The sequence below is a fragment of the Tauraco erythrolophus genome, chromosome 22 (genome assembly GCF_009769465.1).
Source record: "Tauraco erythrolophus isolate bTauEry1 chromosome 22, bTauEry1.pri, whole genome shotgun sequence".
NCBI lineage: Eukaryota > Metazoa > Chordata > Aves > Musophagiformes > Musophagidae > Tauraco > Tauraco erythrolophus.
Window position 1 is genome coordinate 7123801 of NC_141486.1, and position 138613 is coordinate 7262413.

General features: G+C 50.8%; 5 protein-coding genes across 6 annotated transcripts; 4 read left to right on the plus strand and 1 right to left on the minus strand.

The window, feature by feature from the left end:
- Nucleotides 1–3503: 3503 nt before the first annotated feature.
- Nucleotides 3504–21597, plus strand: LAMC3 (laminin subunit gamma 3). The gene is made up of 28 exons (XM_086625124.1): nucleotides 3504–3921; nucleotides 7775–8079; nucleotides 8272–8402; nucleotides 8844–9010; nucleotides 9394–9582; nucleotides 9754–9871; nucleotides 9952–10050; nucleotides 10403–10539; nucleotides 12015–12131; nucleotides 12440–12638; nucleotides 12868–12980; nucleotides 13239–13457; nucleotides 15364–15552; nucleotides 15635–15880; nucleotides 16210–16363; nucleotides 16480–16622; nucleotides 16704–16882; nucleotides 16960–17098; nucleotides 17522–17727; nucleotides 18005–18081; nucleotides 18350–18484; nucleotides 18810–18954; nucleotides 19064–19225; nucleotides 19558–19660; nucleotides 19767–19966; nucleotides 20232–20378; nucleotides 20582–20681; nucleotides 21350–21597. The coding sequence occupies exons 1-28, from the start codon at nucleotides 3504–3506 to the stop codon at nucleotides 21595–21597; spliced, it is 4785 nt and encodes a 1594-aa protein (XP_086481250.1).
- A 2615-nt stretch (nucleotides 21598–24212) lies between these two features.
- On the plus strand, nucleotides 24213–36749 carry AIF1L (allograft inflammatory factor 1 like). Its single transcript, XM_086625207.1, has 5 exons — nucleotides 24213–24290; nucleotides 29200–29266; nucleotides 32239–32280; nucleotides 33467–33629; nucleotides 35312–36749. Exons 1-5 carry the CDS (start codon nucleotides 24213–24215, stop codon nucleotides 35397–35399), a joined length of 438 nt encoding a protein of 145 aa, XP_086481333.1. The 3' UTR covers nucleotides 35400–36749.
- Nucleotides 36750–38617: 1868 nt separating this feature from the next.
- NUP214 (nucleoporin 214) lies at nucleotides 38618–83075 on the plus strand. 2 transcript variants are annotated; one of them, XM_086625057.1, is made up of 36 exons: nucleotides 38618–38698; nucleotides 40241–40436; nucleotides 41208–41359; nucleotides 41607–41811; nucleotides 42286–42356; nucleotides 42692–42755; nucleotides 43446–43549; nucleotides 44135–44241; nucleotides 44860–44926; nucleotides 45512–45635; nucleotides 47524–47685; nucleotides 48719–49175; nucleotides 50556–50731; nucleotides 51418–51506; nucleotides 52115–52204; nucleotides 52583–52732; nucleotides 52976–53134; nucleotides 55149–55252; nucleotides 55762–55944; nucleotides 56436–56521; nucleotides 56612–56695; nucleotides 57025–57270; nucleotides 57987–58148; nucleotides 59128–59236; nucleotides 62514–62589; nucleotides 63276–63384; nucleotides 64614–64719; nucleotides 66800–66873; nucleotides 68684–70447; nucleotides 71920–71990; nucleotides 72530–72686; nucleotides 74548–74697; nucleotides 77474–77645; nucleotides 81198–81340; nucleotides 82173–82197; nucleotides 82877–83075. In XM_086625057.1, exons 1-36 carry the CDS (start codon nucleotides 38657–38659, stop codon nucleotides 82908–82910), a joined length of 6270 nt encoding a protein of 2089 aa, XP_086481183.1. In that variant the 5' UTR covers nucleotides 38618–38656; the 3' UTR covers nucleotides 82911–83075. The 2 variants fall into 2 exon arrangements, with proteins under 2 accessions (XP_086481183.1, XP_086481184.1); XM_086625058.1 differs by having other exon boundaries at nucleotides 57025–57261.
- A 7421-nt stretch (nucleotides 83076–90496) lies between these two features.
- Nucleotides 90497–103068, minus strand: FAM78A (family with sequence similarity 78 member A). The gene is made up of 2 exons (XM_009978832.2): nucleotides 102128–103068; nucleotides 90497–94227 (listed from the first exon to the last, which is right to left on the minus strand). Exons 1-2 carry the CDS (start codon nucleotides 102388–102390, stop codon nucleotides 93699–93701), a joined length of 792 nt encoding a protein of 263 aa, XP_009977134.2. The 5' UTR covers nucleotides 102391–103068; the 3' UTR covers nucleotides 90497–93698.
- Nucleotides 103069–109104: 6036 nt separating this feature from the next.
- On the plus strand, nucleotides 109105–122423 carry PLPP7 (phospholipid phosphatase 7 (inactive)). The gene is made up of 2 exons (XM_086625083.1): nucleotides 109105–109555; nucleotides 121582–122423. The coding sequence occupies exons 1-2, from the start codon at nucleotides 109105–109107 to the stop codon at nucleotides 121944–121946; spliced, it is 816 nt and encodes a 271-aa protein (XP_086481209.1). The 3' UTR covers nucleotides 121947–122423.
- The last annotated feature ends 16190 nt before the right edge of the window (nucleotides 122424–138613 follow it).

The following is a 138613-nucleotide window of genomic DNA, read 5'->3' on the forward strand; positions in this document are numbered from 1 at the left end:
GTGCGGAGGCAGCAGGCTGCTGGCAGAATCCCGTTAGTGTGCGACAGCCTCCTGGGGTCCCGGCTCCGGGCAGAAAAGACCCTTTCAGCAAATTGCCAGTGGCAGGAGCTGCCCACTGCGGGATGGCGATGTTGCAGCCAGCCCTGGCCCCAGAGACTTGCCCTCCTGGCACCGAGATGCACCGGCACAAAGTGGCACCTGGTGCCTTTCTGACCCCCTCCCGTTTAACCCCTGCCTGCCTCCTGCAGCTTTTGGCGATGGGACCCAGGGCAAACCACTGAGCTGGGTGACTAGCTTCTCCTAGAAGAAGGAGGAAGCCTTCTCCTCCTCTTCCTCAGGATGGAGCTGGCCAAGGGAGACCTCATCTTACCCTGTGCTACAGCAAGGGCTTCTCATCCCTTCTGGGGAAGGTTCTGCTGGAAACCAAGCTTGTGCCCATCTCATGGTACCGGCCCAGGGTGCAGCCGGAGTCAGGGGTACCGACCCAGCTCCCACCCCAGCCCCATGGGATGGGTCTATTCTCAGCCTTACGGGTGGAGGAGGCAGGTAAGAGGGTGGTGGCACCCAGTCCCACACCCACGCATCCTGCCGAAACCCGGTTGTACTGCCGGTGTTGAGCTGGGTTGCGGGAGATGGGGCTGCGGGCTCTGGCACACCTCGCTCCCGCCCCGTGTGCCTTGTCAGGTCTGATCAGGAGGAGGATCAGTCGGCCCTTCCTTCTCTCTCTAGATTTAATTAACGGGCCTTTCATCTCTACCCTGAAGGAATCTGCTATCTTCTGTCTTCTTAATTAACGTTCATTAAGCAAATCAGAAGAACATTTTCTCCTCACCGCCTCCACGGTTCTTAACCCTTGCGGGGTGCCAGGTCCGGGATGGGGCAGGAGAAGGCTCCTGGGCTGTGACAGCAGGTTGGAGTGTCATCACAGCCTTGGTCACCACATCTCCATTATGCTTGGACCAGTCCTGGGGCAGTGGGTGAAGTCTCTCCAGGTACAGAGGACTTCAGCTGAGGTTGGGTTCCACTACACCAGTGGGACTGGGAGCAAATCCCAGCTCTGATCGCACTCATGGACACCCTTGTTCAAGCTCGTCTGTGTCTCTGGAAGACAAGGAATTTCCCGTAACCAGCTTTAGCTCTTCATCCTGTCCAGGGGTGAAGTTCGACCATGTCAAGGTGATGCATCTGCTTCACTGTGAGAAGCCACCGTCCAAACCTGGTAGGCATCACAGCAAAGGAAAGATGTGTCCAGCATCTTGTTCTCAGACAAAAGGAGATTATTTGGGGCTACTTCTGCCCCTTCCCTTGTGGACTGAAGTTAGATGTGATGGTTTCTTTTCCTCGCCCTTGGTGGACACTCATGGCGGACGCAGTTGGACCAAGACCCTTGGCTGACCTTCCTCCTCCTGTGAGCCACAGCAGGGTGGTTGCCAGTCCTCAGAACTCAGACAGGTATGTGCAGAGATGGGGTCTCCCACATCTCCAGTTTGCTCTCAGAGATGACCCAAGGGATCCTGATCAGAGGGGAGAGCTGTTCTCTGCCTACGCATGGGAGAGGAGCTGAGCTTTTCCAGTCATCCCTCAGTCCGAGTCACCAGCAGCAGACAACCCCAAAGCAGTGCCAGACCATGAGCCAAGGCAGGACTGTGCCTGGAGCGCCCATCCCACACACAGTGAGTATAGAGCATCTCCTTGGACAGGCTCATGCCCAGCACACAGCAGGAGGCTGGTGAGGGGCTTGGCTGGCCCAGGGTGCCCCACCGGGCACCCTCAGAAGTAGCAGCTGTATCAGTCTGGGGACATGCAGCTCCCACACCCGCTGCAGCATCCTCACTGCTGGGCACAGCAGTGTCACCACTGATTCCCATCAAGCTCTGGGCCCATGGGCCATCCCCCCCAGGCTGGGTGGGCTGTGCTGGAGGAAGAGGTGGGGTTGGGACACTCATCAGCTTTGCTCAAATCCACTGTGCATCCCCCGAGCAGCCACCAAGCCCCGGTTGCGTGGTCTCACCACTCTCTAACGCGGACTTCTCTGCAAGAGGAAATGGGCAGGGCAGGGAAATCATCTCCTGGGTGTCTGTAACATCCCGAGGAGGAGGTGGCAAACCCATGACATGAGAGACCCTCTTCTGCCCAGAGCTTGCAGCCTCAGAGCAAGGCGAAAGCAAAACACCTGGAAAACCTCATCCCTGCAGGATGCAAATCCCCTTAAAACCAGTGGTGGAGACACGCAAGGCAATTATTGAGCTGAAAACCCTTCTCTTTCTCCCCAGAGGTTGACAGTGGGTTTGCCACCGGCTGCTTGCTCCCAGGCAGCTGATGCACATCTCCTCGGTGCTGGGAAATTCGCCCTTCCCAGTGGAGCTGGCTCTGGCTGTCAGAGCCCGGGTCAATATATGGTAATGGGGCTTTGAAACGGTGCTGCTGCGGGAGCTGCTGCCCAAGACTCTGATTCACAGCTTCCCTCCGGTGCTTTCTCCCCGCAGTGTGCACAGAGAAGGAGAATAAAATAAATAAGAGTAGAAGGGAAGGGGAGGAAGGGAGCTTAAATTATAAATGAGGGCTAAGTTGCCAGGGCTCCTGCGGGCAGCTCAGCTGAGCAGTGGGGGGGCAGAGGCCATGGTCCCCCGTGCACCCTATTTTTGTAAACATGCCCCTGCAGAGCCAGGGTCGGGGTCTGCCCTGGAGCATTGCACTGTGCTGCCCTGCCAGTCTCCATGCTTGCTGTCACCCTCCTGTCCCCATAGCTCAAATCTCTCGGGACTGTGGCACCCTCCAGGATCCCTTCTGGCAGAGACTGTAATTAGCATTACCTGAGAAGCTGCTAATGAGATCTGGTGAACGTCTGGTTCTGATGCCCCATGGAGATGCCTCCACAGGGATGTGCCCTTGCCCTGGTCCAGGGGACTAGGCTGCCCCATGGCAGCAGACAGAGACAGGACCCCTGCCCATGGGTGCTGGTGTGGAGGCACTGGGAGGTGTCACAGACCCGTGACCCAGCCAGGCTGGCATGAGTGGGGGAGCAGTGGGGTCCCCACAAACCAGGGCAGAGGGAGAAGAGGGTGCTGGGGTGGTGCTGGGTCTCCCTTTCCTCCACCCCTTCTTGATTTTGGGGCTGTGAGAAAATCGGTGACCCTCACCAATTTAAGGAAAAACTCACACGTTGGGCATGAATCACCACGAGCTCAGTCCTGGGGCTGAGAAAGAGGAGCTCAGCTCCATCCGTGCAGCCGAAGGTGCAGACCCCCCTCCCCGTTCCTGAACCAACAAGACTGGGGTGCACCGTGCCTGGGGGGTCCTGTCGTGCCCGGCCCCACAGCCTGGGGACCAGGGTGGCCTGGGGGAAGCCCATGCCCGGCAGCCTGGACTCACACACGAAGCTTTCGACATTCCCAGCAGCTTCCACCAGATGGACCTCGGAGCGAGAGGAGGTGCCGGGCAGGGGGACTCATCCCATCCTATCCCATCCCATCCCAACCCGTTCCGTCCCGCCTGCTCCCGCCATGCCATCCGGAGGAGGCTCAGAGTCCGGCCAGGCGAGTCCCAGCATGGCACGGCCTCCCGGGCTCTGCCTGCTGGTGCTGCTGGGACTGGGGCTAGGGGTGAGGGGCTCGTCTGCCTGCTGGGACCCCCGAGGTCAGCCCCGCCGCTGCATGCCCATCTTCGAGAACGCCGCCTTCGGCCGGGCTGCCCAAGCCACCAACACGTGTGGTTCACCCCCTGAGGAATACTGCCTGCAGATGGGTGCCCGCCACGCCAGCGCCCTGTGCCACCGCTGTGATGCCACCGACCCCCAGCACCACCACAACGCGTCCTTCCTCACTGACTTCCACAGCCAGGAGGAGAGCACTTGGTGGCAGAGCCAGTCCATGGCCTTCGGCATCCAGCACCCCAACTCTGTCAACATCACCCTCCACCTGGGTAAGTGCCAGCGGGGGCCCCCACGGGAATCCAGCAATGGTGAGACCCGGGTGCGTGGCTGGAGGCGTGGATGCTCCTGCACCCTGCAGCTCTTGGTGCCAGTTTTGGGTTAAAGACAGGATCCTCCTCAGGACTTTTAGGGGATGCAAGGAGGGGGCTACCCTCTGGAAGCGCTGTGGGTCTGTGGGTTGATCACTGGAAGGACCTGGGGAGGGTCTGCCCCCTCCATCAGCCAAGCCCTGGTGCCTTGCAAGGTGAGGATGCCAGTGGCCATGCCTGCCTGTGCTGCTTCCCAGCCAGCTGTGCCCGGGGTGCCGGCTCTCCCACTCCCCCGAAGCTGCTTTTTACAGATTATGCAAGTTTGCGGAGCAGGAGGCAGGAGGGGGGAGGCACAGAGTCCCCCTCCCGAGCCTTGCCACTGGCACCACGGGTGCCAAGCCCACACCATTTCGCCCCCGTGCATTGCTGAGGGTGCCCGGTACGTCCTGGGGTGGGGGGGATCAGAGCTCTGCGCACACCGGGCAGCCCCCGCAGGTTTCCCCAGCTGGGATCCGACCCTCTACGTTTTGAATATTGTGCAAGCTGCCTGCTTGGAGGGTACTTAAACCCATGGGGCATGCCTGGCGTTTTGAAAAGGATTTTTAATATTTTCCTCCCAACTAAACTCTCCTGGCTATTGGCCAGTGCTGTAAAATCCTCATGCTCTGCCGTCTCCTGCCATCTGTGTGCAGCCGGGGGTAGCGGAGGGGCTGCGGCCGGAGCCGGGCTGGAGGGGCCCAGCGGTGGGGGTCAGGGTGACGGTGGAGGGTCTGTGCCCATCCCGGTGGGGCCGTGGGAGCTGCCCGGCCGGGCGGAGGTCGCCACTTTCCCAGCCCCCCGCGAGCGGGCGGACATCTGGCCCTGGTCCCCGGGCAGGGCTGGGCTCCCTGCCGGGAGTGAGGAGCGATGCCGGAGGAGCCTGCCAGCCCTGTGGGAGGGGATCTGATCCCCCCAAATTCCTTTGTGTTTGCCCTGGAGCGTAGACAACCCAAATGCCACCTACACCACCACTGATTCCTCTGGTGGCCGGTGTCCATTCCCCTACTGCAGGTGACTTCCAACCTGGATTTTCTTCCTTTCAGCCTCTGGCACAGAATGCTGGTGACCATCTCCGGGATGGCCAGGAGAGTTTGTGGCCACCAGTCCCAATTTGGCACATAGATACGTGGGCTCCCAGCACACTGATGTGTGCAGCAGCCCCTTGCCCCAGCCCGAGCTCCCCGAGCCTCAGGGATAGCTTCCCAGTCTCTGCCTTTCTCCTGGCTCTTCCACAGCTCCTCTGCAGACCCTGCTGGACCCTGCACTCGGGTTTCCAGAGGGGTCTTGTCCAGTCCCTGTGACTGCCCTGCTGTGTCTGTCTACACATCCAAGGGTATAATGTTACACCGAGCTCATCTTCAGCCCCAGTCCCTGCATCTCCTCTGAGCGTGGAGCATCCTGCTGTAAATGTACCCTTGTTCCTACGTGGCTTGTACATCTTGCCATGCTAAAAAGTGCCATTTTGGTGCCCGGCGCGTTGCTGTCTGACCTTTCCCATAGCCGCTGGGCCCCGTTCTTGTCCCAGCTGCAAACCTTTTTATTGCTGCCTTAATGCAATTGCTCCACTTGGGTTATGGAGGAAAAGTCCAACTGACCCCTGCAGCCCCCCAGGATGTGGCCCAGGACGAGTCCTTGCTCGTGAGCTCCACCGAGTAATTGGGGTTTTTAGCCCACGTAGCACGTCTCTGCCAGCCTGCTCGTCTTGCTCAGTCCCGAGTCAGGTGTCTTGTGTGTTCTTCAGCGTGGTTACCTGAGGAGCTTATTAAATAAGATATTGAATGAGTTAGACAAGATCCGTGTTTACCTGCATGCTGTTGATTGGCGTTAATTAGATTATCCTCCTTTAAATCTCTGTTCTCTGCGAGGTTTCAGCCATGCTGTTATAGTGCACCGGACTCGGAGCGGATCGATAATCCCGAGCGCCCGTGGCTGTTGCATTTACCCTGTCAGACGTCAGGGAGGAACCCAAAATATCTGCAGGCTTGCGAAGGCAACAGGCGCTGGGGCTCCTCTGGCAGCCCTCAGTGCCAGCAGCTCATTTCAGTGTCAAGATTAGGTGGTATTGGCATCCTGTGACTCTGATTTTCCTGTGGGATGTGAGCCTGTGGTGGGCTCCTCAAGCTGACGTTTGGAGGGGGGACACGTAGGTGACGTAACCATCCCGCACGCTCCTCTCTCCTCTCCAAACTGCTCTGCCTGGAGCCCTCGGCGCGGTACGAGCTGCAGTTCGGGCTCTGCGGGAGGTGGGTGAGCACTGCTCGGAGCACAGCACAGCTGGGAGAGCATCCCCGGGGGGCTGGTGCCATCACCCTCAGTCACCTGCGTCACCCTCCTGGCGTCCCCATCCTGCAGCACGCCCGGCTGTGTGACACATCACTCCTTTCCGAGCTGGAAACAGGAGACAATCAGCATGGGTTATTTTCCGGATATTTTTTTTTTCCTAAGCAGAATTTGGCTGATTAAAATGCCTGTCTGGGAAAAGCTGGGGAGTATTCCCCACAGCAGCGAGTTTCCTCCACCCCAACTGGAGGCACCACTTGGAGTCCCCCAGCCCATCCCAGCCCACCCTCCCCTCCCGCAGGGCCTGGGCTGTTTGTTGACACAGCGCTCAGTTCCCGTCCTCTCCCAGAGGAAACTGCTCCCGGAGGTGACGGCCCTGACCTCCTTGTTTTGGTAGACGTCCCCCCGGGACCACGCTGTCTGGGAACCAGCCCCCCCATGTGTTGCCTCCCACCGCAGGGTGCAGGGCAGGGCACCCTCAGTGCCACCAGCCCGGAGAGGTCCTAGAGGGAGGTGAATTTGGGGGGAGGCACAGGGGAGGGCAGCAGCAGTGGGACAGCCCAGTTGCAGCCACTTCTTGGCCCTCGTCACCTCCGGGTGGGCTGCGAGTGGGTCTGTTCGGCGCTCGGCCGGGTGCTCCCCAGTCCCTGATGGGAGACAGCTGCTTTTCCCAGTGCCGGTAGCTGGGCTGCCTCGTCTCCCCCGCAGCAAAGTCACAGCACATATGCGACAGTATTCATATGGGCCCAATTAAAGGCTTGTTTTCCTAGTCCCAGAATAACCCCTCTAACATTCCCAACTCATTATCTTTTCAAATAAAACCAAAACCTTGCAGCTAATTGTTTTGTGCTGTCAGGAGTGGTGCTGTTATGGAGCAATCCAGGCTTTGAGCTGGTCCTTCATCTCTGGCAATTAAGCGGTTCTGATGTTCACTTTGGTGTTTTCTTTCTCCCTTTTTGCTAATTCTTTCAAGCCCTTTCAGAGCTGTGCTGGCCGCCCCGGGGACCGGCAGCCTCTCTTTGTCTTCATCCCAGCAAAGACGGCAGCAATGTGGGTCCCACCATGCAGCTCCCTGGGGAGAGACCGGCCTTGACCCTTTCCACCTCCCCATCCCTGTGGCACTGCTGCCCCGGGGATGCTGCTCAGTGCCCTGGGCCTGGCTTTTCTCTCCTGGTTGCTGGTTAAAGCCTGGCTTTGCAGTGGCTCCTCACCCGTGCAACACGCCTGGTGCATCCATGCAATGGGTGGGCGGCTGTGGTGGGGCAAGAGCCAATTTGGGGCTGGATGGGGTTTGGGCTGCAGCGAGGAGGAGCTGATTAAGGGCAGCTGGATGGTGGTTTCTCCTCCTTTAGCTGTCAGGAGGAGAGGGGGACGGTGGGAGCATGGGGACACCAGCAGCCACGCAGGACAGGGCGCCGGGATTCCAGCCCTGGCGCAGGCTGCGGTGCCCGTCGGTGGCAGGGAGAGGGTGACGGCGCAGTGGGTCTGTCCCCAGGCAAATCCTACGAGATCACCTACGTGCGGCTGAAGTTTCACACCAGTCGCCCCGAGAGTTTCGCCATCTACAAGCGGAGCCGCGCCGAGGGGCCCTGGGTGCCCTTCCAGTACTACAGCGCGTCCTGCGAAAAGACCTACGGGAAGCGGCAGCGGCACTACCTGCGGCCGGGGGAGGACGAGCAAGTGGCCTTTTGCACCGACGAATTCAGCGACATCTCCCCGCTCAGCGGGGGCAACGTGGCTTTCTCCACCCTCGAGGGACGGCCCAGTGCCTACAATTTTGACGGGAGCCCCGCGCTGCAGGTGCCGTCAGGGTGGGATGGGGGGTGGGTGCATGGTCACCCAGGACTGGGTACACTAATGCAGCCACCTGAGGTAAAAGCACCTGTGATGCCCTGCACTCCCATAAAAAAAGGTGCAGGATGCATCCCAGTTGGGGTGGAGAGCTGGTGGCCCAAACCCCTGGCCAAGGCACCTTCCCCGTGTCCCTTGCAGGAGTGGGTGACCGTCACCGACCTGCTCATCTCCTTGAACCGGCTCAACACGTTCGGGGATGACATCTTCAAGGACCCCAAGGTGCTGCAGTCGTACTACTATGCCATCTCTGACTTCTCCGTCGGCGGCAGGTGAGGGCAGGAGCGGGGAGACCTTCCCGGGGCTCGGACTGGGATCTGCTCCACACCTCGGTCTTGTTTGAACTGCGTTTTTGAGGCAAACTACTCAGATGTGGCTTCCTCCATCTGTTCCCATGGATGAGATGTTCTTCCCATCCATTCTTCCCTGGCTGGGGAGGTGGGTGATCTCTCCATCCCAGGGAGAGCTGCCTCCCTCCGGCAGCGGGACTGGGGCTGCTCCCAGCTGGCCACAGCCCCTGTTGCTGTCATCTCACCCCCCCCAGACCCCAGCAGCTGGAGCTGGTTAGCATCTCTCACAGGCCACCCTCAGTGTGTGACCTCCCAGCTGGACGGGCCAGGAGCCCCTCGGGGACATGGCTGGTGGCCTTGACACCAGCACAGCCCGAGCTGCCTTCTGCCCCACTCCTCGCTCCAGCCGCGGTCTCGCCACAGGTGCAAATGCAATGGCCACGCCAGCGAGTGCGCGCCAGACGAGGCCGGGCAGCTGGTCTGTGTGTGCCAGCACAACACGGCTGGCACCGACTGCGAGCGCTGCCAGCCATTCTACCAGGACCGGCCCTGGGCTCGCGGCACCGCCGAGGCCGCCAACGAGTGTCTCCGTGAGTATGGCCCGGGCTGGCTCCGTGGTCACGGTGTGCAGCCAGCCCCGATGGGCTGCACTGCTGCTGCATTGGCTCGTCCAGCAGCTCCTGCCCAGGTAGAAAGTGCTTGCTCCGTTTTGCAAGGTTGCTCCAGGCAGGGAGGGAGGATTTACACCACAGGGTCCCCTTTCACAGCATCACCCCGAGTTTCCCCTGACATTTCCTTACCCCATGAGCGCAGCTGCTGCTCTATGCGCCCACCTCCACTCCCAATGGCAGAGGCATTGCCAAAAGCTCACGCCGTTGAGCTCCCCAGGAGGTTGTTTTAACCCCTGGGTGAGCCCTGTGCCCCCCAGGTGTCACTGAGCAGCAGCTGACCACCCTTCCTGCCACCCCCCCAGCTTGCAACTGCAGCGGCCGCTCAGACGAGTGCTTCTACGACCGGGAGCTGTACCGCCGCAGCGGGCACGGGGGCCACTGCCGTAACTGCCGCGACAACACGGCCGGGCCCCACTGCGAGCGCTGCCGGCAGAACCACTACCGCTGGGAGGAGCGGGCAGCCTGCCAGCCCTGCCACTGCCACCCTGCAGGTGCGTGGGGCTGCACCGAGACAGGCTCCGAGGCAAAACCCCTGCCCTGGCCAGGGCTCAGCTGGGAGGGATGGTTTTGGTCAGTTGTCCCTTGCCCGGGGTCTCCCCATCTCCCCCTCATGTCTCTCCCTGGCTGGGGTTGAGCCTCAGGGCTGGCTGGGGTCTCCGCAGGCTCCCTGCAGCCCCAGTGCGACAGCTCAGGGACCTGCCTCTGCAAAGCCAACGTGACGGGCTGGAAGTGTGAGCGCTGCAAGGACGGCTATCACAGCCTCAGCGAAGGCGGCTGCAGGTGAGGAGGAGCCCAGCCCTGGGCAGGAGCAGTGGGACAGGACTGGGGCTCATCCTGCGCCTTTGTCTCACCCCATCCAGACCCTGCGCCTGTGACCCTGCGGGCAGCGTGGGCACCTGTGACCCCAACACGGGGCATTGCACCTGCAAGGAGAGGGTGGAGGGGCATTTGTGCAACAGGTAAGCACCACGGCCCTGGCATGGGAACAGGACCACAGTCTCTTTCCAGGCTGGGATCAGTGCCAGGGCTTGGTGGTCAGTACAGGGCAGGCGTCTTCACTCCCGCGGGGCATTGCTGCTTCCCCAGCTCCTACGTGCGACACCTCACAGGGACTTTGCGATGGTAATCCAGCGGGGTCACTCCCTGTGGAGCCCCTGACTGGCTGGCAAGGCCATGGGGCTCCATCCCTCTGGAGCACTGGGACTGGGATCACACGGAGCTGCCACCAGTGTCCCCCCTGGGATGCTGCTATGGTCCTCTGCAGCTCTGCCTGCCTTGTGCCACCTGCTCCTGTTTCCTCCCCGTGACCAGGTGCCAGCCGGGATGGTTTAACCTGCAGCCCCACAACCCTGCTGGCTGCACCAGCTGTTTCTGCTACGGCCATTCCACTGCTTGCACGGCGGCAGATGGCTACGAGGTGACCCACATCCGCTCCGACTTCAGCCAAGGTACCAACTCCCTGGCACCAGTTAGAACAGACAGCACAATTGCACCAACTCCAGCCAAAAAACTCTCATCAGTTTGGATAGGCTGGGGCTAAGCATCCCCTTTTGGGGCTAAGCCAACCCATTTTGGGGCTGACCGGTGGTGGTGGAGGGTGATTTCTCTGACTTGCCTCTATTTTTGCTGTTAAACCTCCGCTTTTGTCCCCTGCTCCATGGGGACGCGCTCGCCGTGGCTCCCCGTGGCATCCTTCCATGCCAACCTGCTCCTGGGGCTGTGCATGGCTCGGGGAGGGCTGTGCACACTGTCCCACTGCACCAGGGACTGTGTGGGAGCACTAAAAATCATCTCACAAAGATAAAAACTAAAGGGACGGAGCCTGGTGGCAACTTTCCCCCTTATTCCCTCCTCTCCTTATCCTCGGCTGGGCTGGGGGAGGGCAGACAGAGGCTGGGGAAGCGGGATGGGGTGCTCTTGCCCAGCTGCAGCCAGGGCTGTGCGCGGCAGGGCTGGATGCATGCGGGATGCTCGGGGAAGCCCTGCCACCTGCCGCACAGCCCGACGTGCGCAGCCCTGGCTGCAGGCACCTCGCGGACCCGCTTGCAGGGACCCCCACCTGCCCCCCAATACCTGCCTGTACCCCGGCGGGGTGCACCCACCAGCGAGTAGATGGAGGCGAAGGTGCCAGGCACGAGTTTCCCCTGGTTGCAGTTATACCCTGCTGCCGAGCGCCGTGCTGCTGTAATGTCTTCCCTGGCCTTGAAACGGAGCCAGGCTTCAAACCGAGTCTTTTTTCCATGCGGCCAATTTGGGGCTGCTCCTTTCGGGACAGGTCTGGCAGAGCCCTGGGCCAGGTTGCGAGGGGCTTGGAGCAGGGCAGGGCACAGCCATCCACCCTCCGACAGCCCCCTCCCCAAATCACCCCCAAATCTGCAGCTGAGCTGGATCAGCTGAAATTTTTCTGCGCTGGGTGAAAGGGTCCAAATTTGGGATGATTTGATAATCGAGTGCAGCCCACTCGAGAGCTGGGGAAGGATTTCCAAGTGCTTGTCCTGCCGGCATCCAGGGCTGGAAAAAACAACTAACCCTGGGGAGTGTGGGGGGGTGGAATTTAACTGATTTCCGAAGGAAACCAACTTAATGCAATTACGCCCCGTCTCTCCCTGGCCTTCCTGCCCCTCCAGCCCACAGTAATGTTGGAACCGCAGCACAGGCAAGGGGGCAAAAGTTTAAAGATAATAATTTCCTCCAAATCTAAGAAAATAAATGGATGGGGGGGACAGCTAGGGCCATTCTCCAGTACATGAGAGCGCAGAGCCTGAGCAGAGTGGGGTGTGACGAAGCACTGGCCCCTAAAAAGACCCTGGAGAGTCTCGGGAGGAGGGACAGAGCCCCCAAAAGTGGCACCCCGCTGGTGCAGGGCTGGCGGGGACTCGCCGCTCCCTTTGCCCGTGCACTGCCGCTGTGTGCCGTCGTGCAGGGCTGGAGGGCTGGGCTGCCACGGCTCTGGGCACCGGGGACCTGCCTCTGCGTTGGGCTGACGGGGAGATCGTCACCGAGTGGGATGGAGAGGAGCCGGTGGATATTCTTGCACCAGGTATGGCGTGTGCAGGGTCCCTGGGGTCCTGCTCTGCCGTGGGGACCTCCTGGTGCTCCCGTGGGACATCCCACTGCTACGGCGGTGCGTGAGGTGCTGGCTCCATCCCAGAGCAGAGCATGTTTCAAGGCAGTGGGGGGGACTGGAGCAGTGGACCGGGACCCTGGGAAGGCAGGTCGGAGCTGGCCCTGCCCTAGCAGGGTGACCGTGGCTCCTGGTGATGCTGGTGGGCACAGGACTGCACTGGCAGCCCTGGCAGAGTTGATACCTCCATGACCTACAGACTTTGCTCCTCTCTTCGCTCACAGAGAAGTTTCTGCAGAACCAGCGTCTCAGTTATGGACAGCTCCTCTCCCTGCTGCTGGGAGTGGAGGGGAACGGGACAGGGATGGAGACTGGGGTGCCCCTGCTTCAGGTCCAGCTGGTGCTGGAGGGAGAGGACATGAAGATCACCATGTCCAGCAGCAAGAGCCAGCCCCAGCACGGAAAGCAGGCTGTCACCTTCAGGTACCTCTCATGGCACTCTGGAGAGCCTCAGCTGGGATTGGGACCCAGCATGTTTGTTCTTGCCTGGGCTGCCCAGTGCTGTGGGGTTCAGCCCCACTCCCTGACCCCCTCAGGGATATAACTGTGCCCCCAGCACTGTGCTCAGGTCCTGGTCGGGGAGCTGAGCTGTCCTGCGGCGAGTGGCTGTCAGGCTGGCCCTGTCCTTCCTCCCACGCTCCTTCTCCAACAGGCTGCACGAGGTAGAGGAGGGTGTGAAGCCTTCACTGTCAACCTTCAGCTTCCAGCGCCTCCTCTCCAACCTGACCGCCCTCCGCCTCCGCGTGAGCCGTGGCCCCGTGCAAGGTGGGTGGCTCCATGCAGTGTCCTTATGGGGACCAGGCTGGGATGGGGACATCAGAGCAGCATCAGGCTCTCAGGGACGAAAGTCATTGCAGGGAGTGTGTTGGGGCAGGGGCTGGCTCCTCTCTGCGAACACCCCTGGGCTCTCCAGGAGATATTTTGGGGTCTCCTGTGCCTGTCTGGAGCATTTCCAGGCAGAATGGAGAGAGCAGGGCCGGGGGACGTGCCATCCCACCCTCACACCGCTCTCCCCTCTCGCAGGCAGGCTGTTCCTGAGCGAGGTCTGGCTCACGTCCGCTCGCCCCGGGCCGGGGGCACGAGCGGGCTGGGTGGAGGAGTGCACGTGTCCCCCAGGCTACGCTGGGCAGTTCTGCCAGTCCTGCGCACCCGGCTTCAAGCGGGAGATCCCCTTCGGTGACGCCTTCATCAGCTGCGTGCCCTGTGCCTGCAATCAGCATGGGGACTGTCATCCCCTCTCAGGTGAGCACCCCTGGCCCCCCGACTCGCCCTGTCACTGAGCGCACAGGTGACAAATCTGTGACTTGGCTTGTTTGTGAGGGATACTGGAAACCAGCCGTGAGGTTGCGGTACCCGAAACCCGCACGGTGAATTGCTTGGCTGGTTGTAGGGACTGGGTGCACAGCCCCAGAGACACGGCTAATTAGTGAACGGCAATAATGGTGGTAATTTATAACGAGAGGCATGTTTCATGGTACTTTCTGACCCTAAAGGAGGAGGAAGGAAGGGTGCTGATCCTCAGGGGAGCGGGGAAGCAGAGGTGAGGGCAGGAGAGAGCCAGAGGGCTTTGCCAGGATGGGTCCCGCAGGTGGCACAGCTGCCCGAAGAGCGGAGCAGGACTGGGCACAGCTCTGGCGCCTGCAAACCGGGGCTGAACCTGAGCAGAGAAATGAGTAAAAGAACAGGAAAATACAGTGGTGCCAGGTGGTGTGGAAGGCACCAGAGGAGCCAGCTCTTGTGCTGCTGGCCCAAGCCCTGCTCTGTCTCCAGATCCAACTCAGGGGTGCGTGACCGCAGCAGGGACTGGGGCTCGAAAGGAGGAAAAAGCAAAAAGCAAAGTCTTCAGGGCAGCACAGCTGTGCCTGGGGTGTTTCGCGGGGTGCTGGCTCTGCCCAGTCCTGCCAGGAAAAGTGTCTGGATGGCTTTGGCTGGGGAAGGGGGGCCGGGTTGCAAACCGCAGCCCTGGAACTTGAGGTGGCTGTGGGAATCCAGCACCAGCCTCGCTGCCATCAGTCCCAGGGAAGGGCAGCTCAGAGCTGTGGGGGGCTCTGAGGAGGTGAGATGCTGCCTCACTCCCCGTCCACCCCTGTGTAAAGCAGCGGCTCCCATCAGCGCTGGAAAGAGCGTGGCAATAAGATGGTGCATTCGGTACCTGGCCGGAGCCCCTGGGGCTCCTCACTGCCGGCTCCTCTTGGAGAAACAGCGTACGGCCAGGATGGAAAGGGCTGGAAGAGGCATCGTGCTTGGCGAATGCCCCTGCCCTGCCCGCAGAAGCGGGGCAGCAGCTCTGCAAACCCGCCCCTCGTCTGGCAGAGCTGGAGCTGGCGCCGCCGACTGCACAATCCCCAGGGCCAGGCTTTTGATGTCCCTGCCCGGGCGCTGCCAGCCCGAGCCAGCCTGCACACTTCCTTTTCTTTATTTTTCCACTCCTTCCTGCCACCCACTTTTCCTTTCTTTTCCATCATCCGGCTCCGCCTGGATGTGGGGAAAATAGAAAAAAAGCTCATTCCCTCCTGTGCAACCCACCTGGTATGACCCGATCTCACAAATCATGGGGAAAATCCTCCCCCTGGCTCCTCTCTCTCTCCAGTCAAGCAGAGCATCTGCCTGGAGATGGGGGGGTTCCTTGAGCATCCTTCCTCCTCCTCCTCCTGCTGCTCTTCCCAGCTGATTTCGGCAGGCTGTGACTCACCAGCTGGGTTCGCGAGGAGACGCTCGCTCCCCGCCGGGTGCCGGCCGGCTGCTTGTGTTTTCCATGACAGGCTGGAAACGATGCGCCTCGTCGCTGAGAAATGTGTTGTCGATTATCGCAGGCGCCAACAGACTCAGTGCGTGTTGCCGGCGCTGCCGGCGTGTGCCAGCACTGCCTTGTCCCCGCACCACGGCGGAGCACAGGGCTGGCGCTGGGGCCCCGGCATCCTCTCCAAAACCTTCTGCCTTGAGCAAGGACAGGGCAGGGAGGGAGAGTGTTATGAGTCCTGGTTGGGGATGTGCAATGCCAGCATGATCCCTTGGCTGGAGTTGTGCATCCCTTTTGGCACCTGTGGCATGTCATGCTCAGCACTTGGCCCTCCATCCCTTCCGTGGTCCCCACTGTTACTTGGGGCTGGGTTTTTGCAGACCCTCAGCTCTGTTTTCCTCCTCGCAGGGCACTGCCGGTGCTTGCACAATACAGAAGGTCCCTCCTGCGAGCGCTGCAGCCCCGGGTTTTACGGCAACCCCTTCGTAGGGCACTTCGATGACTGCAAGCCGTGCCCCTGCCCTGGCCACTCGCCCTGCACCCAGGTGCCAGGCAGCGGGGAGGTGGTCTGCACCCACTGCCCCCCAGGGCAGAGAGGTGAGGCTGGGGATGGGTGGGCGAGGGGGCCACGGGCAGTGCTGGCACAGCTGGACCCTCCTCACCTTTTCACCTTCCCCAGGAAAACGCTGTGAGCTCTGCGATGATGGGTTTTTTGGGGACCCCCTGGGGCAGAGGGGCCCTGCGCATCCCTGTGTCCCCTGCCAGTGTCACGGGAACGTGGATCTCAATGCCGTGGGCAACTGTGACCCCGTGTCCGGCCGGTGCCTGCGCTGCCTGTACAACACGACCGGCGAGCGCTGCGAGAGGTGTCAGACAGGCTTCTATGGGGATGCGCTGGCTCCCAACCCCGCTGCGAAGTGTGCACGTAAGTACAGCCCTGGGTGCTGGTCCTGCTTTTCGGGGTCCCACCACGGCCAAAATCCTCCCAGCAGTGAAGGCAGAAGGTGGAAGGGGGATGCCCAGCAGGTTTAGGGGCTAATGGATGGTCCGTGTTGGCCCCAAATGCTCAGGAATTGCCTTTGTCCCCTCCTCTACTGCTGTCCTTCCCTGGAGATACTCTGGTCTGCAAGGGCTCAGCCTCTCGGAGCCCTGTTTGATGGGGGGGACGTGCCCTCCACATCGTGGGTGCCTCATTCCCATGGTCCTGTCCGCCAGCCCCAGGCGGGGATGTAAGTGGTGTTTTGTCTCCCGTAGCTTGTGATTGCAACCCAGATGGCTCAGCCCCGGGGCTGGAGGGCTGCGATCCCAGCACGGGCCAGTGCCACTGCCTCCCGCACGTGACGGGCAGAGCCTGTGGGCTCTGCCAGCCCGGCTACTATGGCTTGCAGCCCACCGTGGGCTGCATGAGGTATGTGGGGCACGGCGTGGGGCTACCAGGGGACAGCGGTGGCTCTGCACCCCCGGCTCTGGTCTCTGCTCTTTGCATCCATTGCTCACTCATCACTCTCCACCTCTTGGTGCCAGCTGCGAGTGCCATCCGACGGGATCACGGGAGAGCGGGTGCCATGCGCTGACAGGACAGTGCTCCTGCCAGCCGGGCGTCACAGGGAAGCGATGCGACCAATGCCAGCACGGCTTCTTCGGCTTCTCTGCCAGGGGCTGCCGAGGTAACGGGGACCGGGACCGGGCTTCCATCCCTAAACCAGTGCTGGCAGCTGCGGCATGACGCCTTTCTGCCACTGTCACAGCCTGCAACTGCTCCCCGCTGGGCTCCGTCACCCCGCAGTGCCACGACAACAGCACCTGCCTCTGCCACCCCGGCTTCGTGGGCTACAAGTGCGACCGGTGCCAGGCCAACTTCTTCCCTGATCCACGGAGCTCCCGCTGCCAGCAGTGTCCTGCCTGCTACGGGCTGGTGCAGGACAAGGTACAGCCCACGTCCTGCTGAGGTGGGCACAGCACCCCGGCCCCCGCACTGCCTCACTGTCCCTTCGTGTCCCCCAGGCCGACCGGCTGAAGGCCAGGCTGCAGGAGATGGAGGAACAGCTACAAAAACCGGGCTGTGACACCCACCCGGGCCAGTCCCCCATGGTGGGAGATGCGCCCCGGGGAGATGGGCTGCCCAGCCCTCACCTCCTGCAAGGTACAGGAGACACCCTTTCCCTCCTGAGGACCCTCTGCTCCCGCAGGGTACTGAGACATGCTGGGTGGGTGCGAGGAGATCCCAGGTCAGCGCTGGGCTCAGCGTGGGCGATGGGGTGACTGAGATGGGGAGGGTAGCCAGGGGGCCACAGCTTTTTGTGTAGGACAGAGCACTGCAGGGATGCTTGCACTCAAGAGGTTTTGGAGCAGCTGGTGATGGGCATTACCAGGACTGAGCATCAGCACACAGGGTGCCCCTTGGATGCTGCATCCCTGGGTCCCCCCTGAGCACCCAGGAGGGACTGTCTTCCCTTTCATTAGCAGCAGAAGGCGGGGGGTGCTTGGGCACGGGGCAGCCCCACAGGCAAGTGGGAAGCCCCAAGCACCAACGTGGGCAACAAGCAGCTGCTTGTGCTGCCCGCAGGTGCCCGGGCCACCCTCTTGGCACAGGTGGGGCGGCTGGCAGGGGCACTAAGCACTGCGCAGGGCCATCTCAGCAATGCCAGCCAGGTCACCGGCTGCTCCGGCCACGGACCCCCGAAGACCTGCATCCTGCTGTTGGAGATCGAGGCCGTGCTGCAGTCGGCACAGCGGGAGATTCTGCACGCTGCGGACACCCTGGCTATCACGGTGTGGGCTCCCGCTGGCCCTGGGCTTCTGGGGGGCCATCCTGGGGGGCTGTGGGATGTGCAGGACTGGTGGGGTGGGATGTGACCAGCACAGCAGGTGAGTGGGAAAGTCATGCGGGTATAGCCCTCCTCGCAGCCAAGTCGAGAGGAGCTATTTCCCTCGCTCTGCCTGCAAACCTCCTCCAGCCCTTCGGGAGGTTCTCGTGGGTGCTGGGCTGGTGGGGTCTGGGGATCCCTGCGCCCTGCCGGGATTTCACTGCTGCTATTTGCATTTCAAGGAGATTCCCCAGGAAATCCCTCAGCAGCCCACAAACTGGAGCCACCAGGCGCTGGAGGCGCGGGCACTGGCCGAGGGGTACGTCCATCAGTCCTGCCCCGTGCGCTGAATCAGCTGACACAGCCACCATGTGGGACCCTCCTTCCCTTCCCTTCCCTTCCCAGCTCTCTGCTCACCGGTGGCAGCGATGAACGGGGATGTGGGAGCGCTGAGCCTGGGCTTCGAGGTCCCTAGCACAGAGGGTTCTCATGACCCTAACCATGCCTGGCTGGGGGTGCAGGATGGCTGCTCCTTTCCCGGGAGACTGATCCTAATATCATCTCTCTGTGTGCCCTTGTCCCTGCAGACACGGGAACACCGCAGCGCAGGTGGAGGCGGTGGTCGCGAGAGCGCTGCGTGCCTCCAGCACCAGCTCCGAGCTCCTGCGGAGTCTGCTGGAGGGGAATGCAACGTGGGAGGCACAGCATGAGCTGCAGGCAGGGTGAGGGGCTGGCAGCAATGAGGGGCTGGCAGCAAGGAGGGGAGCGCGAGGGAACTGCAGCCCCTCGCCTCTGGCCAGGTCCCTGTTACAGGACTTGGTCGTGGTGATTTGGCATCTGCCCAACAGGGATGTGCTGAGTCCCATCAAACTCACTGCACCAAAGTGTTGCGAAGCAGAGAGCCAGGGCGCTCCATGCTGGGGGTGTTTCAGGGAAAGCCCCCAGTGTTTCCCCCTACATCCATGTCCAGATTAAGGTCTCGAGCTGTCATCTCCATCCTTCAAGGGACCGGAGGCTGTGGGTGACAGCAGCGTCCTGTCCACGTAGGTATGAGGAAATCCAGCAGGTGCAGGAGGAGCTGGGCACTGGTGTGGCAGAGGTTGCAGCGGAGGCCAGGAGAGCTTTCACTGCTGTGCAGCAGGCAAATGCAGACATGGCCAAGAAACTTCTGCAGGTGGCTGCGCTGGGGCAGGTGAGCAGCATCCGAGCCAAGGCTCCTGCTCACATCCCTACCCTCTGCTCTACCCACTGGGGCCTCCCAGACTGGGAGATGCCCTCATGGAGCATCCCTGACCCTGCAGCAGGTGCTGCCGGCGCAGGCTGGAGCCCTGGCACAGGACCTGGCAGCACTGGAGCAGGCAGCGGAGGCGCGGGAGTTGTCAGCTCAGCAGGCCATCGAGGCGTCCCGCGCTCTGGCAGCCAGATTGCGCCAGGAGTTGCAGAGGACTCATGACTTCGAGCAGGTAATTGGTGCTCACTTGCATGGGTGTCTCTGCAAAATAAGTGATGGGGACCCCCTGTTCCAGTCGGAGCTGTGGGTGTACCAGGGGCATCCCTCTCCTGCCTCCCACCCAGGGCACAGGGGGGTGGGTGAGTTCCAGCCCCTCTGCTCCAGCAACTGGAGGGACCATGCCTGCAGCCAGGGAGCAGATGTTTTTGGAGACATCTCCCCCTGGGCTCCTGGCTCTCCCAAGGAGCTCGCACACCAATTAGGAGCAAGCTGGGATCCAGACTTCCTAGCTGGCTGCAGCTCTTCTCCCCCTCCCCAGCCTCACTCCTACTCTCCTCTCCCCAGCTGCAGGACCGGGCTGACTCTGCCCATGGCACGGCCACCTTGGCCGTCTCGCATGGAAAAGCCGTGCTCTCTGACACAGAGTCCCTCCTGGCCAGCTTGGAAGGTAAAATACATCATACATCTCTGGCCACAGCTCGGCTCTCAGCACACTGGCTCCGGGTGCCTGGAGGGAGAAAGCCAGTTTGGTGACAACTGTGTTGTCCCCACAGGCATGAAGAAGGTGCTGGGCCATCGGAAGGGCCAGGCTGCCCTGAGCAGGAGGATGGCACTTGTGCGGGACAGAGCAATGGTAGAGGCCCAGAGGAAGATTAAACAGGCAGAGAAGACACTGGGAAACTCTTTGTCCATCTCCACTGCAGCCCGGAGGACGGCCGGGGAGGCTGAGCAAGTCTCTGGGGAGAGCTCCAAGGTCTGAGGAGAGGGATGTGGGGTGCGGGGAGCCCGTGCCAGGCTGCAGGGCACAGCGGGGCTGGCAGCCATCACAGGCAGAGCCCAGCCTGCTGCAGGCAGGGCTGCAGAGCTCCCAAATACAGCTTCTGCTGCCTCCCAGCACAGCTCACCCTTGTCTGCATGCAGAGCAGGGGGATGCACCCAACCAGGGCTACAGCCTAGGAGCCAGCCGCAGCCCCCCAGCGTGTCCCCAGGTGACTGTCCCCATCTCCGTCCCTTTGCAGAGGGCACAGGCTATGCTGCAGGAGAGCAAGCAGGCCCGCAAGCACACCAGCCAGCTCGCCATGCGTGCCAACGAGACCCAGCGGGAGCTCTCCCGACAGGAGCGTGTGGCTGAGAAGCTCAGGGGGGAGCTGAAGGAAGCACACCAGGTGAGTCAGGTCCCCTCGATCAGGTTGTGTCCTCCAGAGCCTGGAAGGGGCTTTGCCCACAGACGAAAGTATTGGAAGCAACCTGGCTTTTGGGCTCCGTAGGGGGAATGCCTTGGGGATGTTCCTGGGGTCCCCTCTCCTCTTCTGTCCAGCCAAAGGTCAATCAGGTTGTCCCTGATCTGGGTGTCTGTCTGTGTTGGAAGGTGGGGACAGAGGTGAGCGAGATGGCAACAAGTCTCCAGGAAGCTCGAGGCTCCCTCATCTCGGACATCGAGACCCTGAACGACCTGCTGAGCAGCCTTGGTGAGACCTGGGCAGGAGCGGGCTGCAGGCTCCCAGGGAAGGGGCAAGCTGCTGGGGCCTGGGGCTCTCCTGCTTGCTGGTGCGGGGTCTCCTCCTTACTGGCGATCCAGGCTGGGCAGGGTGCCCTTCAGCTGAGATCGCTCAGGAGCTGAGCAAAGCTTCTTGAGGGGTCATGTCTTGAGGAAAGCCCTCATACAGAATGAATTGGGGCTTGCTGAACACGTGTGCTCATGCTGGTGGTGTGGGGACACTGATCTCCCTTGGCATCTCCAGGAGGAGCAGGGTTGGATCAAGGGTTCAGTCCCTTGGAGCCAAGCAAGGTGCTGGGCTGGGTCCACTTCTTGTTGCTGGTTGGTTTTGCTTAAGCTCCTCCAGCTTTGATCATCTGAGCACATTTCTGAGCACTCAAGGACTCCTCTGTCCAAGAATTTTTGCAAAGGGGTAGAAATCATCACCCATCTGTAAGAGAGAGACATGTCCAGGCCCTGCCTGGAGCCACAGTTCCATTTGCTTATCTGTGATCGCTGGAAAGCTGCAATGTCTCCATGCCCTGCTGCATCCACTCCCTCCAGTTTGCCTGGTGCCAAGGGTCTGAGCCCCTAGAGCATGTCCAGAGCCTCTCCTGCCCAACTTTCTGCCTCTGATCCGTGTCCTCTCCCCTTGCCCAGGCAACCTGGAGCAGTCGGCGCAGGCGGAGGCAGTGCTGAGTGCCGGGCGGCTGCAGCTGGAGCAGCTGTGGCTGCGCCTGGGTGCACCGGGCAGCCTGGCTGGGCAGCTCAGGCTGCTGCGGCAGGAGGCGACACGGCAACGGGAGAAGATCCAGGCATTTGATAGCGACTTGGCCGAGATCCGGGCCGACAAGAAGAACCTGGAAGACATTTTGCGGAGCCTTCCTGAGGGCTGCTCGAAGTGGTAGTGACGGGTCCCTGGCCACTGCCCCATCACCTCCGTGTACCACTGCACAGGGAACAGCAGAGCGAAGGTCACCCTGTGCTCACCAGCATCAATCCCTCCCACTGCTCTCCACGCTGCCTGCCGTACAGTATCACACCCCAGGTCTTTATCTGCACCAGCTCAGGCTCAGCGTCCATGACTTCAGCCACCAGCTCTGTCCTCAGGGAGGGGGGACAACCAGCTACCAGGGACCATGGACATTTCTGTGCAGGAAACGGAGCCATCACAGCGTTGGTCTCTCACCATAGAGTGAGCGAAGAACCCCCACTGCTGGGGAAGGACAGCTTAGCAAGTATGTGAAGAACCAAAGCTGTAACAGCTGGCAGTGCCTCCTGGCCCAGGAGACAAGGGAGGCTGTTGCACGCATGCTGGAAGCTGGTCCTGCTGCACAGCACCCTGCAGTGCAATGCTCATGTGCTGCGGTCACAGAGGTGCAGAGATGAATTGCGGTGAAGCCAGGCAGAGCTGCTCACCAGAGGGCACGCAGCTTGCCTGCTTCCCAGGGCAAGGGAACTTGCAGCTGGGAGGGCTAAACTGGGGCCAAGCAGAAGCAAAGCTGGACCCTTCACCAGCTCCTGGCAGGCAAGTGGGGTATCCTCTGCCTGCTGCAGAGTTAAGAGCAGCTCTGCTCTCGCTGTTCTCCTGCTCCAGGGTAGCTGCTGCTGCCCACAGCTCCGGTCTTTGTCTCCTGTCCCAGCTCCGCTTGGCTCACTGGATGTCACCAGGTCTGGCTATAAACCAGCCCAATTGCCAGTGGTCCCAGGCGCTGGGTGGAATGGCAACGCACCGGGCAGGGAGGGGGCAGAGCTGGCACTTGCAGCTGCATCACCCCACAGCCCTGCATCAGCACCCCCACACCCTCCCCACTGAAGAGACCTCGAGCTGGCTGGTGGCACCGGCGCGGGCTGGACGGGGAGCAGCTGGACACGGCCAGCTCCTGCCAGTGTCACTCCCACGGGTGGCAGAGGTCAGCGGCTGTATTGCCTTCAAAGGAAAGGCATGTGCGTTCAGCCCGTGCTCCCAGGCGGGCTGGTTTGTGGGGCCACGCAGGCAGCAGAGCCAGGTCCTCGTTCAGCCCACCCTGCGCTGGCTGCACCGCGACTCCAGGTAGCAGCTGACGTCACTCCTGTAAGACGAGAAACGAAGCCCCAGGCTGGAGCCCAGTTCACTTTTTAACCTGTTTTACCTGCATTTTTCTGCTCACAGTGCTGGAAATCAGGTTTGCTGAAGTCTTGTGCAAGGCTATCTGTAAAATTGTCACCATGCACATTGGATCCCCAGTGGGTCCAGTGGTCTGGAAGTGACACAGGATTTTCCTACCGTGAACAAGCCCATCTCCCTCCTAATTCTGCACAAAAGCTGCCCAAGGAGTGGCACGCCAGAGCTGCGGTGCTGCAGGAGTGTAAGGGCAGGGGCATCCCTCTCGCTGCCCAAGGACAGCTCTGCAAAAGCAGAACCATGTAGCAGCGAGAGCACAGTGGGATGCGGCTTGGCCGAGAGGCGGGGAGCCACAGCCACTCACTGTCTCCCTGGGAAGGCAATTATCCATCTCCAATCAACACGCAAATTTGCTGCTGTTACAGAAATGTCAAGCCTCTGACTTGTGCCTGCTGCCGAAGATGTGGTTTATTCTCCCTCCTGCACTCCCTGGAACTCTGTTTTTTTAGCTGGTGACACCTGCCTAGAGCTGTATCCATTAAAAATTCTTAATATAATACATAGCTGCCCGTCCAGCTGAGCGCATGGCAGCAGGAGGGCACATGCTGTACCTGCACTATCTGCCTTCTCAAAGAGCAGGGGTAGCTGCCCCCGGGGTTAAAATGTGGCTGCCTCTGGGGTGGTGTCTGACACTTCCTACTAAAAACCACTTTAGCACCGTTTTTTTTTTTTTTTTTAAAAAAAAAGGTGTCTAGCTGAGATCGCAGGGGGAGCGTGGGAGGAGATTGCAGCCACCCACATTAAATCCTGGCCAGGACATGTGTCACGTTGGTGGTGCCTGTCCCTGCTGTCCGTGCTCCAGGGCTTGGCCAGCACCGACGAGCAAGCGGTTGTGCCTCACCGCACCACGGAGCTGCTCCCAAACACCATCTTGCAAACCGGCCACCGGAATCAGGGCTCGGTACCCGAGCGGAGAGCTCCGAGGCGGCGATACGAGGGGGGCTGGGTGGGTGCACCTGCCCCGGGGTGGCTCCGGAGCGGATCCCAGAGGTGCCCCGGGGACCGCAGCCGCCGTGCGCGGCGGGCGGAGACTGTCTCTTCCCGTCCCGCTGCGTCCCTCCCGCCGGGGCCTCGGCTGGAAGCCGACGGGCACCGCTGCCGCTCCGTTGCTTCCCCACCTTGCTCTGGACCTTGCAGCTCTCCAGCAAGAGCCTGGCGAGCGGCTGCACCCCGCGGGCACCAGGCTGGGGCCACCCCCCAGAAAGAGCCGCCCGGAGCGGTGCGGGCGCCGGCAGCCGCCCGTTCTCGGCGGCGGGGCGGGGAAGGGGTTAACGGCGGGGGCGGAGGGCCCGGCCCGGCCCGGCCCTGCCCTGCCCGCCCCTACTTAAGGCGGCGGCGGGCGCGGGGCGGCTCTGTGAGATGGCGGCTCCGCGCCGGCCGAGCGGCGGGGGGCTGCGGCGGGCCCCGCAGGACGGGCGGCTGGAGGAGATCAACAAGGTGGGGCTGGGGCCGCCCCCCTCCCCCGACCAGACCCGGGCTTTGCGGGGGCAGCCCCGCGGCGACGGGGCGGGCGGGCTCCCAGGGGTGGCGGTGCGGGATGGGGACGGGGGCGGGGGCGGCCGCGCTGGGGCTGACCCGACGCCCGGCGGGGATGGGGGCTGCGGCGGAACCGGGCGGGGGAGAGAAGGCAGGTGCAGGTGGAGCTGTGTCCCCCTCGGAGGGAAATAATCTAGCTGGAGGAGGCAGACGGTGGTTCTGCGGGGGAAGGGGGTGATCTCCATCCCCTCTGCCCGTGGTGCTGCCCTCGGGGCGGGCCGCCGTGTGTCGGTGGATGGCCAGCTGCCGGCTGCCGTGAAAGTCCCTTTGGGAACGTGCTGCAGCGGGAGTAGGAGCTATTGTTCTCCCAAAGGGCTTCAACCTTCCCTCCGCTGTATCGAGTGCTTTCATCTCTCCTCCCAGGAGCGTGGAGTGTCTGCTGCTCAGGAGAGTTGACTCGAGCCTTTCTAGTTCTTAATTATGGTGGGTGGGTGGGGAGCCCAGGACGGTTGGACGTCCCACAAGCCTTGGGCAGGGGGAATGGCAGCTCCTGGATTAGTGCAAAGTACACTGGGCTGCGTGCCCTTTGTGCTGGGGTCAGGCAAGGTCCTCTTCCCCACAGCTCCAGGCTTGCCCCGTCTCTTGCTTGGCATGGGCTGCGGGGGCAGCTCCATTGGCATCCGTCCTGGCCAAGAGCGGTTCTGAGGGTTAAAAGAAGGTTTTAACCATGAAACAATCAACAGCAAGATTTCTAGGGTTATTTCCAGGTGGGTTTGGTGGTCACTTGCTGATATAACCGGTGGCCCCTTGGTGTTACAGGTGGAGAAGTCAAAGAGCTGTGTAAGGTGAGAGCCTGGAAGGGACAGTGGCCTTGCCTTGCCCTTGCATTGACTGGGCCCTTAAAAGTGCCACTATGTTCCCCCAGGCAGGGGTGAGACAGCGGAGGCAAAGTTTACGTAGGTCACTGGAGAAGGAATTACATGATTAGAAACCAGGAGGTTCTGCGGAGTAAGGTGTAGAATAAGAGCACTTGGCTAAAGAGGAGCCTTTGAAACCTGCTGTTGGAAGGCAGGCGTAACACACCCAGTGCCAAGGACGTGCGTGGGGGGGCCTGAAGTGTCCTGCATAGCCCAGGCAGTGTTGACCCTTGGATTGGGGAGGAAGGGAGTGTGTTGCACCAATTGCTGCAGCATCTGCTGCTGTAGAGCTGTCCTCCGGCATCCCTTGGGCACAGGATGAGTATGTGATCCTTCAACTGGTAGGAGCTGTAGGACTGAGTCTGGGAGGCCATGCTTTCCGGGACACTGCTGTGCCCCAGGGCTGGGGGCTCTTCTTCCTCCCATGCAGGGGATGGGCTCTTATCTCTCCCCCAAGTAGCCATCACTTCTGGCAGGCTTTTTCTTTGGTGAGATTTGGATAACAAAAATGAAACAAGCTACATAAATTCCCCCTGACGGAGGTGGGAGCTCCTTGTTCGTGTCCTTGTTGCCCTGTGTGTTGGCTCAGTGCTAGGAGAGAGGATGTGAGCAGCTGTAAATCAAGCTGCAGATAGCATGGGTAGTGATGAGGATGCTGAGAAGCTGTTGCACCGCAGTGGCTCTGGGCAGCAAACCCTGCGCTGCTGCGCTTTGCTCGCTGCCAGCTCTGCACGGTGGCAGTGGGGGGGTTTGTTGTGAGCAGACATGCAGCGCAGCAGCTCACACTTCCCTCTGACACAGAGCTGATACATAAACCTGGGCCAGATACTGTGGCCGCAGACAGGGAGGGGGTTTCCCAAGCCCTGTAGAGCCCTAGGGCTGCAAACCAGTAAAGTGTTCCTAATAAAACCTATCAGGACAAATTCCTATCACGCTTAATCTCATTGTCTCATCCTAACACTTAGCTCCCTCCCAGCCCTGTTTTCCTGGCTGGTTTCTACCCCAGAGCTCTCACTGGAATAAGGGTCTTTGGCAGGCAGTGTCCTGAGTGCACATGTGCTGCTGAAGGACAGCTGAGTCCCAGTATTGAATTCTCTCTTCCAGCCTGAAATGCTCCTCTGGGATCCCCTCTTGGTTGTTCCCTCTTCCTGAGGAACAGCAAATCACATTGTTCAGCCTCGTGCATCAAGGTGGCAAGTCTAATCCAGCACAGATTAGTTTCAACCTAGTTTTACCCTCTAATGCGCTGGGCTGCGGGGAAGGAATTCAGTGGGCCGGAGAGCAGGTGCCTGCTGTTCCCCCCCAGGGCAGGCAGGAGCATCCCTCAGCCCCTTCCCAGCCCCGGCATGCAGGGCGGCTGGTGTCAGGTGCTTAACCAGCCCAGGGAGAGCTTGGCCTGCTGGCTGGAGACGCCTTTTTGGGGAGCAAGGAAGGATCTGGGTTTGCTCAGGTTGTCTTGCAGGTAGCTGGGACTTGTGTGGGTGAATTTATTGGCTTAGCAAAGTCTCTGTGCCCAAGAAAGGCTGTTCAGGGGAGAGGCTGGGGCTTATTAAGCAGTTCTTATTAATAGAACATGTCCCTTAAAATGGGAGCTTTAGCAAAGGGCTCTAGGAGGAACTTCAGCCACTCGGGCTGTGTCTGAGTCACTGGCCCTGGGGACTGAATTCCTGTGTGCTATTGTGAGCATTCGCCTTATCGAAGTCACAGCCCGGCTTGCATACAATGTGGAGGGTGGAATGCCTTTGAAATATGCTCCCCTGTTGCTTCCTTTGGTCTGGAGCGGAGCTGTGGTGTTGGTGGGCTGTCCTGTCCCCCTCCAGTTGAAATGCAAGGGGCCTGGGTGCTAGGTGTGTGTCCAGCGTCACCCATCTTGCTCTCCTACCATGCTGCCAGGGGCTGTTGGTCCCCTGGGCACATGTCCCTCAGCTGTCTTGGGTGGAGGTAGCATTCCTTTAAGCCTTCACCTTTTCTGTGCTTTTTCTTGCTCCTGGAGAAATACTGCGCTCTGCTCTCACGTACCCTGTCTTGCTGGTAGGTGGGAGCTGTCTGCTGCTCTTGCAGGACAGGAAAGATGTGGTGACCTGGTGGCCAGGAGATGCTCTGGCCCTGTTTTGGTTCTCAGTGATGTTTGGTGAGTTTTTCCTGCAGAGGCTGTTTGGTGTCAATGGCAGTAGGTAACACGACTCTGCTCTCTGGTGGCTTGTGCTGCTGGCTGAGCCCAGGTCTCAAAGCTGAATTGGGCCCTTTGTGTCAGGCTGGCACATGATACCCCTGGGTAGAAATAACTGAGATAAATGAAATTGAGTTGGCAAAGGAGAGTGAAAGAAGGAACTGGGAACATTGCTTTTCACCACAGTTCTCGATTTGAGTTGGTGTCCATGGTGATTAGGGAAGTCTGTGTCACGCTGGTTTAGGGGGCATGGTCTCTGGTGTCCCATCTGGAGCGTGTGAGAAGGGAGGAGGGGGTGGCAGTCACTTCTGTCCTAGTGGGTTCCCTACAAAACCTTGGTGTAGCTGCACAGAAAGGACTTGCCAGAGCAGTGGCTAACTGGCAGTGAAGGTTTGAGGCAGCTGGACTCCCTGGGCAGATCCCGACTCTGCTGTCCCAATGAGGAAGGAGGGAGCGACTCCAGGCGTGTGGGCTGGAGGGACCTGGAGCACGTGCTGCAGGGTCAGGGTGGCAGGCAGCGGTCGAACACAGAAGGATGGGGCTGGCTCCATGCCAGCACGAGCCAGGCATCAGCTTGGGGCTGCAGTGCTGCTGGAGCTGGCCCAGCAGCTCGTCACACCTGGGGACAGCTGGGTTTAGTCTTCCTTCTGGAAGAATTAAGAATGTGCTCTGGATGCTGGAGGGTGTTTGGGTTACTGATGGCTGTTGGACCTCCCGCAGTGCTGATGCCCTAGTGTCTGCAGATGGGGCTTCTTTGGGGTGGGAGTGTCTCATAAATCACAAATGATGCTGCCCCAGTACTACCAGTGCCAGAGATCCTAGTCTCTTGGAGACCCACTCCTGACTCCCTTGTGCTCCTCACCACTTATCCATGCTCACATGCCCAGAGTAGGGAACAGCCTCAGCCCTCTGTCCACTTTAACCCCCGGAGGGGTTTTATCCTGGACAGGCCATGCGTAAGCTGTGCAGATGTTAATGATTTCTTTGCTGAAGAATGCGATGATGTTGTGGCCGAACACAGATCGAGTCACTAAGCTTGTGCTGGGCTTGCTGGAGGTGTGGGAGGGTTGAGAGAGGAGCAAGACCCTGCTGCTCGCAGCTGCAGGGGCTGTTGCTGGCAGGGCATAGTGGTAGAGCTGGCTGTGCAAGTCGTGGTCTGTTCTCTGCGGTACCCTGAAGGCTTTTGAGGTGAGGCTAGGGACAAGTGACCAGAACTGACCCAGGATTTCCTCGCCAGCCTGAGCAGGGTAGGGGGAAAAACAGATAGGCACTTTGAGAGAGTGAGAGCCTGTTCCTTCCTTCAAAATACCTGTCCTCTCTTGGTGCATGGTGTCCTGCAAACTTTGCCTATTCTATTTGCTAGCCCTCAGTTATCCAAGAGTTTGAAATCTGAGATCAGAGTGCTTTTTGTAAGGAATAGGAGCCCTTGCTGGGAATAGGTGCCTCATCCACATGCTGTGTGTGCTTAAGCAGAGATGGGGAGGAGCTGAAACCTTGGGTGAGCAAGAAGAGGGGGTTTCGTGCAGTTATTCCAAAGGCACATGGGGTCCAGTCCTCCCTCGAGCTGTTGGTGGAAAATCCAAGACACCAGAGGCATTCCCCTTGCACTGGAATGTTAATGACAAGGTGTAGAAGGATTCAAGCCTCCTGGCACTACTGCTCAGATGTGGCTCTCTGGGAATTGCGTAGGTCTTCTGAGTAACTGCATTCGCACATGCCCTCCAACATGTTTTCCTTTATATCTTTAACCTTGGGGATACTCTTTTTTTTTTTTCTGCTTTAGGAATTTCTCTGTGACCCAAAGTTCAGTGATGAAGAAGATCTGGAGGAGAAGTTGGCAGTGTTCAAAGGTGAGAACTGGAGGGTTTCGTGTCCTTTCAGCCTGACTATTTGCTCTGAACAGATTATTTTCCTCAACACTTGGATCTTACCAGCCTGAGATTCTCTGCCAAATACAAGTGACGGAGCTGGGGTGGATGCCGCCTTGCTTGTGAAACTCCCAGAGATGTGATTTTCCCATGTGAGCCTTTGTGCTTCCCCCACTTGCTCTCGCAGGGCAGGGACATGTCACCCTGCAGACATCCTCCCCGGCGGCTGCTATTACTGCGAAATCTGCTGTGTGGGCAAAACCCCGGGGAGCAGCAAAGGAGGAGGGTTTCTGTCTAGATACCTAGACAAGCTAGCTGGTATAATGGACGATGCAGTAGCTGGACTCTTTTTTTTTTTTTTTTTTCAGTGCGTAGGAGGTCTTCCTGCCCACAGAGCAGAAGTCTCAGCGGCTTCCTGAAGGAGTTGGGGACTTTGTCATTTTAAAAGTTTCTTCAGTCTGATCTGGTCCTCCTGAGCCTCTTGGTACTGGAGGCAACAGCAGTAATGTGTCCCTAGTCCTGGCCGAAGCCTGACTCCAGTGGGTCAGCAGATCTGGGGCTTAGGTTTGGGCCATTTGCTGGGATGGGGGATACAGAAACAGCTCAAAAGCCTGAGGTCCTCTGGAGCTTGTCCTCAAACCAGTTACAGGACAAGATTTGGCAGGGCTGTTCTGGGTGCATCCACCTTTTTTCCAATCAGTGGCTGAAGGCAGTTGAGAAAACATGGCTTCTGCGTCACACTGCCCTCAAGGTTTGTCCTCAGCCTGGCACTAACCAAATAAAACCTGACCTTGCTTCCCTTTCAGGCATTGTCTGCAATTTCCCTTTGAATTTTGGCTTTGCAACCCAGCATGGAAGAAGCTGGCTGGGGTTTTGTGATCCCTTACCCTGCTGGGGACAGAGGAGCCTCCTGTGCTCCCCGTTCTTTTTCTGTTGCCTTTTGTATGGCTTTGGCTTTTGGCTGCAGCCCCGCATTATTTTTCCTATCACAATCGGGGCTCTTCAAACATGGCAATTGTAGGTCACAGGCGCAGAATTCCCTGTAACGAGAGCCCTTGGCATCTCCTCCGGCTGCCTCGTGAGTTTGCCTTCGTGGCCTGTCCTGCTCTCCAACGCCTCCCCAGCTCTTCCAACAATCGACTCATTGTGTGATGATGGGGGGAGTGTTTCTTCTCTGCCGTCCTTCCCACCACCCTTCCCCACATTTGTGTAAATGCATTTGGGAAGGGAGGGACCGCGGGCGGTTTCGCACCACCACGTCCCCGCAGCTGGGATGGGAGGGAAAGACGCATGTGCGAGCCAGGGCTCGGAGTGTGGTGCTGCAAAGCCGTCTCTGTTCTCTGTGCTTTTGGCAAGTGTCAGCTGAGGAGAAAAGAAAACATGTGCTGTGCACGGACACGGCCGAGCAGGGTTTGTGTCCCCGAGTGCGTGCTGGGGTGCCTGACCCCTGCCCAGGGAGGTGGCAGTTTGTTTGCACAAGGTCATTATGAGGAGAGCCAGTTCTGCATCAAGCATCGCTTTGGCCCCTAAGCACATGTGAACAGCCCCAATTTTGTCTGGATCGGTTGCTTGATGCCTGAAGGAAGATGTTTATTCCTGCCTGAAGCATGAAAAGCTTTGGTTTGTACATGGTGTTCCTGTGGGTCTGTCCTGCTCAGCTCACAACAGCAGTAATCCACCAGCTGAGACCCAGGTGAAGATGTGTCAAGCCATTCCTCTGCCTCCTGCCTGAAGCTGCCCATCAGCCCAGTTATCCCAGCACTTCCCTTCAGAAGCACAGGTCCTGGGAAGGCTCTGATGTGGGAAATATCCCCAGTTCTGTTTGGCTCCTTAAATTAGCCTGCTGCTTCTCTGTTCACGCTCCTCTGCTTGCTGGTGGCCCTGGAGCAGAGGCAAAAGGTCTTTTCCCTTTGGGGAAAGGAGCAGCCTGGGAGCTCTGACTTCATTTGAGTCCTCTGAGGCTGTTCTGGGGAGGGAGTGCAGGGCAAGCGGAGATTTCTCCAGCTCAGCGTGGATGGATGGTGACAGCAGGCATCTTGCTCCTCTCATTTAGCAGAACTGAGATGATGGGGGACCCCCTGCAGCGCTAGGAGCTGCATGGTCTGTAAGACAGACAAATCCTTTCCTGAAGAGCTTAAAGCCTAAATGGGGAACAGCTAGCAAGGGAGTGGGGGCTTAGGAAGCACAGGTGTGCCACTCCAAAGGTCAGAAGCAGCACAGGACTGAAATCCTGATTTTTTTTTTATTTTTTTTTTTCCTAACTCCAATTAGTGTTCAAGTGACCAGCTTTTGTCCTGCAAAGCTAACCAGACTTTGAGCAGGCTCTGCCTTTCTATGAGGATGCTGGGGTTGCCTGATCCAGAGATGTTTGACAGCAGGCTGGAAGGGCAAACAGCCTGCTCCAGTGTCACTGCTCCTAGGCATGTTCTTGTCTTTGCCCTCTTGATGTGGTCCTTGAGCATCTCTGCTGGCAGGTGCTGCTCTGGGAGTGCAGCGCAGCACTGGGAGGACTGTAGTCTGTCCCTTGCTCTTGCAGGCAACTACGTCATTTAATTCCCCTCCTAATCCGATCAAGCTTCATCTTGGGAGTGCTCGGGGTTTTGTTTTCCTTGCTACTCCTTCTGGGAGGTTGTTCCAGAGCTTTGTTTTTCTGGCTGGAAACTTTTTAATGCTATTCATGGCTAGCTGATACCTTGTTCTCGTGCCAGTGTTTTCCTTCAGCTTAAATGAAAAGCAGCCACAATTAAAGAGCACTTAACGCTACAGTCCTGGAATTGAGATAAGGGTGCTGAAACCAGGTTTGAGATGGTCTCCCTCTCAGAACTGTTTGCATTCGGCAGTATATCAATTTCATCCCCAGATTTTATATTTCATTGCCCTAAGCAGACAGTGCTCCGAAGCCCTGCATACCACCTGCTCTGGTGTCTGCTAACTTGCTTCTGTGTCTTTTCCAGAGAAGTACATGGAGTTTGACCTGAACAACCAAGGCGAGATCGGTGAGTGACTCGGGGATGCTGGTGCTGGGCTGGAAAAGCAAGAGCCTGCTGAGGCGGTGTCTGCTGCTGTATCTGCTGCTTCCTTCTGCACCCGTGTTGCTGAAGAGGAAAACCTGCGGACTTTTCCCATGTCCAGCCTTGCGTGGATCTTGATTGCCAGCCAGAGCCTTCCTTGGCTCTCCAGTCCCCACCTCTCAGCTTTTTCAGTCTCTCCTCACTGGCTTCAAGATCTAAACTCTTCTCAGTCCTATTCTTCTCCTGCTTAGCCACTTCTTTCTGCTCTAAATGCTTTTTTTTTCTTCTCCCTTTTTCTCCACTGCGGCCACCTTTTCAATTCCCCCAGCGTTTCCAGAGCTGGGAAGCTGCAGGGCTTTGGATGATCCTGGGTTTTGCCTGACTTGGGGCAGAAGCTGTGTAACACCATGAGCACTTCTAGTGCAGAGCAGCTCTTTGCTTTGCTGGGAGGGGAGCAGAGTGGAGGGAAGCAGAGACTTGGATGTGAGTCTGGCTCAGCTGAGCCGCCCTGGTTTGGGCCCAGAAAGCACCAGTTTCGTAAAGATCCAACCTTCTGCAGGCCTGGAGCTGACATTAAAGCGTAATCGTTCGAATGCTGTGCCCTTCCAGGAGGCTGTTGCCTCGTTCCCCTCCTCCACCGTTCCTGGAGCTGAAGTGAAGCCTGTGGGGAGCTGGAGCCTGACGCAGGGCTGTGCTGCGCTGCTGTTTCCGGGAGGGAAGAGGCTGCAGGTCTCAGCGGGCAGCAGAGCAATGGAAGGAAGTGGCCTGTGGCGATGGGCAGGGGCACCCGCTCCCCACCGCCTGTTCGTCTCCAGCTTTAACCCTAGCGTTGCTTCCCTCCTTCCCATCCTTGTGACTCTTGGCACCACACTCTGAGCTAGAGAGCAATGTCCCCATGTGTCTCTGGAGCACTTGGAGGGTCGTCGCTCTTCTGCGTGTGCGGTGCTTTTATCCTGAGCTGCACAAATGGGAAGCAATGCTCTGTACCGGGCAGTTCAGCAGCGGACTGTGCTGGAAGGCTTCTCTTGGCTTTCAGCAACAGCTTAACGCTGTCAGCTCTGGAGTCTGCCACTGAGGTGTTGTGAGGTGGGAACTCATACCTGTGTCCCTAGGGTTGGTCTGTGCTCAGTGTGGTCACCTCTTGACAGCACCGATTGCCTTGCTCTTGCAGATTTGATGTCTGTCAAAAGGATGATGGAGAAGTTGGGGGCTCCCAAGACCCACCTAGAACTGAAGAAGATGATCTCTGAGGTGACTGGAGGGGTCAGCGAGACCATCTCGTACCAGGACTTTGTCAACGTGATGCTCGGGAAACGCTCTGCTGTGCTTAAACTGTGAGTGTCCCTGGGAGGGAGTGGGGGAGACACAGGACCTGAGCTGGTGGGGGGCAGCTGGGAAGCAGAAACTGTTCTGCCTGGCGGAGATGGAGCTGTGCATGTTTGGTGCCTGTGGAGGGGAGACGAGTGAAGGGGGGTTGCAGAGGGACATGAGAGGGTGGAAAAATCCATGTCTGGGCTGAGCAGTGGTGAGCACTCACAGCAGAGCCGCCCGCTGTGCATTAGCACAGGCTTCCTCCTACGTGCTTCGTCCAGAGTGATCCTCCTTTCCCGAGGGTGTGCCGGCACTCAGCACTGTGGGACTTCTTCCCGTCTCTTCCCTGTGGCTCCTGCTGGCTTTGGAGACTCGGGCTTCTCCTGTGAACGGTGGCAGGACTTCCGCAGTGAATGAGGGTCCTGCCCGCACCAGCAGCCAGCAGTGCTGGCTCCTATTTCCCGCAGGATGTGGAGATTGTGGAGAGGTTGGGCAGTAGATGGAGGTGGGACACATGCTTGAAACAGCTGGCTTGTACTGGGAGAGGTTTTCTGTGGTACAGGCTGCCAACACTAGCCTCCCACGGCCCCCTCTGCCCTCTTGACAGGGCTCTGAAAGTCCTGCTGTAACAAATGGCTTCTGAACACTTGCTTGGCTCCATCTCCCCCCTCTTTGAAGCCTGGCTTTTCCTTTCACCGCCACAGAGGCTGGCCCTGCTTTTGTGTCTGTAACCACCCTGAATAGGAGCTGCTCCTCTCCATCCCCCTTGCCCCTTTCTAGAGGCAGCTTTAGAAACACAGCCAGCTTTCATGGCAGGTTTGGGAGGAAGGATCTTGCTCCCATCTCTCACGTGGTCCCTCAGCCCGTATGTGCTTGCTGGTGACAAGTCTCTTCTCTCCCTACTGAGTGCCCTGCATCTGGATGTTGGGATGCTTCTCTTCCAAGCACGCACAGACTTCTGACACCCCTGCTTCTCCTTTCTTTCTCCATGGAAGTGGGCTGAGCCTGCAGCCTGTCCTGTATCTTCCATCCTTCCTTCCTTCCAACTGTAGCAGCTTGCACAGATGGGTCCCTTCTTTTGCTAACAGACGCCCCATTGTCTGTTGGACTCTGTTTAGAGCAGGAGCAGAAATGTAAAACTTGTCCCAAGAGCAGTGCAGTCCTTTGATCCAGCGTGGCAGCTGGCATTCCCAGCGTAGCTGCAGTCCTCAGGGAGAAAGACAGTGCTGGTGGTTGCAAAATGCTTGAGATTCTTCTAGCCAGTGCCTTGCTCCTTGTCTGCCCTCTTCCCTGGCTGTAATTGCTGTTGCTTGCTCGTTGGCTTTTGAATGTTCTGCTGCGTGGCTATGTACAAGGTGGGCCAGGGACGGTGTTTGCTTTTATGCAGCAGCAGAACTTGGCGTGCAGTGTGTGCCCAGGGGATTTCGGAAGTGGCTGTCTAAATAAAACGTGCTAATCCTCTGGGCTCTGAAAGGAAAACCAGCAGAGGCTTTGGGAACCCACTCCTGGCAGCTGCTGGAAAAGCAAAGCTGCCTGCCAGGCTGGCAGCACTGTCCTCTGTCGGCTTTCTTCCCTCTGCTAATTATTGGATGCCCTTTGTGTAGGAGGCAGATGCTATTTTTCAGCAGGGAAGATAATCCCACCCCCAATGATGGGTAAAGATGCACCTGCTTCTTTCATTGGTATTTTCTGTTGTGTTTTGCAGGGTCATGATGTTTGAAGGAAAAGCCAATGAAAGCAACCCAAAACCTTCTGGTCCACCTCCAGAGAGAGACATAGCCAGCCTCCCTTGAAGAGGCCAGGCTGAAAAACTGGCACTGTTTGCTTTGCTGGTCTGTAACAGGTTACCTGTGCTTTGTTACTCTTTACTGTGGACAGTCCTAGTTTTCAACTAACCTGCCTTAGAGGAACAGCAAGGGAAGCTGGAGACCCCAGCTCACGTCTTTCTGCTGCATCCCTTAGCCAAGTTGATCTGTTAGACAGAAGCTGTAGCACCAAGTGTAATGTGAGACCAAAACAAAACAAAAAAATCCTGTGATCTTACTCTTTCCTCTGCCCTTCCTGCATTTCTCAAGGAGCTACTTTTCTCCCAGTGTACGGATTCAAAGTGTGCTTGTCACAACAGGTTCCTAAAGGGCCTTGCTGCCAGACGTTGAGTGCTTCTCTGACAGCAGCTTCATGGATGCAAAGAAATAAGTGCCTTCTCTGCTCCATCCTACTCTTCCTGGCTTCGGACTCATTCTTCCCCCTCTGACCTCACCAAGCACAAGTCAGGTCCCACCTCTCTGTGGCCTAGTCGCATGGTAGGTGAGCGTGGGAAGGTCCATGGGCACTGGAGGTGAGTGTGGCTGACTGCAGGGACAGCAGCTCTCCGTGAGGTGGGTTCAACACCAGCCACTGCAAGTGAGGATGATTAAAGCTACCTTAGAGGCCTCCTTCCTGGTAAATCTTTACTTGGATCTGATCAGGAGCATAACTTCTGAACAGGTGGTGGTTCATCCTGTCCACTGAGTGTAGAAACTAGCCTGCTGTTACGCCTTCGTAGCCCCTCAGGAAGGCTTGGGGGAATTAAACCTTCAGGTGAAAGGAAGCTAAACTGTGAGCCCTGCCAGAGCAATTGCTGATGAGGATCTGTCCTTGTGCAGCTGCTCTGTCCCTCTGATTTTGCAGCCCTCCCTGTATGTGTCAGCCTGGTCCCCTGGGGCTATCCCCGTACGTTTCCCTGATGGATAAACCCTCAAGTCTGCAAAATGAGAACGGCTGTAAGTGTGGAGTATGAGCTGGGATCCAGATGTAGCTGGGACTGTGCTATCCACGCTCTGGTTACTGCAGTGATTCTTGCTCTAGACACAATTTCTGGAGCCAGATGTTTGCTCTTTGCCCTTTTCCTACTCTTTTCTTAAATGTTCTTGGCAGCTTTTAACTTTTTTTTTTTAAAAATCATGGTTTAATAAATACATTTTTAAAAGGAAATACAGATGATTAACTCCACTAGGCTGATTGTTCCTGCCAAAGGCTGCACTTTTAAATAAAAAAAACCCCAACAACATTCTCACTACTGTTTGCATGAAAGCTGAAACTGTAATGGTGAGAAAAAATTATGAGCAGAAGCAGCACCAGTCTACTTTAAGGACTGAAAATAAATCTTCTGAAGCTACACTGTGTGTCAGTGTGTTTAGTTTAGCTCCTCTGAAGCTTGGTCCATATGATTGGTTACAGATTAAGTGAGCTTGTTTCCAAGTCTGTTAATATAAACCCTTAAATAGATCCTAGAGATAGGTTTGGACTGTCTTGATCTGACTGACTGAATGCCATGGAGTTTCTGTTATGAAATGCATTCCTGAAAACTGGTGTGGGTTTTTTTTTTTTACTTACTGAAAGCAAGCAGGTGGTGGTGCTTGTTTTAAGGAATAACTTGTTTATCAAGAGCAGACACTTGCAATGTTTCTCTTGAAAGCGTATTTCTTTTTTTTATCCTCCCTGCTCTTGAAGCAATTGCCTCAGGTTCTTGTCTGATGTGTTATCAAAATGGGGACCAGGCTTCCTGGGGGAATGTCTGGGTATACTTCTTCCATGTCTCCCTCAAAAGGACAGAACTGTCCTTAGATCACAGCCCTGTGTCTTTCTGCTGCCTGTTAGCCTCTGGGAACGCACCTGCTTTTCTGGGCTATGTGTGTTAAAAGCTGTTGTTCAGTTACAAAATAAAGGGAGTGTATTGCACAATGGAAATTTGGATGTGGTTTGCCACAGTTCAAGTCACTGCCCAAAGCCATCGCTGCTTTTGTCTCTGTGTAAATCCGTGTCCTTCTGGTCCTGGAGAAGAGCAGCACAACCTGCTGGAGCTGAGAACAGCCTTTCTCAGTGTCCTCGTCACCACAGGGCTAGTGCTGAAGCGATGCACTCTCTGTGCTGGCACTTCGACTGTGGGCTGAACCCCCCTGAACTGGAGGCAGGAGGGAGCAAGAAAAGGAACTTGAGTCCTGCTGTGACTGGAAGAACTTGTGCAGGTTTTGTGGGGCCCTGGCGCACAGCAGGGCTCTCCCCCCTCCCACAGCTCCCACCTTTCCAGCCTGGCTGCACATAACATAGGTGCACAGGGACTGACCCTGAGCGTTGGAGCGTGTGCTCCCACTGCAGTCAGAGAATCATTTGGTTGAAAGAGACCCTCAAGATCATCAAGTCCAACCGTTCACCCTGCACTGTCAGGGTCCCTAAACCATGTTCCTCAACACCAAAGCCACACGGTTTTTAAACACCTCCAGGGATGGGGACTCCACCGCCTCCCTGGGCAGCCTGTTCCAATACTTCACAACCCTCTGTAAAGAAATTTTTCCTGATATCTAACCTAAATTTCCCGTGGTGTAACTTGAGGCCATTCCCTCTCATCCTGTCATTCATAACGTGGGAGAAGAGACCGACCCCCATCTCCCTACAACTTCCCTTCAGGTAATTGTAGAGAGCGAGAAGGTCCCCCCTGAGCCTCCTCTTCTCCAGACTGACCAGTCCCAGCTCCCTCAGCCGCTCCTCATAGGACAAGTTCTCTAAACCCTTCACCAGTTTCGTTGCTCCACCAAAGGCGCGGGATTTGCTTAGAGCTGCAGCAACACTGCCCCTCTGCTGTGGGAAAAGCATGGAAAGCCCTTACCCCGGGCCGACGGACGGGGCGCAGGTGGCAGCACCGGCCCCAGCCCTCCGGCAGCCGCGGCCGCCCCAGCGGGGTCTGTCCCCCCGGGCGGCGCCATGGGCCGATCTCCTCTGGCCGCAGAAGGGCCGCACCTCCGAGCAGAAGGAAAAAAAAAGGGTTTATTAAACACAGCGCCGCCGTTCGCGCTCCCGGCCGTCAGCCCCCGGCACCCGCGGCCGCCGAGCGCCGCCGCAGCCGCGACGGAGCGAGGCCCGCTGGAGGACTCCCGTCGCTGCGGACCATCGAGAGCTGCGGCTAGAGCGGCCCCGCCGGAAGCGGAAGCGAGCGCCGTGGCGGGCGCGCCGGGGTTTAGTGGCTGCGCGCAGAGCGGTGGCGGCTGAGGGCCTGGGGGCTGCCGGCGGTGCCATGGGGGACGACATGGACGTGATCCCGGAGCGGGAGATGAAGGTGAGGGGCAGGGGAAGAGTGGGCGGGCTGTGGGGGTGTTGGCTCGGGCGGCGGGGGAGTTGGCATGCGGGTCGGCTCGGGCCGGGGGCGTTCGCACGGGCCCGGAGCGGGGGCGACAGGCCGTGGGGGGGTCGTGAGGGGAGCGGGGCCTGCGGAGGGCCCGGCCTCGGCTGAGGGGGGCGGATAGGCTGCGGGAGCCGCGTGGGTGGGCCGTGGGGCTCGTAGGCTGGCGTGGGGCGGTGGTGTTGGCTCGGGTCATCGTGTGGGCCCTTTGAGGCGTCCCGGCAGGGGTTGTGGAGCACTTGAGGGCTTGTCAGCAGCGTCTGGGGCCAGGCTGTGGAGTGGAAGAGGCAGGGGCTGGCGTGGCCGGTGGTGGCGGGGGATTCTCGGCAACACTTGGAGGAGGAGAAACAGAAAGTGAGAGTTGGAGGAACCTTGTTTTGGGAGAGGAGTGGTGTGTTTCAAAGTCCTCCTGTCAGCGTGCCCTGTGCTGGGCGTCTCCTGCTTTTAGGCGCAGCGTGTGTGGTTATGTGCAGTGTAAACGGGAGTCTTGCTGTGTGGTGCCAGCTTACCCTCTCGTTGTGTTTTCTGGAGTGTAACTGTGAGGCTGTACAAGCAGGGATGTGGCGGGACGGATTCCTGAAGCCTGTGTGGATCTTTGGGCAGCTGCTTTCTGCTCAGGCACCTTCAAAAACAAAAGAGTTAGGCTGTTTGTTTTGCAGAAGTTTCTGAGTTCCTGCAGCCTCCTCAGGTTGCAGGAATGTACTTACTCAGTGCTTTGGCAATAATTTGGAAACAAAACTCAGATGGTTGACTTGAATTACTGGCATTAGACCCAGTGCTGCATTCAAGGATTGGCACCTTGGGAAGAGAGACTCATTCCTCAGGGGAGCCTCAGGTTTTGAGTGGTAATAGTGCAACTGCTGTTTCTTAACTCAGTTTGTGTTTTTTCTGGAGTTCTTATCTCTCCCTCTGCTTTTCTCTTCCTCCTCTTACAAAAGGACAACATAAATTATGAGGGAAACGAATGGAATAAACAAGTCTAATTGTATGAAGTAATTACTAGGGGTGGGTGGAAGGTATAACTGTATCTGTTCTGTGTGTCACAAACCACAGTAGCAAACAAAGATACATCTAAGCAGATGTGTGCTTTGTAGCTTTGCAGCAACAAGTTTTGTTCAGTTGTGTTGTATCTCTGCTTTGTTTTCTTCTCTTTTTTCTTCTATATCTGTTGACTTGATATGTTTCTGAGAGGGTTAGATGTCCTGGACAGATTTAACTCCTGCGGGTTTTATGAACATAGGCACTGGGTAGAAGAGAGATTCAGTTAATGTTAAAAATGTGGTGTCATCTCAGTCTTTCTTAGATGAGACCAAAAATGTGATGGGATGTCCAGAGACGGCATGGGTGTGGGTTCTGCCTTGGCACGTGTTTTGCAGCTCTCATGGAGAGGCTCTTCGACTTACTGTCTTGGAGAAATTGAAGTAAAGTATTCCTCTTTGCCAGCATATGTACAGCTACCTCCCAACTCTCTTACGACAGGATTTTCAGTTCAGAGCACTGAAGAAGGTCCGCATCTTTGATGCTCCGGATGATCTTCCCAAAGAGCGCTCCAGTCTCCTTGCAGTGTCTAACAAATACGGACTGGTCTTTGCTGGTGGAGGAACCAGCCTGCAGATCTTTCACACTAGAAATCTTCTCATGCAAAACCAGCCGGGAGAAGACCCCAATAAGATTGGTAAGGCACATGGACATCTCATGGTCTTTGCAGAGACAGCTTTGTATGGGTTTCTGTGACACAGTCCTTGTTGTGCTCTTTTGTGCATTTGAAATTACCATGTTTTCTTGTGCGAGAAGGCAGGAATAATATTTGCTGTACCTCTAGCTGAAGTGAAGTACGGGTGTTGGGAACACATCACTGGGATGCTCTGTGCTAGCCCCTGTTCAAGGATCATTCAGGTTTGGCCACCTGAGTTCAGGGCCATATGATGTGGCTGACTTTTCCTGACTCAACAGTGTTCCCCTTTTCTTGCAGCCACTCTTTGAGCTGTGAACCTGTGCATGCAGCAGGGAGGGACAGAGCTCTCGCACCGAGTTCTCCACTCTGACTTAATGGCAGGAGGGAGAGCAATCGCTGTTCCACCACCTAAGTGCAGAACACACCTAAGTGCAGAATGGTTTTCGTGCTCTCACTGTCCTTAGTAACTGTACCACCTATTTATGTGCATGCATAAGTAAAACCAAAAATCTGCACGCTTATTTTTCCTCCAGGTTGCTGAGGAAGGAAAGAGGAATTTTCTGTTCTTAGGAATCTGGCAACTCTTGAGACTGTATTGGCGGAGATGGAGTTTGCTGTCACTCAGTTTTTCCACGTTAGCTTTGACAGCTGCTGTTAATAGGACTGGTGAATTTTGCATAAACTCGTTCTAATGGTGTTGTTTTACAAGAACAGTTCTTGCTGTTTAAATTTGTCCCCTTCATTCCATCTTCCTTTCCTTTGTATTCTCAGTGGAGAATGTTCAGAGTACTGTAGTTCCCACGAAGTTTCCTGTGCAGCACCTGGCTCTGAGCTGTGATAATCTGACACTGTCTGTCTGTATGATGTCCAGTGAGATCGGTTCCTTCATAGGATTTTTTGATGTCCGCACGTTCTTAAATCAGGTAAATCATATGCAAAGTGGGTTTTTTCTATTGTTTTTTTCAAGTTACAGCAGGAGGAGAGGTATACCTTGGGTGGGATTTTGTGTCTCTCTGCGAGAGGTGTCTTGTAAAGGATTCATTCAGTAAAATCAAAATCTGCTTCTTGTTTTTATCAGGCATTAATTTATAGGAAGGTCAAAAATGCTTTGGATTATGATTTTGGAAGAACTTGGCTTCAACTGTCTCATGTGTTTGTCTTTCCTGACAGGCAAAACAGCAGAAACGTGCATTTGCTTATCACAAACTAGCCAAGGACTCGGGAAGCACAGCAGTGGTCAGTGACCTGAAGTGGAACCCCGCTAGTCCCGCCATGGTGGCCATCTGCCTGTCCGATGGCAGCATCTCTGTCCTGCAGGTCACAGACTCCGTGAAAGTGTACGCCACGCTGCCTTCCTCCGTGGCTGTTACATCTGGTGAGTCGCGGCCTCGGGTAGCATACAGAACGTCAGACACTGAAGAACAGAAGCAGATTGATAGCTGTAAAAAGACAAGCTATTTGTCTGGGGAGAAAACTTCTTAAAAAAAAAAAAAAGTTCATCACAAAAAGGAGAGATTTAAACTCCCTAAGACTTGGAAAATGTGTTGCAATGTAACTGCTCTTTCCCAGTTGATTGGAGGAGCTGAGTCTTGTGAATTAGAGTCAAGTGTGCCCACCTGTGGTTTGTGGTGTCTCAGGCTTGACTGTCATTTCCAGGGAAGCATCTGTTGGTTTTTGATCTGTGCAGTCTTGCTTCCTCTGTGACTGGATGACTCCTAGTTTGTTTAATTCAGGTTCATGCTTTTATTCAGAGAAAAAAACCACACAGTTTTAATTTATTGGCCCTGCTTTGTGGGGCCTTGTAACTCTCCAGTTCCTTAGTGCTAATGAAATTCTCTTTTTTGCTTAGTGTGTTGGAGCCCAAAGGGAAAACAACTGGCTGTAGGGAGGCAAAATGGCACCGTGGTGCAGTATCTGCCTGTAAGTATTGTTGCTAGAAAGGTGTCTGATCACTGTTTTGCAAAGTGCTTTATTTTCTTTGCATTGCACACTATGGAATTTGGTCAGGTGGTGCATGGCATGAGCCGTGAGAAACTACCCAGCTGCTTTGGTAATATGAAAGTGTCTTACACCAGAGCTGGGTTTAGTTTAAGGTTTGCACCTGTGACTGAAAAGTCATGATTTCAGAGTGGCACTTGGTGAGTATTAAAGAGTGAGTGAATTGCTCTAAACCAGTTCTCTGGCTTTCTGCAAAACTTGCAGTTAGCTTTGTTTGTCGGCTTTTTATTTGTATTTAAAAGTAGTTTTATTTGCAGAATCTGCAGGAGAAGAAGGTAATCCCTTGTCCTCCCTTTTATGACTCGGACAATCCTGTTAAAGGTACATATTTTTATTTCTTTTTAACTTGTTTTCTCAAAATATTTCTACTCGTTCCTCCTCATGTTGTTTTTAGTTGTAGCAGCTGTATGCTGCACTGATTACGTAATTACAGTGTGATTTTTAAATATTTGGAAAAAAATAATTATATGCTTTGTCTCTGAGTTGTGTAGAAAAGTTACCAGTGGGCCAGAGTCCTTGTCTGTTTGCAGTATGCTTTAAATATGCCTTTTAAAAGCTGTTTTTTGCTCAGCGATGTGATAGACAGTACTGTCACAAGTAATCTCCCTTTAGCATGAAGATTTCTGGATATAAATCCTATTCGCATATTTTGTGTGGGTTTAATCTTGTAATTTTGACTCTTCAATAAAATGTCAAAGCAGTAAGTTTAGAAAAGCAGAAACACTTCATTTGGATGTGCCAAAACATCATCCATGTTTGGAAACACTGGCGTCGTCTTGTCTGTGATACTGTCAAGCAAATCAATATATTCTTTTGGTTTGTGCTTGAAATTGCTGGAATCAAATAGTTTGTCCCCCAGTAAGATTGATGTTCTGCAGACAGATCATTGGAATTCTTTATATAGGTAGTTTAGTGGTTCTTTCTTTCTTTCTTTGTCGTTTACTTTTGTGTGCTGTGCATAGTTAAAATCAAGATATGAGGAAGTATCGTGTTTGTTTCCTTCTCTTTCAGTTTTGGATGTACTGTGGATCGGCACGTACGTCTTTACTATTGTGTATGCAGCCGCCGATGGGACACTGGAAACACCTCCAGAAGTGGTTATAGCCATATTGCCTGTAAGTGCCAGCAAATCAAGGTGACAGAAACGTTTATTGTAATAAACAAGTCAAAAACAAGCAATAAACAAGTTGCTTTTATTATTTACATTGGCATCATGTAGACTTTGAGTTTGGTACTGCTGTAAATCATGGTGTTGGGGGGATTGAGTGGAGGAAGTAGTATCCACTTGAAAACCAGTCAGTAACCTGTTCTCTGCCAAGATCAAATTATAGCATGAAGGCTTTTAGCCTCTGAAGTAAACACTTGGGAAGAAAACCTTACGTGATACAGTCCCAATATGTTTGTTTTTTGTTTAGGTTAGGGAGTTTTTTAGGGCTGATGATGTGCTCTTATTTAGTATCAGGTTATTCGTTGCTGGAGGGGGTCATTGTGAGATCTAAACTCCCTGGTAACCTCTTTCTTGCCCCTTTATCTTCTGGAGGAGAGGTTTGGTTTGTTTTCTTTGTTTTTCAAGCAGTCTCATGATGCCTGTTCTCTCTTGAAGTGTATGACAGTTACTGCTGTACCTTGATGCAGTCGTGTTTGTGAGACATTGCTTGATTTCTGCACTGGAAGGTAAATTATCAATGTTGGCCTTACAGAAAAAGGAAGAGAAGCGACCAGAGAAGTTTGTGAATTTCATGGAGCCTTGCTATGGGAGCTGCGCAGAGAGACAGCATCATTACTTCCTCAACTATGTTGAGGAATGGTGAGTAGCAGGAATAATGGCAAAGTCTTCCCCATGTCAGGCGTGTCTGAGCGGTCAATGCTTCTCAGTTTACTGTGTTCCTCTCTTTTGTAAACTGTATTAATACCCGAATGTGAGACAAATGAAATTGTTAATTTGAAAGTGCTTTGTGTAAGTACAGCTAATTTCTCCTGCATGCTTTATCTCCATACCAACATACTCATTTGTTTGGTGAGAATACATATTATTGTTCAACCTCTCTTGTCATAGTTTCCCTTGAGACTGTAATTCATAGGTTGGGTAAAGCGTGACCTTTTGTCTCACTTAATTGTGTATCTGTGTGAAGCTGCTCCTAACTTTTCAACCTGACTTGGACCATCACTATTTATGATGATATAGTTGTTGTCAAATCATTGATTTGCAAAGGATTTCAGCCCCTGGAGGCTTTAAAGGAAAAAAAATGTTGTACAGTGATGTAGCAAATCAGATTTCCTTCATCGTGGGAGGAAAAGTCATTTTCATATTGATAGAGCTGTGTTCCTAGTTATGAATTTATGTATAGAGTAACAAATTGTGGAGCTGGGAACCTTGCTGTCGATTGTTGTGTTGGTTTTAACCCATTTGTGTCCATGCTTACAGGGATCTAGTTCTGGCAGCTTCGGCAGCTTCCACAGAAGTCAGCATCCTTGCCAGGCAAGGAGATCAGGTGATATTTTTGTTCCTGTTGCATTTGCACATATGTACTTCCTCTTTCTCGAAAATTTAAGTGTAACCTGTGTAAGACCTGGAATACAATGAGATGGTATATTTTTAAAAAACAACCAAAAAATACCAACCAAAAAAACACTTTCATTTTACATCTTAGTTGTTCATCTAAGAATTAATGTTTATCTTAAGATTCTGTACAAGAGATTCGAGTGACACAAAAGAGAAAGGATAAACAAACACAATATGTTGTGAACCAAGTACTAGAAGTCTGTTTTTCATTATTCACTTGGCAGTCACAGAAATTGATCAAGCTCACTAAAATAAAGTGATTTGTGTGACGTCATCAGCTGAGGTTAAACATTAAAACTGTCTGACCTTAATTCTGACGTGCAGTGATGTGTGAGAAGTCACACGCAAATCTGTGAAGAGCCCTAATACTTCTGGCATTGGTTCATCTGACAAATTTAAGTAGATGCTCTCTAGCTTTTTTGCAGTCTTATCTTTCAACTGTAGTGGGCTGGAGTTCAGAAGAAGGCTGATCACAGGGAAGCAGTAGTCAAAATAATAATCTTACTTTTTGCAGAACTGGGAATCATGGGTTTTGGAGGACTCCAGCAGAGCAGAACTTCCTGTGACAGACAAGAGCGATGACACTCTGCCTGTTGGCGTTGCTGTAGACTACACCAGTAACATGCCTATCCCAATCAGTAAGTCTTGTTAGTCTTTCTTGTGGAGTAGTCCAATAATAGCAATGTATGAGGTATTTTTGAGAGGCAACCTGATTCTCAGGGTTCTAGAATATTGTTCTGAAAGGGAGACCAACACAGAGAATCCATTCTGCCTTTTTATACCAAGCCCACAGCAGATGTGGGCTTACTTTTGTGTAAGGATTCCAATCCTTAAATACAGTTAAATACAGTTCTTCCTCAAAGCTTTCAGCAGCCTGAGGTACTACACTAGCAGACATGGCAAACAAAGCACCTGAGTTATGTCTAGGCTTCACAGAGCTGGGACGATAGTGAGTTTAAAGGGGTCATATTCCAACACCAGGGATTTCAGACTGCCTGTGAGGTTTTCTTTGTTCTTGTAGCTTATGTCATCTTGCAGAACTGTTTTGTATGAAGTACATGTGCGCTGATCTAAAGGAAAAGTGGGTTAGTTTCAAAGCCAGGAAAAGCAAAGATCGTTGAGGTGAACGTGTAGGTTTTAATTCTACATTAAAGCACAGGGCCTGTGCTGACTGAACCCTGCTGTGCTCTACATCTAGCCAGTTGCATTATTGCTGTACCTTCTGTGCTGCCTGGAGGCCCTTCAAGGCACCTTGTCAGAGGCTGACGCTGAAGATACGTCTGAGCTATTGTGTTGTACCTTGGTGAATTCTGAAAACTCTCCCTTGAAACCCAGAGACAGATTGAAATAGAGATGCCTTCAGGCAGAGTGGAAGGAACTGCAGTCAAGAGTTCCTGAAGAGCACAGGAGGGTGCCGATTAACTGAGAACTTTACCTGGATGAAAACCTACAGTAGGGAATTGAGGTCAAACTTTGTACTTGAGTGCAAAATTGAATTCGAAGCGTTTTCTCTGTTAATATATACAGTTACTGGATTAAGGAGTCTGTCAGGACAGCTTTTTTAAGCACAAGTTGTGCTGCTTTAGAGTTTTTGGAGAAGCTTACATTCTCTGTGTTCTCAGAGAGTGCAATCAGCCTGGTTTCTGCTGCGCTTTAGTTGGCTTTGCAGATCACAGGGAGTTTGTGTTGCGAAGAAACCTCATTTTGTCCTGGAGCTTGTTCCCATGTGGAAACTGCCCTTCCCTAGCATGCTTTTCCTGAAGAACCAATAAGTAGAGAAACATGGCCATCCACTGTGCTGCCCAACAAACAAAGCACCGTGATTGTAGCAGATTTTTCATGCATCCTACGTTTGTTGGGGCTTTTTGTTTAATTAAGCACAGTTAAACCATTATAGAGATTTTTTTTAGAAATACAGGGATTGGCTTGGGGCCTTTAGCTGTGCTGACAGTACTTGAACTGAAGCAGACTCGACTCAAAACTGAAGCTGCGCAAAACAAATGTTTTATGTCAGAGGTTCAGATCATCGGGATGTTTGTTTGATGTTGGCTTTCTTTAAAGTTAAAAAGCTTCCTATCTAGCCATTCTCTTTTGTACTTTATGTATATGAATGTTAATGATGTGACAGGACCCAGTGGAATGTGGGGTTTGCTGAAAGGCGTAGAGGATTGAAGGAGGGAGCAACATGTAGGTGAAGAAAAAGGACTACTTCAAAATATGAAAAAGCTTGGCACAGGAATTCATGGTTGAAAGTTGGGCTTTGTCATTCAGGAGATGATATTTGATTGTCAGAATAACCCTTCATCTATGCAGTTATGAAACAAAGTCAGAAATAGGAAGGAATAAAGAAGGAAAAAAAGAGCATTGGGAATTCATGGAGAAGCAAGGGAACAAAGATGCAAGTGAAAGCCAGAAGGGAGAAACATAAGAAATATTGTACTAAGCGAGTTGCATGAAGATGCCAATGCCAGTAGGAACAGAACAGGAAACTTTGGCTGCAGGACTTACGTATGTGGTCTCTGGCAGGTGATGAGAAGACCCTTGGCCCGGCTCCAGTTCTGATTTTGCTCTCTACGGATGGTGTGCTCTGCCCGTTTTACATGATCAATCAAAACCCAGGGGTCAGGTCACTTATTGTGACCCCAGAGCCGTTGCCGTTAGTAGGGGAGAGAGTTCCAAAAGCAGCAGGTAAGTGCTCAGGTGGGCTATGGAAACACTTGCATTTGTGGGTCTTTGTCGTCTTCATCTGTAAGTTTGATATTCAGACGTGCACATGGTCACAGAAAATATTTTCTTTCTTTATAGTGATAATGAGCAGTTCTTCAGTGTTTTGTGCTCCCAGAACTGTTCTGTTTTGCACATTAGTTTGAAACTAACTAGTCCTATTTGTTATGTGGGATCTCAAGCACTTTGCAGGATGTGCACTTAGACTCTGCTATGCAATCAACCTTTGGGGAACAGGGCCAAAGGAATTCTAGGAGGCCCTTTGCCTGGGTTTGGGATATGTGACTGGAACTGCAGCAGTGACTGCAGGCACTCACTGGGGACAAGGATCAAGCATTGTGCAGACTCAGAACATGGTCTGTGTGCTTCAGAGAGGTGATAGTTTTCTTTCAGATGTTTTGCCACAGGAGGCCATGATGTGAACTAAGGTGTTTGGCTGCAGCCAAAGCTTATTTAAACAATAGTACTTTTATCTGAGGTATATATGTGTTGCCGCAGTTTCGTATGCTGGGGTAGGCAGGTAAGCTGATGGTTTTGCTTGTCTGCATGCATGCAGTAATAATTGCAAACCCATTAATTTTTTCCCTAAGCCCAAATTTGCTTCTCCTTCCCCAAACAAAACCCTTTTGTTTGGCAGCCTGCCTCTCTGCAGCACTGGCTGACTTGTGTGCTGACAGCCTGTTTTATTTGAGATGGCAGGAGCCTCATTGAAATCAATGGAGAAAGGTGAAGCCTTTTCATGGGAAGTTCCAGAAAACATTAATCTAGTCAGACCTTAGTAGTGATCGTGGCTTGGACTTCGTACAGTTTCTGTATCGCTTACTGGGTTTGAGGACTGGAAGCCCAACTGTCATCTCTCTTCCTCACTGTACCACTGTCCAGTGAGCGAGATAGTGCTGAACTGTCCCCATCAAATAGCGTTTGGCCTTGCAATACCTTCTGCCATTAGTCAATGCAGCCAAATGAGTCTCTCCCTTCCCCATTTGTCTTTCTGCAGGAAGTACTGCCACAACTCCAACTACTCCTCCAACTTCTTTAAAGCCTGACACAGTACCAAGTGTTGCTCCCACTGCCCCTGCCTCAAGTCAGCCTCCTGCAGCAAGTGGAGCAGCTGCTTTTTCCTTTATGCCTTCAACTGTGAAGATGCCTGGCACTACGAGCAGTGATCCTCCGCCTTACCCCTTTGCTGCTGATGCCTCCAAGCAAGCCCCAGCTCCCAGTCTGACCGGAGCAGCAACGTTCTCTTTCTCCTCTGCTTCTCCTAAGGCATCTGTGACTCCTGCTCATTCTGTAGGCACCACTACAGCTACTGCCACCTCCTTCTCGTTTGGATCCATGAACTTTAAACCAGCTGCAGACAGCTCACCTGGGCCACCACTCGCCACAACACCTGTTGCACAGAAGTCATCTTTAGCCCCTTCAGCTTCTTCAGTCAAAGTGAACCTCAATGAGAAGTAAATACAGTAGTTAGTGCAATGGCTGGATATTTAAGTTGCTCCAGGCATGGACAATGTATGGTAGTTCTGAAGATGGTTTCTGGCTTTTTGCCCTGACAGCTCTTCCTGATGCTCCCAAGGAAGCACCGAGGAAGGCTTTCTTTATCCAGGACACAGCCATCTTGGCTGTGAAAACCCTCAGTGCTTCCCATGCTAGAGGCTATGATCGTGGACAAAATATTAGTCAAGGGCTTATGCCAAAAATTAGGCTGATAATTTGCCAAATTGCCAGAGACGTAGTTTTTTTGTGTCTTTGCTTCACAGGCATCAAACAGTAATTCCATGCCTTGCTTTGGTGCAAATCATGGTTAGAGACTCTTGGGGAATGCTGGGATTTTAAATCCTTTATGTCTGGGGCTGGTTTAGTGTGTTGGTGATAGCATAAGTTTCTTTGACTGTTGAAAGTTGTTACTCCTAACTTAAAGAGTAACTTGCACGGCTGAGGAAGCTGTATCTATAGCTGATGGATTTCTTTCCACTCCCATGTTCAGTGGAGACGGTGCCAGACCTTTTGGTTTTGTTCTTAGATGCTTGGTCACTGAACACAGGATCAGAAATCTTCAAATCTTGTTCATGCCAACTGAAAGAAAACTAATATTGAATAGAAACTCTGCAAAACGGATTTGAGTGAATGTTCTCAGATTTCGTGTACCTACTCTTCCCTCCAACTCCTGAGGCTTGCTTGCTTTTTTAGAAAGAAAGGTTTAAAACACAGAGTGATGTTAATTGGAGCTGCCTTCTGTAGAGAGCTATTTGCATGTAAATGCATCACAAGAAATTTCTGATGGTTCAAATGATTCATTTTTAATTAGAAAAATCTTTACTGAGATCTGATGGTAGCTCTTACGGCTTTTTAAATTTCATATATTGTGTATAAAGCAAATGATACGCTTGTGAGTTGGCTGAACATTTAAATTGGCTGCCTTCAGGAGCTGAGTTGGCAGATGAATGGAAATTCATGGTTTCTTGCAGAATTTCTCTTTCAGCCTTGCTGCAAGGATGGCACTGAAGGGCAGCACATATTTGCTATAGTTGGTGCTTTGGTGCAAAATGCTGAGATGCATTTTGGAACAGGGTATTACTTTTTGCTGGTGTTTGGCCCTTGCTGACTGGGTGGGTCTATGGTAGCAGTCTTTGTGGTTCCACATGTTCAGAAATGATCCTGAATGGCTCCTTCCCACTATCTCCTGAAGCTACACTTGTAGTTTGTATCTGGAGCTTGAGTTGTTACTGATCCCAGAGGATGCTACTTCATTAGAAGTTAGTGCTTCATTTTGGATGGAGGGGAAACAGCCAGGACCAGTTCAGAGCTGAAAGATGTTCTGCTTTCCCGTGCAGGTTCTCTGCTGTAGACGCCTCTTCTCCCACTAGCAGCAGCGGTCAGTGCACTTCCACAATGTTTTCATTCTCAACCACTTCAAAAACTGCTTCTGGAGGTCCTTTGAGCCAGTCCACGCCCCTCGCAGCCTCTCCTGCCGCACCACTGAAGGCTTCGACCCCTGTGCCTGCTGCTGGTAGGAGTCTTATACATATTGTTGGGAATAATGCGTTACAAACAATGTTCTAAAGGTTTTAGGACATAGTGAGCTTCATTTGACTTCTTCCTTCTTTTTCCTGCTGTTTTGACTGACACAGCAGACCTTCGGATTTGCAGGCAGTAATGATGTGATGGACTTAGTACTGAAGCCAAAAAGTTTTTCCACTTGTGCATTTGGTTCCCCGGAGAGCCATATGTGAAACAAATACATTTAGCTTCCTAAGTTCATCCAGAAGTTCTAACGTTTTCAGTGCTCTGTAATACAGCTCTGGTTAGGAATATTTCTGGGCAGTCACACAAACCAGTGCCCTATCTTGCATCTGAAGTGATGAGAGCTCAAAATGGTAACAAGCAAGTTTAAATTAGTTACCACTCATTTGTTAGCAGAATAACATTCCATCTCTTAAATGATTGTGTGACTGGAGATCCTGAGGTCCTTCAGGAGTGGTACAGCCATGTTTTGGAGAGTGACAGTTGTTGCCATTAGCAGTGAAATTGGGTGGGAGTGAAACAGCACCTGAGGAAGGTGTGTTTTTGCACTAGGGCCCATACCACTCTTGCTGTTGAATTTGACAGCAGTGGTTATGGTTGTGTCTGATCACAACCTGTTTTCTCAAGCTTTGTATAAATTCCTAAATTACTGTTCCTCTTTTCAAATTCCAGTGGCACGTCCTGCTCAAAATGTGCCTTCACCTTCTTTACTACAGAAGACAGCCAAAATCACCCCTTCTACAAAGCCAAGCTCTACTCAGGTAATGGGAACTTGAGTGGATTCTTTAGAGGGTGAATGTTTTACGTGACCCAGGAATTGCTTAGAGTTTATTGAACTGAATGATTGTTCTTGGGTCAAAGAATGAGCTAGCTTTTGACATGAAAACAGTAGCAAATCTGTGGGACTAAAACTGCGTTCTGTGCATGTCTAGAGAGCTGTGTTTGATGTATGCTGTCACGATCAGAAAGATCTAAGAAAGGAACTCATTCTTCCTGTTGTTATGGAAATGAAGGTTCACAGCTGTCCTAGCTAATAGGCAGCCAAGAGATGCCTCGACTGTGTATCGAGAGACACCAATTTTCTTGAATATTAAAATCAAAGCAGTAATACAGAGCAGCACACAAAGATTTCCTTTGCTTTTGTAAAGCTTTAGCCACATGTCTCCAGGTAGTCCACAGTCCTGCTTCGAACATGCACATACCAGTCTTAGTTTGCTCTGGAACTGGTATTTATGCTTATGCCAGTTGTCACCCTGGTGACTGGTGTCTGAATGGAGTTTCTAACAGCAGGCCTCTTTGATATTCTGAGACCCCTGTTGCTAAGGATATATTGCTAATACTGGTTTTGGTTTTGTTTGTTTGTTTTCAGGGCAAATCAGCACTCCCCAGCACAGCTTTAGAGAAACAAGCCCACCAGTGGAGGGATTCAGACCCTGTCATAGCAGGAATCAGAGAGGAGGTGAGATTTTTCAAGCAGTTTTCCTCATTTTAGAGACTGTAAGACCACTGTATAGGTACACAGACACTTATTTTAAGTTCACCTGTGTTCTTATGGTGTCTGTCAGTAGTTTAGGGATCAAAATGGAAGTTTTTCCCAAGATAATCAGATTGGTTTGTAATTGTTGTTTGTGCGTCCTGTTCCATCATCTTTAATTTCAGTCACTGTGCTGGAAAAAATGAGTATTCTTTCCTGCTAATGTTCAAGAAGAATTTCCTGCTTTGGCTGCAAAGTGACAGGTGTTTATGGTGTAATAGAAACATTATCCAAGAGCTGTGACATTTGTTCCAGACCCTGCTATGTTTCAGTGGCTGCAGTTTCTTCTGCTTGACTTTGTAGATTGCACATTTTCAAAAGGAGATGGAGGAGCTGAAGGCCCGGACTTCCAAAGCCTGTTTCCAAGTGGGTACTCCAGAGGAAATGAAGATGTTGCGAACTGAGTCAGATGATCTTCACACCTTCCTCTTGGAAATTAAAGAGACAACAGAGGTGAGCAGAGTATCTTCAGACTGTTTAACTCTTCAGCAATGATTCTTCCTCACTTGACGTTCCTACTTAAGCTGCTAGAGCTGAGCTGATGTAGATGGAACATCTGACTGTGCTGCTTTAATGTGGGGGTGACATTTATGTTTGTGTTTTCAGGCAGACACTTGCAAAAGCCCCTGTGCTAGAGGTGGAAATGAAAAAATGTTACTTTGAACCTCATTGCATTTGTTCTGTTTCTATTTGCAGTCACTTCACGGAGATATTAGTATTCTGAAGACAACCTTGCTGGAGGGATTCGCAGGGGTAGAAGAGGCAAGAGAACACAATGAACGGAATCACAGCTTGGGGTATTTACACCTGCTCTATAAGAAACCTTTGGATCCCAAGAGTGAAGCACAGCTTCAGGTATGAAGCATGTCAGCCAACTTCTAATTTAGAGTTTTAAATAAAATTGAGTACCCAGTGGTTTTGTTCTGCCTTAGGTATTTGCTGTTTCAACACGGCCGAGTAAACGTATGATGAATGTTGTTTTCCATGAGTTTGCAAGACATGCTGAAAATCCTCTCCTAAAACTTTCAAAACTCCTGCTGAAGGGAAGTAGTTCACCTGAGTTCCAAGTCTATTCTAAGCTTAGAATGTGACTCTTGACATCCTGTTCCTTCTCAGCCTATAGTGTTTGCTCAGGAATTTTAGTTAAAAGAATATTTTTTTTTTTCCTACACATTGTAGAAGAGTTCTTAGAATTATTTTTATCTTCAAGTGCCTTATGGAACAATTTGATGATTTATTATGACTTAGAGAGTTGGGTGGTTAATTTCATGGGCGGCGGAGCATGAAGCTAAATGATATTCTGAAAGCTAGGGCACAAAGGAAAATAACCAGCAGTACATAAAGAGGCTTTCGAAGACATGAAAGAAACTAGGAGTGAAGGATGCTTTTTGTTACAGCTCTGGTGATGAGAGGGCAGTTTAACCCTAAGCAAAATAGAGTGAATGTCTTTAATACACTGATAAGTTCCCCTCAAGAAGTTTGACAAGCAGGCTGAAGACAAAATTGAATGTCATCTTTGTTGCAGTAGGTATCAAGAGCATGCACACATAGTTACTGGAAATCAGCTGACAGGAATTAATTCCTTTTAGGTCTGATTTCTAAACTTCAGCTGTGTTCTGTAGATTGATTCACAGTCTTAATTGTATGCCTGCTCTGTCGTGTAGTATGTCTCTGTGATGTTTCGAGCTTATGCTTGTGACTTCAGAGAGATGATAATCTTGAAATGCTTGTTTCACTGATCTAGAGAAAGAATCATGAGGAAAGAATAACAGAATGGGAGAGAAGTGGGTTTGAATGTGAGGAGAGAGCTCTCAGGTCAACTTTCTGAAAGTTTATGGGAAAGCTCTAGTTGAACTCTTTTGTTCAGAATACATCATCACCATTCTCCTGGGTGAGAAAAGCTCACATAGTCAACTTTGTGTGTTAGTTTTCTATGAAGTTTTAGAGATTCTGAGGCATTTCTGATGTCCAGCCATTACCAATTTGCTGTCTGGAGAGCTGGTGCTATATAATGCTCAGTCACTGGAGAGAGGAAGCCTGTGTTTGGTAGTGTGTAACACTGAGCCCACAGTAGGACTGGATTTGGTTTCAGGTTGGATATGTCACATTAGAATTTCATGCTGTATTTTGAAAACAATTGCAGTAGAGTTTTTCCCAAGCTGTGCTACTTGGCTGCTTCATCATTGTATTTAAGTGAGCATTCTGTTGAGATGAGCTGAAACCCGCTGCAGTTTCCATTTCCGTTTTACGAGATCAGAGTTCAAGACGTGTTCGTGCCATGAGAGACTAGAGGGATGACAATAATAAGACTGAACACTGGTTTTGTTTAGGGAGCAGTACTTGTAGCCAGAGGACTCTGGCTTAGCTGTGCCAGTTGTGCAACTATGTGGTCATGGATAAGTTACTCTCTCTGTGGTTGATGTTTTTTTTTTAACCTTTCCTGCATATTAAAATCAAGTTAGTTCCTTGCCTTAATGTGGGAGGAGTTGTGAGCATTTGTGAATGCTTTCATGAATCATAGTCTGTGAATGCTGGTGTCCTAGAGCCATGTAAATAGCCTGCAAAGCTTTGATCACCTATAATTGTTAGAAGTTTCAACATTGTAAAATGGGAGCAAATGATTCATCTTCTGCAACTGGGGTGTGAAATAAGGTTTGTTTCCAATAACGCCTGATGTTTGCAAAACCCTTTCTATAAAGACCTGGCAATGTTTTGCAAACCTTATGGAAAATATTATTTCTCGTTAAGACCTGGGACAAAATGTCCAAGACGAGGCCTTTTGGTAGCCCATTGATTGATAAGTAGATTTTCACTATGTTTTCAGAAATTTTTGAAGTGAATTGAAAGCTGACTTTATTTTGCATGGTAGGAAATTCGACGCTTGCACCTGTACGTGAAGTTTGCTGTTCAGGATGTGAATGACGTTCTGGATTTGGAGTGGGATCGGCATCTGGAACAGGAGAGAAAGCAGAAGTAAGTAACTGAAATTGGAATACAGAAGAACTCTAAGGAACGTGTCAGTGAATTGGGCTTTAATCAACAGACAAAAGCCTTTTTCCGTTTAACAGTATAATCTTTTTCAAGGGGTTTAGGAAGAAAGCTTGACAAAGACACCTGATGGGAGCTGTAGGTTCAAACTGTTGGGCTTCATACAAATTACAAGCTTGCTGTGTGTCTGTGTACAGTGCAAATAGTGCTTATAGGAAAAAAAAAAGTAAAGCTTTGTAGAAACCAAATGCATCCATTGGTAGTAGCTTTATAATAAATAAAACACCTTGAAGTAGATGAGCTAAATGAATAAACTTGCAGCGGATCTGAAGGAGAAATATGCATTTGAGATAAACTGAACTGCTTTGAGGTTCAAACCAAACCATATTTGATCTCATGTAGTAGCTAGAACCACTAAACTACTTCATGTATACTTGCCTGCTTGTGGCCAGGTATGGTCCTTATGCCTGTCTCTTGATCTAATGTCTCTTAAGGCGTCTGATGGTTCCTGAGCGAGAAACTTTGTTTAACACCCTGGCTAATAACCGGGAAATAATCAGTCAGCAAAGGAAGAGACTAAATCAGCTTGTGAACAGCCTGCAGCAGCTCCGACTGTATAATCGGACATCTCCGTGGAGTGTTCCCAGTGATACATCTTCTCTTAGCAGCACTCAAAGGTATGTGAAACAGAAGGTCCTGAGTGGTGTTGATGCTCCTTCTCTTGCCCCCAGCACTGTGCAGGGGTGCATCCTCCAAAGAATGATGTTTTATGGATGTGGTATGGGAGGACAGGATGTCCTACAAATGATGCTAAACTATGCCCAGGTAATACAGAAGCTCATTGGTTTTATTCTATGACACGCTGTTCGATGCTTGTCAGAAATTTCCCCTAAAAGTTACAGATTTTTTTACTGTAAACAGGATAATAGAGCCTCTAGGCTGAGGCACTGCTGGTTTTTTGTCTGAATTCAAGGAAAGAAGTGAACGGCTCTTAGAGTTTCCAAAATTATTAAAGATGCATGTGTTTAAATAGCACAGTATCTAAAGGAGCCAGTTGTTCTTCCAGATGGGCCAATGGTTCTAGTGGCTCCCTTGGCCTCCTTTTGTTCCTGGTTTGATTGGTTTCTTTCTGCTGATCATGGTTTTTCATTGCTCTGCTTTGTCCTAGTTTTGACAGTGACCTTGAAAGCCTGCGCAATGCCCTGATGAAAACTACCTTGGAGTCACATGCCAAACCTCTGCCTAAAGTACCTGGTAATTTATTCTTTCTTTGTGACATTCAAACCATAATTGTGAGTTACTTGCAGTTTGATTATAGACTAAAAACTGTCTTTGGTTTTCCAGCTAAGTTATCCCCCGTGAAACAGGCACAGTTGAGGAATTTTCTAGCTAAGAGGAAAACTCCACCAATTAGGTCTACAGCTCCAGGTAAACCTTTAGTTACCATAAAAGTCTGAAATGCTTTCCAGGAGGGTGACTTACCTGCTGTGGGAATCAGTCCTGAAGTTAGCTTTTGGCTTCTCACTCCTCAACCCCTACTTCTTATTTCCTGTTCCCCGATCTGCTCGCAGTAAGACTTTCCTTCAGCCTTGTTGAAGGCTGCCTTTCCTGGCAGTTAAGAAGTCAGATCTTATCAATGCAGCATTAAAACAAGCCAGTAGAAGAGCGTCCTAAAATAGGGTGTCTCTGTCTTGGCTGTTAGGCTGGATGGTTCCCTCAATTTAATACACACACGTGTTTTGTTTCTGATATTGCAGCAAGTTTGTCCCGATCTGCCTTCTTGTCCACAAGATATTATGAAGATTTGGATGAAGTCAGTTCAACGTCCTCAGTTTCCCAGTCACTGGAGAATGAGGATTCACAGGCAGTGGACCAGGAAGAAGAGGCTGCTCCAGTCCAAGTGCCCCGTCATGCTCCCGTGGTCCGTACTCCCTCTATCCAGCCTGGTTTGATGGCTCAGTCTCCGCCCTTTGGGAAACAGCACCTCTCCCTGGGTACTTTGCGTGAGTTGTTTTTGGAATGTCTCTGCTATTCTGCGTGTGTTCTCATGGTATCTTTAACCACAGTATCCATTGCTAGTGCTTCAGGTCCTGGAGAAATGAGATTGCAGCATGCAAATTTACATTGCCAAGTTTCCAGAAGCAGTTAACAGAGTGGCATTGTAACCTCGTGAGTTAAAAGTGCTAAAATATCTTGACTCATTGACTGTGTTTTTCTGATAGCCTGTTTCTTTCAGGTAGTACTGACCATAGGTAGCATTGCCTGCCTTTAGTAATTTGCCTTAAGCGTATGCCATTATTTCTTAAAACAATCAGGAAACAAGTACTGCTGCGTTTGGTTGCTGTGGCCAAGGTTAGGAGTTCTGAGCCCAGTGACTCACAGTAAGAACTATATTTGCATACTTTCAGTCTTCTTTGTGCGAGAGAGGGTTTTTTTTAATCTCTGTAGCCAGAGAGAAAAATAAGGTGTCAGCAGAAATGTCTGTAACAGCAAACTGAAAGTCATCTAATGCATTGAAGTGACAGCTATTGAGACTGACTTGCTAAATTCGTTGGGTTATACAGAAACTGCCAGGGACAGATTGTGTTGATTGTTTGAGGCTTGCGCCTCAGTCTTCTCAGAAGGAAGCTGTGTACTTAGAGGGACTTTAGTTCAGCACAAGTTGCCCTGATTTGTAGAGGTGGTGAACTCTAACTTTTTCGGTTTGTTTGGTTTTTAGTGCCTACGTCTTCAAACAGAATCATACCGCAAGGGGCAGACAGTACAATGCTTGCAACAAAGACTGTGAAACACGGGGCCCCTGCTCCCACTGTCACTGTTCCAGCACCACAAGCAGCTGCTGCTGCAGCTCTGCGGAGGCAGATGGCTAACCAGTCCCCAGGTAAAAGGATGGCTAATTGCCCAAGTGACCTCTGAGTAGTTGAGCGTGGCTTTCACAGGAATTCGGTGTTCTCAAAGGAGATCATCAAACAAATTGTGACACAGATCTGTATTTGTCTGTATACATCTGAGCTCTCCAGTGTTTCTTTGTCTTCCTTCTTCCTGTAAGCTACTAGTACAAAATGCCTGAGAAACTCCTATCTCGGGTTTCTTTGTACCCCTTTTCATGTGTGCGGAGGCAGAAATGATGATGAATCTTAGGAGATCCTGACATGGCAATTGATCTATGTGCAAAACTCTGGAGAGCAGAGGAAGGATGTCACTGGCCTGTATTAATAGCTCCTTGTTATTAGCTATGCAATTAAAGATCTGAATTGTAAAACAATTCTAATACTGCAAAGTCAAAGGTGAACTGTTGAGTTAAGCCTTGGATCTGCTTGTAAGCTTTTGAGTTGACAGGAGAAAGGTTCCCCAATTTAAACTTTTCTTGTTTGGTTTTAGATTTTTCTCGGTGCTTCCCCAATAGTGCAGCGTCAGTGCAGAAAAGAAACAAAATTCAGTTACTGGTAGAGGAATTGGATTAGTTTATTTTCCTTGCCCAAGGAGATCGTAAGTGCAGAAAGTGAACTAGTGACATGAATTCCGGCAGAGGCTGGGGTGTAACTGCACAGATCATTTCTGTTAACCTAGGATGTTACAATGTAGATAAGGGAAGGTTCATAAGAATAATTATATTTGGTCAGCTAACGAGGAAAAATGTGCCAACTATATAGAAAGCTGTCCACTTCTTTGGTGTCCTTATTGAAGACTGAGATACCAGTCGTTTTGGGCCAGATACACCATATACCTTCTAGAAACTTGCATGGATTTCTTCTGGAGTTACTAACAGGCACCATATTGAATGCAGTGCTTAATATGGAGATGATCATCTTTACCTCTTTTTTTTTTTTCTTTTTTTCTTTTTTTTTTCCCCCTTAAAGCTGTAAGCACCTCCTTGACTGAATCAACTCTGAAAAACGTTCCTCAGGTGGTGAATGTGCGAGAACTCAAGACTGGTGCATTGACTCCAGCTGTCTCTGCAGTAATAGGGTGAGTGGGTGCTCTCCCCTTCTTTCTGGTAGCCTTTGGTAGCACTTGCAGTAGAGCACATCTGCCGGTGGGGAGCAGTAGTGGTATTTGACATGGTCTAACTATGTAAGACCTAAAGTGAATGCGTTTAGAGGAAGGTATTGCATTCGTGGAATGAAAAGAAAAAGATTTTCTTTCCAGGTCATTCAAGGATTTGCTAATGGCTTGTCCTGAACAAGCGATGAGACCAGTATTAACCTCCTTCTCCATTAGTCTGTGAAATGTATTTTAGTGCATCCCCTCCTTTTGAGATCCAGTGGTTTTACTGCTAATATGTACTTTGGATCTGGTATCTCTCCGGTGGCTACCTCTGTCGTGCCTCTTATGTGAGGGAAATGCACCCCTCTGTTGCTGGGTGTGGTCTATGGCCTTAAGCTGTCCAGATGTTGTTCCTTCTACTTACCCATTGCAGAGAAAACCTTCCCTGGAGTTATGCCTCTTCTGTCTGTTCCCAGGTTCATCCCCTGAGGGCAAGAAAACTCTGGCTTTTCTGGAAACTTGTCTCAGATTTTTTTGACATCAGAATTTTGACTGAAGGGTTGGGTGTCAATAGGGGCCAGTCACTTTGGAAAAATACAGAGCTGCAAGGCTCTCTTCCTCATGAGTAAATTATGAATGTTGTCTTCTGGTATCGAACTTTGAATTTGTTAATATTTCTTGTGAGTTGGCTGTAACACTTGCCTTCCCTACTTCTCTGTCTCCTACAGACAGCAGCCAGCTCTGCTCATTCCAGAGATTTATGTTTTATCACCAGGCTCTGTCACCAGCCACAGAACTAGTTCTTTTCCCTGTTGTTGCAGTGACCTTGACACTGCCTTTGCTTGAAGTTCCTACTATTGCTTAAGACCAAGATAATGCATGGCTGTTTCTGGGCTGGGGAGGCAAGGGCACTACTGAAAAGCCTGAGTAAAGTTCAGCTTACCGCATAAAGCAGGATAAACTCACCACATACATCTGATTGTAAGTCCGTGTGGAGTTGTAAATGCTTTATCCGTGTAACTGTGGGCTATACATGCAGCTCCTGGAACAGTTTCTGTTGTTGCATCACTTCTGGTGAAATTCCTTTGATGCAGCTTTTCAAAAAGTAAACAGTCTTACAGTGGTGATACTTAGCTGCTGAGCTTGGAATTTACTTCATGGTCTCTTCTGCATTTTAATTAGGAAGCAGTTTGGAAACTTTTTACTATTTTATTTTCTCCTACAAGTGATAAACTGAGAGCGGGGAAGGCAATGGTACATCTTTTGAAAGTAAAATTTGCAAACAGCTCTGCTTGGGAAATTTTGCTGAAAGCAGTGTTATGACCAGGAAGACTTCTCCACACTTTTTTCATCATAGTTTTGATGAAACAAAGAGAAGAGTACTGGCTGTATATAGGCAAGGACATGAGTGAGTGATACAGGTCTGAGATTGGTTTTCAGTTGAACCGTAGTTAAAGACATGTCTTACTTTCAAGTAGTTTTAGACTGGCACTATTGATTGATCTCTCTAATTTATAGAGCACCAGCTAGCTTGATATCTTGAAGGTTTTTTACAGTCCTATTTTATAGCTGACCTCATAAAAATGTACTCTCTAAAAATTTAACCCAAATGAACCGGTGCCTGCCAGTCAGATTCAGCACTAAAATAAAGAGCATTCACCCAGCAAAGTTAATTCATCAGTTTTTGCTACTTCAGACATCCTGGCTGTCTTTTGCTGCCGCAGCACACTCTTCGGGTTGTTAAGCAGGAATGATTTTTCAGTTGTTACCAGTTGTTCAATGGCCTGTGGTTAGGTGTGTTGGTGGTCCCAGTTCAGTTACTCTTACATAGTTTTGCAGTGCAAAAATTCCTCTCTCCACAACGGGAATCCAAACGAGCATTTTCATAGTATTGTCAGAGAAGCTGTGGGTCAAGTGATCCTGAGACTTTTCTGGGGAAAAGGTCCCACCCTATCATGAATTTCACAGACTTTCTGTTCTTTTCTTCTGTTTTCAGGGTTTGTTTGAACTTGAAATTTACAGCTGCGCCTTCCCAACATGGAGTCTTTGCAGTGCTAATCTTAAGTTTTCCTTGTTTTCTTTACTTTTGCTCTGGGCAGAGGGTGAATCCAGGCCAGGAGAGAGAGAGCACTCACTGCTGGAAGGAAGGACTTACTAGTAATGCAAAGCTGTTGAAGGCCCAAAACCCTATCCAAGACTAAATGACTATGCAAAATCACCGTTTTGTGTGTGTCCCCTTCCTTTGCAATATAGTAGGAAACTTCTTTGAGCTGGCCTGTAGCTGACCAAATAGTAAATGTGGTTTGGGAGTTCTCATGCTTAGGAAATGTACTACTTTTGACACCCAGATTCACTTCTTGTCTGGGATTTGCAGCCTCAGCCCTTCCTGTAGTATAGAGATTGTGTATTGCCTTAGGGAATGCCTGACCTGAGTCAAGATGAAAAGAGCCTGCTACGGTAAGAGAAAACTGGCCTTTGTCGCCTAGAGAACGCAGTCAGTGTTGAATTGGTTTTACTTCTGAGGGCTTCTGTTACTGGCTGTTCAAGCTGCTGAACCCGGCGAGCCGCAGACTTCAGGAGAGGCTAAAACTGGATGGCTCTTCCCAAGTTATGGTGATTTGATGTGTTCATGACTCACAGCACATAGGATGCTTCACCCTAGAAGTAGCTGCTGTTCTGCAGCAGTTGTCTCTGGACTCTGATGTACAACTTGTTTCATGGTCAAAATTCCCAAACCTCTGATGTAGAATATAAGTTAATTTTATCACAATTCTTGCCATGACTTCATTAATGTTTATACTATACTTCAAAGACATGAAATGCTTTCCCTCCACCCTTAGCTTTGTCTCCTTGCTCAGCATTTCTGAGTTGCATGTAGTTGTCTGGGCTCCACACTATAAAGGAAGCTTCTTAAATTTGTTATCCACTAGGCATAAAATTGTAATCTCCTTACCTGATGATTTGTCGTCAACTCCCTGTAGAATAGAAAGGCCTGACTCCTTTCAGAGACGAGAGTGTGTGAAGAAGACTTGATCGTTTAAGTCTGGAGCCTTAAATGCATTTGCAGATTTCCTGTGTTAAATGTGGCTGATTCATTTAAGAGATTTATTCTCTAGTCAGATTTGTTTGTTTGGAGCTGTGCATGGAATCTTTAATAACGGTGGTCGTTCAAGACTTCAGTAAGCTGTGCTTTTTGAGAGGCAAGGAAGTCCTCTTTTAGACTAGTCGTACATTTAATGTTCTGATTTTTCTTTTTAAGATCATCTGTACCTCACTCTGCAGCCCAGGCAGTCCACCAAGTTTTGGCAACTGTTGCTACAAATCAAGCTAAACAGGTATCTTGATACAGAACTATTTCCCTGTGAAATACTGTACCTGGGCATGCTCAGCACAGTTTGGGGGTTTAATTGTTGGTGATCAGGTCATCGGAAAATCTCTTTCCACAGCTTGTCCTGCATTCTTTCCCAACCATTTATTTGTGACCTCAACAGTGTAATGCCAGGCATGTCTTTGTTATGTCTTGCCTTTTCTCTGTTTTGAAGCCTTGCAGCTTTCTAGTGGCCACAGCCTTATGGCAGTAAGTGTTGCAACTAACAACAAAGGAAACTGTATTAGGTAGATATACCTAAATTTCACCAAAAAAAAGAAGTGCTAGGCAATCAAGGGAGAGAGTAGTTTTTACCTATCCTGTTATTCTACTGAAAACATGTTTTATTGGTTGACAAGCTGCTAGGTTTTATGTTCAAGCATCAAAAAAGCATTCAGCAGTGTGGAATCATTGAGCTGTCGCCCATGGAGGCTCACTGACCTCTGCAAGAGACTTGTTGAAAGAGTATTGGCTCTGTATCTAAGTGTCAAGACATAACGGGCCCAAGATTGAAGGGCACTTCTAAGTGCTTCGACCACCTTCCTCTAGTTTGTTCTTAAGTCATTGCATGACTATCGTAATACCACACCAGGGTCAGAAGGACCTTTGTTAGTGGACAGACTGCACTTACCTGAAGTTGTTTTGTGTTTTTAGACACCTCTAATAAGCTCACTTAAAGGACCTGCTCCACCTTCCTCTGTGTGTGCACCCTGTCCTATGGCATCTACGTCTGGTCCAACGTCATCTGGCAACAAAATCTCAGGTAAGTTGTCTTTGGTGGAGACGGAAATAATGCCTGGATGTCTCTTGGCACCTGTCAGGGTGTGTGATGCGGAAACTGAGGGCACTGAGGAAAAAAGATTTGCATCTACTGAGAGGCTGCTGTGCCAGTCTTGAGGGAGAGAATTTGAAAAACCAAACTGCAGAAGAGCAGGAGAGCGGTTTTGTGTACAGCCCTGTTTTCTCTCTGTGCCTGCATCTAGAATTCAATGATACAATTCCTCATTCAAAGCACATCTACCAAAGGCTACTGTGGTTTGACAACAAATCAAGAGCAGACATCTTTGCTGTTTTGTTTTTTAAACATGAAAAGTTGTTGCTTTTGTGCAGGAAAGTGATTATATCCTTAAGTAACAGAAATAGTTTTTTCCGTACATCGATATCTGAATCAAGTATTTCTGTACTATAGGCTGCAGCACTGTAGGAGTACCTGAACTCACTTGCAATGAGCTATTTCAGGTCCTGGGTCTGTTGAGCACTGGTCTGTATGACCAATTTCAAAGCCAGTTCACATACTGTGGTTTGCTGTGCACAGCTTAGAAGCTTCTGAGGAAAGGAATGCTCAGTTTGCATCATTCAGTGCAAACGGGGAAAGAGGAAACTCTTGGGGAGGGAAGAAATTGATTTTTAATGTGTATTAGATAATAATGCTTGCGTTGGGCATGGTTTTATAAGCCTCTTGCATAAATGTCTGAAATCCATCTCTCTTACTCTTCTGCCTTTAATCCGTGGATGTAGGTTGCCTCTTAGCCAGAGGTAAGAAACAGTAAAAATAGCTAGGAATCATATTTGACTTGGTAAATGCTTCTTAAATTTTGGTTTATTGAAAATGTCAGCTCCTGAATTTGATAGCACTTCCTTTTTATTTTAAATGTGGTTTGATGGATTGATGAGAGATTTTACTGAGGACTTCTTGATTATTTTTTTTATTGTTTAATTTTTATTGTCAAGATGGTGATGCCTGTCTTTGCTCTAATTAGATACATGTTATTGCCTTAAATCTTTGAAATAATTCATGTGTTCTCTGATGTTGTAACAGTAGAAGGAATGTTTCTGTGTACAAATATCACACCTGGTATAAGTGACAAAAAAGATTTGTTTCCAATTGATAAAATCGCAGGCTCTATGTGCAAACTATTCCTTTCTTTTTTGATATTTGAATGACAAGGTGCTTTTTTTCTTATTTGTAATGCTTGTTTTTGTAACTTTCAGGACAAGGGACAGTAAAAACAGTTACAGCTGTGACTTCTTCTACAGTGACATCAGTACCAGCAACAAGTGCACAGCTTAACAAAACGTTCTCTTTTTCTTCTGTGGGGTCTGTATGAACATTAACGTTTCTTTGTAGTCGACGTTAAATATGATTGTATCAGCTGTTACAGCAAGTGTTACCTACAAGCTGCGTAATATTGTAAAATGGCACCCGCAAATGGTAGATTGGGGTGACAGGGATTGCACCAGAGTTCTTGGAAGACCTTCGAGTTTGTGAAAGCCTGTCTGAATGAGGTCTGAAGGTCCGTGAGAATTTGACACAATATTGTGTTGCTTTGAGATTTTTCAGTCCGTAGCTAATCAAGAAAATCAGGAGTTAAAAAAGACTAGCTTTCTTTGAGTTTTATCTATAGTGGGCTATCGAACAAATCATACACTGTATGTACTGGTGTTTCTTATCAGGTGATGGTCTGAGATGAGAGCAATATGACTGTGTGGTTAAAGCACCCACTCATGGTCTGATGCACGGGGTTCACTGACTGTCTTTGAGCACACGTCACCACTTCTCATAGAGTCAGAGAAGAACATTTATGCTCTATCTTGTATGCTGGGGTTAAAGAAGAGGAAAAAGAGGCAGACCATAGCTAGTTTTAAAAGTTTTAAACCTTGTTCTTTATTTAGTGAGCAAAGAGCAGTAGCAGGAAAATCATCCCTAGCAAGTTGTGCAGAGGCACGTGAGAATGAACTTTGGCTTTACAGCAGCAGGAGAAGAGATTGAACACTGGATGCTTCTGCTTCCAGAGAAGAACTGCTTCTTGAACATGGTCCTGTTGACACTTGGTACCTCTGAGGATGGAATCCAAAGAGAATGATGTTTTTCTAACCTGGGCATACATATACAGGTTTCAAATGCTGGCAGAGGTTTGAGAGACAGAAGTGCTGGGATTCCCAGTTAGGACTGAGAATTTGTGCTTATGGTCAAATTTGCTGAATTACTCATTTATTTTAGGAGAACAGAACAAATTCCATGTTTTGGCTTGAAAAGTAGTCTTCATGAAGGTGACTAGAGAGTCCCCATGCCATCTGGTGATCTCTGTTACATTAACACAAGGCAAGGCACATGTTATGAACATATAGTTATTCTGAAATATCTCTTAGGAATTTTTTTTTTCAGGGATGACAAAAATATTTCCTTGATCATATCTTGTGTTTGGGGGAGACAGACAACTCCTTAGAAATGGTTGTTTGAAATTCTGCATGTTTAGCTATCTAATGCTCAAATGAATTTCTCTTTATGAAGTGGGTAACATTAAGTATTTCAGAACACACGTACTTTCAAACATCTGGTTTGTTTCAGTCCTAACCATTTCTCTGCAAGTTGGTCAAGTGGATGTTACCCAAACGCCTTGCCGTGCTCTTCAAAGGGCTAAAATAGTCCTTTTGAGAGATGGAAATTCAGATTCAAAAAGCAAACAAACCCTGCCTTTGTCCCAGGCTGCAGTGCCTCAGTCTGTAAACCATATGCTAAATACAGTGCCGTTGTCAGTGATGTCTTAGTTATACCAGCAGCTGGTCTTTGAGAATTGGAGAAAGCTTAAAAAGCCTCAGGGAATGAAGGTCTCTGGAGGACTTCGGTGCTCATTATGAAGGATCACAATATTTTTGCAAGACAGGGTATTTTTAGTGTGAAAGTCACGGAAACTTTTAATTTCTGTCATGCAGTGAGCAATCTCCTTTTTGACGGGTGGTAGTATCCAGTTACTCCCTTCTGTACAAGCACTGTCTCTTACCTTTTAGCTCTTTTAAATGAGCTCTAGTTGTTGTTGTGGCTTCGGCTTTTGCTAGTCTCCCAAAATCTATCAGGATTTGGTGCATGGTGTTCAGCTGCTGAGCTGAATGGGGAAGAAATACGCAGCAGAAAGGAAAGAATATGGGAGGATGAGGAGAGGTCAAAAGAACTTCAAACTCTGGCTCTCTTCAGCCTTCTAGAAGCCTTCTCAGAGCCTAGTCTGTGTGCACGCAGCTTCTCTCTGCCTGTCTGGTTGTTGGAAAAACTGTTCTTGTGCCTGACTTTGTGTGAGTCTCTACTGGAAATTTGAGGCTCAAATTTGTGTTAATCAAGGGTTTGGAAGTTTCAACACTTTGAGCTAAGCGTCATTCTTTCCCATTCTCCTTTTTCCTCCTAGATCTGGATTTAATTTTGGTGTTGTCACATCAGCCGCTTCATCGCCAACGCTGCCCAGCCTCGCTTCCTCTCAAGGTTAGTTTGGAAGAGTGTGCAAGCAACACCTCCTCGCTGCTAAGAGAACATTTGCTCTTCCTAATTCATGTGGCTCTTGTTTTATGTCGCAATTCTGTTATTAAAATTGCAGTAGCTGCAATAACATTATATATATATGCTGGATTATGCCCTGTAATGCACAGAAATCTAGGCCACCTGCCTTTCAATTAAGAGTAAGCAAAATATTTGCTGCCAAGAACATCTGGGAGGTACTAGTTTATGAGAAGGGTAACATCTGCAGTAATTGCTGGCTTTAATCTGTAGATTTTAAAGTTGCCAATGTGGTCTGACACAGAAAGCTGTCATTTAGTGGAATGAGCATTTAGTAATGGGAGGGAAATGCTTGGGATGACTTTGTGTTGCTTCTGAAATTGAGTTGACAATATATAGGCTACCTTTCCATTTCATAGCTAGATTGTATTTGCCTGATCTGGAAAAAGAGGACTGATATATCTGCTTTGTAATGTTCTTGAAGTTTTCTGTCTCTAATTTCAGCCTTGCAAAAAAGACTGTATGGTCAGAAACTCACTTCTGATGTTATTGGTTGCTTCAGTAAAAGATATCACCTCTTCTTACGTATCTTGGCTTGCTTATGTCCTTAGACCGTCACAGCCACAGCAATGCTACTGATACTCTGCTGAGGTTAAGCAGAGAGAACTGACTTGACTTAAAACTTGAAGATTCAGTGAGTGTAAAAGCTTAGGTAGATACCACCAATTAAAAGAGAAGTGGGAGATGCAGGAGACAGACTTGTAAACCACAGTGTTGTGTGAAAGCAACTACCTCGTGCTGCTCTGTGGAATGGTAGGAGCACCTCTGCCTCTGTTAATTGGTGATGGACGAAGAACAGAAGGAATTTCAGTATCTCAGGAGGAAATAAATGCTACGTTATTCGGTGTCAGTTACTAATATACTTAATATACTTACAAGGTAAAAAACAAGGATAATACCAGCTGTGCTGAGCAGCTTTTGCTCTTTGTTATTTGATTTCCTGTACCTTGTCCAAATCAACCCATAGTCCAAACACCAATGCAATGTCTTCCTGTCAGAATTTGTGTGTGTTTGGTGCTCAGGGATGAAATGGCAGTACACCAAAGCAAACTAGGCCAGTCTCCCCTAAAACTTCAGCAGTTCTACAGTGTGGGACAGCAGTACATCTTATAACTGGAGCTGCTTGGGCAATTACACTTGAGAGCTTTTCGCTAGTCTTTCAAAGCTGAAAACAGGCTGCATGGAAACTAATCAGTGGTCTATAGATAGCTGAATTTGTAAAGAAAGATTTGATTCTGTAGAAGACTTTTCAAGTGCCAGAAAATGTTTTTTATGACCCAAGCTCTGTTCTGAGCCATTAGTTTAAGCAGAGAGTTCTGTAGTGAATGGCAGAATTGTTTAGCTGAACCAAGTAAGAAGGGGTGAAAATGGTGTTAACAGCAAATGGTCTGTAGTAACCAGGTCCTTTATGTTTTTATCAAACTGTTGAAAAAGAGTTAGGAGCCAGAGGCTGAAATTGTCTGTACTCAAAGAGAAAGGAGAGTTAAGTGGAGTGACATGAAAGTAACAGTATTTGTCACTGCAATCCTGTCCATAAAGGTTTCAGATGTCGTTGTTGTATCCTGAATACACATGGAAGTGACAGTTACCTGATGGTCAGAGGCTTTATAGTTTTGAGGCAACAGAACTGTCTCTCTAATAATCTGTGAAGCACTAGAGCATGCTATTATTGTGAGAATGATAGGTGAGCTTTGCATACCGTAACTTAGTTTGTAACTTCTGTCTCTCTTGCTGACAGCCCCTGGTAAAGAGCCCGCCCAGCCTGATTCATTTTCGCTTGCTGGGGGTTCCAAATTTGGAGTGATCCCTGAGGGCTCCTGTGCTTTTGGGTCCCTGAAGCCAGCAAGTGCTCCAGGAGCCTTAGCAGGAAATAGCTCCTCATCAGATGGTACGCAGTCAAACAAACCTGCTGCAACGTCTTCTGCTCCCTCCACAGCCTCTGGCAAGTTGGATATACCTCCGTCTAAACCAGGAGATCACTTGTTTCAGAGCAATCTAGCTGGTGAAACTCTTGGGAGCTTCTCAGGACTACGGGTTGGTCAAGCAGATGATAATGCCAAGACCACCACTAAAGCGCCATCTACCAGTGTTGCAGGACCACAGTCAACTAAAGTATCTACAGTACCTTCTGGGTTTACTTTTGGTGCTCCCCTGTCATTAGGAAAAGCTGGTGAAGCTGCTTCAACATCAGTCATGTCAGCTGGTACGGCATCCCCGACCATCAGCACTAGTGCTACAGGCAGTATCTTTGGCAATGTCCAGATAACCAACGCGGGGTCCTCTGGGGTGTTTAATCTTGGAGGCTCTAGTGGCAACAAACACACCTTTTCATTTGGTATTCAGCAAGCAAACAGTATGAGCACATCCACCTCTACCCCTTCTACTCTCTCTGCTTCAACATCCCTCTCATTTGGAAGTTTCTTGAGTTCGTCACAAACTGCTGTCCCTGCCACAACTTCTGTTAAGGATTCAGGGGATGTCAAATTACCATCTGTGTCAGAAAAGCCGTCTGAAAATGAAGCTGTAGCAGCTGGGTCTTCACCTCCAATGACGCAGTCGCCACAGCCACAGATACAGCTTTCAGAGTCCGTTAAAGAACCTGCTTTACCCCAGGCCGCAGCCGGGGACACGGTCCCAGCGGGCTCTGGCACCACATCGGCAGCACCTCCCCCGGATGCCATTGTTACGTCTGCCTCCACGAGTGATTCGAAGGCACCGGTGCCGCCTGCCATCTCTGTGTCTGCCCCACCAGATCAGAACATCTCGGCAACAACCTCTACAACGAACATCACCTCTCCCACAGAAGCAACAAGCGCGTTGGCTGCTACCTCTGACGTTACTACATGTGTTCAGAGCCCAGCTGTTGGTGCCTCCATGTTTGCCCCCACTTCTGCAGGCTCCTCGGTGTTCTCTCAGCCTCCAAGTTCCAGCTCTTCTGGCTCAGCATTTAGCCAGCCTGCTGGTGATACAACTGCAACCCCTTCCACACCACCTGTTTTTGGACAACTGCCAGGAGGTACCACAGCATCCTCTCCATTTGGGCAACTCAGCACCAGTACCTTGTCCACTGCCACCACTACCACACAGGTTGCCAGCTCAGGTTTTGGTACCTCTGCTTTTGGCACCACCACTGCTGGGGGCTTTGGGCAACCAACCTTTGGACAAGCACCGACCTTTGGGCAACCAGCGAGCAGTTCTTCAGGTGGTTTTACTTTTAGCCAGTCTGGGTTTGGGACAATGCCAGTGTTTGGCCAGCCAGCAGCTTCCACAGCAGCCTCGAGCAGTGGCAATGTTTTTGGAGCACCGGCTAGCACCAACAGTGCCAGCTCCTTCTCCTTTGGACAGCCATCTGCCAGCACTGGGGGTGGGTTGTTTGGACAAAGCAGCCCTCCAGTGTTTGGGCAGAACACTGGCTTTGGGCAAGGGGGATCCGTCTTTGGTAGCGCTGCCACCGTTACTACTACAACGTCGTCTGCTGGGTTCAGCTTCTGCCAAGCTTCAGGTAAGAGCAAACCGCAGGGAGATGCGATATCCCAGCAGTGCTGTCTGGCTGAAGAACAGGGAGCAGTATATCACTGGGGAAAGTAGGATGCTTTTTAATGCCGTTTTTTTTCCCCCTATGATGCTTGATGGTTTTTAGTGGGTTGTTGTTTTTTCTCATCGTCAGTTGGTAAGGAGCTGCAGTGCATGTGAGGGGAAGCTAATATTTGAGACCAAAGAAGCTTTTGCTTTGCTTCTCTATTCATCAGTAGGCCTCACTGTAGCCCTTTCAGTCCAATCTTGCATTCCTTTTATGCTTCCAAGACTACCTTGACTTAATTTTGAGTTATGTATTGTCCTGCCTGTTGCACAATAAGTGGATTGTATTCAGCATAGTGTAAAAGATCTTAAACCAGCATGTTGTTGTAAATTGTTACTCTGAAGTGTCATGGTAGCTCCGAGGCCATAATCAAGGCAATGAATATAGATGTAGCACTTCCTTCTGGGAATACGTGCAGCAGTGGGTGTACAGCCAGGTATGGTACTGTATCATGATCTGGGATAGAAAAAAAATCTGTTAAACCCTCAAAGGGATGGGTTAGCAAGGAACTAATCTGTTAAATCTGCTTTTACTTTTGGAAATATCTCAAAATTAAATATAGCAGTAGCGTGACCATCAGCTACCTGTCTGCACAGTTAAATTGAGTCCTTGCACAGACCAAACCTTCCTTGTCAGTCTCCTTTGCTCTCCACATTGCTACAATATATTGTTGGGTTTTTTTCCAAAGCTTCGTCAGTACAATCTTCAGAAAGCTCCCAGGGAAAAGTACACAGTAATAATAGAGAACATGTATTTCCAAGGAAGAAAAACTAATTAGGCTCATTTAATTAAAAATGATGGCACTGTAGGCAAAATGCTTGCTCATTTTAACTACAGTAACAGAGAATAGTTAAATCGGGGGAAGTGAACTCTGCTCAAGAAAGGTGTTCTAATTATAGAAATACAAGTTTTATTACAAAATGCACATTTAAGTGAACTGGGAAATGGAATGGGGAGTTCTTTTTTTAATCGAAACATTTTGTTATCTGTAACGGGGATCTTTAGGTAACAAAGCTCAGATCCTCCCTACACAAGGGAAATCAGAATGCTACAGTTCTGGTTCATGACTTGCAGCTTTATTATAGTGCTGTTAACAGAAATCCAGTTCTCCCACAAGTGAAGAAAAAGCCTTTTATTTTCTGTTTGGTTTTAAGTTGGCCAAAAAGAAAAGGAGAATGACTTTCAGATAAACTTTCAATGGAGTTTATTATTTGTGTGTCAGCACATACTTTAAATTTGTCCAACCTAGATACATTTGGTAACATCATTTGTATCCCTGTGTTTTGGCATGGGAGACCTGTCCTGTCCCTGTTCTGGACTAGCGTCACCTCCCTGAATTGTCTTACACCCTAGTAATAGTTCTGGTGGTTTATGTTCCTTTCTTTTCTTGGCAGGTTTTGGTTCTAGTAACACAGGTTCTGTGTTTGGGCAAGCAGCAAATACTGGAGGCACTGTCTTTGGCCAGGTAAGTATTTACTGGTTTTGCAGAAATAAGGGACTGTTATGTATAGTGGACTTGTTCAGGGTTCCCTGCCTGTTTCTGATATATTAAAAAAAAAAAAAAAAAACACAACAAAAAAAAAAACACCAGAAACCCAATTTGACATGCACAATAAAAGGTGTCCCAGTCTGTACCAAAGATGTTTGCTATTGTAGTGGGCACCAAAGCAGCATCTGTGTGAATGTTTTCCAAGGGGTATGGAGAGACAAACGTTTTACCACATGCAAGATAAGATAGAGGTGCAGAGAGTCACCTGCCTTTATTCTGCGCTAAGCGGAAAGTGGTCAGTGTTGGGCAAGTTTCAGAGGTATTATTCTGTACCATAGACAGGATTTGAGAGAGACTTAAATAAGATTTCATGGCATTATGTGTTGGAAGGTAATTGCTTGCTGGTTCGTCAACCCCTTCATTCAGCGGAATAGGCCAGACAGAAGAATCAGCCTTGGGAAAATGTGGTGCTTTGACTTCTCTTAAATCTCCTTTTTATCCTTTTTGTGCTCTAGCAGCCATCTTCTTCCAGTGGAGGCCTGTTTGGAGCTGGAAATGGTGGGAGAGGTGGAGGTTTCTTCAGTGGCTTGGGAGGAAAACCAAGTCAGGATGCAGCCAATAAGAATCCTTTCAGTTCCTCCAGTGGAGGATTTGGATCTGCAGCTTCCCAGAGTAAGTGAACAAAACAATACAAAACGTGCTGTGACCTCCATCTGCTTTTGCAATCCTGTCTGCTTTTCTGCCATTAGTCATCTTTGGGTAAATTCTGTGTTACCATGAAAGGCATCTAGGGGTAACAGACAGTATGCATGATGTGTAATCTGGGATTTTTCCTTTTAGGTTTATGGAAAACAAGTAGGGAAGCCATTGAAACAAACAAGCAGATGCAAGAAGTGTGAGGAATATAGAACATTTTGAATTCTTGTCACTGAATTTCTGCTTCCAACTTGGTTGAAAGTTAGAAAGCTTTAATTATTTCTCATCTGGCCTAACACTGTAAAAGTTAAGAATCCTGTGCTTGAGTGGAACCAAGTTAACAAGTGCAAGATGGATAACAGTTTCTTCAGCTTTGTCCTAAAAATGGCTGTCTTTACATAGCATGTGCAAGATATTTTATCAAATTTTCTGTAATATATGGATAAGCTCTCATTAATTTTTCGTGTCTAGGAGGAGATGTGACTTTTTTCAGTCACATAGACGTAGTAACAAAAACTAAATAAGCCCAATGGCTGTCTATTAGCATAGAATCATGGAATCATAGAACGGTTTGGGCTGGAAGGGACCTCAAAGATGATCTAGTTCCAGCCCCCCTGCCATGGGCAGGGACACCTTCCACTACACCAGGTTGCTCAAAGCCTCATCCAACCTGGCATAATTTTTTTTTTTTTTTTTTTTTGGTAATTGCCAGAATCAAGTTAAAAACACATTAGTCTTGAGTTTTCTGGGCTAACAGGTCTTGGTAATACTCTAAGATTTGAGCCAAGATGCAGATATGCCATTGTCTGCTGTAGCAATTAGTCTGAAATGCTAGAAGGCTCTCTCGTGCCTTTCGTGTGCAGCTGTTGCAGAGCCATGCTTTTTATGTATGTTTGTATGTCACAAAAGCTATTTGTAATGATTTCTTTACTGTGACTTTTATTTAATGACTGCCCAGCTTCATTATTTCATCACTTTTGGCTTGGGTTTGGCAGAAAGGGAAAGCAAAAAGGGTGGAGTCCAGTAGGTAGAAAGCACAAAGAAGGGGAAGCAGTGGCTAAGACATAAAAGTAGGGGAACAAAGGAAAGCTGTAGAATGAGCTGCAAGTGCGTAAAAGTAGCACTTCAAGTCTTGGGAGAATAAATCTATTTCTTTTATTACATCTTTAATGATCCCTTGGGATTAATGGTTGAGGTCATTTCTCTAACCTTGCTAATTCAGTCATCCTCTATTGCAGTGCAGGATTTTGTGATGAAATCAAACAGGTGGTTCACCAGAGAAAAACTTTGGTTGTCTGTGTCTTGCCACTAGATGCTAAAAATCTTTGTAGCCTTGTGAAAGATGAAAACTTGAGACATTTCTCAGTATGACTGGAAAAGTTTAGCTCCTACTTTAAGGTCCTGTCAGGTAATCATGTTAAGAAATACTGACCACTGCTGGAATAACTCAGAATGTTTGATTTGTGGTAGACTGATATTTGTGTTGTCAAGAGAGCTGGATTCTAGCTGTTGTGATTTCTACTTGAGGGATTGTCTGTTAGTGACTGCAGCACAGGATGCAACTAAACAAATCATCCATCACTTTGATTTGCTAGATTACAGCAATAAAGGGTTGTTAGTGGTCTGTCAGATCCAGAATGGCTTGGTGGAACTGCAAAGCCCTGTAGGAATAGGGGAAAACCTGGCTTCTCTCTGCAGAGTGCTGTTTTCAATGGGTTCATTTTGTGCTTGGGCAGTTGGAGGAGTAAAAGGGATTTCCCTTTCTCCTGATCCAGTTAATGAAACGTGACATAGAATATGGTGTTATGAGCTTCATGAGTATTCTTCATCTCCCTAGATTCTTCTAGCTTATTTGGAAACAGTGGAGCAAAGACCTTTGGATTTGGCAGCTCGTCTTTCGGAGAGCAGAAGCCTACGGGCACTTTCAGCTCTGGTGGTGGAAGTGTGGCGTCTCAAGGCTTTGGGTTCTCCAGTCCAACCAAAGCAGGTACTTTGTTAACCCACCCACTATGAATGTTCATGCTTATCTGTGAGATATTTAGTAGAGTGTTCTGCCATTTAGATATCTACAGCCTGGACTCAGTACACATACAGGAATTGTCTTTGAGCAATAAATAAAAAATAACTAATGACTTAGTGAATGGGACTTCAGCTGTTGGATTCAAGGCAGAGATTTAGAATCTCTTGTACAGAAAAGCATCCAGTAAACTACATTTTTGCAATGAACACCTGAAAATTCCCATTGCAGTTTAAGAGCAGAGAGCTGCGTGAATTAGTTCTGGTCTTGTGTACCATACAATGAAGAGTACTGAATATGAATAAATCTTTTGTATTTTAGATTCTTCCTTGGAATATTATCTTCCAAACTTCACTCTGGGTTTTATAACCCTTTTTGTCCCCATTTCTTCATATGAGTGAATGCACAGGTGTCTACAATGGGAAAGCTTCCTCAGAATTTATATCAGACATGCTTCAGGTCCTTCTCTTTTGAATCAGTCTGACCTGTCATCATCACTTGCTTCTGTGGTTGAGCTGTTGTTCTCCCTGTCAATTGAGTTAATTGAATCAAATATCGGAAATTTTGCAAAACCTTTTTTCTTTTTACTGTCATCTGCCCAAAGAAGGAGCTGCAAAAGTAGTGATTACTGTATATGTTCATTAGAACTGTATGGCAAAATGTTCATTTTGTTAATTACCAGGCATAAGTGGAGGTGCAAAGGGTCAGGCAGAGCGAAACTTTTCACCTCTATCTTCAGACCGTTCTTACAGTGAGCATTGATGAAGATAGGTGTTCTGCTCCAAGAGGGTCTGATCAAGCTTCATCACTGGGGAAGTAGGGGAGGCTTGGTCGTCGTGAAGTTGTCTTGAGACAATGGTGCTCAAGACCTCCCTTTGGAGAAGCAGTGCTTTGAGAGGAAGCCCTCTCTGCTTTGCCAGGAGCTGCACTCTTGTGCTAGCGAAGTGGCTGAGAGCGTAATGATGAGGCTGTCGCATCGATTGTAAAGTATCTCAAGTATTGCATTCTGCTTGGTAGCAGACCGAGTGTCTTGTCTCAGGCATACCTCCCATCTGTTAGTTTTGCCAGAGGAGAAAGGCATTGCTGAAGGAAGTTCTTTGAGTCACCCAATGACTCTTTCATTGCTTTTGATTATTTTGGTTTCAAAAGTCTTCTTGAGAAGATTTTCAAGAGTTTTCTGCAGAAGGCACACCCACTCGCACAGAGGCCCTCAGATCCTTCCCTTCTCTGGCTATATTTGCTAAATACTGAAATGAACGGTGTGTCTTCCTCTCCCAACTGCAGTGGAAGGGTTTACTTGATTTGAATCCCCTTTTGTCCTGATTTCATTACTTACATGTTGCACTTTCCTTTCTCCTCTATTTGTTAATATACATGGCAAAAGAGAGTGTATGCCAAGCAAAGCTGCAGCCCCTGTGATAAATACTCTAACTTCCTAGAGATAGAGGTAACAAGATATCTGATCTGTGTTTAAATAATTCAGGCCTAGCATTTATTTTTTCCAGACCTTTTGTGTTTACAGCCAAACAGTATCCATTACCTTGACATGGACTGGAATTTCACCCTGGGTATTAAAATGTGTGTTGGTATCCCAGTCCTCAGCCCTAGTCAAACAAAAGAGCAGGTGTCCTTCATGTTCCACAGCGTTGACTAGAAACAGGCCAATAATATCAGCAGATGAACATAGAATAAAATAATCTGGGTAGAAGTCCATTCAAAGCTGCAGAAGGCAGCTAAATGGCCAACAGAAATTGCCAAGAGCAGAGTTCAGTTGATTCCCTCCAGGAATCATGCAGTTCCACTGACCTGGCATTTAATCATTGCATCTTAGTTTCCACCACTTTAACCAGGATTAGATAATACCCTACCTCTTGAATCTTCTTGCATCATTGGAGTGCTTAAAAACCAAGCTTGCGATCTGCTCTGTGATCTTAAGGGATGGGGGAGACTTGCCCATCGCGCTGGGGAGTTCTTCCACTTTAAGCACTCGCATGCGTGAAGTTCTGTCCGCGGGTCACTGGTATGTCCTTCCAGAGCTCTAGATGAGAAGCCAGGGCAGAACACTGCAGCCAGGTCACAGCAGCGCATGTCCACGAGGCTGGCCATGAGAGGAGGCTTCTCCTTCTGCCTTGTTACACGCAGTTCCTTTGGGTAGTAACTTGCTTAAATGCTGATGAGCAGAGCTTTGCTCTAAAACTCACTACATAAGCTGAGCTTTCTTTTTCTGTCAAGGAGTGCGAGTTTTATGATGAAGATGGCTGTGTCTTTTTTTTATAATAACAAAAGTATCAGTCTAGTACCTGTTGTATGTATTTTTACTGTAACTTGGTTATTGTGCATGCTTGCTATCTCACCATTAAGATACTGGTCTTTGTTATAGAAAGCAAATAGAGATTCCTTCATAGTGTGCAAGTACCACCTTTTAGGACAGCTCTGGGGATTGAGTTATCTTGTGCTCAGATGTTCAAGAGACCCCAAACATGGTTTTCTTCTGGATAGTCTCTTAATTCGGTTGCAGTTTTTTCCATGTGTTGAGGCACTTTTCGTATCCATGTCTATTGTAGCAAAACACCCGGCAGTTGGGAAGCTTTGTGGCAGTAGTTTTATAAATAATGCTGTGTCCATATGGTGAGATGAACAGCCCCGTTATGGAGATTGTCTACTTGGAAATCTAGGGTTTGGTTTCTCTTTCTGCATTCTTGTTTACATGATGTTCTTGTCCCTTTTTTGCCTCTGTTTTGCTCAGGTGGCTTCGGTGCTGCTCCAGTGTTTGGCAGCCCTCCCACTTTCGGGGGATCCCCTGGGTTCGGAGGGGTGCCAGCATTCGGTTCAGCCCCAACCTTTTCAAGCCCTCTGGGCTCAACGGGAGGCAAAGTGTTCGGCGAGGGTACGGCAGCAGCCAGCGCTGGAGGATTTGGGTAAGCCAACCAGGGTTTGGGAAAGCAATGTTCTTACATGACAAAAATTTTTATACTTAGTTACCTCTGCATTAACGTAAAGAATGTGTTCTGTGATTGATTGCTGAGGTCTGTCTTTGGTTTGTTGGTTTAAATTTATTTTTTTTAAGACAGACATCAAAGACTTCAACTCCAAAGGCAATAATGTCTCGTTTTACTGCTGAAACTACTATGTTGAATCCTTAGCTTTAGACATGGGGGGGGAAATATGAGTCATCTTGCAACTGTCTAAGGGAATGCAGGAGTTATTTTCTGTGTGCACACTTAATGAGTTCAGATCTAGGCCTGCAAACTATGCCTAGCAAAGAAAATAACAAATATCATTATCTGTGACTCTGTTCAGCCACCTTATCCACTTGTGAGATTTGGGCTACAGATACTAATGAGAATTCCGTCTGTTTTCTCGCCTTTCGGGGGTGGGAGGAAGCCCTTGTAACAGCCTGCACTCCCAGAGCCATTTGTGTTTATCCTATACTGATTGGTTTTACCTGTTCCTGTACCCCTTAAGCCTGTGTTGGGCACCAGAGTAGACAGCACTTTATTCCTTGTTTTGTTCAGCAAATACAGAATTTCAAATCTTGCAAAGCAGCTTCTGCAATAGGCAGCAAATGCGCTTCTTCAGCATTACACTACCAGCAAGTAACTTTTCTTCATGCCCTACAATTACATTCAGACCAGATCAACCCAATTAAAAAAAAAACCAACACCAAAACCAAAAAACTTACAGTGAAAAGAGGAAACTAGATGTCTTTCCAATCTTAGTGTTTACATATTTTGCAACTGTTTGCCTTTAGTTTCAGGAGGAACTGCCCTTACATAAGGCACACTGAAAGGATAACTCGTTAATTCCCCATGAGGTTAGGCAGATAGGAGCACCCTGGCAGCTGGGTGAGTTGTGTGAGGCTTCAACTGCATTAAGTCCTGAACTCTGGTGCAGCGAATTGGAGTCCCTTTGGAAAGCGTAAAAATAGAGGCGGCTTAGTTAAGTCTGCGCAAAGAAGGATGCGCTTGTGGCGATGACTTAGCTTCAACTCAACTGATATTTTGTGAAGTTCCAACTTTCAGCCATTGTGCTGGAGGATTTTGTACTGAAACTGGATGTACTTGGTGACAATGTTGGAAGCTTAAAGATAAAATGAGAACAAGCAGCGTGGTGATGCAAACAGAGGTCTTGCATAAAGAGTCTGCAGACTCAAGAAAGAATTTAGTGGCTTAACTTGTGGGAATTTTTGAGAATTTCTTCTGGTTTAGAAAGGTGCGGACTTAGTCTGATATTTTCAGTTGCCTGAAGAATTTTATTTTGATTTTGAAAAGTTTGGAAGAGTGTGCAAAATTCCCAGGCAGCTTTACAAAACTCCGAACGTCGCCACAAAATTTTGACTAATATTTAATTCTGCAGTACAACGTAGCACTTAGCAGTCCTGTGCAGGACTTTCTTTTTGCCTTTATCTTGAAGTGCAACTTTAAAAATCCCAAATCCAGAAAAGTTATTTGCCAGTAGATTGTGCAGTATTAGCTCTGAGTCACTGAGAACACTCTGCTAACTTAAATATATACGATCCATTGCTGCTTCAATTCTGAAAAATCTGCATCACTTGATAAATGTCTTAAGGTATCAAAAATGGAAACCACTGCACTTCTTCAAAGTCTGAAATTCAGACTGTTTATGAGTAAATAGTGTTTTGCTTTCATAAACTAACCTCAAGTGCTACTCAATTCTGTTTTGTGTAGGAGCTTTACAGAAGACTTGAAAACCCGGGCAAGAAAAGTTTGATTAAATTGTTACAGACAATGACTGTGTCTCATGTCTTTTGTATGTTAAAAAAAAAATCTGTCCATAGCTTAAGCTGCTTCTCTACTCTACATACTATGCTTAGCCTTTTCAACAGGCATGTTCTTCTATTTGCAACTGTTCCTTGCAGGGGGGTTGGACTAGATGACCTTTGAAGGTCCCTTCCAGCCCTAACCATTCTATGATTCTAACTGAAAGCAGCAGTTTGAACCACAAGCTTCCTTGTCACTATGTTCACCTCCACTTCCTTTCACTGGGTAGACATGATTTGTGTGTTTAGTGGCATAGTCCCACAGAGACGGAGCGCTGTAAAAACCTTTCTCAAACACATTACCTCGTGCTTGTTTTTAAAAGAACTACAAAACCTGTTCTGCCTTTGTTGAGAAAACCACATGTGTGGTTCTGAGTGAAGTTGTCTACGAGGTACAGGAGTCAAGAGCGAAACCAGAGGCACAGGAGGTGGTTGGCAAGGCGGAACATGCAGTCACTGAACTGCCCATTGCATCTAATGCTGTGTGTGGAAGTGGTGTGTATGGTTGACAGTGTCTGGGATGGGAGAGGTGATGTCCTTTACCAGGTGAATTGCTTGTCAGACTGCTAAAAGGGTTGTCTTTTATCTGGAGAGATACGTTTTGATGTGTTTTCTTTTTTTTTGAAGTCTGCTAGACCTGGGTGGATGGAGAGGTGGGTTAATGTGCTGTCAGTTTGTATTTTAGGTCTGAAATGACAGGAGGTGGTGTGCGGCACAGCCTTGCGAAGCTCACACGCTGTGTGACTTGGCCAACTGTCTGCTCTGGGGAGGGCTGGTGCCGGGTCAGTACTAGGAGCACTGTGCACTTGCAGAGCTTGTAGTTTGAAAATTTTGTGTCTGCATTTTGCCCAGTTGAAGTTAGAAACACTTGAAGCTCGTTTTCTGAGTGTACCTTTTGCATTCAGAATTGGAAGAAGCATATGGTGGGGGCAGAGAACCATAGTGTGTATTGTGGTCTCAGTGTGTCATGCTGACAGCTCTACAGTGCCTGGTTGGACGGAGTGGGTGGAGAAAGGAGACTGGTGTCCATATATAGAAGTGTTTCTTATTTCAGTCCCCAAAAGCAATTAGGGAATTAATCCAAAGGTGGTGAGGAGAAGCGCTGGGTAGGTGCAGATCTTCAGGAAAGCCCTGGAACTGTGCGTGGTTCAAAATGGGCTGAGGAGAGAAAGGAGCTGAGAAATCTGCAGACAGTTTACGTGGGCAGTGGGTGAGGTACCATTTGGAAGTTGGGAGTCTGGGTCCTGTATCTGGGCTCTGCTTTGTGCTCTGGCCATGAGCAGCTCATTCCAGTTCTGTGTTTGCTGCTCCAGTGATGAAGCGGTGCTGTTCTTTTAAGCTTAAAGGGTGAAAACAACACACAAGGTGAATTAATATATTCTGTTTGATGACTGGAGTTGGTATTTCCAAGCACTTGAAAATGTGCCCTGGGTAAGCATGAACATATTTGCCTTTCTGCCTGGTGTACATTAAGAATGGGATCTGAACAGACCTTTGTAGGTACAAGAGTCTTTCCCAAGCCAGAAAATGCATTTCCAGAATGAACAATTACAATTATCCATATTGGGTGTTCTTGCTGTTTTGATGTATCCTTGTTTAAGGAGTGCACTGTTATCACTGTGGGTATGGGGACAGACTTCCAGTGTAAGTGAGAAGATGCTTGCAAACACAAATTCTCTTTAAACTGCAGGTTTGGTGGTACCAGTAACAACACAGCATCATTTGGCACACTGGCAAATCAAAATACCCCGACGTTTGGATCACTGTCACAACAGGGCACCAGTTTTGGCACGCAAAGCAGTGGATTCTCAGCTTTTGGGACGGGTGGAGGAGGTAGGAGAAGCTAAAATATAATAAACCTAGCAGGCCTCGTGTCTCCAGTTTTCTGTGGAACTCAGGTGTGACTCCTCAGCTCTCTGACAAAAATCTGCCTGGTCCTGGTCTTGCTATAGGGAAGGCACCATGGCCTTGGAGAATTGAGGGTGGAGTGGAGTGTCTTCTCAGACTTTAGCTCATAATTCCATTACTGATTTACTGTTTGGCATGTCAATAAATCACTCTTCTTCCACACACCTCATCACATTATTGCTTTTCACCCTTTTTTGTGGAATTGTCCGGTCTTCTCAAAGACAAGTATTGAGAAATAATGAATATCTCTTCAGTACCATATGCATGGGTATCTGTGTAAGTACTTTGTGTCAAAAGAATCTGCACTGCAAAATTGAGCTAGAACACCAGTAGCCACGTCTTTATCTGATGTAATTCAGTGAAGCTGCAGTGATTTACCCAGGGCTGAGAACAGAGCTGGAGAGAGGGTGCGTTCGTTGGTGGTCTGGTCTGCCTGCCACCACCGGCTCGCAGTAAGCGTAAACTCCATCTGCAGAAAGCAGCCCCCTGTTTTCATAGAGCTGAATAAATCAGGCACATTGTGTGCAGTTATTACTAATGATCAGCAGTGAAAGCAAAGCCCTCTTAGGAACCGAGGCAAGTCACTTTTCTTCTAGATGGAGACCTGACTTTCATTGTTTACCCATCACTCTTTCCCTGGCCTAAGGCAGGAAAGAAATGTTTTTCAGTCTGTGTGTGGGAGGGAACATTTACTACGAATCTTATGCATTCATTTTACCTTTTAACAATTATTTTTCTGATCTTGCATTTCTTTCAGGGTTTGGTTTTGGATCATCTAACACGTAAGTACCATTTTGTGTCTAACTCTTCATTAAAAATACAAGTAGAACCAGAATAGAGGAGTTGAATGGTTTACAAGAGCAAGATTTGAAAGTAGCAGGAACATAGGAGTTCTGATTTCCTTTTTAGTGGCACTGTATAGAGCTCAGAGTGCAGGCTCTGAATGTGTGCTTTCCAGTGAGGTTAGAATTTTCAGTTAGATCGTGCTCTTTCTCCACCTCTCAGGCACATGATGTGTGTGCTCAAGCTGTGTGAATCCAGTGTCTACTCTGTCTGTCAGGTTGAAACAAGGAATGCAATAAACAGGCACCTTTCTGGCTGAATTGAGATGCTGGGTTACAGTTAAAAGAACGGGGCTAAGATCTGAGGTTAACTCTGTCATCCACTCTGCCACTGGCTTCCTGGGTTACTTCCAGCAAGTTTCTTGGACTTTGTTTCCCTGTCAAGTAGAGAAGGCGCGTGTATCTCCAGATGGTAGGCTCTAGAATAAGCATAATTATATGTAGCTGGTATGTGTTCATGCAGTCTCAGATAAAAGATGCTGGGAATACCAATGTGTTCTCAGAAGTTTCTGATACTAGAGAGACTGGAAGTTTGTTTGAGAAATCTGCTGAATTAATACTGCCTGGGGGAGACTCTAGCACTCATAGCTGTGTTTTGGGTTTTTTTCTTGCTCCACAGATCTTCCTCTGGATTTAGTGGATGGAGAAGCTAAGAACATCCTGAACTCTCCTGTAGAACTGTGCTGTAGCTCCCGCATTCACCTACGTGATCAATATCCAAACAGCTTTCCTTTTAAATACAAGTTCTCAGACTTTTTATAAAGAAAAAGAGTTTGCTTATTTTTATCCAACACTTGTTCTCACTCTATATTAAAATATTTTATCTGCCTTGATGTTATTTGTGTTGGAAGGGTTTATCTCCCTGGACCTAGAAGAAATAGATGTATGTTGTGGATACCAGCCCCATATGGACTTAGCTTTCTGTTGTTCATCCCTTGCCTGGACAAGGGAGTAGCTCAAGTTGGTTCCTGATATAAACCAGCACGTTTTTCATTGAAGAGAATGACTGATTATCCTAGGTTCTTAAGAAGGGGCTGAAGTTTGCCCCCCTAATTTTAAGTATAGGATGGGGCACGTACTTATCTCGCTGAAGTGTTAACTGAGTCACGTGTGAGCCAGGGGCTTGGTGGAGAAATAGGAAATTATCTGAGAAGAAACTGGCAGCGTGCGGAACACGTTCCCATGGCAGTAACATTCAGCAAAGAGGTGGGAAGTAAAAGCTCTCCTATTTTTACCTTTCTGTAAATTTTACAGAACTCAGAGAGTGGAACTCAGGTTATAGGGAATACATCTGGCCCTTGAATTAGAAGTGTGACCTCCATCCAGAGGCATTAGTGATTTTGCAGCTTGTGGCTTTGGCTGTTGGATTCTACTGTCAGCAGCGTTTTTTTTCCTAACATGTATGAAATTGTAGTTTTTCCCTGTAGGTCTTAGCTTTAGTCAATAACATTTGTGAAATTCTCATATATTTATACTTGACCATACTGAGCGAATGTTTTAAAGAATGCCCTGAAGACATTCTGGACAAACACTTTTTCTATTTGATGCATCTGACCTCCATGAAACCTCTAAATGATGTAATGGGGTTTTGTTGCTCTGTGAAAAATGCATTTGAAATAACAGCTTATGTATTAGTTGAATACATGCAGATTGGGTGGTTTTATCTTGTTGGTCCCATTAGGGCATTCTGGGATACTTCTGCTTTTTCTATTTTCAGCAGAAACATTCTAATGTTTCTTTTTTTTCTGTGTTTTTTTTTTAATACCACACAATATGATGACAAGTGTCATCTTCTGGTTTGGTTGGCAATGGGGCATGTGGTCACTTTTTGGAATTGTAAATAGTTGATAATTGCTTGTTTTCACGTCCAGTGTTACAAACTAAATACTTACATCTATCAACAGTTCCTGAAGAAATCGCTTTTTTCAATTCAACCTAAACAGTTAGCGTTTGACCTAACTCCTGTCCTGGTTGTGGAAAGTGTCCTCCTGTCTCTGCACCTGGGAATGACATTGGGTAGGTTCCCTTTTAAAAGGAGGACCACTGAGATATGGGCAATATGGTGTACAAGGAGGACTTATTTTTAGATGTGGAGAGGCTTTGCAAGGCTATAGGCTCTAATGCTTTTACATATGCCTTGGATTTCTGAACTCTGGCATGCTGCGTGTCGCGTTGGAGACAGGACTGTTGCCAGGGGGCTGTTCATAACCTCCCTTCCCTTCTAATGGAAGAGAGCAGGCGCCAGCAATCCGGGGAGCACGGCGCTACAACAGCGGAGAAAACTTTCTGAAACTTGCTAGTTTGGAGATGGAAGAAAAAGCTGAAGATAGGTTGAAATGTGCCCTCTCAGTATGTTCTCCTTGACTATAGAACATTTCTCAAGGCCTAGAGGTGATACTGCTGTTCTGCTTTCCTTCCTCTGTATAAATAGCAGTTGGCCCAAACCATTGACCTTAAATTCTTTGCATTAATCTCCCCTCGCTGTGGCATGCGACACCTCCTAGCAAGGCCGTATCAGCTGTGCTCCCCCAGATAGTGAATAAACCTCTTGCAAGGGAGAAGATTGGCTTGGTAAGAATGTGATGTTGGCATGCTGGGCCATTTAAAGTTTCTTTTTTGGAACGATGGGAGCAGTTGGGGGTTGTCCCTGCTGTGCTGCTTGGTACCTGTTTAACTCCTTTACCCTCTGCAAGTGAAGGGACATTAGAATTACTCCAGATCCTGATTGAACACCCAGTTATTTTCTTGCAATGCTTCCAAAATCATGGCTGAGACAACCCAACCCCCTGAACTATCTGCCCTTGAGAAACGGGTGCTGCTCCTGGTTTCCATAGTAGCTGCTGAAGGAGCTGAGCAGTGTAGAGAGGCTGATCGTGACCACAAGCCTACAGGAATATGCACAAAATGTGGCAAAGTCAACTTTGAAAAATCTGCATTTTTATTGGATGACTCAAGGATTTGGCAAGTGCCTGTGACGCTCGGTTGGTGGTTGCAGAAGCTGTTACAGTCTGTCATCTGTGTTAGGTGGCCCGTGATCTTGTGGCCTCTGTCCATTTTTTTTTGTGGACAGATGTCCACCGAAGAGGAAAGCTACTAACACAGAAAGCCCCTGTCTTGGCAAGACCTGATGAAGAAGCCAGGGACTTAGCTGGGCTTGGAGCCCTCGTTTCGGTAGTTGTGTTGTCCGAGCGGGTTAATCCTCAAACAACTAATAGCAGCCGTTCCAGCAGTACTCTGAAGGAGCTCATCCTTTTGTCTGTGCTAATGTGGTTGTACCTTTTTTTTTTTCCCCTGCTATTTCAGTATGAGAAGAAATCTTCCAAGGCTTTTATCAAAGGTGGATTCTTAATTACTCCTAACGAAAGAACACACTTATTTTTCCTCCCCTGAGACTATGCCATGGCCTCGAGGTGGTGGAAAGCTGAGTGCTGGTGATGCTCTGCTGTGGCAGAGCTCTAATGATGGTGTTACAGACGTGGTGGGTTGGGGGGAGAACCTGAGGGATTTAGAGAATCTCCCCAAACCCATGGAGAGACCAGACCAGGGATTTCTGCTTCCTCGAAGGCTAAAAGAGCAACAAAGAAAAGTGCCTTTTTCTGGAAAAGGGGCAAAATGTGGCTTCATCACAAAGAGACACAAAAAGAAAGAAAAATTACTTAATCCTCCGGTTTTAAAGATTTTTACTGTCTAATACTTGGTATTCCAGAATACAGGTGTCTCGTAGAGTATCGGTGGTCTCGGCTGTACTGCTGCATCAGGATCCATCTCCCGGGAAGGGAGGTCATCATTGCTCTGTCCCCAGTGGCCTCAGCCCGTCTATGCCACAACAGCGTGGTGAGGGGAGGTGACCAGGGGACAAAGGCTGGTGGCATCTCTCTGCCATCTAACTGAGGAGGGATTGTAGGGCTGAAGTTCAGCCTGTTCTGCTGGGTTATATCCCTTGGCTCGCTTCGTCCCTCATGGTCACCTCCCTGCCCGAGCGGTGCCAGGGGCAGAGCTGACGTGCCACTGACCAAAACCCTGGTGATGCTCTGTGGGAGAAACCAGACGTGTTTCTGACATGACCATCCTGCTCAGGATGGGCTTATCACCCTCAACAGTGAGCTGCCGCGGTGTGTTCGTGTGTGTGAGGTGAGTCGTGGGGATGAGCAGGATTCCTGCGAGAGACGGTGGAGGCTGGAAAAGTGCAGCTGAACATCTCAGATCCTTGCTCCAGCTGCAGCAGTGGAAAGGTGAAGGCAGGTAGTGGCACCACTTCTCCTCCCACCCTTTTGCCAGGGGACACAGCCTTGGCTGGCACTGGTCTCTGCCCCTTGCCAGCAGTCCTGCCCGGAGCTGCCTGCCTTGGCCCCGTCAGCCCGTGGACGTGTCCCTGCTGCTGCAGGCCCAGAGGCTGAACTGACATTTTATTTATCCCTTCTTAGTTTTCATGTGTCCTTGCCCTTGTGCGTTGCTTTCAGCATCGCTTACAAGGAAAAATAATCCTGCATGAGGCTTTGGCATGAGCGTGTCTGGTAGTGCTGAGGGAGTTTGTGTTCCCAGAAAAATGTCGCGTTGAGCCCCAGGGGCTGGGAAGAGGCGGCCGCAGCGTGGCGGGGATGAGCAGCCCTTGGCCGGCAGCGAGACCAGCCCTGTCCTTCCTCCTCCTCGCAGCAGCAAGGCCCCAGGGTCTCGCAGCCATCTCAAAAAGACCGACTCTTCCTCACCAAGGGATGAGCTGGGATGTGTCGGCACGTTTTTCAGCTGCACACCTGCGTGTGCCCGTGGGCTTCGGGCTCGGCTCCCCGAGGGCCCCGCCGTTACGCTCAGCACGTTTCCTGTCTCGCACCGTCCCCACCTCGTTTTTCTGCAACTTTCAGTAGGTCACAAAGCTCCTTCTCTGCACACGTGTCTCTGGCTCCCTTCTCCGTCCATGCCTTTATCGCACGCGGGCACACGTTGTGCTGCCAGTGCCTGTTTCCGAGCTCCTGCCGTTCCCTGAACGCGAGATAAAAATGAAATCGCGTGTTGCCAGCAGGAGCGTTGCTCAGACAATACGGCAGGCACTGTTCCTGGGCACTCGCAGCCGTGGGCGATGCTCTGACCTTGTGCTGCGGTCCCACCTCGTCACAGCATCCCATTCCGGAGCTGGAAGGGACGGCGCACCCCCTCACACCACCCTTCCTCAGAAATGGTGTGGGAATGGCTTCTGCATCAAAGGTGAAATGAGCTGTCACTCTATTTTGAGGGGGAAATGTGGGACAACCCCAAAATTATGACTTGTGAGAAGGTCAGACCTGACCTTCTGGTGCTGCTCTCCTCTGCCTGGGCTTTTTGCCAGGACCCCATACCCAGTTGGTTTGTGGGGACAGATGTACAAAGGTGTCATTTGGAAATCCTGATGCAGGTTGTTTGAGGGGCTCTGTTATAACTATGTGCATGCGAAGCATGACACGACATTTTATTATTTTTTTTAATAGATGTTTCAAGGCTCTTCAGTGCATTGCTAAAAATATTTTGCTCTGAAACTTGAAAACATGAAGGAATAAAATGAGTGTTTACAGCTGCAGTACGTGAACAGCTTAAGATGTGAGAGAGAAGAAATAGGAAACAAAACCTGATTTGCATCAGCAGAGGGAAGTCCCTGCAAAAAGTTTCGAGCAGGGACCATGAAGGCCAGTGAGTATTTCTTCAAACGCTGGAACCGTTGCCTCAGTCTGCTGAAAACCCAGGTTAGAAAAATCACAAAGCCAAGTGGAAAAAAAAAAAAGCTCTAGAAAGGTGAAGTTTGATTTCTGGGCTCACCAGTCACAAATGCACTGCAACAAAGGGTGGACATTGGTGTTACCTGAAGCACCAGAACTGGGCTCCACCGTCAGCTCAGCAGCCGCTGTCCTTCCCACCGTCCTCCCGACCCTTCTCAGGAGGCTTTCCAATGTCTCCGTGCAGACAATAAGTGACTGGGTGCTTCTGGCTTTTCCAGGGTGTTACCCAAACCAGCTGTGAGTTGGCTGGTGTCCCCTCTCCACCCCTCCCTCCCTCCAAAACTAGGACATCTAAATTTAACCTGCTATCAACAGATGAGGCTGGAGAGTTTCCAGTGGGGAAAGGAATCCCACTCCGAACCTGTCCTCTCCTCTGCTCGGGCTCCATCCATGCACATTCCTTTCCTCGAGCCGTGACCTCCCCTACGTTTCATTCCTCCCCTTCCCCTGCAGCGTTTGGGTTTGGGTCACTGCGACGTGCCGCTGGAGCTTCCCAGACAGACTATGTGGCTGCTCCTGTTTTCCATGGGTGCACGCCTCTGTGGTTTGTGGGTGCTGGTACCACGTCTCCCTGCTGCCCTGCGGGGGGGGGGGGGGGATGTTACTTCTGTTATTTCTCTTGAGCCACAAAGATCAGATACGACCTTTAAGGGGCACAGAAGGCTTGTAAGGGGCCCTTGTTTGCTCCAGGCAGGACCCAGGGAGATGCAGGGAACAGGAGACACAGGGGTGAGGTGCACCTTGTTGGGGGGTGCCTAGGGTGCTATGGGCATGCACTGGGAAAGCACCGAGTGTGGTGTGGCTCCTCCAGTCCAAGCAGACAGGAGGGTCCCGGCGCTGCTGGGTGAGAGTTGAGCTGCTGGGTGGGAGTCGATGCAGCAGCGTGATCTTGCAGCAGACAAAGCAAGTCTCTTCTCTGCCACTTTTTGAGGAGCCTTGATGCTTCTTTGCAGGCTGGATCAGAGAGTGGCAAAACTACTGAATCAAAAAAATGAAAAAGAGAAACCTGTGTCTGCTTAAGGGCACAGCTGATGGGAAGGGAGCCCGTGGTGGGATTGGCCTGGAAGGTGCCAGGATTGGGCCCTGTGCATTACCGGGTTAGCACAGGAGCGATGCCGGCTGCTTGGCCAGGCACCCCCCTGCTCTCCAACAATAATTTTGAGAGTTTCCTTTACTGAAAAGCAAGCAGAACCTAAATATGAAAGACGTGGGGGGAAAAATAATGAAACGAATACAGCATGGTGCTTGAAAACCAGCCGTGTGCGGCAGCAGCTTTTAACCTCTTGTTTGGCCAGTCCGAAAGCACAGGGCTGCTCTCCACTGCCCGGGGCACCGGCGCCTGCCCCAGAGGCTGCCCCTCTCCAGAAGCAGTATTTACAGCCAACGTCCGACCCGGCTTTTGCTAAATAAGCAAACGGCACCAGGAAGCGGAACCGCGCGGAAGCTCAGCTGCTGCCAGCTCGGCTCTGTCCCGCCGCCACACGACGCGCAGCAGCCTGGTAATGAAAAATGCAGGATGCCAGCTGGTATTTTTAACCAGAAACCTCCACGCTCTATCTGATGCGGCGCAAAGAGCTGAAGAGAGAGAAGGCACTGGTGGTAAATAGGGTGTTTATTGCCGCCTTGAAACGTGAGTGTGGAGGTGGTGGAGCCCTTCCTTTAAAAACAGCCACCGCCCAAACGACTCCAGCCAGACGCGTTTGAAAACTTCACTTTATTTCTCTGTCTGTTATAAAAGCAGGGTTTGGGTTTTTTTACATCTCTGTTAAGTGTCCAGACTCAGTACATCTTAGTTTTTGTTTTCACAGTATCTCTGCAAGCCCAAGGACAATTCTTATTGCTGTGCCAGGAGCCAGGGCAGGAGGGACGGGCAGCCCTCGCCTCGCCCTCCGCTGCCAGACCCAGCCTTGCTTCGCGCCGCGCCGGCTCAACAGCTCTACCCCTCCCCAACGCTGCTCCGTATCCTTATGGACTCTCTGCGGGGCCGTCCCTCTCTCCCCACACTTGTCTTGGTGTCGAGGGTAGGAGACAAGAACCGAACGGCCCATGGCGCTGCTCGGTGTGTTGGCCATGCTCGCCAGTGTCTGCCAGCCCCTGCCCCGCTGCTGCCCAGGAGAGAGGGTGCAGGTGAGGGTCTCGGCCAGGGCTCGCCTTGCCGCTTCCCACCCTGGACCGCTCCAGGATTTGGACAGGGACGGTCAGGGTACGCTCTCAGCTCCTGTGGTGATCTGGGGCCATACACAGCTGAGCATCGTTGATGAGAGAGGTGAGGCAGAGGCAAACTCATGTACATCAGCATCCCATGTTGGTGCCCCGTTCACCTTCCCCCCCGTATCTTCCTGGTTCTGCAAAAAGCTGCCGGAGAAGGAGCTTTATGCACCTCTGCTGATTTACCACCTCACTTGGTGCGGGGTGCCCTGGGGCCCCAGACGTTTAAGTCCCCTTGGGACCCTGTCAATCCCCATTCTAACCCTACGTCCGTTAACCCACCATATCGATAGCGATGTCTATAGCACCTGTTACTTCCAGCACCCTTCCTTTTATATTCAGTCTGTCCCCATCGGTTTTACAATAAAGCAGCATTGGGAAAACATCGCTTTTAATCACAACGCGTGAAATCTCAAAAGAGGCGGCATCACTTTTCTGTGCCACGTCTGGTGATGTGAAGGGGGGGGGGGGAGGGGCACGTTTCAACCCAGGCATGGGATAAAGGCATTCTTTGGGAAGGGAGAAGTCCATGCAAAGCCGACCCCAACGTGAAATTTGAATTTCATATTTACTGCTCAGCTGGGTCTGTTCAGTGCAACAGGACGAGTTAGCCAGGAGGTTACTATCGAATTGCATGGATGCATCCAGTTCACCAGGTCGAGGGAGAAGGAGGAACCAGATTTACTTAATGCACTGGGAGACTAAGTCCAACACAAAGCTAAGTGGAAAAGGATATAGGTGTTCCCTGAATGTGTTTTTTGGTGACCGAGAAGAAATCTTTCCTTGGAATTCCTTCATGCAGCTAATTAAGACAACTGGGTCCGATTTCTTCGACCCACACTGACATCAGTGAGAACTGTAAGTACTCAGCACCTGGAGACAAAGTGAATACCAGACAAAAATACCCCTTCTGCTTCCACCCGCGGGACTGCGCAGAAGCGCGCCTAAGCGAGCGTTATCTGCTGTTCACTCGCAGCTCACGTGTTGTCCTCTTCTGCATGTATTGCCTAGGAGAAAATACAGGCGAGTCCCACAGGGCTGTGCCAGTAGAGCTGTAGTTGGGATTTGAATCCATGTAAGAAAATGGAGTTTAATACAGAGAGTGACTGTGCAAATCAAAGTCTCCCTAGCTTCATCCGTTATAGTCCTAAAGCCTAGATTTAGGCAACCTTTGGCTCGTGGATTTGGGGTTGATCCAGCCTGTTCGTTTGCAAGCTTCTTGTAACGCTGACTTCCTACTGCAAAGATCTCCCCATCAGAGAGAGCAGCTCCGTGGCTGAGCATCTCCGAAAAGTGGTGCATGGAGGAGGGTGGGCTCCCCTGGAATCGGGGATATGGTTGCAGGGACCCAGGATCCTTGTTTGCTGGTTTGAGACTGTCACAGGGGCGGAGGGGCACATATCTTCTGGGCATGCGTTCCCCAGGCAGGTGGTGATGTCGAACCTGTTGCCGAAGTAGACTGTGAGGCTTTGGAGTAGTGAGGAAGGAGAATTTCTTGCTGGTAATGTCCTATGTGGAGGATGAAGACGGCGATAGCAGCTAATCGGTGCCTCTCCGAGGGGAGAGCCTTTTGAGCAGCATGTGTGGTGGTGAGACCTGCTCAGCCCAGCTCAGCAGGGCCAGGCATCTGTCCGGCATGCTGAGCCCTCTGCAGTCCGAGCTCTTCAGGCAGGTTGTTACAAAGAGGAAGAAACGTTATTTAGGGGAAGGAGCTGCAGAGGGAAGGGGAAGTGATCTGCCTCAGGCCATGTGCTGGAGCAAGAGAGGAGATCCTCTGCTCCCCATCCTGTGCCCTGTCCTCCAGATGCCACCCCCGCTGCAGAACTTCCTCTGCCTGCAAACCATGTCCCGTCCCCCCCCTTCCCCCTTCAAACAGCTCCTCTGTGCTGCCTTCCTCTGCAGAAGTGCAGCTGGTTATCTCTGAAGCCATCTGGTCCTTACTAAAACCTATGGGTTCCACCTCCTGCTCCAAATGCACCTTACTTACTGGAGGATCTACACCCAAGATTCGGGTGTTGCCCCACTTGCACCTTCTCATGCGTTACCCTTTGCTACACAGATGTTTGTGCCATAACTGGACAAGTGCAGCATCGTGGTCCTGTCTGTACCCCATTCCTGACAGTCGTGGAGACCATGGAAGAATCTGGAAGAAAATTATCCACTAACCCCAACGTGATTTGTTGTCACAGGAAGCAGAGTTTTTCATAGCTTTTGCTTCTAATGTTTGCTAGGAATGGGCGCCTGTTATTTTCAGACGTGGCTGTTCCTGAATTATGGATATTGCTGGGTAGACACAATCTGCCCTTGCTTACACCCATGCATCTCCAATGACTTCAGAAGGATCCTTTTCATATCCTGCTCTTCTCACAGCACCATCATTTGGATTTCGTGGGAAAACAAGGCAACAGAGCTTCACCCAACAAGAGCCACTGCGTGTGCGGATGGCTCTTTCGCCACGAGAAGGTGAGACCGTGGGGTAGCTGGGCAAACATCTGCGTGTCCTGAAGACAAACCCAGTGGGATGTGTCCCCCTCCCCTCAATTTATGTTGACTCCCAGGGCCATGATTTCAGCTGTGACGTTATCCCATCTTACCACGCTAACAGCAGACTGAGATCATCACCAAGTGTAAGCAGGGCAAGCATCCTTGCTACCCCTTCTGCAAAGCAGGGAGATGGCCTAGTAGGTCCCACTCAAGAGCCATCGTACAGCAGGTTTGTTATTTGCATTGCTTTGAAACTGAGATTATTTCCACGCTTTCTTGTTCCAGGTTTTAAAACCAGGAAGATTTTCTTTTCATCATGCTTCTTCCAATTTCATGCCCTTTTCATCCATCAGCCTGTGACATACTGACAATCTATTCCTTGTTCCAAAACTGCCTCCCAAAAATTCTGTAGAAAGGACATTCTGCCTGGTGGTGTTTTTGTTGTTTTTCAAACATAGCTTTAAGGCAAAAGTTTGGCAATGCAAAGCAAAGTCTACATAAGGCCGCATGACTTGGATTTGCAACTCAGAACCTTACAGCTTTTAAAAAAAAAAAAAAATCCTTATCTTAAATAGTCAACTTTTTGCTCCAGGAACTTGTTTTGTTCTCAACCAAAAAGAAAAAAAAATATCTTAAAATCCCAAATAAAATGTTCTTATTGTTCTGGGCAGTCTGGACAAGCTAATGAGACTGAAGTTCAAAGAGTAACTAAAGTAGGGAAGGGGAAAAAAAAAAGCTATACGGGTAGACATCAGTGTTAGATTCTTCCCTTAGGAATCCAGTGACGAGACAGACCCCGGTCCAAGGTCTCCTCTTTAGCTTTAGCACAGTGAAATCCGTCCCAATGGGAGAAGGTAGAATGGTTGCATTTGTTGAATGAATAAAAAGTGCATTTTGATTTTGCTCAGATTATACGTGTGTACTCTAATACCTAAGTGATTGTTTTGCTTTGTTGGTTTTTGTTTTTTTTTTTCTCCCTTTTGGTGCCAGGACGCCAGGTTTGTATTATCGGTGTTTTGGAGGTATCACCACAAGTGGTGGTCCATCCTTTGGCCTCCACATGAGTACCTGAGCATCATTGGCATTGGGTTTGACAAGGGCACTGGGTGGTATTGGCTCATTCTTGGTAAGGACCTGGGGCTGCTCTTGAGCAGAGGGCTCCTGCAGCTTGGCACGGTGCCCCAGGGGTCTGCTGGGATTCACCTCAATGCCCAGCCTCATGCGCCATTTGATAGTCTGCAAGGTCACCATTTCGTTGGTGGCCGTGTTGGTTGCGACCAGCCAGGTGGTGAAGCTTTGATCCCGGTGAATGCTTGTGAGTTTGGCCACGTTGCTCTCGCTGACGGGCACTGCCCACGTCACGCTCGGGTAAAAGTTGTCATTCATGCTGATGTTGAACTTGGACTCCTTCTTTGTGGGACCCACGATGGTGCAGGTTTCTGTCGTGTTTCCGTACCAGGGATAGTTCACTCCATCTGAGTCACTGATGGCCTGGATTTTACCGTCCAGTAGATCTGGAAGCTCCCAACTTGACCTGTCATAATCAACAACAAATTATGGAAAATGCATTAATTAATTAGTTTAGAAACATGCTGGGCTTCAAGGAAGGAAACGAAGTAGTTGTGAACACATTCCCCCTTTAGTTTTTACTGGAATTTATGCCTTTCACGCCATCCTGCCGCAAGAGCTCACCCCTGCCAATAAAACTGTCTGCCAAGTGTCCACCTTAAACACCACCAAGGGATGGTCACCCGGCAGGGCCAGGGCTTTCCTTGCTGGGACTGGGGGCTGCCTGGAGTGGCTGAAAATATGTCAGTGTTTAAGTAGGGCTGCTAGGGGTAGGTGCTCAGGAAAGCTCCAGTGTTGGAGAAAACCCAGTGTTGGAGGTCTCCTCTCGCAGCTCCTTGGCTGTTGGAGCACGGCTGAACACAAGGACTCACTCCAGTGCCACGTTCTGGATCTCAGCTCTCCTGCTGCTGAGAGCAGGGCTCGGGGCTGCGCTTCTTTCTCTTGATAGCACAAAATCTTGCGTGCTGGCAGGAGGATGGGCAGGCTCAGAGCTGGCCCTGGGGGCGAGGTGACAGGAGAGCCCACCTAAGCAGCAGAAGTAAGATCAAGGACTCAAATGGACCATCAAGCTTCCCTTTATCCTGTTCTGTTCTTTCTTTCCAGTCCCAACCTGCAAACACTCATTTTCTGTCCAGATAAGCCGCTGTCCCTCCCCGCTGTCGCCTGGCCCTGGAAGGGTAACCCATCCTTCTCCAGCCCTAGGAAGGACCCGGATCCACGGCTGCACACCAGGCTCCGGGCTGGGGATGGTATTACAGTAACCAGAGAATCCGAGGTCAGCCAGCTTGTAAAACTGCCGGCACTGGTTGTCAGTGCGCTGGGTGCTGTGCTGGAGACTGATGGAAAGGTCAGTTTTTCCAGCAAGAAAGTAAGTGAAAATGGTGCCCTGTCACCTTGTAATGCTGATGCATAGCTTGGATTTTTTTTATTAACTTTTAATTTAATTTTTAAGATCAGATTTGCCAATAGAAGCAAACTACTGCAAACGTCTCGGTTAGAAAAGGGTTAGAAATCTGCAGAGTAAAAGCACTGAGATGGCATAACCATAAACCACGTGCTCAGCGCACGCCAGGTATTTTAAGGACATTCTTTTAAAAACCAGGCTGGCAGCGATGGCTCTAATTTACCTTCTACCTCTTGCTTCCAAATCAGCCCTCCCCGCCAACCGGAGACGACGTCCCCGCTGCCCAAGGGGCAGAAGGGGCTGCGCGGCAGCTCCCACCCGACCCCACCGTGGGGCCGGACACGGGGCTGCGCACTGGGCCCCCACGCCCCGCGGCTCCCTGCTGTGGGCTGCGCCACGGCACGCAGTTTATCCCGGGAAGGGGACAGAGGGGACGCGCTGAGGCTTGTCGGAGTAACTGTCCAAGCCTTTATTAATAACGTCCAGCGCTGCGGCTTAAAATAGCCCTTGACTGCAGTGGGGGGCAGGGGGGCACGCGTGGGGCCCGTCCGGCTCTGGCACAGGGTGTTTTAGGGTGAGCTGCTCCTCTCCACTGGCCAGGACCCATGTGACTGTCTCACAGGGCTGTTCTGATGGTTAATTAGTTAATGACCGTGAAGCGCCTCCATGTTTGTACCCACCGGATCGTTCAGCAGTTGGCTGTACATGACCGGCTGCAGCTAGAAGATACCGTGGGGAGTTCAAAGATCTCATTTATCTTTTTTTATGCAAGCTGGGGGGTCCTAGCAAAAAATCTCCGCTGTGCCATGGCAGGTGTGAGGTGAAGGGCTGCGCCATGCCGGAGGTGGCTGGTTCGCAGGTCGGGCAGCCTGGCAGGGAGCCGGGAGGTTAAGTGCAGGGATGCTGCGGGGGATGCAGGGATGCTCGGAGCAGCAGGACCGGGGGTTATGCAAGCACGACGTCTCCCCCCCGCAGATTTATGGGGGCTGCTGTCAGCTACGCCACGGCGGCTGCAGCAGCCCTCCCGTCCTCCCTCCCGAGCTCGCAGCCAGCAGGCAGAGGGAGTCCTTTCCCTGGAAGAACATTTTTAGCGAAGGCAGCCAAAAGGAGATCCCTGAGCATCCCTGCCACGACCCCCGGCCACAGGAGAGATGGTCAATCACTTTTCTCCCTAAATCGGAGTCCCCCCCATGCTCTTCAGAGAGAGCTGGGAAGGGAAAGGCCCCAGGGATGCTGGATGAACTCAGCCCTCGGTGGGCGGATGAGTGGAGGTCATGCTCTGCAGCCCCCCACCTCCCCCCTGCCATACAGCCCAGCTCTGCAACAGCATCGGGAGGCTCTTTCTCTCCCTTTCGGCAGAAGGTTTAGGATTACTCTCCATTCAGGCAGTGGCCCGTACTCAGCTTGGCTGTCACCCCGGATGAGATGTGACAATTTCCTGAAGGTTCACCCTGTGACAGGCGTGGTGCAAAGATGCAGCCACAGCATCTCTGCGGGTGCAGAGGTGCCAAACCGGGACCAGAGATGCTACAAGAGGCTGATAACCCACCCCGGGGCTGCTCCAGCCTACTCAGATCAGAGGCTGGTGGGCGAATGGCGGGAGAATCAGGTAAAGGATGCTCAGAAACTGTAGGTCAGCTAAGATCTGCTTTGTCGTCCCTACCTTCGTTCCCAGCAGACATATCCAACCCCAGACATATCCAATCCCAATTGCAGGACCTTCTTGGGATTTGCCCAGGGTTCAAATGAGAGCAAAAAGGTGGAACTGTGCCAGGGCCTGGGCAGGTGGCTGAAGGCAGGATGCTGCCTGCAGAGCCTGAGAAACCCCACCACGATGCTGAGCATGTTCGTGAGCAGCGTGGCCACCCTCGGGGTGGCTCGGAAGTGCACCCCGCTTACGAAAAGGCGTGGGCAGGAACGGGGAAGAAACTGGCCTGTGTTTCTTTGTAGAGCATGCTGTGCTGAATTCTAGCGTATGTGGCTAACCCCAGGGTTTCAAAACCATCATGCTCTATCTGTGCAGCTTAGTAACTAGAAGAAAAATGAGGCCTTATGATGGTCCCATGACTGGAGTGAAAGCAGAGGTTGCACGACGGCTGCCGGCGGTGGTTGCCCCTTGCCTGCTGCTACAGCAACGTGTGCCGGCCAGGTCGGTGCCTTTCCCTGCACAGTCCGTCCGTGTTAAATAATACGCCAACAGCTGCCCTTTCGGATGATTTTGGAAAGAACGCTGTGGAACGATCTTTGGCTGCATCAGCATCTTTCTGTGGCGGTGTCGAGCCAAGGAAAGACCACAAAGTGCCCAGTAAACACTTTGCTGACAATAGCAGGGAAGAGGCATGAAAAGAAAGCAACCTATCTGGTTTCCTGGATTCCCTATAGCTGATCAGCTCGGAAATCAGTAGATTCTGGCTTGTCATACTGACAAGCTTGTTTCTGCCACTTCTGAAACCTTCAGAGTCAGTATGGGCATCACGAGAGCCTTGAGCTGCTTGGGGGCAAGCCTCTCTGAACAAATATCTGCTCGCTACCAGGAGAAGGGAACTTGGAGCTATTTCTTGTGGCACAACTGTAGCCCTGCTGCTAACAGCCAAGCAGCTCTATGTAGGTTTTAGCCTCCTAGTTCTCATTCAGATACGTTTCTTCCTATTCTGTCATACGAAACGAAGCACCAGCTTATCCCAATTCCAAGCACAGCAGCCTCCAGCAGTGACACGGCTACCTCCAGTTAACCTTTTCAGACAGACATCAGGCACTATTCCATTCTCAGCCCCAGTTCCTTAAAGGCAGCTCCTGATTAGTCACAGGCCAGATGGACTTGCACGACCTTGTGCTTTCCAACACCCTTCCTCTCCGCTGGCTCCCTAAATCAGAGAAACCCTGCTCAGATGCAGACTGTGCTCGCTGCAGGTGCCAGAACAATGTGTGGGTGCAGCAAAAAACCATCTCAGGTACTTCACATCCCTGCTCCGACCTGCCTCCCTCTGCCGCTGCGCCTGTGCTGGTGACCAGCTGAAAGAAAAACTTGATATTCAAAGCTGCTTAATTTTAAATTGTCCTTTACAGCGTCTCTCTCACCTACTCCAGCACATCAAGCAATTCAAGCCAGGGTTACAGTGAAGAACAGGAAGGAAATTTAAGATGTTGTTTCCCAGCTGAGCCGGTCGGAGCCACACTGCTGCCATCCCTCTTCCCACCCATCCTCCAGCTGCAAATTCCTGCCTCATCTCTTGAACCAGCAGTGAGGCTTGATGCATACTGGTTCAGGGAGTAAAACTAGCAGAAAACTGGCATTAGGAAAAAGGGATGAATTTCTGGAGGTTTAGCTGAGCAGGCTCAAGTCAGACTGGGGAAACCCTTTAACAGGGCTAAGGAGCGTGGGTGAGGGCAGCGAAGCCTTCTCCTCCAAACCCCTGAAGAGGTAACTCAGTGAATTCCCCTGGCAAACTGACCTCCCTTCACTTCCCATGGAAAGCGTAACCTTTTTTCCTTCGGTGAATCTGTTTTTGATTGTGTTTTCCCTCCCAGGGACTGGGGTTTATTCTCTTGACAAGCCGATTTCTTGAGTTCGTTGTGTCTCTGCTGCAGGGCACAGAAGATTTAATCTTGCAAGAGCAAGATGCCCAGTAACGTAAAGTGATGATGTAATGCTGCCCAGCTGCCCCATCGGGTCCTCCTGGGGACAAATATCTACCTGAAACTTCTCCAGATCCTTGGCTGATCATATTGAAACTCTGATTTATTTTTCTCTCTCTTTTGCATATCTCCATCTGCACCGCTCCTCACATATCTCCATGGAGATGAAGAAACAAGGCTGGATAACACCATTCCGACGTTGCCCAGCCCCTGACATGGGTCCCACCAGGTGCTGCACAACTGGGTGCAGAAACCAGCACCCACCCCAGGAGATCCCAGCTGGTCCAGCTGCTCCTGTACAGGTGAGAGCTCTGTGGCCTCATCCTGATGCCTCCCACTGCATAGCAGCACCCTTCCCTAAGGGTACCGGGTAAAACCCTGCTCAGGGAGGGACCACTAATCACAGCCACGGGGATGAATATGGGTTTTCCCCAGTTCTGCACGGAGTGGGGGTCAGAGAGCACATCCCCATCCTCACACTGGGGGTTTCCATGTTCTCAGCAGCATCTACTGACTTGCACGTAAAATAATGCCAGCATTTACATGTTTATCTGAGCTTTATTCTCCTTTGCAGTTAAAAATACTGCATTTAGCCCAAAAATTGTCAGTGCCACTTTAAAAGTGTGTGTCTAAATGATCCCCTCTGTAGCTAACATCCCTATAGCAGCGTTATGCACAGCTCCATCTGCTCCAGTATTTCTCAGCTGTTTCTGTCCTCAACGTAATGGCCAGCTTATACCCAGCTAACAACTTCGGAGCATAAAATTGAAAAATTAATCCAAAACCTGCTGTTAAGTATTAATGCTCTGGTTGACCGACTGATTATTTAATTATTATTATTTGGAGTTTTCTGTTTGCCTGTCACCACAGTGATTAAAAATATGTATGTTGCAGCAGTCTCTCTTCATCATGGAAAGTTGGGACAAATATTCTGTTGGCATAAATCAGTGCAGCTCCGTGGAGGTCAGTGGGATTATGCTGAGTTAAACCAGCTATAGGCTTGGCCCACCCTTTCAGATAGGTTTGTGTCCTGTCCCTCTCTGTAAAGGTCTTCCAAGAGCATGTTTCAATGGCATTAAAAGAAGCCTTTTCTCCCAAACGCCTTTATTTATAGCTTTCAGATGGCAACGGGTCTACAGAAAGAGAGTGGAGGAGCAGACCAATTCCTCCTTATGTTTGGGTAAGTTTTTTTTATATCAGTTAAATGTCAATGAAGCTCCTAGGGAAAAACCTTTGTTTCCCTGATTTTCTGGCTAAGAGCTTTCCTACACAGCTGCTATGTTTGATTCTGGCTACCTGTTCACAGCACTTAGCTTATAGATACAACTTTTTTTTTGTCTCAGTGCAGTCCAGCAGGGAAGTCTGTGCCAAATCCTCTTTTTAAACACAGAGAAACTCAGGTGCAGAGAAATATACGGACATGTCGAGGTTTGCAGCCCACAGCAGCACTGGCAGAACAGCTCTCTGCCCAGTCCTCTTTATTTCGGAGGATGTGAGCTGTATTTCTGTACAGTGGACTTCTCTATTTTCCTTTGCAGCTGCCCACTAAAGACAAGATTTCTAAATGAGCCTGAGAATTACACATGCAAATCCCAAAGGCCTGGAATTGGGAACATCTGAGCAACAAATTGTCCTTGCTAAAGATGGTGTTGGAGCCAAAAAGCCTGCAGATTTCAGGCCTGTTGTTAAGTACTTTTCAAATCGAGATAAGCTGCTCTGCTCCCTCCCTGAGCCTCGCTCCTGGTGTCTGCCGGGTGCCAGAGTTCGCTTCTCACGGCACTTTCTGCTTGAGCAGAGAGGGGACATGGGGACAGAAGCGGGGGGACAGTCTGTCACTTACGACTGCTCCTCAGCGTGCCCTTCACTCTGGTCCACGTCTTACAACGCGTATTCACTTTACATGTGAGATGCTGAACCTGTGTCCTCATCTGGGCTTACAGGCAGAAGGGAGGGAAGAAGGGCCAGGGTGTGCATGCAGATGTTCAGGCCTTCAGGAGGGCACTGCATTAAGTCAGAGTTTGTCCTGCTCTCCAGCCCTACTCCGTGATCCCATCCTCCCTCAGCTCTCCTCATTCACCATTTTTTAAGCCACCCAGAATGACCCTGGATGGGCTGAGCCAGCATCCCCCTGACACAGGGCGCTTCCGATGGGGACACAGGAGAGTTGCTCAAATCTGACCTTCCCATCCTTTCTCCCTTGTCCCCCCCCGGCAGCATCAGCACCTCCAGCCACCAAACCATCTGCCAGCACCGAGCGCTGCGCTCAGGTTTTGGCCCCGCGGCTGGACGGACAGATTCTGCTGCACCAGGAGGCTGCACACGGCGCTGCCCAGCACCGTGAGTTGCAGAATTGCTGTTCTGTGCAGGCGTTTGGAGATCAGGTGCTGTTGCTGATTTAACTACGGGCCAAAGCCTGCAACAACGTTTGGTGAACAAACTGGTGGGGGGGACTGGGGAGAGATGACTTTTCACAGTAGGGAGGTGACATTTTAATTTGACTCATTCCTGTCTCACTATGACTGTCTGACCGGTAACACGGGGTTTCTGGTGCGCAAACAGCCCCTAGATTCCCCCGCCTTACAAATATATTCCCACTCTTATATTGCCTAAAGGAGAGGAACATGACATTTTCACCCTGCTCCAAGGTGATGCAAAAGATTTAATTACCAGTGGGTTAAATCCATCTTGTTCTCTCCCTGTGGGCTGCCTGCTACCGTGGGCAAAGCACACAGGATTCCTCCTGTGACGTTAAGGGGTGCTCCCAGAGCTGGTGGGCTACCAAGCTCAGAGCCCTGGCACACTGCAGCAGCAGAACAGCATGCTGGAGACAGCATCGTGCCACAAGTGTCAGCCCTCGGGTATCCCCGGGGCTTGTCAATGCATGGGTTTACCCCATATGGGATGGGGAGGGATGCAAAAAGAGGAGCTGGGGGTCAGAAGAAACCCTCATGTAAGGCATACCAAAACAGGGGTGCCTGTCGTGGCAGGGCTGACCTGGGATTTCAGGATCTTTAATGCTGCTCAAAAGCTGTTGTGACATATAGTATTGCTTTTGAGTTCCTAACAGGACAAGCGGGTTTTGGTTAGGGCTTGGGCATGTTCCCATTAGAAGAGAACATCCCCTCCTTTAAAACGGCAGGCACAAGCTCTCCTGTATTTTAAACATATGAGAAAGTCCTGTTAAGTTTCAGAAGAGCTGGGGTTTAAAATCAAACCAACTGGATTCTAATTTTTCAGCTTAATCCAGCATTTCCCAGCCAGGCCATGATCCTCTCGCTCTTCCCGCTAGGCAAACATACCCGCACCCGCTCTAGGAAATACTTACATGCCCTGTTCCCCGTAGTGATTGTAAAATTCCATGTGGCTGCAAGCCTGGATCCAGCCCACGATCCAGGTCTCCTTCTTGGAAATAGGGGGCACCAACACTTGCGCAGAGGCTCGGAAGTGAGGGGTCCGGTAGCGCAGGACCACGCTGGAGGACTCGTCGATGCTGGTGGGAATGGGATCGATGGAGGCTTTGACTTCAATCACTGAAATACTTTCCCGGAAAACTTTGGATTTGCAGCTAATACTCTGAATACAGCCCATGGCATACCCCGAGTACAGTCCGACGCAGCTCCTAGGGTACTCCAGCAATCCTGGGGAATATTAGGCATTGAAATTATCTGGTGCTAGATCAATTACAGATCTTCTGGGTTTGTAATCTCAAAACTGATATCCATAGGATAGAAAATTCAACACGTAAAGCCTTAATTTGAGTATCTGTCTTACAAGTACTGCTCCTATTTTGAGGTTAGCTGCATTTCAGAAGCAAAAGGGCCTTTGATTTTTTTTTTTTTTCCTTTTAATGACCCATTAAATCTCTTGCTCAAGCAGTCTTTGGGTTAAAAAAAAAAGTCTCTTGAGTTCAATAAATAACAGTGGTGTTCTTAGCTGATATATTTAGTCCTTCCTTTCTTCAGATGCAGTCTGTCATTCACCGTCAAACATAGGACTAGCCGGTATTTCCCTTTATTCTTTGGATGAAAAGCAGAATGTTGATAGACACATCTATATAAATAATGAAATAGTTTTTAGCCCCAGCTTGTCACAACCGGTGTGGATTTCCACTTCCTGACTTGCAGTTGTTCATAACTTCCTTTCGCACAAAATTACAATAATAACAGAAAGAAACGACGAGTGAAAAAATGCAAAAAGTAGCCAAATCTCCGATTTTGGAGGCTCCTCCGTCACCGATGTCAGGGCTTTGGGAATTTTTCTTTTAATTTTTTTTTTGTTTGTTTCCTTAGAAATAGCCGAAACCATAAAGAACAAATCGGAGGTCCTGGTCACGCAGGCGGGCTCCGGGGGCTGCGCAGCGGGGCGGGAGGCGGCGGCGAACCTCCCCCGCTCCGCGCCCGGGGCCGCGCCGCTCCGCGCCCGCTCAGCGCCGCGGAATCGCCGCCCGTGACATCCCGCCGCCACGCACCGGCCCGGGGGGCGCCGGCCCCGCGGCTGCCCTTCCTCCTTCTCCTCCTCCTCGGCGAGCGGGTCTCCGCAGGGGTGTCCGACCTTCCTCCTCCTCCCCGCTGCTGCTGCTGCTGCCGCCGCTGCTCCCGGACGAGCCGGCTTGTGGCTCAACCGGCGGGGCTCATGGGCGGCCGGCGGGGCTGCCCCGCACACGCGTGGGCCCCGCGGTCCTGCAGGGCGTCACAGCATCCCGCGGCGGCGGGAGCCGCGCCGAGCACCGGCCGCGCCGCTCAGCCCCGGCCGCCGCCGCGCACCGCGCCGGGCTCCCCTGCGCTGCGCGGGGGCGAGGTGCGGCGCGGGGGGGGGGGGGAGGCTCCTTCTCTCGCGCTTTTTTTTTTTTTTTTTTTTTTCCCCTCCCTTCGCCTCTTTGCTAGATGCCCGGGGACGTGAGAGGAGCAGGATCGGTGCCTCCGCCTCCCGGCTGCCGCAAGCTTCCTCTCTCGCAATACATTCATGCATACGGGGACGGCGCCGGCCCCGGGTCTCAGCCTCGCCGGTGGAGCAGGGGGGTGCGGGGGGGTTCCCGCTCCGGTCGCCGTTTCAGCATCAAAAAGGCAACGGGGTCAAACTTTGCAGAAACTCGCCCGTAGCCTTTCCGTGCCCCCGGGCGTGCCCGGCCGCTCCCGCCGCCTGCCCGGGCAGGGACCGCGGCATGACAGCGGCTCCTCCGCCCCGGCCGCGGGATTAGCAGCAGGTCTGGGCCCCCCCCGCTCTCCCTGCCTCCCTGTCCTCCCTCCTTCGCCCAGTCCCATCCCTCCCCCTGCATTTCGCTTTTAAACTGCAGCTGTTGAAGCTAAACCTCCTTTGCAAAACCAGCATTTCCTCCCGCATGTCCGTGAATTGTGGGTAATGTAGTTTTTTTTTTTTAGAAATGTCTTTTTTCGTTGTTTTTTTTTTTTAATTTTTAATTTAACTGCAGTATATTTTCTCTTGTTGTTGGTTTGTTTTTTTTTTTTTTTTCAGATTAAGATTTTTCTTCTCCCAGCTGGAGCTTGGTTAGTTGATTCGGTAAAGGGATGGTCTCCTTATTTGCAAAACCTGTAGCCCTAGGCTAGATGGGCTGTGCTTCAAGGAACTAAAAATGCAAAGCTCTCCGTAGCAGCAAAGGGTCTAAGGAGCAGCTGGAATAGAGAGCGAAGTGTTTGAGGCAGCAATGGCCTGTGGGAAAGTTGTAAACTTATAGTGCAGACAGTTTTACGAGTAACGTTGCTGACTGGTCCTGCTGGCTGACCACCAGCCAGCTGAGGAGCCGAATTTCAAGAGCTGAGCACCAGGTGAGGTGCGCGTGTCCAGCTTTGCAGTGATAGCTGCTGCGTGTCGAGCGTTTCGCAGGGCTCTGGGTGCACGTGTCCTTCGTGACTTGCTTCTAAATCGGAAACCTGGGGCACCGAGAGGTAAAAATTGCCTTGCAGGTGCCACCTGCAGTATGGTGCAGCAGCACAGAGCTAAGGAAATGTCTTTTAGTCCTTCTCACCCACAGCAGGTGGAAAAAAAAACACAGTATATCGTTACGGTTTTCTTCTGCATGTTTCTCAAAGCATTGGCTATATATTTATTTTAAACTTCACGGTCTCTGTCAAGGGCACGATGACAGTCACTGGCCCTGCAACAGACAGAAAAACTAAGAACACACTCAAGTTGTGAGCAAGCAACTTACTATCACGTAGTACAAGAAAGAATGAAATGAGCCTCTCTGAACGGAGTATCCAGTTGCTTCATCAGCCTCCAGAAGGTGCTGAAATACTTTGACATTTCCAAGACTTTTTCACACTTTTCAAACAAGCTTGTCACAGTTTCTCAGAGCCTTGTGAATCTGGTGAAACTGCATATTCTGCAACTCCAGTTTCCCTGAAGCTTCAGCCAGGTCTTGCTTCAGCTTGGCTGTCTCTGATGTTCTGGTCAACTAGGAAATTGCATTATGTCATTCTAATTAAGTCAGCTTTTCATCTTCAGCTGGAGTTTTCTTTGGGTTTTGGTCGTGCCTGTCTCCATCGCGCTGCTGTGAGTGATTACGGCATTAGCACGCTCCACCCTACAGTGGCTGCACTAAGCCATGTGCAGGATGGTTCCTGTGCCCGAGAGCGTGGTGCTCGCTGGTGGAATTGCTGGAGATGCGAGGCCAGGATGTGGCCTGAAGCAAGAATTAGCCCTGCCTGGTGATGCTGTGAGTTGTGTTTCTTTCTGCTGCTCATTTCATGCACCCGTCCGTGTCTCATGGTAGCACAGCCGTGCTCCATTCTTGCTACTGCTCCTCCCAGCATCACAGCCAGCACTGTGCCTCCATGTCCTTCCAGTGTGTTTTCCAGGTTTACTGAAAGGCAGAGTCTGCCCGTCACCATCTGAGCAGTGGCAAACAAAACCAGCGCACCAGAGGCCATGCTATGCTGTGCTAACGGGCCTGAGTGGCCCCACTGTGCGTGCCGTAAATATCGCAGAATATTGTATTTTATTTCATTTCGGCCAAGCTTTCTTTTTCACCCCTAGAAAAATCCCACCCCGGAACACTGCAGGTTTGCTTGCAAGTGCCTTGGCTGCAAGCGCTGCTTCTGGGCCAGCCGCTGTCAGAGGCTGGCATGCACAAAGCTTGCCAGCGAATTGCGGGGAAAGGGGATGTTGCTGTCCCTCCCATCCCACCTGCATCTCCAGCGTGGTCTGCGTGCCCATGCCAGCAGTGGACGCCATGCATGCCCATGGCTATGCGGGGAATTGTGGCCAGCAGCCCGCAGCCCCGGGGACTGCAGCACCTTGGGCAGGGTGGGCAGGCGGCGGGAGCATGGCTGGGGCCGAGCGGACACAGTGCCTGGAGCGTGCCAGATTTGTCTGTCCGGATTTGTCCGTCTGTGTGTTCTCCGAGGTGCTCGATGACCTGCGTGGATCGGGTGTCAGGCCTGGAATAGCCCCGCCAGAGCAGGAAGCCTGTGTACAGGTTTAGCAGGGATATTTATAAACCTCTGGTTTGTGGCTGTTTTGTGAGCAGCACAGCGGGACGGGGCTCGGCACGGTCCCAGCACAGGGACTGGGGACCTGTGTCCCCCGAGCTCGATTTCTCCAGCTGGGACGGCCAGTGCAGCTCGCTTCCCAAATTGCCTTCCTTTCCTGCTGCACTTTCGTCAGGGGTTTGCCAGCCCCACATCCATCCCGTGCTGCCCTTCCTCCTCTGGTCCCCTTCCCGCCGGGAACTCGTGCTGGGGTGCGAGGCTGGATTCTTGTGGGGCGGCCAGGGCAGCTCTTGTGTAAGGTAGAGAAATCCTCCCGTATCAATGTCAGCAGAAGAGACAGGCACCAGATTAAATGACCTCCCAGGGCTTTCAAGGTATTTTTTTTCCCCATGACACCTCCTGAGGAACACAGTAACAGCTCAGCATCCCTGGCACAGGGATGGACAGGAGGGAGAGTCTCCCTATTTTTTTGGCCTCCTGACCACCAGTGCTTTAACCCTCTGCTCACAGACATTTGCAGGGAGTCCCACAGCAGCAGCCCTGCATGGAGCAGGAGGAGCAGTGGGGAGATGACGGCTATGGCCACGTTGGAGCAGTGAGGACGGTTATCTCCGTGGCCGATGTCAGGTGGGCTGAGATTTTCCACATGCCTTGGAGCCGGGCAGTGGGATGAGGGCAGCCAGATAGGGACGGGGTGCTGACTTCCCCAATAGCGTGAGAATCTGCAGTGCAGCCGACAATCAGACAGGAGCTGGTGGGTGTCAGTGATGTGGCAGTGTCCGTGCACGTTCCCGGGCTGCCACAGCCCCAAATGGTACCTGAGCCGAGGGGTTGTGGTTTATGGGCTGGGTAAGGGTGGCTGAGGAGGGGATGAGCTCTTTCCCTGGCTACAATCATCACTGCAGAGTAGGGGTAGGATCCTGGAGGGTGTGATTCAGAAACAGATTGAAGTGTGTTATTTTCCTGTGATTTGTTATGAGGGGAGTATGAGCAAAGCCCAGGGGCGAGGGCTCCTCAGGACCCCTGGCACCTCCTTGGCCAAGCCTTGCCCTTGCCTCTGGCCCATCCATCTGTCCAATGGGCACAGGCTGGAGGCATAGTTCATCTAGAGGATTTTGAGATCTATGGATAAAAAGTATGAAGAAAGTGCAAAATTTTTCTTATTATCTTAGAAAGCCAAGAGCCACCTTTCATTTAGCACTTAAGCTCTCCAGTGTGTTTTGGGAAAGACTTTTAAAGATACCTGGGGCCCTGATTCCCAGGGAATAGACCTGTACGGATACTGCCCTCCATAACCGAGCAGTTGTGTAGGCAAATGTCACTGGCACCAAGAGACGTGCCTGTTCTGCTCCTCAGTGCAATATTCATCTTCTCCACTTCTCTGTCCATGGGGGATTTCCCGCCTATTTGCATAGGAATAATCGTGTTTCTTGAGCGCGTGGGTGGTGTGGAGCCGCGACAGCCCATTGCCCAGGGAAGATAATCGGCGATGGCAGCACGGGTGGGTCGGGCTCAGGCGGTTGCTGCAGCGGGCAGGAGGAGCTGAGATGGACGGTCTCTCCCAGCGGTGCTTGAGGCTCAGATCCACAACAGCTGCGGTTCGGGGACTGTAGCAAGATCGTTCAGACCTGTAAACTGGAGCTGCGAGCGCAGACGGGATGTTCTCGTGGGGGTTCGCCAGCGCTGGTGATGGACGGGTGGGAGATGTCTCAGAGGGGTTCACCCCAGCTGCAGTGGGGAGCGGGGAGGCGGGAGGCTGATGGCAGCTGTGCACTGATGAAGCGACGAAGCACAACGCGCCATGGCCAGAGGGACAGCAGGTCTTCCCTGTCCTCTGCGGGAGGACTCCCCAGGGCCTGGCATGAGTCTTCCTTCTCCCTGTGCTGTGGTTCCCGCTCCCTTGGGGCCAGTACCTGGGCTGCTGATCCCACTCGCAGCTCGGGGACGCAGGCACTGCCTGTCACCTGCGCCCAGCGTGAGATCTGCGAGGCTGGATGACACGGCAGAAACGTGCGGGATTGAGGCCACGCTCAGTGCCGGGGGCAGGAGGATGGGAATACATTAGCGGTGCTGTGTCTCTCTTAATCGGGAGGCAGGTGCTGCTGCTCCGTGGTCCGGGAACAGGGTGAGTGATGGAAGCTGCTGCAGGAGCGCACCCTGAGCGGTGAGGGAGGATGGGGCTAGGGATGTTTGAAAGGTATCCATAGCCGGGAGAGGAGGGTGGTATTTAGGGTGGTGTAGCAGTGAGGAGATGTTGCAGAACAGACAAATCGAGAAGATACCTGAGGGGACCCCCGTGGGGGGAACTCCCTGAGCAATGCCCAGCCTCAGAGCTGGCAAAGCCAGGCGGCATAGCCCGCCGGAGGGGTGATATGGGGAGGGAGGATGCCCTGATCTCCTCCAGCTCTGACTGACTCGTACTGAAATATGAATTGTAGTGCCAAAAAAACTACATTTCCCAGATTCCCTTGCAGCCCAGGAGAATAAGCAATTGGAAGATTTAAATAGACCAGGCCAGAAGCAACCAACCTTTGGCACGAAGCTTTTCCCTCCTCTTCTTCCAATCTATTGGCTGTTTAACCTTTTTCTCAGGCACTGGAGTGGCTGCCAAGCCTGGCATTAATTTTCCTTCCAAGCTTGCTAGGCCCACGAAGTAAACAGCCATGTGCATTCCTTACTCTATATTTAACAGCTGCGGTCCGTGCTGGGGGCAACTGCAACAGAGGGGAACCTTTGTAGCTTCCCAAATTCACGGCTCGTGAGGGTGGGAGAGGGGGAAGCTTTCCGCAGGGAGAAGAGGGATTTCTCTCCTTCCCGGCGTTTGCAAAGCAGGTTGCGTTAAAGAGAGGCTGCAATGCCAGCATCCCAGCCGCGGTCCAGGGCACGGGACAGGAACAACGTCCTCAACAGGGCTGAGTTCCTCTCCCTGAATCAGCCCTTGAAGGGGAACCAGGAGGGCAGGAGCTCCGGCAGAAAGCAGAGCGGCCAGGCGGGGCCGGCCAGCGCCCCGAACAGCAGCACCAAGGAGCGGAGGCAGTCGCAGCAGCTGCCCGAAGAGGACTGCATGCAGCTCAACCCTTCCTTCAAAGGAATTGCCTTCAACTCCTTGCTGGCCATCGATATCTGCATGTCCAAGAGGCTGGGAGTGTGTGCCAACAGAGCCTCCTCCTGGGGTGGTGCTCGCTCCATGATTAACCTCCTGGGGATAACAGGGCATGGGATCCCCTGGATCGCGGGTACCCTCATCTGCCTGGTGAAGAGCAGCACGCTGGCAGGCCAGGAGGTCCTCATGAACCTGCTGCTAGGTGAGTGGCAAACCTCCCTCCCCGCTGGGAAAGCCCAGCCCTGGTCACAAGGGACAGCAGCACCAGGACTCCTCCTCTGACCGCTCCCAGCCACCGATGTGGTTGGGAAGCAGGGAATGACCTTTAGGGTGGGATGCTGCACTTATTGGCCATCTCGGTCCTCGGTGCCATGGGTGATGGATGTAGCAAAAAGTTGTCTGAGAGAGGTGGAGTAATCCTGGTAGCTGGTGACACCCACGGAGTAGGGGCAGGTCCCCAGTCCCGCATAGGGAAGGGTTGTCCAGTCAGACCAAGGAAGTGTCTGTGATGTGCAGTTGGATACCAGCAGCGATGTCCTTTGATCTATGGTTGTCTGCCTTGGTGATTTGATAGATGGGGAAAACATTAATTTTAATCTTTGATCTGTGGATCAGAGCCTGAACATATCCTTGAGAAAAAAAGATTTCTATCCCCTTGCCACCTTCTCTAGCAGACCCTGGCCCCATGTCTCAGCCGCCGCGTGATGGAGTCCTGTTTCCTTCCCTTCCGCAGTTTGATCTCACATCCTCCTTCCCATGAGGACCTGTCTTGCTGCTGTCCCCATTTCCATGCCCTAGTTTGACCCAGGGGCCGTGCAGATGGGCTGGGATCTCTCTGACTGTCCTGCTAGTCCTTTCTTTGCAGTGGTCGGTGTCCTTGTTTTAGGAGGTTGAGATGTGTTAAAGGAGTTGTCTTCTGAGCTGAGCAGAGCCCATCCCACCCAATGTGGACCCATGTCCCACCAGTGACCAGGCTGAGCTCTAGGCATGATTTGCCTTAGCTCCTGGCCCCAACCCACCCTGGCCATGTCTACCTGAGGACCTTGCTCTTCTCTCTCTTCTGCCTTTGGCATGGGGCCCAGTTATTCTGTTTTCCCTTGTGAGCAGTTATGGGTCATCAGCCCAAGCGTTTCACCCTCTCCAAAAAAACAGTGATCAGAGCTCCTGCAATCGAATACATTGGATTTAGGCTTTTGCTTCTTGAGGAGTCTTTTAGGGGGACTTAGGGACATTTTATTTCAGAGGCACCTCAGGAAAGGGACGTCCTGTCTGCAGGGGCTGACCATGATGCAATACGGGTTCTGCATCACAGTCCCAGGTTTTTTTTTGCAACTTCATCCTTTGGAGAGGGCAAAGATTGCACCAGACTGGCTTGAAAAGCACAGTGGTAGCTGCCTTTCCTCCCCTCTGCCTTTGAAAGAGACTGTCCTCGTGCTGTGACATCTAATGAAGGGAGGCCATCGTGGGGAAGAAGCCAGAATGGCGTCAGCATGATGCAGAGCCCGCCGACGTCAGCAGTTCTTCCAGGGGCTCCTTGGTGCGCTGGGTCAACCTCTCCCTGAGAAAAGAAGCTCCATGTAAAAGGGCACGAGAATGAAATAGTAGGTGACTCACATCAAGCGGCACAGTTTCAAGATGGCTCTTGACCCGAGAGCCTTTGACAGTTTTGGAGCCTGAAAACTGACCTCTCTGACTCCAAAACATTTGCGATCCTTATAAAGAGCTAATGCCATCTTTGGCTTAAAAACAAGAAAGGTTTTCTTGTTCTTCTGTTGCCATGTGAGGAGGCCAAATGCAAAGCCATCTCCAGGTCACGTTAAAACTTATCAGCTGGTCACTGGGAGGGCTCAGCCCTGCACCACTACCTCCACCTCCAGGTCTCCTGAGCTCAAATGTGGTGCCTGCGGACAACTTGAGCGATTTATGAAGTCTTGCTTCCTCACCTAGACACACTACTCTCATCCCTCTCCTCCACCTACCTAGAAAGAAAATAGTTAAATTGTGTGGAGGACTAGTTCACCACATGACTTGACAGCTCCGTAGCTCTGGTAGCCTCCAAAGGACTTCGCTTTGCCCTCCAACTAGACAACACTGACTGGTGGGACTGGCCAAGGTGCCTGAGCCTCTCTTGTCAGAGCTGCCCCAGCAGCACTTGTGTGACCCCTCAGAACAGATCTCGTCTGTGAGCGTGGCCTTGGTCTGCAGTCAGGAATGCCGAATATCCGAGTAGCTGCTGCCGTAACACCTGCATTGCTGGTGGAGGAAAGGGTCTGGCCGGGAGCATGGGGCTGGTGGACCTTGACAGATCCCATGAGAAGTGGAGTCTCATGAGTAAATGGGAAGGGTATGGCATGACTGCTGCATCTGGCATCCTTGATCCCTCTTGCTGCTGTTTTCCTGTGGATCAAATCCATCAGGATGTGGTGTAAAGCACTCCTGGATGGGAACAGGACAAAGGGAAGGGAACCTCCTGGTGCTTCTCTGGTCTCCTGGGAAGAGGGAAGCCGGGAAGTCGGGGTTGTCTATGATACCCCTTCCTTACCTCCCCTGGCTCTCCTCCCTTCCCCCTGCTTGCTGAGAGTTTGATATATCAAGCAGAATTTCTGATGCAGTCTCTGGGCAGGGAGCCAGCCCATCATAGAGCACTTGTTTAGGATTTGCAATCAGGCTTTCAAGGCGAGGAGACAGGAGACTGCTGAAATGGGACCGGGAACCTGGCAGAAGCACCACTGCAGATGGAGGGGGGGCACTTGCGCCTGAGGAGCTCTTGGCAGGAGCTTTGCCAACACATGCGGGAGCATTTAGGGTGAGGAGGTCTGACCCTGGGATGCTCCATCCATCCCAGCTGCAGATGTTGATTAGCAACCCCAAGCAATGTTTTCCCTCCATGTTTGTCATCTGTGATGGAATTTATTGATTCTCCCCATCGTAGTCTTTTTCCAGTGAATGCCAACCAGCCAGAGAAGCACGCTCACAGCCTGTTACTGAAAAGATGGAAGCAATCAGATATCTGTGCCCACTGTAAAAATCCCTCTGCCAGAATGTGCTTTCAGGAAGACTATATCAGCATTGCCAGCCTTGGCTGTTGAAGAGTCAGGAAGAAAGTCTGCACCCCCTGGCCAAACTGAAAAATTCATAACTCAGGAAACACCCCCCCAGTTTTAGAGTTCATTTTATTCATCTGCCAGTGTTGGAACTTTTAGGACTGTTCAAGCTTTTCTCTGCAATCACAAGGATTTCATGAAAACTGAGATGCTTAGAAAATCGTTTGAACCTTGAAATCCGGCTTTTTGGGGGGAAACAGGTGTATAACTTTCACTAAAATCCCCAGATCTGCTCCAGAACCAGACAGAAACTCCATTAAGCCCTGGGGGGAGCAGCACCTCGGTTTCTGGTTCTGATCCATCTGGTGAGGATGGGGATCCAAATTTAGTGATTCATTGACTGCAAAGCCAGCAAAGAACATTTGGATCATCGATCTAACCCACAGCAAAATACAGGCTGTAGCACATCCCTTAATTTATTCGTGTTCAATTTGTTAAGGGAAAAAACCCAAACACTCAATCTGATGCACAATTACGAGCGAGGGTGAACTTGTCACAACCGTTTCTATATCACTGCAGTGGTAGGTATCCTCACAAGCGCTTGCTTTTAGTTTGACTCTCCTCTTCCCCCCATTAGCATCTGCATGCTCTCATCTCTTCAGCTGAACAGCTCTTTTAGCCAACATCTCTTCTGCCTTTCAATATTTTGGATAGTGCTCAAGTCATTTCTTCACCTCCTATTTATTAAGCTAAACAGATTGATCTCGTTAGACTGATAGTCTTTCCAGGTCCAGGCACCTTCTCAGTGTGATGGGGATGGAGTATGGTCATCTATCCAAAGTGATCGCCCTGGTGAAGTCCACCTATTGTGTTTAGAGCCAAATCTCCACCTGATGCAGAGAACCATGTTTAGTTCACTGCAGTCCAGCTGCACGTTGGGTGATATCTGCTTGGTTAACCCTTGCACATAAAACAGGTGTTTGTGCTCGGTTTGAAGTACCAGCTGTTAATTGGTTCTGCTTTGGTCGTGGCTTTCTAACATAGATATTCAGACTAGGAGAAGAGAAAGCCCTGGTCTCCTTTTTGCCTGCTGTGTCCTCTGTGTCCAGCTGCTGTCTCAGTGACATAGGTCCCAGTCCTCATCCATCACCAGCTGGCTCTGCATCCCGCTTCTGAGGGGTGGGTCGGCTCTTTGGTGCTGTCACTAAGCCTTTATCGCCATCGCGTAAAGCAGTGCTGCAGGCTGTGGATGTATCACAGCGAGCAGCGTGGCAGGCTGAGGATGGGTGGCTTGGCACACGAGGAGGAAAGGAGGGGAGCCCAGGGTCACTTCTCCACTCCTGAAGGTCAGCAAGAAGGCAGTTCTTGCTCTCTCTAACCTTCTCCCTGACTACTGACCCAGCTTTAGGCTGACCGGGAACCACACTGTGATACTCTGAGGCATAGTCCCCTGCGGACCTGTGACTTTATCCTGAGCCATATATGAATTTATTTAAAAATATACATATTTATAAATACATATGTATGTCCAGGGCTTTGCAGTCGTGCCCTGGTAGCTTCCAAGCAAGACCAAATTGGCAGGAAAGTGGTGGTTTAGGAAGGAAAGAGAGCGAGAAATGGACTTCACCAGGCCCCTTGAGACCCCTCGAAATTTGGAGGTGCTTCAGGTATTGTCGTGCTTCTCTTTGGAGTCTGTGTGGTGCAAATTCAGCCAGTACAGCCCGCTGCTGGTAAAGGTCACCGAGCAGATTAAATGCCCAGGCAGTGCAGACAAGCTCGTCCTGTCGAGCCCCAGGGCTCGGCAGCCGAGACCCAGCAGAGAGGCTGGAGAGCTGTGCAGCAGATGGATCAGTCGGTATGCAGCAGAGCTTGCTAAGCCGAGAGCCCCAGAGGTGGTTTAAGGCCAGATGGGTCTGTTCTTTCCCTTTCATTTTCCCACTGTGAGGCTGGGGATTTTCTGAGCTGGACGGGGCAGGTGACATTTCGGCAGGGAAGGGGAGAGCAGCTGGGGAGCTGGTGCCCTGTGTGAACCGTCCTGTCCTTGTAAAACCCGGCACGTGGAGGAAGTTCAGCTCCTGTCCTGCTCCGCTCCCAGCTCTGGCAGTGCCCACTGAGATCTCAGCAAGTTTGCAGCACATCTGTCCAGCAAGGTGGAAACGTCTAAATGTCAGGTAACCCAATATGACTGACCCATGGTGGGTGCCAGACAGAGGGAACACCGCAGATGCCCATTCCCTGCATCCAGCATCTAGACACAGGTCCAGCCTGCCATTAAACCATAGAACCACAGAATGGTTTGGGTTGGAAGGGACCTTAAAGATCATCTAGTTTCAACCCCCCTGCCATGGGCAGGGACACCCTCCACTAGACCAGGTTGCTCAAAGCCTCATCCAACCTGGCCATGAACACTTCCAGGGATGAGGCAGCCACAGCTTCTCTGGGAAACCTGTTCCAGTGCCTCACCACCCTCATTGTAAAATATTTCTTCCTTAGATCTAATCGAAATCTACTTTATTTCAGTTTAAAGCCATTACCCCTTGTCACTTATCGCTATCACATAGCCTTATCACTACATACCCTTAAAAAAAGTCTCTCTCCAGCTTTCTTTTAGGGCCTCTTTAGGTACTGGAAGACTGCTATAAGATCTCTCTAAAATATATATATAAATATATATAATTTAAAAAAATACAAATATTCCTCTTCATCACATAAGGCTGCTAATCTGCCTCTTGTTGTCCTGCCCAGTTAAAAGTTCCTGGTCCTTTGGTGGGTGCCATCCTCGCCCTTCATCCCTTCACAGCTGATGAGCTCCAGCATCTCTGAACAGCAAGTGATGCCCAGCTCTCCTGGCTTCCCTGCCCCCCTTTCCTTCCTCGCCTGCTTCCTCTCTCCCAAACGAGTACTGCTCACTGCAGGGCAGGCTTGCACGTCTGCAGTGTCCCTTCAGATAAAGGACAGTCTGTGACAGGCTGAGACCCGTTTGGCTGTGGCTGGAGAAGGTGGGGATGGTATTTCCAGGGACCTGTGCAGGGTCTTCTATCAGCCCCGTGGTCTGATCGGCCCCTTGGTACTGGTCAGCACGGAGGAGGTCAGGTCTTGGCCGGCTGTTTGGTGCTGAGGATGCTGCCAGCCCTGCAGCCATCCGTGGCAGCCCTTGGGGAAACTGCAGGGAGCTCAGATCCAACCCTGGCACAGAGTGAGCAGGAGAAATGAGAAACGTTCCAGAGCCTGAAGGCAGAGTGAAAGAGAAAAGAAGTGCGAGGGTTGTTGAATGGGAAGGGAGGGAATAAACATGGGAAATGAGTCATCCGTATGTCTGTCACTCCGGGAACAGCTTCCGAGTGCTCCTGCCTGGAGCTCAAAGGGGACAGTGGCTGTGTCACCCGGGCAGAGCCAGCCCTGCCAGAGATGCTGAGCTGAGCTCTGGCCCGAAGGGAGATCCCGGGAAACGGGTGAGCGTGTTTGGCTCTAACGCGCCCCGACGGGAGCAGTGCTTGGGGAGAGGAAGGTGGGGGAGTGCTGGGCAGCCAGGTGAGTCGCAGGGAGATTCCGACGGGTATCCTGCTTCAGGCTGGGCTTGGTGGAGGATGGGGACGGAAGAGGGGAATCAGGTGAACTGTCTCTTTTTCCTCCTCTTGGAAGAAAGCCCCGTGTTTTCACCTGGAATGCAGTCCTGGCCTCACCCTCCGTTTCTGTCTGTACAGGGATGCTGTCAGACCTAACTGGTTCAGGTCTGACGCGCTGTGGGCTGTGATGGTTGGAGGCCTCTGAGCACCAGAGCATCAGCCCCAATTTTTTTTTTTTTTTTTCCGATTTTCCTTATTGAAGGCAGCGGGGTGTAACCCCCAGCCTAAGTGGTGCTGAGACCGAGCGAGGAGCTCAGTGTCTGTGGGCTGGGAGATGCTGTTGGCCATCAACCCAAGGCAGCTTCCTTCCTCCAGCTCATCCCCTGCGGTGCTGTCGTGCTCATGTGGTTCTGGGATGTGCCGATGTTCCCTGCGCTGCTGCCGTGGCGTGCAGGGGCTTTGTGAGCTGCCGGAGCCCTTCTGGGAGGCAGCTGAGCCATCCTGGGGGCTGCTCAGCGCCTTTTCCCCATCAGCCCTTTGCTCTGTGCCCACACTCTCGCCCGTGTCTTGTCCCCAGGCCATGCAGACCCCCAGCGAGGCAGCCCCGCTCACGCATCGATGCCGGGATACAACTCGCCCGGCTCCCAGGGGCACCATGTTTCCAAGGGGAGAACTCCAGGCAGCCTGTGTTTGCACTCGGGGCTGTTTCTAATCATCTGGGATATAGCGGGTCTATTTTTAGCTGTTGGGGTTTTTCTTGAATTCATTGCACAATGGCACAATGCTGCTTTTCCACCATTTTTTCACCGCTCCGTGGCCACTGACCCCACTCTGCTGCTTATTCAGCCAAAAATTAACCTCTCCCAAAACACCGCAGTGTCTGACTCCTTGGTTCTTCAATGTGTCGTGCCATCTGTGCCTTTTGTCAGTGCTTGCACCTAATAGTACCATGTTTGGGGAAGAAGATGGAGTAGAGGACTTCACTTCCAAAGGAGTGAAGCTCTTCTGGCTGCCATCGACTCCAGCGGAGAGAAGGTGAAGATGCTTTTAAAACCTGCATCTTTCATTAGTGTCAACTAGTCAAGCTGCCAACGGCTCATTTTCCAGGTCAGGGAGCCTAATGCCTGCGGGAGATTTGGGAAGTTCAGAAGCAGTAGGATGGGGTGTGTACGTAAAAAGAAAAATGGAAAAAAAATATGAATTCTAATTATGGAGCAAAAAACCCTGTTTCCTGGGAACAGTGACATTTGTCCGGGGTTCACTCCTGAGTGAGGTTGGCTAATCTGGGAAATACAAAGCCAGCCTGGGCCCTGCGTGTGACCAGGAGCACGTGCCGTCTCAGCAGGGCTGGTGTGGCCAGTGGCACCGTGGGACCCGGCTCAGGGCAGGCTGCAGGCTCTCAGCCCGGGCAAGGATTTCGGCTCTGTTGTAAAACGGTACTGGGACGGGGCAGAGGGGGCTGTCCGGTGCACGTCTGCTCCCACGCTTGGGTGCTGCTGGAGCTCACAGGATGGGCTCGCTTTTCATTCCTGGGCGTTTACCTCCCCTTTTCCCTCTCCCCACGCCCTCAACTGCCGTGCTGGGAGGCTGAGTCCATGTCATGGCTCTGATTCTGATCCTGATTTCCCAAGCTGGGCTCTGGAGAGCTGCCTTGTCTCATCCGAGCAGCCCCATGTGCATGAAGTCATGTGAATCACGGCTGCAGGAGCAGACGAGGCCAGGGGCTTTTTTGGCTTTCTCCTTTCTTCTTCCCCCCCTCCAGCCCCCAGCGCTGCACCCAGATTGTTTTTCAGCTGCGGTTTTGATAACATGTTTATATAAACATCTCAGCTGGAATCTGCCTCCATCCCTGGAGACGCTGCCTGGCTCCGACCTGGGGCAGGCAATGCCCTCAAGGGTGCTCACCCCATCCTCTGCCTCTTTCAGCCCCTGCTCCATAAGGGACAGCAGCAGAGGTGGCACCTTGGATGCGGGGACAGAAAGACCTTACGGTGACAGGGGGCACCCAACTGTTTTGACTTCCCTTAAACACCAGCTTTGGGGTTTGGCTTGGTGCTCAGCGATGCTTCACGTTCATCCTTGAGCCCTGCCTGCGCAGGGCTCGCCTCTGCGCTCGCCTCCGCTCTTAATGGGCTCCTAACGTTTGGTGGTAGGAGCAAGGCAGATAATTGTTTTCCTTTTCTTATTAATAGATATAAAACGTCTGCCCGGGGGGCTCACTTTCAGCTCATTTGCTGTGCATCTGATGCCAGATGTTGGCTATTTACATTACCAAGGTGATCTCTGATGCTAAAACTGTCGCAGGCAGACAAGGCTTGCTCTTTGGGTTTGCGCTTTGAGGAATTTTTAGACGTTAATAGAGCTTTTTGCGATCGGATGGTTTTGCAGTGGAAATCTGAAGGATCGTTTCCCTTAACAGCCAGGTCAAAGGGGAAGTTCTGGATCTTTTTCAGAAAAATGTGAAAGGAGCAATGGGCAAGAGCTAATCCTTCCTTTGCTCTTTGAAATCTAACGCTACCTGGATTTAAAATCCAATGCTGCCTGTGTTTTAAATCCAATGCCACCTGGATCTGGGGAAATGGCATGATGAAAAAATGCTTAAAATTAAAATATCTTGCTCCTCATGCCCCCGGTCAGGTGGCACTCTGCCATCTCTGCTGTGCCTCTGACAGCCCCGTCCGTCTCCAGAGAGCAGCGTTGTGCCAGTGCAAGCTGGTAAATCAGCTGCAGGCTCCCTTCTGCTGTCCCTCCCAGCGCTGTATTCCCTCCCGCCTTCGGTCGTGCTGGCCTGGAGGATTTGCACGTCTCTGCGTTGGGGACAGGGGAAGGGCAGACTGAAGGTGACGCCGCCGGTTCGCAGGTGGCTGGGCCTGCAATGGTGGGTGCAAGGCCAAGGGGCTTCGGGTGCAACCACTTCGGTAGCCAACAGGCACCTTTCCCAGTGCAGAGACACCCACCTGCAGCTGGACCCACCAAGGAAGCCTATGAGGAAATTAACCCCTTAGCTGCGTGATGCCGGTGCAGATGTCCCCAGCTGAGGAGGAAGATTTGGTTTGCATTGAGCTGAAAGAGCAGAGGGGAAAAAGCAATGAGCCCAAATCCAGGTGGGTATGTAGGTCAAGGAATTGCAAGGGAATAGGGCCGGGGCTGCTGAGCGACGGCACCGTCTGTATCTGTTTCCGAAGGCTGGGCTGTCGGCAGCGCTGTCGGCAGCAGGGCTGTGTGCTGATTCACTCCGGCAGCAGCAGGAGCAGCAGGAGCAGCAGGAGAGGGCTGGAGCGCAGCGTGGCTCCCCGGGGCTCTGCTGGGACCCGGAGCTGGGCAAGGGCGGTGGGACCCCGGGGCCGGGCAGGCTACTGGGGCTGCTTCAGAACTAAGTTGCTTCATGGAAGGAACAGAAAGTGCAGGGGGAAGTGACAGAAAAAGCACCAGACGGAGTGATCTTTGGTTTTTGTGGTTTTTTTTTTTTTCTTTTAACGGCAAATTAACCCGTTTTTAATGCTGTGGTGCCTTCAGATCTTGAAATGTGAGCAGACGAGGCTTTCTGCTCTCTGTGCACCGTTTGATGAAAATCAAACCTAGCAGTGCTGAAGGCCCGTTTTATTCCTCTTCTGAATGAAAGGTTTATTAAAACAGCTCTTTGGCTTTTTCTCCATGCCCTGAACACCTCCATGCACACGTGCCTGCATCCCTCAAGTTGCCCTGACACCCCCTTTGACCAGAAAAATATCTCGTAAGTGCAAAATACTGACGGGCAGTGGTGAACACACGTCACTAAAGTTTGAGCTACTGATCTACAAGCATATTTGGTGGGGAATGGTCTGTAGTGGGTGTATTGAACATCATGGAGGAGACACTGGGGACCTTTCAGAGTGCCCAGAGTGGTTCTTGAATCCTGGCTGGGCTCCTCAGCAATGCAATAACCTGCTGACTTCAGCAGGAGCAGCTTGGGCCAGAGCCTTCACTTGGCAGCGCTGGTGCATCATCTCTCTGAAATCATGTCCCAGAGCTTCGGTTCTCACCCAGCTCTTGTCCAGGGTGAGGTGGGACTAGTGGGCAATGCAGCCAGTGAGCTCTGAAAATGGGCTCCTGAAGCACTTTCCAGAATTGGGGTCGCAGGGATCACCTTGGTGGGGTGAGGAGCCAGGCTGGGGGTGATTTAGGAAGCCCAGCGTGAGCAGAGCCATGCAGCTGCCCCGCTGCTGCCCAGGAGTGGCTCGGGCAGGACCTGGTGGGCAGGAGGTCCAAGGAGGTCCTGCTGTCCCCCTTCCCCACGCAAGGTGCCCTGCAGATGGGGAACTAAAATAGCCCTCCCATAAGGAGAGAGCTTGGCCAGGATAAATATCAGCTCGTTCCCAAAGCGATGCCGGGGCTGGCTGCACAGAGGTGGCACGCTGCGAGGCGGGCGAGCAGAGCTGCCGTGACAGCTCCTCGCTTCCCAGCTCCTGCCAGGTGCCGAGCAGGCAGGAGAGGCTGTTTGCCTCCCATGTGCCATCTCATTTCCCATCCCCACCGCCACCGCGCTCCCATCCATCCTCCTGAAACCTTGTCAGTTCTCAAGGAACGGTCTTTATTGGAGCCCGGGCAACTAGTCCCTTGCGTTCCTGCCGAGGGAGCAGGCTGTGCTCGTGATGGTCTGTATTCCCTCATCCTTGCTGCAAGGAGCTGAAATCAGCACTCTGACTAATTAGGAGGGCTGAGGAGAAGCAGATGAGAGGATGAAAGGAAAATAAGTCGATGGTAGGAAGTAGAAATGACAGTACCTGTTGGCTGGGGCAAAGGGTGTGGGATGAAGAGGAGGATGATGAAGGTAAGTGCTGATGGGTTTCACTCCCAAAGCAGTTAGAGAAGAAAGGTGATTTGGTGTTGATACCTGTGGCAGAAGCCCTTTTTTTTAATTGCATGGCTTTTCCCTAAATAGAATCATAGAATCATAGAGTGGTTTGGGTTGGAAGGGACCTTAAAGATCATCTAGTTCCATCCTGCCATGGGCAGGGACACCTTCCACTAGAAGGTCCACTTTCCCTTGGCTCACTGTCTCTTAATGCCCTTTTCTTAGTGAAATCTGCCAGTGCCGCGTGGTCCCGCTGGCTGGGTCTGGGCAGGAGGGAGGTGGCAGGCTTGGGAGAGGAGAGGGCACGACACCGCAAAGTGCTGTGGGGCACCTTTCCTCCCACTGCCTGCTCACTGCAGCCTGGTCACCCCAGCACAGAGGCACGCCAGGCAGGGATATGTCCTTGCTGCACAAGGTCTCTAAAGTGTGGGGTGGAGGACAGAAACAGAGACACTCAGTCTGGTGGTTTGAGGGCCAAAAGAGTTTTAATTTGAGCTTTGCCAGTTGCTTTCTTCCTCCCCAGGCGGGTCGCTTGCCTCTGCGGTTTGGGTTGCTCCTCTGTGAGATGGTGATAAGGGTGCTTGTCTTCTCCATGGGTGAACTGGGAGGGTTAATTGACAGTTGGGTGGTGATCTGAGGATGAGGGAGGCTGTGTGCAGCCAAACTGTGGACACCTGTCTGGAACTGAACCCAAGACAGCGACAACCCTTTTAGGTTCTGCCTTGAAACTTGCCCTTGACTCTGCTTGTCTCTGACCTTTCCCTCCTTGTCTCTCCTTTTGCAGCCCTGCTCCTGGACATCATGATTGTGGCTGGTTTGCAGAAGCTGGCCAAGCGGAAGGGCCCGTACGACATCAGCCCTGGCTTGCTGGACTACCTGACCATGGACACCTATGCGTTTCCAGCTGGGCACGCCAGCCGAGCGGCCATGATCTCCAAGTTCTTCCTCAACCACCTGGTCTTGGCCATCCCTCTCCGGATCCTGCTGGTCATCTGGGCCCTCTGTGTGGGCTTTTCCCGTGTCATGATTGGACGGCACCACATCACAGATGTCCTGTCTGGCTTTGTTTTTGGCTACTTACAGTTCAGGCTGGTGGAGTTGATATGGATGTCTTCCAACACATGTCAGATGTTGATATCCATCTGGTGAATATGGGGGACTTGACACCTTTCCACTGGAAACTAGCAGATACTTTAAGAGCCTCTCTCCTGGTATTTTCTACATGTTGTTTGTTGGAAGCAGTTGTAGCTTCCATGAGTAGTGGTGTTTTTTTAATGTCGCTTCCCTACCTGAAAAAAAAAAAACGAAAACAAAAACGTTTCTTGCAATGGATTGGATTTTAGCAATCAAGGGCCATACCTGTGTTTCGGCCATATTCTCAAACTGTGTTTGGACAGCAACTTAATTAAGCTTTATGAGTGACAGAAATGAGCTACATATCTGCCTAGTTTGGGTGGTTCGCATCAGCACCTTGATACGTCCTCAGGATGGGCAGAGCCTGAGAGGTTCCTGAGAACACGTTCGTTAACTTTTTTGAGGCTAAATGATTTTGGCCAAGTGCTTTTTCTTTTTGTAAGCCCAGCAGTTGTGTCTTGTACAGAGTCAGGACACTGCCAGCACTTCACAGATAATAAATAATCACAAAAATCCTGCCCTGTTTGGTTCTTATCATGAGGGAAGGGACAAAAGCCAGTTGAGTATAGCTTTGAGATACACGTTCAACTTGAAGCAGATGCTGCAGTCCTGCTGACCGAGGGGATGGAAGCAATCATTTAAATGGTTTGCTTTGGATGGGGTGGACCTCAATGGATGCTCAGGCTATTGAAGGTAGCATGCTGAAGCTGGCCTTCCATCTGCTGTTCAAAGATCTGCTCTGTGAGGGTGTGTGTGTGTGGTTTCAGTCTGCTAAAGCAGAAATACAAGTCACCCATTTTTGTCCTAGTAGGGGGTGATTGAATAGGCAATGGGCTGGATCATGGTGGTTTTGCAAAGCATGTCTAGATACACAGCAAAGAGTCTTTTTCTGTCTCTTTGCGGCCATATTATTTTATAATTATGCCAAATGGTGCTGTAGGTGGGAATTTCCCCGGTAAGTCTCTTACAGCATTGACTGCTTTCTGGTAGACCCAGCGATGGTGGGGAGCTAGAGGGCAGGGAGGCAGGACTGCGGGACCCACCCAGCCTCTGCTCGCTTGGCTCTGACCCTCTTACAGAGGGAAGTACCGAACGTTTCTGTCTCACGTCCTATGAAATGAGGAGAGGGCTCCTGACCTTCCTTGACTGCAAAGCTGAGCTAATTGATGTTTGTGAACCAGCCTGAGATTACTGAACAGAGAGTTTGATACCCAGACACGGTGCCGTTTCTTCTCATTATTGACAAGCGGCCACCATGAAACCTGGCTGATCTTTACCCAGGTGATGGCCACGCTCAACGTAGCGTCCCTAAAATGGATCACCCCTCACGACTGCCTAAGAAAATCCCATAGTTTGCACAGAACCTTCCAGTTCTCTGCAGTTTCTCTGTCTTTCAAAGAGAGCTTGATGTTTGGCAGGTGATGGACACTACCAGACTTGGCAGCTTCCTTGGCTGGATGCATTCTGCAGAATGAAGGGATCCCATCATTCCTGTCCTCCTGTCTATCCCCAGTGAGCAAAATGCACCTGGCTTGCAAGGCCAGGGAGCGACCAGCTGGGTCTTGTGCTCTCATCTATCCCTGCATGTCAGGGAGCTTCTTCCTACAGGGGCTGCTGGTGAGACGGAGAAAACATTCAGATAATGACTGTTGCAAGCTGCTAACATTTGTTGCTCTTTGATAATTAATTTGAAAAGAAGCTAAACAGAAAATCTATCCCTGGCACGCGTCTCCAGCTGGGATGTCAGCTCAGAGCCCTGGGAGCCGCTGACTTCCTGCGCTGCTGTCTCCGAGGCTGGAGCAGAAGCGTGGTATGGGGGGCTACTGTGTCCTTTAAAGACGAGCCACCCGCGGAGATTCCCGGGGGTGGGCTGTGAGAGAGTCCCGCAGGAAGGACTGTCACTGAGTGTGCTGAGGAAAGGGGAGAGCTCAGGGTCTTGTCAGTTATCCCCAGAGGCTGGTGGGTTGGTGCAGCAGCGGGCAGAGCAGTGGGGGAGTGGTCGGTGCTGCCCCCCTCCCCTGCTGCTGCTTGCTTAAACAGGGTGGGAGCAGCGATGTGCTGCTGTGCTTGGCCTCTGCCAGGGATTTTCTTTGCCATCATCCTTCTGCAAAGACTTATGTGAAGAAGTGAGCTATGATGCTTTTTCTTTCTTTCAGGCAGTATTAGACTTGGCAGAGTTTATCCTCGCTCCTTGGAAGGATGGAGGCACACTACTGCAGCTCTGATGGCGTGTGTGTGCACCTGTGTGTAGCTGGAGATGGGCACCTGAAGAGGCAGGGAGCAGGGGAAGACTTTGCCCTGATTGCTTTGTGGGAAGCTCTCGCTTTGTAGCTCGAGGTTTTACTGAACCTTTGCAAATAGGCTGGAGGCATCTACAGCCACGTCCCTGGGTCCAGGTCTCCTTGCACTTCCGTTGTCTTCTCCTGGTGCATCCAGGATGGCTTTGGAGGAGTCACTCCTGGTCTTTGCTCATGTAATCAGGAGAGTGTGGCCTGGAGGAGCTGCTATGGTTAACAGCTGAGCCAGCCTCATCCCAGCATGTGGCTGCAAAGTGAGGTGGGGAGGGCAGGGAGAAGTGAGTTGGGGGCACTTGCTGGGGTAAGTTGGGGTTCACAGGACAGGGCTCACTCTCATACAGGGTTTCTCCTGGGAGCCTTCCTCCTCAGCACCCCCACAGCCTGTACCCCTTCACTCCCCCAGTGCTTCCGTGCCCAGAGCAGGGACCCCCAATGCTGGCTGCAGGGAGGGCTCGGGCAGAGCCCCCACAAGGTGAGTGCAGATGTGGGCACAGGGGCACCAGGAGAGGCCCAGCAGAGCTGTACCTTGGCTGTGCCCAGCCCTCCCATCCAGGCAGGTGGCACGGCAGAGCACAGCATGCCTTGTCCCTCGTCCTCCTCTCCTGGCTGCCTGCCATGCCGAAGGTACCGCTCAGAAACAACCAGCATCGCTGCAACGAAAACCAGCTTCTGTCTCTATAGCAACAGTGAAGGATGGCAGTACCCGCCATGGGGCTGCCAGCCTGTGTCCCTGCCCATCCCTGTCCCCCAGCATGCAGGACAGGCTGCGGCTGGGTCAGCTGTCACCTCCCGGGGGAAGGCAGGGGACCCCCAGCCCGGTGGCTCTGGGGACGCAGAGGGTGGATGGCACACAGGGAGCGGTGACAGGACACCCTGGCTCTTCCACTGCCAAGGTACAATCTGCAGGGTCCATCCTCAGCTTTTGGTCTGAATAACATCACCCCGTCCATCCCGCTGCGAGCTGTGCCAGGGAGCCGGGAGGCAGCGTGGGGAGAGATTCAGCCCCTGAGCTGCACTCACAGACATCCAGGGCTGGATCCTGAGCAGTTTGGCTCAGAGGCAAGGAGGGCACAGCAGCATGAGGGACAGGACAGTCTCCCTGGGCTTTGGGCTTTAGATCTGTGCAGATGCCATCTGCCTTCCAGCCCTCAGTCCCTGCTTGCGAGGAGGAGCGTGGATGCAGCGTGCCTGTCCCTAAAGCCCTGCAGCCTGAGGGGGATTTTCTCTCCACTCGGAGGGTGTCAGAGAGATGGGGCTGGGTCTCAGCCCCAGCAGCACTGCTGGACCATGGGCTCTGTGTAACATGCTGGAGGCATCGCCCAGTTGTGCTCTCCACTGGCCTCACGTTTATCAGTGGCTGTAAGAAACACCAGTGGGTCTTGCAGGCGCATGTTACTTGGAAGCCGGTGGCTGAGGCCAGTGATTTTTGTGCGTTGTTCTCCGCTTCCCTGGAGCTCGTGCTGATGCTCACGCAGAGGTTTGGCCCTGGCTGACCCAGGTGAGCCAGAGCAGGATGCTGGAGCTGCTCCGTGCAGATGCCCACCATGGCCATGTGGCTGTGGGGAGGCAAAAAGGTGAAACGGTTTGAGCTCCTTCAGGGAAGACCAGGAATGTGAGTGTTTTCCCTGAACGGAGTGGTCCTTCCCGAGCCAGCACCCCTCTACATCTCCCTGACTGAGGCATCTTCTGCCTTTCAGCTCATCCAACAGATCAATGAAGAAAATGCCCCATGCAAGTGCAGCACATGGGTTTGGGGCTGCTGCCACCAGCGCTGCTCGAGTCCGCGCGGCCGGGAGAGCCCCGGGCTGCAGCGGTGCTGGTGGTGGCGGTGATTTCATCTGTGATTGTGCTGCGTACAGTGACAGGCTCCTCCTCCCCTCGCCCTAATGCTGGTTATGTTCAGCAGCAAAAAGAGATTTTAATTTATTCTTTTTTTTTAAAAAAAAAAAAAAAGGTGCCAGGGCAAGTAGCAAATCTGGATTATATCTTTGGGCATATGTGGGATTTACGGCTGGGATGTTTAGTTCCCCTCTCCCCAACCTAAGCTGGTGTTTTATTCCAACAGGCTGGTTTGTGTGTTTGTGGCTGGGGCTGTGCTGAAATGAAGGTGGGACAAATCCCTTCCCACACCAGGGCTGCGCTGCTCTCCCTGCCACCGGGCTGCCGGGGGTCCTCTCTGCTGTCCCCCAGGAGGGGGTGACTCAGGCCCCATGTCCACGCGGGATGAGGCAGCCGATGGGGAGGGAAGCATGGGTGCTGGCTGGCACCCGGAGAGCAGGCTGGCAAATTTGAGGACTTGGGGAATCAGGAAAGCTGTTGCACAAGGTCTCTCGGCGGTAGCACAGGTGTGGCTCTAGCTCACTCCGTGCTGCGTTTTCTTGGGCAAACACCCTCCTTTTATTCACTTGGGGTGTTTCTGACGGGGGTGAAGGGACCCATGGGCTTAACCAGCTCCCAGCAGGTGGGTGCAGCAGGCGCAGCTCCCGGCACAGCCCCGGCACCTCTCCCTGCAGCACCACGTCCCACAGGACGGCCCCCACAGGCACAAACTCCCTTCTGGGGCTCAAAGGTTCCTCCCCAGTTAGGGAGAATCATCTGCATGATTTTCAGATAACTTTTTGTATTAAAGTGATAATTAACCACGTCATTTCCAGGCTAAAAGTTTAATATATTAAGCAAAGCCTAAAGAAATAGGATAGTTCCTGCCTTTCACACGCGTGTGCTGCGGAGGTGCTGTCAGAGCGGGTGATGCTGCAGGTGGGAGACGCATGAACGTGTGTTTGGCCATCTGAAACAGAGACGTGGCTGGTTCCTGCCTTGGCACAGCGGGCTCCAGGTCTGGGCATGGACACGTTGGCCGCAGGGTGGGAGCAGATGACCGAAGAGGTGTTTTTCTCTGGTGTCGACCTAAGAGTCCCTGGCTGATGTGCCTATGTCCAAATACAGCACTTGATTTAAGGTGGTGCTGTGGGTTCTGCCCCCCAGGGTGGGCAGGGATGGGGTCACTTCATTCCCCACCTCGCTGGGACTCGGAGGCAGCAAAGACCTCCGCGTTTGCTGCCCAGGACACAGGAGTCAAAGCGGATTAAGGGTCTCTCGGCTGATCACATTTATTTCATTATTTGAGTGAAATCCCTTGTAAATACCGCCTCCCCCTCCTTTTCTTTTTATAAAAATAGAAGGCAGGGAAGAATTGGAGATTTAGGAAAAGTTAATCGCAGGAGTTGCTTGAAAACTGTTAACCTCTCACAGCCCAAGCGAGGCGGAGTGGCGCCCGAGCCTGGCTGCAGTGGGGAGATGCTGAATGGACTGGGGGGGCCAGTGGTTTCCTCAGCCGCCCCAAAAGCAGGGCTTCCCTTGGAAAATCCCTGCCTCTTAGCAGGCGAGGCGGCTCTGGCTGGGCAGTATTACAGCCACTTTGTTCACAGCTTGGCCACAATGAACTGCTAATTGTGGTGGTGGAACAAATTGGCTCCCGTGCCCAGGCAGCTGCAGAGCACTCGGCGAGCGGGGTCGCATCTCGGCAGCCGGGAAGCCCCGCGGCAAATGCTGCTGGCCCCGGCACCGCAGGCTCAGGGCCACTGGAAATGCTGATGCTCTTCCCTTTACAGCGAGTGTGGTTATCCTGAGCCTCTCCAGGGGATGGGGCTGGGGCTGAGTGCCTGGGAATTGCACGGGGATCTCTCCCAGTTTAAGTGTTTCTAACAAATTTCTAACAGGTGGAGCTGGCTTCCTCTCCCCAGAAACTGCTCTGTCCTTGCAGGGTCCCCATCCCTCCCTCACCCTGGCTCATGGAACCCTCTCCGGCTTTCTCACTTCTCCCAGGACCAGTGGCCTTGTGCAAGACCACGGGCGCTGGAAAGTCAGACCTGCAGAGATTAATTAAAATAAGAGCAATGGGAAGAGAAACTGAGAGCTACAATGACGGATGTTTGTGAAGTGCTCTGGGCAGTTGGTGATGTTTGCTTCCAGCCAAGGAGCTGTGCAACAGTTAAACACATGTGATGTGGTGGCGATTAAGGAATCAGCCTCTGACATCTGGGTGCAGCTCCACTGCGAGGAGCTGTGATGCACCCAGAGCTGATGCCCTCTCCTGTTGGGATTTGCACCCTGGAGTGCCAGCGCTGGTTTGTCTTGGTTTGCTTCCCCTAGCTGCGAGGCGATTTTATTCGCTTTAAATCCTAAACCTAAAGTTTTGTATTAATAGTATGGTAATGCATAACCTTTGTGTCTGGCACAAGCCAGGGTTTATATAAAACACAGATTAATAGGAATCAGCAAAATAGAGGAGCATGTGGAGGGATGCAGTGAGGATGTCTGGGGAGGGGAGGCAGGAGGGAGCTGGAAGCTCCAGAGGGGAGAGGAGGTGGCTGAGCGGATTCAGAGTGCTTCCTGGCAGGATTTGCTCCAGTTATTGTTCTGCGATCCCTTATTCAGGACATTTCCTGAGCCAGCGTTGCTGTCATCTGGGGTCTTTTGTCCCCGGGTGCTCACAAGAAGGCAGAAAGGGGGTCTGCGAATTTGACTGGAAATGGCTGCTTTTTTTTTTAGATGACGTACATCATTCCTGCATCCACAAACAAGCAAACAAGCCACAAGTCGGAAAGTAACAAGCAGCCATCCAAAGGAAAGGTATGGTTTTTACTAGGTTGTAAATGAAATCCCCCAACATGGCTCGTTTCTCCTCTTTCATACCAAAAAGCAGGGTGATACTTGGGTTAAGAAAGGCTGGGAATTCTCAGAAATTCCTTCCCACTCTTGCTCCTTGGTGATCGGTAAGAGTTGGGTGCTGGTTTCCAGAGATTCCATGCACATCCCAGAACAGTGGAACACCAGTTTTGGGCAGAGAGATTCCCTCTTGCAGACTCCTCAGCCCAGAAACTTTCAAAATGTGCTGAAGGGGTAGCAGGGACACTAAACCAACCCCCTCCTGCAGCTCCTCGGAGCAGGGGCAGGGCAGGAGAGAGGAGCGAGAGAGGGAAAGCAACAGGTTTTTGGGCACCTGCCTCTGATCGTGACCTTCCCTGGGAGAGCACGACTGTCTTGACAGCTTTTCCCTCCACCATACGGGAAGATGCCTCCCACCCGGGAGGAAGGCACAGCTGGGCTCCAACCATCAATCATGTCCCGCCGGGAAGGGCTTGTACGGGTTGTGGGATTCCTGGTGGGTGACTTTTTTTCAAAGCCTCCTGCAATAACAGCAACCGTTGCTCGGCTTCCTTTCCAGATAACCTTTTTCCTGCTGCCCAACATGCTTATCTGCTGCAGACAGACTGGCAAGATGAACCGGAAAGCTGATACCTTATCTCTCCCTCTCAAGGAGCTTATTTAAGTGCTGGAATGTGTTGCAATGGTAAATGATTGTTAAAATCCAAGGGAGGTATATGGATCTAAGGATGGATCCTGCTGGGAGGGAGCACCTAGTCAAAAAGGAGACTTGTGGGACTACGGCCTTTCCAGGCTTTTCCGTCTTTTATCTGCCAAAAGATGCATCTCCTGAAATGTAAAGTGTTTGTTTAAAACCAAAGGGCACAGACTGTTTCTCCCTATCTGTGGGTTAATGCTGCAGGCCGCTCCCAGCTCCGTGAGGTTCACCGTGTCCCTTCAATGTGGTTTTATTGGTATCTCTGTTTGCTCACCGCAGGGAACATGCTGCTGTGGGTCGGCCTCGCAAGGGGTGCAGCGAGGGTTAACAGTCAGCCTGCGATAGCGCATGGCACGTAATCCTCGCTCACCGTATTCCTCGCTCACCGTTTAATCTGGACTCGATGAGGGAAGCAGTAAGATGCTAACACATCCATAAAGGTAAATAGGATTTGGGAGCTATCGGGCTAATTGAAATGAACGGGGCTTGCCTGCTCAGGCAGCCTGATACAACGAAATGAGACCTCTCCAGGGACGCAGAAGTCGAGCAGAGCTTCAGCACTTCACTTATTTCAGCCACCGCAAGTGGCAGCTACAGCAGGAGCAATCGCAGACACCGGGGTTTGAGCGCTGTGACAGCAGAGGGGCCCGAGAAAACCAGCACGGCCAGGGTGATGTCTGTAACAGCTGCTGAGGAGGGGTGAGACAGGCTTATTTTGGTCCTGTCCTGGGTGGAAAAATAGACGGCGGTGCCGGGTGCCAGCCTGGATGGAGTACGCTGCCAGCAAAAGTGGGGGTGCCCCCCCTCCCCATAGGTAACTGCATCCCAGCACACTGGGGGTAGGATGGGGAAAGGGGAGCAGGGCCAGGGAAACCACAGGGGAGCAGCCCCATGGCGGTGGGTTGTGTGGCCCTAAAGGGTTCTTGGTGTGAGTGTCTGGACGTCAGCACACAGATCAGCAAGCGATGGGGTCTCTGCACTCCCCTTGCCCTGACAGCACCACTGAGGGCCAGGCTCAGACCTGGGGATGGCTTTTGCCGCTCCAGCTGCTCTCGCACGGTAGTTGCTAGAGAAACTGGAGAAACTGAGCGTTGGCAATGCACGCTGTGACCACGGGCTGCTGCATCTGAAAGTTAATCTGTTCCACATCACCGACCTCTTTTCCATAGCAATGCATAAGGAATCGCCATCCCAGAGCAGACCTCAGCCTGTCTGTGTGATGATGCTGAGTGCTTCCACAGAAATGCAGGTGACCCTGTGGCAGCCAGGATGGGACAACGCACTTTCTGGGAGGTCTGATCCAGTTCCATGCTAGCTAAAGCTGACCCATCCCCTGCAGCTTTTCATCCCTTGCAATTAGACGCTGTGATGTGTGTCTCTGCAAGATCCTCCAAATTCTCTTTGCATCTTACAAGGTCCTCAGCTCCATCCCTTTGGGTAGCAGCAGGATGTCAGCCCCAGTCACAGCCTTTTGGGGAGCTGCAGAGAGGATCTTGCAGAGAAGCAGGACTGGCAGTGAAGCCCATGGGACTCATTTTTCTCCCCGTGATGCGATTTAATTATGCTGATGGAGAACGGAGCTGGTATAGCTGCTACACCCTGACATAGCCGATCAGTGCTGTGTGTCTCTGTCCCAGCCCTCCTTGCTTAATTCCTTCAGGGCAGCTCTCATATTTTGGGCACATCACAGCTCCAGTCTTCACCCTGTGTCCCCGCTGGGTGCAGTGACTGTCAGGATGGGGCTGGGCTGCCCTGTGGGGCCCAAAGGCACCCAGCTCCGGCTGCAGCCTGCACCCAGCTTCACAGTTGTCCCTGTCAATGTAAAAAGTAGGAATGGGGGGGGATCCATCTGAGCCGCTCGGCGTCTATGTCTTGTGATCCTGAAACCCAAGAGCCCCCCCTGACTCAGCAGGTTATTAATAACCCCCTGGCTGTGCTCCCGCCGCAGTGCCTGCCAGCCCTGCCATCGCCTGTCTCTCCTCCGCGGCGAGGCGAGACGCACGCCCTGGGCAAGGTCAGGGGCTCCTTCCCGCCGGCACCTGCACACCATCCCCACCCACGGGGTTGGGCAGAAGTGGTGTGGAGGGGTCTGGACAGACCTCGAGGCCCCTGTGCCTCCTGCCAGCAAAGGACAGGCTCCTGGTGCTGCTGAAATTGGCCTCATCGCACCCCTGTCCCAGGTCCTCTGTTTTCTTGTACCTAAAATCAGTCCTGGTCCAGGCTGTGGGGGAGGTGAGTTGGGCTTCCTGGGCTGTGGCATCAGTACTGCTGCCTGCCCCTTCCCCAGCTGGCACACACCAGTGTCCCCAGGCTGCTGCAGACCCGGTGGTGCTTGGCCCCCATGTCCCTTTGGACAGGATGGGACCTGCCAGCCACTGGATTTTTGTCTGTCCCTGCTGAAGCTCTTCCTTGGTCACAGCCTTTGCCTTTGCCCACGCTTCTTCCCAGGGCTGTGAGCGCAAAGCAGAGGAGCCGTAGGGCCCTCGGAGACCCTCCATGTATGTGTGGGACCAGGGGGAGAGAACAGTACATTCAGCAAAACCGTGGCAACGATGCAATCTGGGATTGGGCTATTCCAGAGGGAGTACATGGGCTGCAGGCAGCTTTCGGGGTTCCCTGTGCACCAGGGGGTCCCTGAGCAGTGGAGGTCACTGCCAGCCCTGGGGCATACAGACTGGAGCCACCCAGGTCCCCTCCTGCCCAGGTGGGCTGTAGCAGCTCACATACATCCCCACCACATTATACAAACAACCCCGGTCTCCGGGGGCTCAGCAAAGCTGCAAGGTGATTTGGAGTGAGGATGAGCCAGACTCTGTTTACCAGGGCTGTTGCTCATTAGCCAGGTTCATTAGCACTCCCTGGGCAGCCCTGGCTGCAGCTGGAGCATTGATTCTTTCCCCTTCTCTCTTCCTTCCCTCTTGCTCTGGTTCTTCCTTCTCTGCTCACAGACCCACACATGCTGCAGCCGTCCCTGCTGGGAGCCCACTTGCCAATACTCTGGCAGGGAGGTTGAGGCTTTGCTCTCACCATTGTAAATCTCCTGGCACTGTGAGCAGTGTCCCAAACTCCTCTTGACGTTCTCTATCTCCCACCAAGAAGGCTATGTCCTCTCCAGCCCTGCAGCTTCTGGGCAGAGCTGGGGCTCTGTTGAGCCCTGGGGAAGCTCCAGAGACCTCCTGGCTCCACCTGGTTTATTCCCTTCCAGCCTCCTGCCTCTTCCCCATCCTTGGCCCTTCTCTCTTGCTCTGCTGCTGAGCCCAGTGTGCAGACTTGTCCCTGCCCTTGGTGGGGACCAGAGCTGGGGATGCGGATTGGAGCCTGGGAAGGGGACTTCCCCACCAGCACCCTCGGCTGCCCCAGAGCCTTGGGCTTTGTGTTCCGAGACAGGGCACTTGGGCTCCGCAGCACTGACGTGGCTGTTTCCATCCTGCTGAGCCCTGTTGTGGGGTCATGTGGATAGAAAAGGGAACTTCTCTGCAACATGGATTCATTTCATCAGCGTGACCCCTTCTCTTGTCTCCCTGCTGCCCTTTCATCCCCTTCTCCTTCCTCATTTCTCTCCCTCTTTTCCCATCCCCTCCAGCTTTCTTGCCCCCATTTCCCACCACCTTTTTCCCCCTACTCCCCCACACCCTGGCCCTGCAGTGGGAGAAGTGTTTCAGCCCACAGCACCAGGCAAAATCGCCCTTTCAGGCGGCGGAGCAGCTACTCGACACCTCGGCCTCCTCTGAGCTCCAGCGGTACGTGTGGGACGGCTGCACGGGGGGGTGAGCTGAGCTGTACCCCCCACCCCACCGAGGAGAGATGCCGGGGCCGGCTGCTGCCGGACCCCTGCCCGCGGGATGCAGCCCTCGGAACTCCCGGGGCACCGGGGGGGCACAGCGCTCCCCAGCGCGGGGGGGGCGAGGCGCGGGCCGGAGCGCGCCCGCCGCCGGCTCCCCGGCTGGATGTGCCGCTCCCTCTAGTGGGGACGCGGGAGGATCGGCGGGATCCGGACCGGGAGGGCGGCCCCGAGCAGCCCCCGGGCCGTGTTACACCCCGTGCCCGTGTCGTTCCCGTGGGCAGCTGTGCCCTGTGCCTTATGCCCCACGCCAAGGGAATGTCCTCTTCCATTATTTCTGTTGTACCAGAGGAAGATAAAGTAAATCAACACGTAGGCGGATGGTTATTGCTGATGCACAGCGACTCCTGCTCAGTGTGTTAGCTTGAAGAACTATGTTCCATCAGTCCAGATTTTATGCAGCAACAGGCCGATCTGTAACAATTGAGTAGTCCAAAAATCTGAAGTACAGTTTCAAGTTGTTTGGGTCTTTTTTTTTTGGTTGAAGAAGTTGTGGCAGAATTAGAATAAGCTTAATCTGTTGTTTAATAAAACAATCCATTTATTAGTTTTACAGGATTTATGTTGATAAAGCATGTCAAAAGATTTTTCAGAAGGGCTCTTTACACTTGTCTCCCTGACACTATAGATACTCAAGCTGAAGTACCACCACTTTGCCTCGTTTTTAGAGGTGCAGAAACTCATTTTAGAGGGGTTGCTTTTGAACTGGCCTCTTCTGTGGTCAATACATAATACTGATTAAAAAAAAATCACCACTTCACCTTAAGATAGTAATTGTTGTAAATGCTCAACTCCAATTCACAAACTTTAAAGAAGCGGGCAGTTCAGCCTATCATCCAAATATTAACTATTCTGGACACTTAGCAAATATGATTTAGGTATCTGAAGAAGAAATTGAAAACCTGATCTTACACATAATCAGAATCTCTCTCAATTGGACCTATTCAAAAGGTGCTTGGACATGATCCTGCTTAAGGAGGGTGGGTTGGACCAGGTGATCTCCAGAGGTCCCTTCCAACCTCAGCCATTCATGATTCTGTGGAAGTGGGAAGTTACACCCGGGACCTTACAGCTATTCCCAAAGGACTCCCCAGCAGGGCATGGGCAACAAAGGACCTTAGGTAGCTGGATCTTTTTGGGCTGAGGCTGTGTTTTCCTGAGCAGAGATACTTCACACCCACTGAAATATTCAGGAATCGTGTTAATAATAAAAGAAGAGACGGAACTCAAAAAGGACTTTGTGTGATCTCATGAGACAGAAGGGACAAATCTAGTAATGAGAAAAAATGCTCACTAAAGTGTGGCATTATTTCATAAATTCTCCAAGAAAAAGGGAATGCTGCAACTCTGGAGATATTCCAAAAAATGATCTTTGCTTGGGGGTTCTGGAAGTGAATCCTGCAACCCCTGTTCATCGCAAGTTACAATTTCTGTCTCTGCACGTGTTCAGGATTCACACATTGGCCGAGCTGTGATCATCCCATCACAGATCACAGCCATCCTTGTCCGAGACAGTGAGAGTCTGCTCGCTTACAGCAGGGGTTGCAGTTCTACCAAAATCACTTATTCTCATCAGCTCCATCACATTCAGAAGCAACTGATAATTCCCTTTGGCGGGGTGAAGAGAGATATTTTTGAACTGTGAAACAACAGCTGTCTCGCAACACATGGAGCAGAGGCATCAGATGGTTGTCACTGAAGCTTGGAACCATGAACCCAAACGTGTCCGTGAACTTACATTCCTGCCACATCTGTGGTCCTTGCAAGAGTTTCAAGGCAGGAAACAAAATTATACGTTAGTTTAAATCTGAACTGAATTTTAGGTATTGCAAAATCAATTACTTTAATGTATCTTAAAAATCCTTCAATAAATTTGGGGAAAGTATGGAATCACCTATCCTTGTTTTCCATTTTGGGGAGGTCTTCCCCTCTTTGTCAGTGCAGGTCTTGTGGCTAACTCCAGCCTCAAATATTTGGCTGAGTTTGTCCCCAAAGTAGGCTGCAGTTTTCATGACTGGACATACCAGAGTAAACGAAATGGCATTTTCAAAAGAGAGTGGGGTTTGTTACTAAAATATCTGGATCAATTCTGCAGAGGTTTGGCTCTAGTATTGTTTGGGACAATTGCTTCAGATTTAGAGTGAAATAAGACTGATATATTTGTGTAATCCAGTGATCTGCCTATGAATTGTCGAAGAAGTTAGACAGGTTGAGCTAACACAGGCATGTGTTGCTTTTAGAAATATTTCTTGTGTTTTGAGATAAGCCTTCTAGGGCCCTATATCAAATAACTGGATTTCCTTATTTGTCTTGATTTTTTTTTTTTCCTAACCTCTTTGAAAAGAGGGACTTTGACAGAGCAAACAGAAGTGCTAACTGGAAAAGCAGACACTCCTAGCAGTGTTTTTCTGTGTTCTGGGAGCGAGTGTTGCATTGAAGAAACAGGTCTTTGCCTGGCAAAACTTTAGTACTTGCATCTCCATCTCCCTGTTTTCTCCTCTTTTCTGAGTATGCTGAAAACTCAGCATGTCACCAACAATCTTTGGAATCTTTTGAAGAACATGAACTGTCGTGTTGTGAGAAAGATGCATGGTGCTGCTCAAATTTTTCTTGAACATCTTGCTATTTAGGCGACGAAGGCTGTGCGAGGGCTTCTGAGTGGATGTAGTAAAAAAAAGTCTGGGCTTTAAAATGTGCCCTAAAACCAGCTTTGTCAGCTTCTGAACAGCACAATTAAAGGAAAAATCACCAAACCAGGATGAGCAGAAGCAGTAGTCTTGTTTTGAAGTTACACACAGGGAAAAACTGGAAGTCATGGCAGATAAGTGCCTCCAAAACACGTGCAGTATCAGGCAACTGGTATTTGGTTCTCATTGCAAGCAAAGCTCAGTGCTAAAGCCAGCTGAAAGCAATCCACTTGTTATTGGAAGAATAGTTTCTTCCTTTTAATCAAGCTCTGGTTTAAATGATTTCCTTTTTTAGTGCCTTAAATAGTCATTTTGGTCTGTCCTTCAGGCAGTCAGCATTCACTCACAAAGAATGATGTTCGTCTGCAGACTTTAAAAGGACAAACAATAGTCTGGCAAACAGAAACACTTCAACAGCATCTCATTTTTATACAGACCCTGTGACTCCCGTGGGCCACAAAGGAATGAAGGAAAAGAACAGCTTCTACCTGATCCAGCAGCTACAAGGAGCAATAACTAACTACTTGAATTGGCTCTCATCTGTTGAAATTGAGGGGAGGGGAGGCAAAAAATAGCAAATAAGACCACAGCTGGGGGCATCCAGTCTCCCCTGCAGTAGGAAGGAACTGGAATCAGTGGCTCTGTCCTGCCTTGATGGTGAGATTTTGTGGAGAGCAAGAATGAGATCATCTTAACTAAAGCATGTTTTTTCACATCCACCTGTAAAGTAAATCTTCGTACGTAAAAGGGTTCAGCAATCTCAAGGCCAGAGCTGGATTCGATACCCTGTGAACTGGTCAGCTATTCGACAAATGCTGGGGAAAAAACCTAAAAGACTCTGCAAACTGGCTTTGAAAGCAGAGCTATGATAATTGCATAGCGTGACACCAGATACTTAAAGCAGACACAGAGAGGGGACCATGCCGTGCGTTAGAGTGAGCGTAGTGTTGCAGTCTTTGCTTTCCTTGATCACGTTTAACCCAGTTTGGAGCAAAGGCCAAGATTCCTGGGTTTTCATACTCTTTTCTCATTCACAGTATTTCACACTCTATTTCAGCTTAGAGAGGCGAGAGGCTCCAGCTTCCTCTCTCATCAGAACACCTCTTTGTTCTTCTCAAAAACAATTTTATGAAAACATCTCTTTTGATATTAGGTCTTAAATAAGAGAAGAAAAAAAATAAACCTTTTATATTTGAGACCTAGTGTCCCTTTGTTCTGTTGGAGGTCTAGCTTTCAAAGCATTTCCTTATATTTGAATAACACAGCATCATGCATAGGATTACAGAGAACTGCCAGAGCTACTCACGTCTTCCCTCCAACCTCTCGTATACGACAGCTCAACTCTATCGATGTTCTTGCTGACTGGGTTTGGGTCCTAAGGCCCTGCTCACTTAGATGCAGGCTTGAATTTCCCTCTAGCTGTCTCAGATGAGCTAATGAAGTCAATGCAGGCATGAGGCATTCTTGATTTAGACACAACTGAATCTGAAATGGATTTTCATACTTCAGGGCATGAACCAGCTCCTACCCCATGGGATTAGAAAGCATATTCTCCTGTGAACAGGTTACTCTGCAACTGTCCGTCGCGTGTTTCTTTTGCAGTAGCCGATGTTGGCTGCTGTCTGAGATAAATGCAAAACTAGAAGGATTTGACCTGACCCAGTAAGGTAAATACGTACAAAATGGCACAAGAGTATTTAGCCTTCAGTTTGCTCTGCTGTAAATCACCCTGCATAATGCAAGCCATGGTCAGGGATTTATGGATTCAGAGCAAATTTTTGTTGAAGCTGTAGAATATAATAGTAATTCTATTACTTCCAGGAAGCCTTAGATATCAAGACATTTCTACAGATGGAGATTCTATACTCGAGCTGTAAGCACTCTGCAATGGTTGTTATCTATTTGACAGGATTCTTCATTAGTGGAAGGATGAAGCACACAGCAGGGTTTCTGCTCTCACTTGTAATTAATCCTGAGAAGAGGAAGCAGGACTCTTCCCGCTGCAAGAGAGTTTGACTCTCTTGTCCAGGGGATAATTTCCTCAGCTCTCTGGAACAGATGAAAAAAATCAGAGTGAGTGTGCAGGCCTTCCAGAACGGATCCTGGGTAGAGCTGTCCATTGAACTTCATCCAAGCGAAAGCTGTTCATCAGTCTCTGCCCAAATCTCTTCTCGCTATCGACACTCCTCCCTCACAGTCTGTTGCGGGTCTAATCCCATCAGCTCTCATCTTACACCACTTGTTTTGTTTTTTACACAGGTAGGTGAAAGATGGTGCAGGTCTTTTGAAACACAGCACAGGAATTCATCACCTTATGCCGAGGTCTGACAGTGTCCCCATGGACCAGGATGTAGTGGAGCCACACTCTTCCCTTTGGTGGTAGGGACAGACTATGTCTTTCCACTATTCAGATCATGCCCAGCTCTGAACAGAGAAGAAAAGCCCAGCCCCAGTGCAGTCCAGAGACATGAGACTTGCAAATCTGTGTAGAG

Bases quoted from the DNA above. Each gene is read 5' to 3' on its own strand.
- AIF1L (XM_086625207.1), top strand. From the start codon at position 24,213: ATGGCGGCTCCGCGCCGGCCGAGCGGCGGGGGGCTGCGGCGGGCCCCG. The intron at 24,291-29,199 runs GTGGGGCTGGGG...TTTCTGCTTTAG, and splicing joins GGCTGGAGGAGATCAACAAG to GAATTTCTCTGTGACCCAAA. The intron at 32,281-33,466 runs GTGAGTGACTCG...TTGCTCTTGCAG, and splicing joins GAACAACCAAGGCGAGATCG to ATTTGATGTCTGTCAAAAGG.
- PLPP7 (XM_086625083.1), top strand. From the start codon at position 109,105: ATGCCAGCATCCCAGCCGCGGTCCAGGGCACGGGACAGGAACAACGTC. The intron at 109,556-121,581 runs GTGAGTGGCAAA...CTCCTTTTGCAG, and splicing joins CCTCATGAACCTGCTGCTAG to CCCTGCTCCTGGACATCATG.
- LAMC3 (XM_086625124.1), top strand. From the start codon at position 3,504: ATGCCATCCGGAGGAGGCTCAGAGTCCGGCCAGGCGAGTCCCAGCATG. The intron at 18,485-18,809 runs GTGAGGGGCTGG...CTGTCCACGTAG, and splicing joins CAGCATGAGCTGCAGGCAGG to GTATGAGGAAATCCAGCAGG. The intron at 19,661-19,766 runs GTAAAATACATC...TTGTCCCCACAG, and splicing joins CCTCCTGGCCAGCTTGGAAG to GCATGAAGAAGGTGCTGGGC.
- FAM78A (XM_009978832.2), bottom strand. From the start codon at position 102,390: ATGGGCTGTATTCAGAGTATTAGCTGCAAATCCAAAGTTTTCCGGGAA. The intron at 94,228-102,127 runs GTAAGTATTTCC...TGATTATGACAG, and splicing joins CACTACGGGGAACAGGGCAT to GTCAAGTTGGGAGCTTCCAG.
- NUP214 (XM_086625057.1), top strand. From the start codon at position 38,657: ATGGGGGACGACATGGACGTGATCCCGGAGCGGGAGATGAAG. The intron at 44,927-45,511 runs GTGATATTTTTG...TACTTTTTGCAG, and splicing joins TTGCCAGGCAAGGAGATCAG to AACTGGGAATCATGGGTTTT. The intron at 56,522-56,611 runs GTAATTTATTCT...TTGGTTTTCCAG, and splicing joins ACCTCTGCCTAAAGTACCTG to CTAAGTTATCCCCCGTGAAA.